We start from the raw sequence: 144179 nt of genomic DNA on the forward strand, positions 1-144179 counted from the left end.
AAGTAGCCCAAGTTTGATGTTTAACTGCAAAATTAAAGACAATCTTAGAAGATGTAAGATTTTGCTGTAGGTTTCAGGGAGAATCCTGACACAGTCCCTACTGATTGTTGCATTTAAAAAACAAATTATCTAAGTGGCAAAAAAAAAAAATTAATAGCATTTATCTTATTGCAGTATTTCATAGAGTTAATTTTAGTAATAATTTCTTTTCTAATTTCCAGGCTTTCCTAAGGTTTTGCATTAGCATTCATCTTAGTGGCAAAGCTTAATGAATTGAATCAACACTGATTTATTATCACTCTGCAAAATAATGTTTATTAAATTATTTTCAATTACAAACACAGTTCTAAATCATAGAAAAGCAAATGGCTTACATGGCTTATAAAAGGCCACAGCTGTTCAATGAAAATGTTCAATTATTATATTGAAAAATTCTATATTTTGAGAGCTTCCTTTTTATCAAATGCTAAATTCATTAAGTAGATTTGGGCCAAAATCTCTTAATGCAAATATGGGATACCTACTTCTATCTCAAAAAAATCAAAAGTTTGTTTTTTTTTTAAAAGTTGTCTTTTAATTTGCCGTACAAGTACACCAGCATTACCGCTATGACTATGATTTAACTTCTATTTCTTGCCTGCATGAAAAGTTTCTATGCACAAGTTCTGACAGAAGAATCAGAGAATATTTTGGTTCTAGGCCCTGGAATATCTGCCTTATAAAAACATGCAGCTGAAGGATAGGCTTTCTCAAAGTGTCACTTTATTTTGATCATTAGTTGATAATTTTTTATAATTGTTAAATATTTTGCTAATACTTTACAATGGTTTGCTACTTAATTTTTAAACCAAATCACTATTTTTAATGAAAGGGATGAGTAGATGAGTCTTGTAATAATGACAGATTTCTCCGTATAAGTTATTTTTCCTTATAAGCCATCAATCTGAATGTAGCAAACAATTAAAGATTTGTCACACAAAGTAGAAAAATAGCCTTGGAATTTAAGGCAGTTTTAATTGCTTATATTTCACTGTAATAACCCATGTGATAATCCAACCTTTTCATAATTAAATGATGAAATCAAAACTGTCAGAAGATTTTCAAACTTTTAGACAAGAATTTCAATTCTGACACAGTTAAAAGAAAAATTGATAAGGAAAATACTGTCATAATTAATATAATTTTTATTCAGTGAGTTTATAAAGCAAAGTAATCTCCTAACAACAAGACTAAACTTGTATCCTTTATTTTTAAAAGCAGGTTATGTAGTATGTCGAGAAAAAGGGAAATGATATTCACCTTAAGGTGCTGAATCATGGGTATTTACAGCTTGATTGAGCATGAATAACTCACCTAAGTCCTTCAAAACATTTATTTTACCTGACTTTTTTTTCCAGGACTCAAAAATTTTGAATCCTAAATTCAGGCAATAGTCTAAATATCTGTATTGAAAAAAAAAAGTTTAAAAATATATTGAAGATGAATCTTTAGACTAGAAAACAAAGACAAAACCCATTATGAATACTTTAAATGTGCAGTATTGTGGGGCTTTTAATAAATATATATACATATAATCTTATTCTATACTAGCAAAGAGCCAATTTCTTTTCTGTGAAAATTTAAAAAATGGATATAAAGTGGAAACCTTCATAGCAGAAATGGCTTTCATATACTTTTAACGCACAAAAGCTATCACTCTTCAGCTTTTGTCTAGTCATGCTTCATATTTATAATATACATTAAAATTAAATATGTCTAAGGTTTCAAGATATTATGATTCTGCTATATACTCTGGAGATTTCCTACAAGTACTTACAGATCACAGTCATGTTGTTTCTCAGTGACTTACAGTGTAAGCATAATCCAATTGTTGGCAACAGCTTAATGCACAAAAGATAGATTTTTGAGCAAGGTAAAAAATGTTCCAGTTGGACCTACTATTTTTAAAATAAACTAATTCAGTCATTTGCAAAATCCTAATATGCTTCTTTCCCATTTAAACATAGGACTGGTGATGTTTTTAACTGGAGGCCTCTAAGTAAATGAACCACTGAGAAATGGTTTGAGAAATTCTCAAGTCTTATAGGTAGCCATGATCCAAAATTTTAAAACACTGGAAATACTAACCAGCTTTTTACACCACCTCATCAGAAAGCCACTGAGTAGAAATAAATGATGGATAAACTACACCTTGTTCAAAAGGATTTATGTTTTTCTCTCTATTCTTGCCAATATTTTCAAGGACAATTTGAAGAACAAACAACATCTCTGCTAAATTTGAGAAAAATGACATTATAGCATAACTGATGCCTTTTCTACTTCCCTGCATAATACTATACTCATCCATGACCAAAAAACTGTGTCTGGTGAAAGCTAAATCATGTCCACAGCAACGTTCAGTTCCATTGGCATGAGCAGTCTATAGGCTCTTGAATGACGTACATAATTTCAGTGCCATTTCCTGAGCAGCGCAAGGGCACAGTCAGGACTCGTGTTCCAATTTCTCGACAACACTTACAGAATCTTAGATGGCTGTCAATATTGACATTGAAAATTGTTGCAGATGGGCATTTTCCATCACAAGAAGCCACATTTACCTATGAGTAAAATAAAAGAAAATAAGAATTAAAACTAGAAATCTCAAATTTTATTCTAAAAATATTGCACTTCAAACTTCTTTGTGATTAAACCCATTTTTATACTTGAAAAGGACTCTGGTCTTAAAAATTATTTTATCTTCTAAAATTCATTCATTCTAAGTTTAGCCACATTTAAAATATTTTTTAAATTAAACTTTTCTTTATTGTATAATCATGTGTTTTGTTTCAACTTTGTGCTTTAGATACCAAGATTGAATCCCCATTTACAAATTAATAACTTTGGAACAGCACAGCTGAATCCACATCTATTTCATGTTCACTGATAAAAAGTTAAATTCTTCTAAGTAAAATGAAGGGAATTTATCTTTCTTCTTGAAAGAGAAAAGGCATATCAGTGCAAAAGCTTTTCCCTTTGGTATTTATACTGTTTGTGACTGAGGGCTGTGTTATCACTCAAAGAAATATATCGAAAAAGTAGATGCAATAACAAACCAGCTAAGGCACATACGAGCTAGAAAATTACTTGTGCTCTAGATTTCACCAGAGCAATGCTGTCTCTCACTGTTACATAATGTGAATAATTTTCCTAGCTGATATGTTGACAGAAAGAAAAAATATATTTTAATTAAATTTAAGCAGAATTCAAATGCTGGGAAATCAAGGATGGCTATGCAAGGTCTAGTTCTCTTTGTGACAGACTTAAATCTGATTTCTTCTGCAGGTGGGGCATATGAAAGATGCTTTGAGCTACTCCCAAGCCTTTGATGAAACATCTCATTCCCATACAAATTAGACTAAAAGATTACTCTTACAACTTTGAAATTTCCTAAGATTTGACAGGAGTAAAAAAAGACTGTCCTAAGCACTAGCAATCCCAGTTTTTAATTACAAAATGCAATCATGCTCAGCCCTATCCAAAGTTTGACAGTAGTAGTCTGGCCAAGAACATATATGTAGTTCCCAGCCAGTCACAGCAGATACCACCATTTGATGGGCCAAAATCACATGATGGAAAAAGAATGACAGTGGGGAAGCTGGAGAGGAAAGGAAGAGGAGTTTAGGGTATGAGGACATGAAAATCTGGAGGTACTTATGTGTGAAGGGTAAGGGAATCTGGACTGTGTGAAGGATGTGCAGCCACCAAGGAAATTGGGAACAAGGAGATACTGGGAAAGGTGGCTCTAATACAGATAAAGGTGGGATGGTGGTAGGTCTTTTTGGAAGGTGGGTAGAGAGGGAAGAAAAGATAGAGTTTATAATAGAAAGATGAAAAGGAAGGCTTCATTTGTTGTGCCATTCAAGACATGACCTGGCCAACATTCTTGTTGCTCCTCTCTGAATGCTTTAGTTCTGCAGCAACCACAGCTGAACAGAGCCCTCTCTCATACTGCAGCACTGATTAGTAAAAGACACTGGAATGAGCTTGTTTCCACTGCCTATCCATTTGCCCTGAATGCCATAGCTTTTAGCTTTTTTGTCTGCAGAAGAGAAGAGATAGTCACAGAACTGGATGAAAGGGCAAGGATCTTTACACCTGGCTTAAAAAAATCTATAAGGTTTGATTAAATCTTTCATTTTAATACTCTTTATTTGGTCTATATGATGTCTTTATGTTGTTGTATTGCTGTCTCTTACCCTAGGTTGTTGAAGTTACACTGAAGCTCTCCAGACTCATCTCTTAACTATGGCAAATTACTCTAATTTCATCTCTATATTTATGGTCCCTCATTATCAATCATTCTAAAACTAAATAAATATGCCATGCACTCCTACAATTAAAATCTGAACATGTCACCACTGACCTTCTATCAGGATGGCCTTTAACATATTATGACATTTTACCTCTTCCCTAATGACTGCTTAGGTTCTCAAGAAGAAGAATCTTGCCAGAGGCAAGAGGCCTTTTGGAAATCTTGAGATACTTTGTCAATTGCTTCCCTTCCAAGTGCTACATGAGTAGCACATTTGCTGCTCAGAAATGTCCTGGGGTCTGTAGATTGGGCCACACCAAAGCTGAGAAATAAGATGCTTTAAGCAGACCCATAAATAAATGGCACTATGAATTTATGACACGGAAACCTATGTTATGTGAGGGAGAAGACAGAACATAAAAGTCTTCAAAGAGGAATGCAGCAGTGTTTCATCACATTTTAAGTTGAAACATTTCTGCTCCTTTTTTAGAGCAGGTTATTATTTCATGCTAAAGAGTTCAGTGCCTTCATTAGTTTAAGTAATTATAGTCAGTATTTTTCATTTGAAGCCAGATGTTTCTCCAGGTAGGGCTCAGTCTTTCAGTAACAGAAATAGCTAGTTTTACTCCATTTATGGTAGGATAACATTTCTGGAGTCAAGGGTCTGCCTTTGAGAAGAAAGCAGCATTTTTTTGTTGCTTGTTGTTAGCTATAACCAACTTTCTAATGCTTGGCTTGTCATGCCATAGGCCCAGCATTGAAATTTTATGCTTACCGGGCTTTGACTTATACAGTCATTTTTTCTTATGGTTGTCCTGATTGTCATTTTCTGGCATATCCTTTCTTCCTTTTTGCCTGATAAAATACAAAAAATGCATACTAAATCAATACGTCTTCTGTAATGTATTAGCTTCAAAAAAAATTAAAGATATTAAGATAATTTAAATAGTTATATTTTGTTTTCATCAATGTACACCCATAAATTATTGCTTCTACAATTTTCTTTTTAAATATAATATATTAATACATAGGTGCTGTGCAGTATTACCTATTTTTAGGCGGCACATATGAGCATCAAATGCCCCAAATAAGCTATACAAATTTTTTAAACATTAAACTATGAATACGCTTCATAGCTTATAAAACTATAAACTATATACTACTAAACTATGAATACGTTTTTAAATTGCATGTATGGCAAGAGAAATATAAGCAATTAGAAAAAAAATTATTGTATCCCCAATTTTTAATAGTATTAGAATTAATTCTGTTTTATTGGGAATGTTGAATGCAAATAGGATTTTGATCCTGCCTTTTAAAAACTTATCAAAACTTAACATCTAAGAAGGTGAAGGTGTGAATGTGATTATAAACTTCATGCTATTTTTCATGACTAAAAATTACATAGAATTATATTATTTCAATATATTTTTGAGAAATATGTCCTTTTAGGAAGCTTTGAAGACATACATTTATTTGTTAAATATGGTGCACTTTTTATCACCAGATCTGAAGCATGTAGCAAATGAGGTCAGCATATATCAGATCTAGGATGAGGGAAGTACTGAATTTTTGTATTCAGTCTTGGAGATATTGATAGGAGGCTTTTGAGTTTTTTTAATTTGAAAAATAAAGCTGGAGAGTGAAAAGCCATTTTTTAAACATAGTCAAAGTCATAATACTATACTGAAACAATTAAACATACAATTTTTCATGCTTCACTCTGTATCAGACCATTATTACTATCTGCGTAACAGCAGTTATTTAGATCTCCTCATCCACTACCCATCAAAATGAACTGTTAGTTTTGCTGTGCAACCATTCTGGACATACAGCATATAAAATAATAAGCACTATTCAATAGTTTCTTGACCTTCCTTCAAGTTTGGGCATACAGAAAAACAACTCTTCTGTTCCCCAGAAGCTTGAGAACACTTTTATAAGATAAATGATCTCTGAGTAGCCAAGATATTCTGCAACCACAGCTCCATTAAGTACTGAATAATTAAGTTGGCTGCAGACTACAGCTAGATTTTAAGAGGTGCATTGAAGAATCAAACAAAATTCTGTTACTGAACTAGCAGATCACTGTATGAGAGAAGTTGTTAGACTATAACATCTTGCTTTTCCTTCCTCAGAAACACTTAAAAATTTTCTGTGATGTTTCAATCTGAAAGTGTTTGCCAGCTTATATGTAGACAGTGCAATCTTTGTACTGCTACAAGTCATATAGAGATGTATATCTAACATTTCAGCATATAAAATGCGGGTATCTTATGAAAGCTCTGCTGCTAGAGTTTCCTCTCTTTAACCTTGAACTGTAAAGATCTGCATTTCAGTATCAGATGTACTTTGATTACTCACTCCCCATTTGAGGAAGGAATTTTTGTGACTCATCTATCCTAAAAAGCAAAGAATTATGACTGTACTGCAACAGTCCTGTAACATTCTGTAATATCTGGCATAAAAAGTGTATGTTGCCATGGGGTTGTGATTGTATGTGTTATGTCCCCCTCCCCACCCCTGCCCTCAATACTTTCGTAACTCTGCAAAACATATTATTTGTGACAAAGAAGAAATACAACATAAATCCATATCTGCAAAGGTGAGACCAGACAGTAATATACACTATTGATCTATTTGAAGGGAAAAAGATTTCCATCATTAAATTTAGAGACTTGGGATCTGATTTATAATCTCTTGGTAACACTATTCAGAATTATGATTTTTTTTTAAGTAACATTTCTTATTAAAACTACCCTATACAGTAAGTTCATGTGATAAAACCAGTTTCAACAATGAGCAGCAGGAATAACCATCAACAGCATATACCGGAAATGGATGAACCTAATTCTGATAGGTGCTGAGCATTGAATCTTAACCAGGCTTTAGAAAACCACTTATTTGGGAGGCCAGCAGAGGATCAGCATCTGTCAGTATCAGGCCCAAAACCATTAACTGCATGGTAATATCCAATAATGAAGACAGCTATGACACACATATCAAGCAGTATTTATATTATTAAAAAAAAAAAATAAAAGAAAGAAAGAAAGAAAATACATTATTAAAAATAATACCTGGTTCACAATTAATACTATCAGTAGGCACTACTGGACTAATGGCAAAGGGTAATAGACCCAATCCAGAACCTGGCAGAATCATTAGGAATAGAAGTTTCTCATGAAATAAAAACATTTCTGTATAAATGATACTTCATTAATTCTTACACTGCCAACTGCAATTTTTCTTTTAGCAAAAGATGATGAGCTTTCCTCTTTGTCTTCTACAATTTAGAAACTCTGCAGCTGCTTCGAGTCTCAGTAAAGATGGCCTATACTTTATTACTCTCCTGATTAACACAAAACTGGAACGCTTCCTTTTATACCAAACTTTTGGAATTAGTCTGTTTATGGCAAGGTAAGAATTAAATATATGCACTCACTTTGCATGCATTAAATCAAGCTCTTTCAGAAAATTTATTTGCTCCCAATAAAATCCCAATGTGTTGCAAGCTCTATTCATAAGTACTCTTAACTGCTTCACCACAGAGCACATGCTTTTAGTTAAAAATAAAACAAAATAAGAAAAAATAGCATTTAATTTTATGAATGATATCTGGCAGTTTTAGCAGCCACCTGAGCAAGTATTTCTGAAGTATAACAATGCCTTTCCTGAGGCTACAGAATATGGCCAAAATTATAAATCTTCCTGGTCAACAGAGAACTAGCAGTCAATAATTTTGATAATTTTAAGACTAATTTTCTAAATAATGACAACCTAATTTTTTTGGGGGTGTGGGGGGCAGATTTTTTTTTCACACAGTTTATATCATGAGAGAAAGATTATTGATTAATAAGATTTTAGTACAGTTCTGGTATGCTACTTCTCTATGGTGATTCTCAATAATAAAACATATTCTGTTGCATTAAAATACCATTCATTTTCTATGTTTTGGTTATAATGGAACAACAATATTTGCAGTTTCCTTTCTAAGACTCACATAGCTTGGAAACTTGGTATTGTTCTGTATTTTATAAATATCACTACTTCCTCTTATTTCTCCAAATTATAATCAATATATTGCACTTCAGTTTTATATAATAACTGTGTAATATATAGTTATGAGTCTGCAACTTGCTATTCAATAATATTAAGTAAAGGTTTGTATACAAACATTCCAAAGACTAATTTGCTTTTTCTCTAATGTTGAACACAAAAAAGGCCAAAACAGAGGGTTAAGATTTTCTATAACGTTGAACATGTCCTTGCTCTACAGAATTAGTTTTACAAAACAGTGTATTATATATATATGCATAATTATATAAATAGATAATAATTTTTTTTCAAAACTGCAGAGAAAACCAGTTTGTTCTCAATCTTTTTAAAACTGCATAAATTGTGAAACCTTTATGTCATCTTGAGTCACATTTAATCATATTTTAAAGTTACACACAGAGCATGTGAATGTATTACAAGATATTAAAAGGTTGATTTTATACAAGCATTGCTATCATCAGTATTACTCTAATTTTTCCTCATTCAGGATTTAATAAAAAACATCCCAGTATTTTGGACTTAAAAAATACATATTAGGGATACAGAATAAATTGCTAAGTTTGAAGATGTATTGCAAAATGTCATTGAATCAGGAATCACTTTTAAGAGGAAAAATTCTTGTCTTTTAAGGTGAAGATCATATAGGCACTATTTGAGAGCCAACTTAATGATAAAGAGAATGTTTTTATTGTTTTAATTGAGACAGTTTTAATCTTCCATGGGTTATATATGGAGAGATTTGATTATACTCCAGAACAATAATGTTAAAAATCACCAAGTCAGCAGCCAAATTAAGCAAGATCTTTTAATAAGAGTAGTTAGGAACTACAACAATTTTATTTGATTTGTAGGGGGAACTGCATGCTTTTTCCCTCTTTAGGTCCCAGCAACTGAGGTTAAAATATAAGCCCTCCAAAACCAAAGCCAAACTAGCACATACTGCAGCCTTCATCACTTACAGGTCTTGCAGCAGCCATCATTATACGTCTGCACAATTCCTCCATTCTAAGAAAATAAAAGAAGAATATAGCAAAAAAAGTCTGGGCCCAATGCAAAGGGAAATTGTATCTCAATACATTCCACATTTTAAAGATATCAAACTAATACAAAGTAGCACCACTTAAATCAACAGAATTACACAGATATGTACCAGCTGAAGGTTTGTTTCACAAATTCTTTACAGCTTTTGAAACTGAAAATTAGTTCATCACTGATGAGAAGTTCAATTTTGTTCAGTTGACATCTGATCTAGTTTCCTTTGAAGAAGTCACTTAGTTTCTATAAGCACATTTTTTATATCATCTACTACCATCTATTTCCCCACCATGGGGATTTATTAGGATAGTTTCAAAAATTCGTGTGAGTAGCCCAGATCTGCATATCAAGCAGACTACAGAAGATAAATAAATGCCATCTATTGCTAATAATATCTTAGGATAACAACAGACAAAAGACAGACATTTTTCAGCTTCTATCCTTTTATGCCAGCATATATTTTTTACCTCATTACATTGAATAAGTTGTTCAAGAACTTCTTAAAAGAACACTTAAACTCAAATATTCCTGAATTATCCTGAACTGCCTGTGACAAAAGTTTTCTTCTCAGCGATTGGCTCAAGCCTATTTCAGCGTCTCTCAAAAACAGGTCAGACTGATTCAGAAAGTTAATTTTAGGGCTCCACTCTTAAAAATCTTAACCTAATAGATGGTGTCAGAATTTTTCCAAGGAAGAAACTCAAGTATTAACTCAAAGTAGTATAGGCATTATTTTTTAAATAGAATACCTTCTTCAAAGCTGGAAGAAATAGGAACTTTTTTAAACAAATGGAAGGGATAAGTAGAACTAGTACTAAATGTATAATCTGTAGTTAAGGCAGCAATGGTACTTACCCTTTCTACATATATATTTATTATTATTTGTAGCTCATATTAAATATAGAATGTACTGCAACTGAAAAATTTTACAAGTATTATAAATTTAGATAATTATTAAATTAGAAATTAAACTGTAAATAAATATGCAATCTTTGTGAAGAACACATGTTCTTCAAAGCAATAAATCAGATCAATTTTTGGATTTATTGATCTGATTTATTTATTGTGTGTGTTCTATGAACTTGGCAAAGTATTATTCCAAAATAAGGCGAGACATAGTGATTAGCACTTTTTATAGAGGTATGTCATGCATGATTCCAATTCCACAAGCAGTCATCAACAATACCCAAGCCAAACTTTTACACTCCTCACAGTTACTTGTCAGTTGGAAAGAAAACAGGAGTATGGCAAATGACTGCAAATTGCTCATTTACATGCTTTTACTTACCACTTTTTAAATTTAAAGAAAGTGCATGAAGTTTGCCTGCATTGTGGAGTGTAAGCTAAACTCCAGAGCAATTATTGTCACTTACCTTACCCAAAGTACAAACCTTTGTACAATCGGTGTCATTAAATGGGGGACAGACAACACTTGACCCCAGTACAATAGCCCCTGCAGTAGTCTTTACACATTTGTAGTTGGTGCAGTTGGAGGTCCAGGTGCTTCCTTCCTGAATATATAAAACAAAGCCTTTGTTAGGAAAGCCAAAACACTTCAGCTTTATCCCCAACCTGAAATGTCTATAAAAGTAGTGCCCTCATGCTGTAGCATCTACTGGAGTGGAAAGTCTGCTGCAGACCACCTGTGGGTGGCAAAAAGGAAAGACCATCCTCTAACTACCAGAGGCTACTCCTCCCTGGAGCCATGGCTCTCCTCTCCAGCATGTTGCTGAACATGGGTGTCCTACCACAGAATGAAAGGACTTTGTGCCAGTTCAATAATTTCTTTTGCTCCAAAATCAATTGGAAGTATGAACCAAGTCACGGCCACATGTAAATTTCTGTGTATGTGGATGCTGGAACACACCATCAAAATCCTGAACCCCAGAGCCTCAATTTGCACTTTTCCTTTCTGTAGTAACTAGCAGGAAGAGAAGAGTGGCCCTCAGAAGAGGGGGGCATAGAAGTCCTGATGTAGGCTTAGAAGCTCTCAACACATCTAAATCACAGTACCTAATATAGAGTTACAATTTGAACCCTGCTCTGCAGTTAGAGCATATCCAGCCTTAAGTAAATGATGACATTTGCAGATCTTCACAGGAAATATTACAAGCAATAAGATATTTACATGTGTGAAATGGCAGGTCTTTAGACAAAGACATTCATTTCCAATCATACATCATTAATAATCTCTTAAGCGTTTAACCAGCAGTAAGGAAGTATGAAGCAAGAATGACAGCATGAGTTAACTAAGAAATGCCTGTCAGACTCCTTTCTGTTGTATCATTGCAGTTACTTCTTATCTCTCTTCAGAGGCACTTACTTCATACACAATAAGCGTTCCATTCTCTGTATGAAAAGAGCAGGACACGTTTTGACATGTACCACAACAAGTATGGTGACTGAAGGAAGGAATATATACTTGATGCTGGGAAGAAAGGAAAGGAAAAAGACAAACTAGTACTTTTAAAACATACATTATATGGAAATTCTTTGATTTCTGAAATTAAAAACACCAAGGAAAACAGTGGATGGATGGATGGATGGATGGATGGATGGATGGATGGATGGATGGACAGTTAGACAGATTTGTTTACATAGGCTGCTAGAAACTGCCTCTCAAAATAATTGTGTAGACACAAGATACACATAATCACTGCTAAATTCTCAAGTTCTTGCTAAGTAAACAGGACTAGCAAAATTCTTCACTAAAACTTTCATCCTAGTTGTGCAGTTGTGTTCACAAATTGCATCATTCCTGTATTTTAAGAATACTCACAGCTTCACATTGCTGGGAACAGTTCATCATTGTGAAATGCATAGCATTGTAACCTGTGTTCTGATCTTTTTCTTGTAAACATTGCACAGTGTAACAAAGGTCTCCATCCAGGTACTGAATCACTGACTGTCCGGGATTCAGTACTGTGACCTCTTGGAAGATGCACACATCATCCTTCTCTAAAACCAAAAGAAATAGATGATACCAGAGGGGAAAAAAGTATCATGACACAAATGAACAGAACCACTAGTATGACAGAAGTGGGGCAAATTCCTATTCATTGCAAAAGTATTCTATATTTTAGACTTGATTGGTTTGTGGTTTTAAATACCAAACAAGAGTGGGAGGAACGATCATTCAGTTTAAGAAAATGCTGCAAAATGCAAAACTGCCTAAAACTGCTAGTGTTCCTGCTATGGAAGTAAAAGAAGTCTGTTGTTCTTATTTTAAAAGTGTTCTAATATTTAACATTCAGCTATTCTGCACATCACAAAATGTAGCCTTTCTGCCAATTAAACTACTCTGTCTGCAAATACCTGTGGGCCAGTAATCTGCCCAAGCTGTACCATAAATATGTGCTTGGCTCTTGGAGGCAGTTCAGCCTGGGCTGCTGCCAGGACTGCAGCTAGCTGCAGCACCCCCATACACAGTGCAGCTGAAATCTAGTCTAGATGGGTAGCTGAGTGAGGGAAGGGAGCAGAGACTGGCAGATCTGGAGACTGGCTACATCCTCTTGTGCTGGCTGAGCAGGTCTGTTGCTCTGTGCAAGATGTTGTCCCATTTGTGTCGAAAGTGGACTAGGAGCAGCTGCCCTGCTCAGACTCAGCTACCGTTCACAGCCTGTTTCCTACTTGTCTCTCACCAGAGAGACTGTATCTGATTCTGAAAGCATGGGCAGCTCTACAACACTCCCACACTCTGCCAGAATAGACACAAAATGGATGGGTTATCAGGCAAAGTACCATATTCAGAAAAGAGAGTATCATTGCATAACTAGATAGACACACATCAAATTAAGATAAAAGAGCATTTACATTTGAGAAGGTGGTAATGACCTTAGTTCTGCTTTCTTTGCACACCCTTTTAGCTAAAAACTAAAACACAACAATGAGGAATATGAAAAAGTTACCACAAATGTAGTGAGTGCATCCACAAGCACTGGAAACACTGTTATCTATTTTTTTAACTTCTCCCTGAGTACAGAAAGATAAAAGTTTGCAAAGTCATGCACAATTAAATGTAGTGCTACACAGACAATTTTTCTCTAAAAATGTAAAATATTACTTCCATCACTTCCACCTCTAGTTTCATAAAAGAGTAAAACTGCAATGTACTCAAGAAAGAGTAGCACATTCAGAGTTATTCAGTGTATTTATATCTTAAAACAGAAAACAGCACTTCATTTTCTGTAGGGGTGCATAGAGTAGCAGAGTCAATAAACAGCATTTTTTCCTTAGATACAAAGTTATTTCTATAATAAATATATTAGCAAAAGATTGCCTTCTAAGTATTTTCTTCCGAAAGATAGGTGAAAGCTATTTAAATCTAAAATTCCTCAATAGACTTTACATTAAACCTATTTGCCTGGGTTCTGTTTAATGCTGTCTTCACATGAGGAAAAAACGTCAGGCATTGGATAAGGAAAATATGGTCACTATGGTATTAATGGGAGCTTGAACATTCACTCATAATTATTTTCCAGATCACAGTCCCTATTATGAAAAACTACATGAGGACCAAAATATTTATGATTTCTCATAACAGCAAAATTCAATAATGTTAAATCATTTTAATCAAAAGTATAAATTATTAACAAAATGACACATTTCTTCAGATGATACATATAATCATATAGCTTATACTTCATTAATTATTTTTTAAATGTGAATTATTTATGTGGAAAGCCTTACTAGCATATTGTTTCATGTCAACACTGAACAGGATAAAATTACAATTGCTTTTTTCTTTTTCCACCTTACAACACACAAAGTGAAATTTCTCTGAGGAATGGTTGACAACACTATGCAGACACTTGGAATTGCATGCTTGAACTGGGACTGGAGGGCAATCCCACCCTGTCTCTATTCGCTCTTTACAACTAACTGAAACAAGGAGTGTAAAAGTGAGGAGTAAGACAGTTCAACATCATTACTAACAATATTTAAAAGACACCACTTACCAAATTACAGGTCAGCATGGTAGCATTTTCACAACTACATTCTGAGGAGATAAAGAAATTTGTGTTAATCAATTAGCTAACTGTTAGTTTTGGTTAACAGTTGTGACTAAGGAATAAAGCAATAATTACCACAGTGCCATTCTGGACAACATTGCCCAAGTATTTTTTCCTTCACAAGTGTCATGTCATCTGTGCAAATCATAGGAGGCTCAGAACAAAGATTTTCATCACAAACTAAACGAGGGGAAAAAACATATGAGAATTTATTCAACTTTCCTTCATGTTTTCCAGCTTACATTAATTTTGATAAACTATTTAAAAACTAAGGCTATTTTATATAAATGTTATTGTGTTTCTTAAGCATCTGAACTATACTTGGAATGAAAAACTAAACAAAAATTTTCAAAAGTGATTTTAGTTGTCTTAGAACATGTTTAAATTTTCAGAGAACATCAAACAGGAATCATTTAATATTCTTCCAACTTCAGAGTTACTCAAGATAATAACCAGTACCAAAGACAACTCAAACCATATTCTTTGGGAAACATAGACTTGATATGTACTGTAAAGTGCACTTCTGTAACATAACAGGGAGCAACTGCCCTCCAGGTATGATGCTAATAAGAAAATACTGTCTCCCTTATCAGAAGCAGCTTTCTGCAACTGTGAAAGATCATGCACTAAGATCTAAATTTCTCCCTGCCATAACTGGGGGAAAAATGCCAAAGGCCTTTGCAGAAAATTTCACCTGGGTAAAACTGCTAGGAAAGGGAAAGGACTAAAATACAGAAACAACTGAAGTAAACATTGCTAAATTCCAAACTTAGTGGAAGGTAATTTAATTACTTGAAATTACCCTGAAAGACTGTAATAGGATGAAAATTAATCTAAATTAAGCAGTTATACTTATAGATGTTACTTTAAAATGTATAGCACAATTTATGTATTTTATGAGACTATGAAAAGGACTAAGTTACACTGCAAATATTTTTCTTCTGCCTGCTCACTGTTTGAAAAGTAGTCAACCCAGCAGTATTTGAAACCCTTGGTCTACTCCTTCCCTTAGGAACTAAAAGTGCTAAGATACTGCCTAAATTAATGAACTGTACAACAGAGGAAAACCAACATAGAAGCAGTTTTATTAAATGTGTTTTAATATATGAACAATTGTATATTTGTACTCCAAGGATGGGATTCAGTGCCACATTAATATACTGGTATTTAAATCACTGTGAAGATAACCGTATTTCTGTCTGGTGAACTGAATAACCTCTCCAGATTCCACTGACTAGGTTTGTTAGACTGCCATTGGGCATACCAAGAACTTTGAATCTCTGTCAAATTTGGTACCTCTACATCCTCATTTCAATCTCTCAGTTTATACCTGAAGCCCACTCTAATTGCCAAACCTAAACAAATCCCTGCACAGGCATGCACTGTCATTTTTACTGAATTTGGTGACATATCAAACTCACAACAGCTACACTCACCGCAGTAGTAATGAGGACAACAGTAGTGTATGGTATTAAGGTCTACAGTGAGAATTTCCCCTTCACTACACAAGGGAACAGGTTCAATACAGGATTCACAAACTAAATTTAAAAAAAAAAGCAAAAGAGACATGTAAAAAGTTTTAAATACTAAAAAGTTAGTGCATGTGAATTCCATCTAATAGACTATATAAAAGGCAATACTGCATTTGTTACTCAGATAACAGAACTTCTAAGGATTTTATGGATATAAAAGCTAAACAAAGCTAAAACAAAGCTAAACAAAGTTTTTGATGTTCAACATTATGTTGGAAAAAAAAAATCCCCCAATTCAAGAATAATGATGCTCCAGTACACCAGATCTGTGTGAAATCTCACTCCAAGAATTCCTGCCTTGAGTTATTTATTTTAGAATTACAGTCTGTTTTTGTAAATACTCAACTATTCCTTAGCTCTCCATAAAAGATATTAGAGGCTTCTTACCACAGAGATGAGAGAAACAACAGGGATCTTCCTGTTTTGCTTCAACAATAAACTGATCTTCTCTGCAGTCAGGCTGGGAGGCATTAAAACAAACTGAAGGATCACATTCTGTAGGATGTGAAACAAAAACGGTTTTAAAAGAAGTCATTGAAACAATATGAAAAATATAAAGAAAATATATTCTTCATATGCTAAGTAAAACAAAATACCCCAAACTGACTGTAATTCAGAAGTAACACAGAGACAAAGACAAAAAAAAAATACTGGAGAATGTTTAAGAAAACATACATCAATGCCTGGTGCTATTTACAGTGTCCCATTCTGTTAACAATCTGTTAACTTGTAATGCAAATTTTCTTCCAACATATAATACAAGTATGGAAAACTTTCCACTAACTGTGGTTTTGTATTTCCCTTACCACATCGGTACTGTGGACAGCAGGACAGAGGGTGGTAGCCTACCACTAATTTTTCATTGGGTTTGCATGTTGGAATAACAGCATCACACAATGACATGTTACATTCTGTGGGATAAAAAACAATATTGATGTCTTTAAACAGATACAAGTTCAAGTCCTATAGTTCAGGCTATTTATACCATCTAATACAAAGATCCACAAAACGAGCAGCCCAAGTCAGTTTAAAGTTCACTCCATACCATCATTTTGAGCTCAACCCAAGCAAGCAGTTATATCCCTCATAAAACTGGTATTTACTTGCTCTGCTCCCTATGCATGAAGCCAACTATAATGTCCCACTGATATTCCTTGACCAAATGGACAATACAGCATTGGTTACAGGCATCTTGTATGTAAAAGCACTACATCATCTGGACCGTATGTTATTTTCCTTAAAGACATTATGAAGAAATTAATATATTTTGCTTAATGTTTTTGGAGCAACAAGCTTATTCTTTTTCTTAACAACCATGGATATGCAGAATATTAGTATTGAGTGATCAGCTCCCAAAAAACAGCTTCTGGGAAACAGCAGTAGATCAGAGGACACTGCTCATCACATCAAAGCACTAGAAAGAAAAGCAAGCAATCTCTGACAATGACCTCAAATACCAAGGTACTTCTATCATTGAATATATATCAATTTATTATTAAATTCCATGCAAGAGCTTAAAAAATAATTTTTAACAGAATTTTTGTTTATCTGGTGGACTTCTAAGAAAAAAGTTATTTCAGTGAATAATTCTTATAAAGAATAGAAGCCTCAATTCCTGGCCCAACCAGCCACAAGTACTTGAAAATTAATTATAAAAAATGTTACCTTGAATCTAAAGTTTGTCAGCTGCCTGTGAATGTGAAGCACTTATTTTATACTTCTGTTACAGAAAACAAGTGTGGTACGTACCACAAACTTTCTTGGGACAGCAAGCTCTCTCTTCAATGACATGGAATAGAACTTCCCCTTCTCTTTCACAGACTGGTGGTGGATCCTCACTGCACTCAGGTTCTACAGCAATAATGCTTCCATTTTCTAAACAGCCATACATGCAGCACCCCCTCATGGACCCATTCCAGATCTCCCCAGCAGAGTGGGGTTGTCCTTTATTATCTGTACATGCTGGAAGAAAAAAAAAAAAACATTCTATCCCTTCAACAAGCAGACAGCTCCCATTTCCTTCAAGCAGCTATGACTTGCATAGTCATAGCAAAATCATTGCATAAAATAATATGGCTGTGGAGCATTACAATGAAAGAATCCAAGAAAGGATGATGACTTTAAAAGCCCCAAAGGAACAAATGTTTTTCTATGGGTGAAAGTGGGTGAGGGCAAGGGACAGAACCTGCCCATGTTATTCTTTCCAGAGTTTTCAAGACAGGAAAGCCTGGGAGATACAGAAGAATGACCATCACTTTTCACCCAACAGAGGTATATCCAGCACTGGCCCTTAAAGCCAAGTTAACTGAAAGCACAAACTGCTGTAGCTTGAGAAGAAGGTAGGCTCTCTGTTGAAGGGACCTTTACCAGATTCATATTTACTGAGGACCAACACAGAACTTAAGCTTATCTCTTACCATGAGCTGCTAATATAACTGCTGTTAATACTACCATAAGTGCAAAACTACTCTGTCTTACTGTACTTACTACATTTTTCTTCTGGTATACAGAGGTCAGAGTCTGTTCTATGCAGAATGGTGCCATTTTTACATACACAGTCTTCCCTTAAATAGGAACAGGCAGAATCTTCATAGAACCATTTATTCAAGCATGTCTTGGCTTCACAGGGTTGCACACAAGGCTGGTATTCCTTGCCCTCAGGACAGCTCAATGCTGCAAGGAATAAAAAAGGACATTGAGTGCTTCTGTATTCCTTTAGCATTTCATTGGTTAAATAGGTAGTAATAACAAGTGAGACAGCACAGAAAGCACACATTAATACTTTAAACAGTACTTTAGGTAGGCAACTGATTCAATTGAGATTAAAATTCATTCATGACTAAATAATGTATTCCCATCTTAAGAACTTGTACTCTGATTTACCAATGCTGTGATGAGATGTTACTTACAAGAATAATAGAAAGAAATAGAATTTTAACTTATCACTAAACACTTAATCACTAAAAAATGTCATCAGTAAAGCCACATAAGGGTACAGAATATGGCAATGTACTTACAACAGTAATCAGGTGTCCTCCATTTAATACAGATGTTGTGCTTGTTGCATAATGCTACATATGCAGAAAGTGCATCACACTCATAGTTCCAAAAATTAATACTGTTGATCCACATCTTCTCACAAAATTCCTGTGGTGACACCTAGGAACATATTGAAATTGGGAATTAACAAGTATAAGGACTTCCTGTAACTAAAATAAATCAGCAACTAAGAGAATACAGCCACAAGGGAAAAAAATCACTAGCAGTGTCTAAATTTAAAAATAACTTTTTTGTCAGAACACTCATTCTGCAAAACTTAAACTGCCAGAATTTTTTATGCTGACCAGTAGACAGAGAATGCAGTCCTAATGAGTCACACTACTTTAAAGAACTTTTCAGCATAGCCCTGTCAACTAAAAGTGAACAATCTCAACTAAACATTGCTGCTGTACCAATCCTGCTGTGAATGAATTACTTATTACTCTGTTTCTGTGCCTATAGAACCTGATAGCCTATTTTACACATCTATCTCTCAGAAAGAAAGGGCCACTTGAGTAATTAATCCTTTTTATTTTTAATTAAGTCGGGAAAGTCAGTTAGACCTCAGAGATTTGGGGCTTCCTCATTTTCTGTTCTGGAAAGTAGCTGTGCTGCACTACCCACCTCTAGCAATCTATAGAGGTCTACCCACCTCTATAGCTGCATGCTACAGCTATATCCCCATGAGAAAGTACAGTTTGTAGAAGAAAATTATAATGATTTCTGTAAGAAATGCTACAAAATTGTTAGCGTAATATTGACTATGTCAAAACATTTTAACTCGAAATTTCTTTAGTCCAATAAGTCTTCAGCTGCATGAATCGCTGTTATGTGCAGCAGAAGCATGAGGCTTTCTGTTCTATTGATCCACATGAAGCATTTAATAAAAATAACATCTCTGGAATGTGTTTATCTTGACATGATGATCCAGTGTGTCTCCTTTGAGAAATGCCCATTAAGTAATTTTTAAAAACAGCATTATAGTACAGGGATCAATATAGATGTGTGTTTACAATGGACAACATGACAGGGGTATTAAAGCCACCCATTCCATTGTCAAATCATAAAAATAAGCAAAATATGAAAAATGTGCATGTATCAGTCACTCTTTTCTTAATTATACAACTATTATATTATTTTTCTGATCCTCATACTCACTTTCTTGTGACAAGGGATGAAAATGCTTCTTTTTAACAGTTCCATACAGTATGTGCAGTTATCTTCAGTACAGTTTCTTACTGGCCTCCTGGTTGTTACATCAAGAGATTTCTCAATTTCCCAACTCTTGATGAACATTTCAATTTCCTCCATATTTGTAATTATGGTCATGTTTTGCATTTTCAGGTCATCACTAGGATCTCCATTACAAACCCCTGGGGACAGAGCATCATATTCAAAGGACACACAGACATGCCTTCATTTGGGAGAGAAAAGCGACCTGATAAGTTATGATCAACACTGCTTCAGGCTGACCTGTGAAAATCAGTCACCTGAGTATATAAATTAAAGCAGCTGTATGTCCACTGTAGTTCCATCTTCCTGCTTGTGATTTGAGTTCTCAGCTCAATGGCTTAGTAAAACAAGTAGACCATACAATACAATTCATTGTACCTTTCACAAAAATTAACTTCTGAGAAAAACTGCTACCAAAATGTGCTGTTGAGTGTAACAAATTCACTGACATGGCGCTAGATTCTGATCTCATTCTACTGAATGGCAGTCAGTTCCTTGGGAATAATAGTAGATGGTTTTGAGATTAATTGCTCATCACTGATGATTTCACACTGTATTGAGATTTAATTGAACTTTCTAAGTGCAAGAAGTTATTAAAAGAATCTTTTGATGAACAAATTGCTTTATCTAGAGAAAATATTGTTCTTACTCAAGTTATTAATACAAAACCACTGTAAAAAAATACCTTCCCAGACCCCTGGCATTCATTGTCATTCATTATTCTATTGACACATAAATTAAAATATATGATCTCTTTAAGCACATAACAAGTGAGTAATGCCAAAACTTTAATCTTCATACTAGTTTTCCATCTCAGGAACTGATCAGGCAAAGTTCCTTTCTTGTTTTCCCTTTCCTTCTGCGCTGTTAAACACACCCTAAGCCCTTGCCCTTGTGTTTTCAGCCCTGCAGCCTGATGCTCTCCAGGGTCCTTTGTTAGAACTGGACTAGCTTGGTGTGGCAGGCTATTCTTCCAGACAGCATGGAGAAATACAGAAGATGGCATTTAAATATGAATTGTTTTTTAGTAGCACCACTTTCCAGTATTCTTAGCTCTTCTGCTTCTTGCCACAGATCACAAACTGCTGGCATTAGAATTTGTAAGGCCATGCTACAGAACTGCAGAATCAATATAGCTTTAAAAATAAAGCAAATTTACCACATAGTCCCACAACTTTTTCTAGTATGAGAGGAAAAGGATTGCAAAATCCCAGACAGGAACAGACAGCAGAGGACAGGAAAGAAGCACTAAAGAAAACTTCTGACTTTACTGCAAAATATCAGGTAGTGCAACATTTTAAGCTAAGTTTGGATTTGTCTGCATAGTCTTCCTCTTTATGTTCTGATGACACAAAGAAGAACTATTCTATAGTTCTCTTTACGTTTGACCTCATCTTGTCCCACTCATTCAGCATACATAGAGAAGACGGCATGATACTGGGAAAAGATGCAGGGCCAGCCTTCACCTTCTCTCAGTAGATTTAGGAGAACTTTTGTTTTGTTCAAGCAGAAGACAGCAACTGATTTTAAAGACTTGATTTGTTTATATTTACACTTAAAGCATATCTGAATTGCTCTGCTTGCTTTTAAAACTAATAGCAGTTTAAAAAACTATAAGAAGTTCATTTTCTTTTTCAATATGAAGTACATTATGTAAAATTACAAACCACTAGAAAATGAATATTTATGATAAAATTAAAGTAATTTCTAATCATCTGCCTACACTTTTCCATATCATTCATACTGGCAAAGTTATAAAAAGGCTTCAGGTAAACTTGAAACATGCTACATTTACTATCATTGTAATTCAAGACTGAGATACCTCAGTATAGTTTTAGACCTTAGACCCAGCCTCAAGAGGTCTAAAATCAGATTCTTAATTCACTGTCCTCACAAGACTTGGACCCTTCCCAAGATACAATTTGTGTCAGTATTTCCAAAGCAATAAGCTACCACTGCTAACATCAGACAGTTATTCTTGCCTCCATAATCACTGAAATATACTATCACTACCTGAACTTCTTTAGCAGCCACTTCTTCACTAAAAATTTTCTTTTTCTTTACTTGGCTTCAGCAAAACTCTTAAAACAGGCAGAAATAAATAAAAGAAATAAGTAAATTTTTTAGAAGTTATTTAGATACAATGTGCTGATCACTACTTGGTCTGGAAAGTACTCTATTAGCACACAGTGCTGTCAAACAGAATGCTTAATTTATTATTAATTAATTAATAGTATTTCACAGGCTCTCACATAGGATTGCCAGCAGAGTTAATGAGGGTCACAATGAGAACTATAGGGACAGCTGGTCACAGTCACAGACACAAACGGGAGTTGCAAATTTCAATTGGTAAGTTATTGAATAAGAAAAAAATTGCCACCATAGCCTCACCACAAAGGCCTTCTGTCTTCCTCGTTGAGTTAGAGTATAATCCATACTGTATATCTATGATGCCTGTAACATGAGCCCACTTGATGCTAATACCAGCTGGGGTATTAACCACATACATTGCACCGGTGTCCTGAATACTCAGTCCTTCTTTTGAAAACGGCAATGATTGAATTACAGAATCCACAACTACCTAAAATAAACCAAACACATTTTAGAGATAAAGCCAGACTGCAATGATGTATTTTATATGTATTTCTATTTTAAAACAAAATACTATTTTCACAGCCTCTGCCACACATAACAGTCACAGTGCTTAGAGAGTTTCCCACCCATGCCACTTCCAAAAACTGCAAATGAAGTAGGCATGAGGAAAAAAAATCTTTTGTAATTAGGGAAAGAATAGATCTTATTTATCACATATCATATGATGAAACAAAACCTCATTCCAATTATTGAAAGTCATCTGTTGTGACTTGTTACTGACTAGCAAGAAAAGTAGCTTAAGTATTTTTCACTTCTAGGGTTCAAGGGTTTCTGGAAGTATAGTCTTAGGCATAAATGCTTTTGAAGCGTCATTAAAATCTCAAAAGAACTTTAAAGTGACATGGAAAAATGACATTTAAGTGAAGCATGGTACCAGAAATGTAAATTGTTTGTTTTGCCTCTAGTACACCATGAATTATTTGGAACCTAATCTGCAAAAGTAATCCTAATCTTGTAGTGTTTTATTTTAAATCTGATTTATCACATTCTACAACAGAACAGCTCTCCAGCTATTTTTTAAGAATACACACGCTGTTGATATATACTTACTTTTCTTGCTAAACGATTGATAAGTATTTGACAAGTGTATGTTGTGACATTTAATTTCTTAAAACAGAGCCCTGAAGTGTTTGCAGGTGGCACCTTGAAAGAAAAGTGACAAGGAAATTTAGTTACTATTATTTTTCTAATTCTGTGCCAGTTTTATTGGAATTTTCTGTATTAATTAAATATTTTTTTAATATTAGTGCATTTTAAAATCAGCAAAATAAGCAAGTACTTACTAGTTTTCTTATTGAATTTGCACTCTGGAATAAACATGAAAAATAAATTAGAAGTACAATAATAATCAGCAGCATTTTTATTTAGCAAAAATAAGTTACTATTTTCTTTGCCTTTAATATTCTTCTACAATCAGCTAAATAATTAAACTAATTTAACATATTATGCATAAATAATACAAAATACACACTTTCCAGCTAATTTAGTGCATATGCTGAAAGGTCATTTCAAATTATATTTCTTAAAGAACTACAGACTTCTAAAGCTCATCTGCATATGTGTTCTGCATTCCCACCTCTAGACCGCAACCAGGAAATGAGAGAGCAATTTAATAGAAAACATCTAAAACAATGCAAGACTGTTACCTTTAACAGTCTTAAAGGTCAAGTGTACAGTTGCCCTGTGAGAATAAATAAGAGATGGGAAAGAAAGAATCCTGTTGAAGCCCCTCATCACTGACTGGTTTATCCACAAACTGAAGATGGACTCAATACAGCTGCTCAAGGCCTGCACAAATTAGGGCTATGGTCAATGCAAAGGAAATGTATGTACAGATTCTAAGGATGAGACTGACCTGACCTAAACTGGCAGTCTAAAAATAAAGTAGTTGGATCCCCTCTGTGGACAATGCAGAGAGTCAGACAACCACAAACAACAACTCATCACAAACTCATTAATACTTTTCTAAAATAACTACAAAACATATTTTGTGACTATTAAAAACATTTTACTATTTTGACCATATTGTAAAGTATAAATTCAAGGTTACAAGAACACTTCTGTGTGGAGAGCCTGAAAGGAGAGATGCATATTGAGAAGTTATGTCACCTCTAATAATTTAAAAGGCATCTACATTTGAATTTCCTTATAACACAACAATTATTATTTAACTCAAGATTAAATTCTTTTATCTAGACAACATTATTAAGCATTCTTCTTGAAAATTAAATAACTTGGTATTTTTCATTGAGTGTGGCTTTTATATATAAGTCTTAATTGAAATATTTTTGCATAATTTCAAACCTATAACACAAAAAAATTCAAGGAACAAGTATAATTATTTCATAAATGCAAGAACCTTACCTGATTAGCAGGACATTTTTCAATATGAGCAACAATCATTTCTCCTGGTAACTTGACTAAAATATAGGAAGCCATATTACAGAGGGCTATGTTGTTTCCATCAAATGTAATAACACTCAGTTCAGACAGTACAGAACACTGACCTAAAAAAAACTGTCATTTAATGAGGTTACCACAAAACTAAATACCGGGCATTTCTAAAAACTTTCAGTTCTAGCATTATTTGCTTTTGCACATACATTCATAGATAGATAGATAGATAGATTACTTTGTTCTGCAGACAACATACTGAGCCATAAGCCTAATGAAATGTTTAGGTTACTCAGTGGAAATACCTTAACCTGCTTCTGTGTGCCCAGGGTAGGGAAAAATGTTTAAATTGGTGAAAATTTTTACTTAAGTCAATGTTTTACAGGCAAGGTCAATGAATATGCACGATGTGAGATAAAATATATGTTTTTTTCTTTTTTTCAGATACTGACAAGGGACTTATCTGTCTTATCTTGAAAAAAATATAAAGTGCAATATTGGTTTCATGGATGCTGCAAGGTTTTAAATATGACTTCTCTTTAGCCTTTTTGTTCCCTTGGCAGGCTCATCTGCCAGTTTCTGCAGTGTTTAAGCATGAATAAAAACTGCAATTAGAGCTAAATGAAATATGGGGGTTCTGTCTTTCAGAAAAGCTAGTATTTAATTTCTTTTTCTTCATAAAGTGTTGAAATCTTAACATTTCTACTGATAAAAATTCTGAAAAGTCTCAGCTGAAAAATACTGGTGTTCATGCTGGAGATGTCATTTCAATGTTTTCATTAAAAAAGAAAAATATTTTCATTCTCCAGGATGTCAATTCAAAGGTACCAAAATGTTCAGTATATTTTATTCTGCTTTGCTGATGAATAGCTATTTTTAATTAATTCCAGTACTTAACCTCATATTCCCATTGTAATAACCCTTTAATTTATTACTTGACATTTACAGATCAAGGCTCCATATTTTATTTAAAAATAAAAGAGAGACTTACAGGGACATTCCCATTCTGGACAACAGCTGTCAGTGTTAACTTGAACAGGCATTCCTCGAAAACCACAATCTGGCTTCTGCACATCCTTAGGGCAGTTCCTTGAAAGATTGTATAACATCCAAGCCATATTAACACATACATACTGGCTACATTTGTCAACAGGTTCGAGGTATCTTGGCTGTCACATAAGGAAAAAACAAACAGAGTCAACTTTAACTTCATTGGCCTTATGAAGTCCAAGCGATGACTTGTCCATCCCCCAGCTCTGAGAGAGAATCAGCACATCTACCTGCCCTTCACCAGTTATTTTGGAATGACTTGACTTTGTGTGATTGTAACCACTGACAATGATACATGTCCATTCACTCGCACCATTCCTGTTCCATCCATCTTTGGTGGAATACCCTATGTAAAGCATTCTGCATTGAGGGTACATGTTATAATCAGTTATAAACTGAAGCATTTTAAGAAACACAAAATCATGCATTCCCATCATTTTAAAATCTATGACAGAGGAACAAGTGGAAGAAGAAAAGCCAGGGTAAGATCATGCAGAAACATCAAAATTCCAAGGATCATGGCTTTTTTGGCACGTCAGAAATATATTTAGCTATCTAGAAAACTCACATAGTTTTAAAGCATCTTTTTCAGAGTAATACATCCAAGTTGCAGAATATACCAGGGCAGTGTAAGAGCAGCAACAAAACTATCCTCTAAGAATAACTGAGGATTTTAAAACAAGTAAATTAAATAGAAAATAGGAACTATTTTAAATCTCTGGTATTACATATGCAGAATAACAGAATGGATTGAAAAGTAATATATATGTTAACACACAGGGGAAAATAAGACTGATCATACCACACACTCAGAAGATGTAGATATCAGTGTATGCATCATCGTGCCAAAGTAAGCCTTGTCAGCTACAGCCATCGTTTCTGATGAGGAAGGCAGAGCCATTCCACCACTGGAAAGAAATAAATCTGTTATAGCTCTGGTTTGCAGCTCTGTGGCCTCTGTTACACTAAAATAAGGTGTAATGGGTTTCTGTGTTGGGATTTTGGACCTATCTGATGTTGTTACATCCCGGATTCCAGAAATAGAGATATCTTTGACTGCAGTTGTATTTCTTGAAAAAAGCAGACTCTGAAGTGCAGTTACTGGCAAATAAGGTGGGGAAGATTTGTCAACTGTGGTTGTCTTTGTCTTGGTAACATTTTTTTGCTCACTTGACGTCTGACCATCTTCTGAAATATCCACAGTTTTTTCAAATGAAGTTGTGTATTTAACTTCTGATGCTATGTATGAAGTACTCTTCATCTGTGATAATGGATTTGTAGTACCAGTTGCTTCCATTATATTAATCTTCGGAGTTTCTCTAGTGCTCTGTGAAGCTTGAGTTACTGCAGTTGTAAATAAAGATTTGTGTCTTTCTATGGTGGTAGGAACTGAAGCTGAAGCCATATAAAAATCCAAATTGACAACAAAAGAATCAGCGGTTTTTGTAGTAATCCTAGAGGCTAGGGTGGTGGCGCCTGAAGTAACTAATAAACTGGCTGAAGAGCTAGGTAGCATTTTTGCATAAATATAAGGTGCTTTTGAGGATGTAGCATTCACTGTTGTGTTTGTGATCATTGGCGTAGTGGATTGAGTGATGATTCCAGCTGGTATGGCTGATATTGTTCCATCTTCTTCTGAAGAACTTACCGAAGAACTCTGCTTTCCTAGAGAAACATTAGAGATATGAGTGGTCTTAGGAAGAGGTGAGGGCACAGAGGGCTGGCTTTCTAAAGTGATTTCAGAGGTGTTAGGCATTAGTAATGAGGGCATTACAATGGATGTTTTTAGTGCTGCTGAAAAGTTGGTAGAGAGATTTATTTTTAAAGTGAATTTAGAAAAATCCACGGAAGTTGCAAGGTCTGTAATTGGAATTTTTGACGTTCCTTGTGTATCTAGAGATGAAACTGATGCTTGGGTAGCACTTATATTTTGTGTTAGTGATGACGTGCTACTGACTATGGGAATCAATGAAGAACTTTTAGTCTGAGATGTCACATAAGATGGTTCTGATGTTGATGACAAGGTTGTAAATAAAGATAATGACCTTGTAAAAGAAGGATTTTTGGAAATGGAAGTACCTGAAGCCATAGGGTCAGTTTTCAATTCTGTATCTGAACTGTTTGGGTACTCTGTAAGTTCTGAAGTGGTTATTGATGTAGAATTTAGAGGTAATACCAATGTCCTGAGAGGGAAGGTTGTAGATGCAAGAGATTTCTTTGGATTTTTAGAAATGAATGATAATGAAAAGAAATCAGTGTGCATTATTTGCTTATTTTCTGTTGAGGCTTTACTTACAGATCTATCAAAGATTGTTGTATTGATTAGAAGAGTGGAGGCGCTAGAAGGTACTGTATAAAAGCTTTTGGAGGCAACAGTGGCACCAGCCATAGCTTTGGGCTTCAGGAAGGTAAACAGAGAATGCACTGGTGTAGACACTGTGCAAGTTGCAGGACTTGAAGAAATGTTTTTAGGGATTTGAGAAACAACTTGAGGTGAAGATACAGTCATTATTGGCAGAGCAGCAGAAATACTGCCCTTTTTTAATGCAGATGTCTGCTTGGGAACAGTTGTTGAAGTTTGCACTGAAGATGAAAGTGGCTTTGGAGAAAAACTGGTTGAAGAGCTAACATTTAATGATATCAGAGAAGTTTTAGACAAGGGTTTTGCTGTTTTGAAATATGAAACTGTGATTAATTGAGGAACACTTGTCTCAGAGCTAGAAAATCTAGTAGTCGTAAGAATTTGAGGAGCAGTTGAAGCCAGTGCAGAACTGGGTGTTGGGTAAACTGCAGTTTGACTAATGCCAGACCTAGTTCTAACAGACAAAGTAGATATAGGAGAAGTAGATGTGTGTCCATTGTGAACCTAGAAGAAATACAGGTCTTGTGCAAGTTTCTCTGTCAGCCCTCAAGGCAGACAAAGACACTTAAGAGTGTATTTCTGCTCCCTTAGAATGACTTACTGAAGGACTCCTACTCTTCCCAATCCCTGCAGGCAGCTCAGAAGTGACCAAAGATATCTTGAAAGCTAAAGTTGTTAGTGCTGAGGAAGGTCGAACTGGTCCTAGCTGATGTGGTTTGAGTGAAAATGGAAATGGTGTTAATAATGCAGAATGTGTCGGACTAGGACTTGCACTGAGCAGGGCTGTTGGAGTTCTTATTGTAATGGGTAAAGTTATAGATGCATTAGAGCGGGCAGTACGTGATGTGACTGCTGAGGCTTGAAAAAGAATTGGAAATCTATTGAAGGGATGGGTTTGGAAAGGACAGAAGGGCTGGCTGTGCTGTGAAGTACATCAGAAGGCTCCACTGTACTTGGTAATGAAAATGTTGAATAGGTGGCTGCATTAGAAGCTTCCAATGAATAAAAGTCTGTAATGGACTGTGCCAACATATCCATTCCCCTTGAAGCTGTGTTTGCATTTATGGTTATTTTGTCTTTCACACCGATGAGAGTTGATTTGTTCCCTGAAGTAACAAATACAGGGAGTGTCTGAGGAAATCTCTCCGTGGTAGGACCCATGTGAGAGAGTAACAGTGAAGGCTTCAGTCTAATTTCTGATTTTGTAGGTGTCACAGGTATGCCTAAAAGGAAAAATGTGTGTTTAACTGTCTTTTATGGGTTATTAGTAAAGAAAAAAAATCTATCTCTACTCAAATCCCATTTAAATATTAGCAAATCAGATCTTGCCAATGGTTCCAGGTCATCTGATGACTTTGAGGAACTCAGCTGACTCAAAATGTTTTCTAATTTTCTCTGCAAATGAAGTAGTTAAATTTTTATTATTGGTGAAAACCTTTATTTTGCAGGGCAATTTCAAAGCAACAAGGCAATTCCATAGAAAATTCAGTAAATCCAAAATAGCAAAATATTTGAAATAAGTATATTACATCCTTAGAAGATATTATATGAGATAATTTTGTACTAGCAAATATCAAGCATAATGTATCTAATTCAAAATTTGTACAATAAAATAAGATACAGTATTAAAATTAAATTTGAATGTAAAAATAATACTTTATCCCACAGAATAAGGAAGTAATGTGGTATCTTTACACACCAGAAATTCTGAAATAGGTGAGCTGAATTTATTAGTGCTGTGTCATCCTCTAAAAAGACTGAACTTTTTGCTACAGCTCTATTTCTTTCCTTTGGAATCTCTCCTTTACAGATGTGTAATATACTAGCATTATATAGTGAAATATAGTTATTCTGAGTATAATATAATCGCAAAAGATTATCTATAACCCACTACTTGAGAAATATGAGAATTCAATGTAAAATATAACTTTTTGAATGCAGAAGCTGTAGTTTAGATGACTGGGAATGGAGTCTATGTCCCAGAGAAACAATCTTCAACAGAAATATGTTCTGAGAAAACATTTAATTTAAAAAAAAATTGCATTTTAATAATCCTTTCCTGGGATCTTGGAGTAATTTATAACAGTAGATAAACAGAATAAAGTATACTCACAGTCTTCTGGATAAACACATCTAAGTGTGATCTCATCAAGGATCATATTTTTCGGACAGTATGGCATGCATCCTTCAACCCTTTAAAATATTGTAAAGTCAATTCTAGAGCCACGGTAGAAGTATAAGTTAATTTTAAATTATTTTATTTTGGCTAAACAAACCTTTAGAATGTCCTATCAGAGTTCTGAGAACTTTCCAATGAAATCATGAACATAGCATTTTGAGCTATTTAAAAGCCAAAAAGTTATTGAGCAGCATAATTCTATTTCTAAACTGTTAATAATTATTTGCATAGGCTAATGAATATGATAGTTTTGGACCATTTTTCTTCCACAACCAGGTGGAAGTTTAGATCCCTAAACAGAAAGGTTTTTCACAGAATGATGAATTTGTCTACAAGAATTTTGTTTTATCCAGATGTGTTCATTTGAGATTTTAAAATATTTAGATTGACTCCATAAAGACTTTCTCTTGTGTCCTTTCAAAATAGGAGAATGCAGACAAGTCACTATATTCCCATGTCTTTTACATTCTTGGGGGACTTTTCAATAAGAAAATCATTACATTAACAACCAGTGTTCTCATAAGGAAAAAGCTAAGAATACCAACAGAGAAAATGAATCATATTAGTAGTATTACTAATCATAAATTGCATATGCCTAGGGAGTCTGAAATCTAAAATATCCTTTCTTTTCCACCACATTGTGCCCTGAGCTTTTAAGTATTTTTTCCTTTTAGTTTGCTGTGGTTTCATAGAGGCCAGGGGAGAACCACTGAGACAGGAAATCTGTTAGTAAATCCCAAGCTGTCATCACCCCTCTGAAATCTCTCCCTTCATGCCAATGGGCATCTCCCAGTATAAAAGTTCCTTCTTCTTACAGGAGAGGGCATATTCCTCCCTTACTATTGCTACAATTTTTGATCTCTGTCATATAAACACCAGAAAGATGTAGTCGTTTTAGCATCATGGTGTGCTGGTTCAGGATGCAACTATAAATCCACAAAAGGAAATAGCCTTCATTTAATTTAAAAGCTTTCTACTTAACCACTACCAGAAGCTAATCCTCTGGGTTAAATACAAACCCTCTTACTATGGTGCTGGAAAGAGCATCTAAATGGGAATACACACTGTGGGAAATGAGAGGCTTGGTACAAATGTTTTCATATGACTTATGAGAGTTTCTCATAAGGATGATATTGAAATCTGGATAGTAAAACTAAATGGATATTGCAGCAGCAGTGATCTTCAGAAAGCATATGGTATGCTTATTACAAAAACCAATACAGTAGCAATATGAGATTAATTTTACTTACAGAGGAAGAAATTTACATGCTATTCCCTCAGGATCACTACATGTCTTAAAACAAGGATTAGCACAAGATTCATATCGCCATTCACACATCCTTCTGTAAGGCACAGAAGCACTGAGTTCTGAGAAGGAAAGAAAGGAGTTTTTTATTGATTCAATAGTCAATAAACAATTTAAATTTACAACCTTTTCTATAACATACATTGGGATCTTCAGATAAATGAAAAATGAAAACCAAATAGACTAATTTTTCAGAACCTTCCAATAGGTGAGATTTTGTTCAGTTTTGAGTATTTTAAATTTGTTCAAGTTAAAAGGCACTTCAAGCTTTGACAATTAAAACAGCTATTCATTTTTACAATATACTCTGTTTTAAAACCTAAAAGATCAGTTAAACATATTGAAGATACTGTTGGTTGCAAATGCAATACAATTACCCAATTCATGTAAAAAAATAGATATCTATAGATTACTAATGAGATATTAACATACATTGTTTTGTGACTTGTCACTTTCATTTTGAAAGAGTAAGCCAATGAAAATGTAGTTCAAAGATAAAGTGACCGTTCTACCTGCAAAAGTTAGAAAATTATAGCATTTTGAGATGGAATGGAAGACAGACAGAAATTAAAAATAGGATAAAATATTTGCTACTATTGCTGATGAAATACAAGAAAGAAAATGCTCTGAAGGCAAGCAGAAAAAGAATGCTTATCCCCGTGGATTATGCAAAATTTACCTTCAATACTAAAGCTACTGAAATGTTTGAATTCTTCTGAACCATCATACTTTTCCACTTTAACACTGGATGAGGTGAGAATGATGAAAAAGCCTTTTTTACTGTGCAGCTCAAAGGCACTGAGCCCTGGACTCCAGAGACCCTGGTGGTGGAAGAAGGTGGCTCGTCTCTGAAAGGAGGCATTTGCCTGCCACTGCTCCAACCCAATGGTTTCATTGTCATGTACATACAGAAAGTAGTTTGGTCTTTCAGCAGATTCAAGGGAAACAAGAGACAGAGCTTCCATAGAAGAAAAAAAAATAATAAAAATGGTGAGATTTTCACAGAAAACAACTTATAATTGAGATTAAATCACATATATTGGCTGTTAAGTGGGACCTTTTAAAAACCGTCTTTTCACCAAAAAAAAAAAAAAAAAAAAAAAAAAAAAAAAAAAAAAATCAGCTTTATATTGCACAAAAGAGAGTTAGAAAAGCAGTGCAGGGTCTAAAAGAGACTTCAAATGATCATATAATCCAGAACCACTAGGGAACTTATCGGTTAGATCAAAATTGCATTTAGCTGACTGCTACTAGCCTTCAAAAATTATTCCTAAGCAGTCTCAGACTGGAACTTACATATCTTGGGAGTTTTTCTCAAGTTTGGACAAATGTCTGACAGCTTAGCAAAGCCAAAAATTCATTAGTAAATGATATCACATTGTAAGAACACTGACGTCATTTTTTTTTATATGCAATCATATCCAGAAATACTGTAAGAAAATCTATGGCCAAATAAGAGACTTGACCTCCATTTGTTCTACCCTTGCCACAAATCAAGAGTGAAAAAATTCTCTGAAAATGTAAGGCTTTATAAGAAGACTGACTTCATACGTGATTTTCAACTTGAATACGGTCTTGAAGTTCTTTAATCTACAAGAATATTATCTCATCCCTCATTTCCATATGAAAGTCATATGTACAAAGTACTACACAGATATAATGAATTATTTACTTCCACTTTACATGAGGATTTGACAAGACTGAATTAATTCTTCAGTTATATGTATTTTTCATTTCAAAATCACATCTAAAAACCTAATTTTCCCATGGCAAAAAACATTCAAATGTTTTAAACTTAGTTTGAAAATTTTCTATGGAGAGAGCCCTTCTTTATGTTGATTTTTGAGGGTTTGTGATTTTTTTCAGCACATTAAATTATTTGAGAAAGCAATGACAAAATCTTTATTGATTTAATTGGCACAATCTTCACATAAGTGAGGAAAGAAAAATATATACAGAAGGAAAAATATTTAAACAGATTTATTTGTGTTGTATAGTTTGGGTAAGTCTCTGATAAGTAAAACATAGAGTTTAGGATTAGCTGTTCACCTAAGAAATCACCTTCTATGTTGCACAGAGAAGAGGTTTGTTAACAATGCAGAAATAGATTGATCATTCTGAATTGCACATTATCTAGGTCAGGAAAAGTAAAAAATAAGGTGGAAACACATGGTAGAACCAATTTTACTGGAGACAAAAATGTCCTGCATTGACCTTAAGTGTTGATATTTGCTAGATACTTGTGAAAAATCCATCAGTTACCAGTTATACAAACTAATTGGATTTTTTCACAAAGTTACTCTATTCACTTCTATTTTGTAATATTTCTAAAATTACTTTTGAAAAGTCAACTTTAAAGCTGGATTTGAGGTTTCCAATATTAAAAAAAATTAAAGTCCCTCATTCATTTTGAAATTGGCCACTTATTCCAAAAATTAAAAATATCTAGACTACTTGAGGACATTTAGAAGATGCAGCAAAAATCATTCATATAGTTTGAGATATATATCTCACCATTAACAAAACTGCTGAGAACACTTACATAAATCTTTATCTTTGAAAAGACCTGGAGTTATCATGAAACTGCAAATTACATTTCCATGTGCTCCAGTTCTAGGTAAGGGAAATATCCTTCTGCTGGATATATTAGCCCCTATAATTGTGTCATTCACTCCAAAACTTGTCAAAATATAGGGTCCTTCACCAAGACCTACAGGAAGAAAAATCAAACAGAAAAAAAAAAAAATCATTGCATAATATACAAAACTTAAGTCTTAATTTTCCACTTGGTTCCACTTGGTAGAGGAAACATGCATAACTCTGTCCTTGACTTTAACCCTGGCAGGCAGCTAAGCACCACACACCTGGTCACTCACCACATACCTCACAAATGAATCAGTGGGGAAGAACTGAAGAAAACTCATGGGTGGACATAAAGACAGTTAAATTATGGTTTGGTTTGAGTTTTGTTTGTAGAGAAATAAGGAAAAGGAAAAGGAAACCAAAGAAAACAATTGAAAAAGAAAACAAAGCAAAGTGATGAAAAAGCCAAAATTCTTCACCATCAGCTGACCAACATCTAGACAAACCCTAAGCAATGCCAGTCCCAGAAAACTGCCCCTCCAACTTCTATTGCTGAACTCAACATCATGTGTTCTGCAACATCCCTCTTGTCAGCTAGAGTCAGTTGTCCCAACTCTGTTCCCTCTAACCTCCTGTGCAGCCCCAGCTTGCTTACTGATGGATCAATATGAGAACTGGAAAAAGCCTTAATCTACATAAGCAGTAGCTAAAACACCACTGTCATCAAAAATACAAAATATATTATTAAATTCATGTTAACTATGTGGAGAAAATTAGCCAAAACCAGTACTCCTTCCTACTTTTTCATTGAATCATAGAATAATTAAGGTCAGAAAAGACCTTTAAGACCACTACCATGATGTTCATCATTAAAGCCGTGTCCTCGGACCTTTTTGAGTAAGATAAAATTCCCTATTACAAACTAATTGTGGGAAGGTAGCTATACCTAGAAAGATCTACATGCTACTACAATAGTAGGCCATATTGGAGGAGAAAAAAATCACCTCTATAATGACCCTCATTATATGATGCAAGTCATTCTAGTCATCAAAAGGATACATTAAAAGTCAGATTCATTCATTCATTGTGATTAGTCATGTTTCCCTTTTCAACATCTATTGCTCCCTATAAAGTATGTGCACAGTATCCAAGTATTAGAGGGGATGACAGGAATTCATTCTGTTAAATTAATACCACTCTCATTCTAAGGTACTGTTCTTTTTACAGTAAGTATTGTGAGACTTGTGCACAAAATCCAATAACCTATCAATGTCCAAATATTGTAGGTCCCAGCTCTGAAATTTACAGTACAAACACAAGGAAAGGTCCTTCTAGAGCATCTCCCTGACTGCTACCATAAGTTGTAGGATGATGAAGCAATCCACACCCCCTACACTGAACATTATGAAGTTGTTAATGGAGACATTAGGGATTACTAGGATCATTCAACAAAGCTGGGCCACTAACCTTCACTCATTAAAAATAAAAGTAATTTTAAAACTATATACATCAAGTCAAAGAAAAAGTGTTGCATCCGGTTTGGGTTCAAATTAGGGGTTCTGATCTTTGTTAAGTTTGCCGGTTCTGTGTACACTCGTGCATCCCGCGGGTTTCCCACCCACCCCCCCCGCCCCGCCCCGCCCCGCCCCGTTGTTAGCTCCAGGCTGCCTGCCATTGGAGTTTCCCCCTGTCACTCTTGTAACCACTCCCCCGTCCGATCCCGGCAACTCCGTGCTCGTCACCCCATTCCCATGGTCTCACTGGCCCCGAAGACCCATGTCTGCCCCCGTCATGTTCCTGTTGGCTGCTGTGGCACACGTCACCGCCACGGCGTCTGTATTCATTGGGCGAGAAGATTCCTGCTCTCCCTGTCCCACCCCTGTATCATCCCGCTCCCTCCCAGCCTCGGGGCCAGATTTGTCCAAGCGAAGGTGGGAGCGGGCTGCATCTTCTCCATCGTGGCTCTCGCGGCCAATAAAGCATCCAGCTGCCACGTGGATGGATTTGGATGAATTCCTGCCTCTTTGTTTCTTCCCTCGCACCGACAGCAACGCATGGCCAGCCCACCCTGGGGTGCAGCTGCAGAAGCACCTGGAAGTAGTGGCAAACACCGACCCTGACGAGAAGCCGAGGCGCCTAAGCCAGGTGCTCAGGAGCCGACCAGGGCTGAGAAAAGTAACGCACAGCCGCTAAAAAGCCCATAAATTAACTGAGTTTTTTAAACAAGAATATCAAATAGTACATACCTTGGTTGTAATATTCGCAGTCATAAGCTAAAAGAAAAAGAAAACAAGCATATTATTATTGCTGTTATTATTACTATTACTGTTATTACAAAGTAACAAGAGAATCCATGTATCTCTGCATCCTAAATATGTAAAGCTCATTTCAGGAGAGGAAGTTTCATGTCCCACAAGATATTTCAGTCAGGGATTTTATTTTCTTAGACTTTCATCCAGTGACCTGAAGCAGGAATTAGTATACAGCTAAGAACCCTTCTTGCTGTCAGTGAAAAGAACAGACTGGGTCTCTTTGGAGTCCTACACAAAAAAACTGGACATCCACCAGTGCCTTTCCCACAGTCTCTGCACTAACACACCCTAAGCACAGCCAGCCCTTTTCAGCAAGACAGTGAATTAGGGTGTATAAGGATGACACACCTAACACAGAGACAGCTTGAGAGATGTAAACTATGTTTATTATCCACCCGCTTCTGTCGTATTTGTATAATTAGGCAGCAAAAAGTCAGAGATGCCTGTGAGATGAGCTCTGGAGCATGGCCAGCCCAGGTACATACCACAGAGCAAAGGAGATCGCCAGTGAATCGCTGCTCCTTGCTGGCAGCACTTGTGGGCATAAGCTGCAATACTGGTACACAAACACTCACAGTCCCCACCAAGATTGCAGTTGCATGTATCTGTGTGACAATTTTTGATAAAAGAAGTCACATCAATCTGAGGGGCGGAAAAAACAAAAACAGGTGACTTAATTGCATGAGCTGTACAAATTCCAGTTGCAGCAGGAGTTTTACTTCTGGACTGACTGAAAAATTTAAACACAAAAATAAAATATTTTCCAAAGGTATTTGGGCATATTCCTACACAAAATATACACTTCAAATGATCAGCTTATACCTAAGTTAAAAGTAAAAAAAAAAAAATTCAATCAGTGATTAATAACAAGCATGCTTGTCCACACACTCACTGTTCATAGATTTTAAAGAATTATTGAAGCTGGCAGTTCTGTTTTCATAAGGCAAATACTGCCATCTGTAGTCATCCTGTCAGTTTTGCATGAACAACAACAAAATCAGAGGTGTGACTCTGATTACCAAGTAATTAAAGTAATCATTTATACAGGGGGGGTTTTCCAGGGGAAGAAAGCTTAAGACCACTGGTGAAATTGTGCAGAAAAAAAAAAAAAACATTTCTGCACTTATCAAGATTTTAATACAATTTGCCCACAAAACTTCATTACATCAGAAACCCATGTTCTTTAAAATCTATCAGAATATTTCATGCTTTTGCATGATACACTATTTCTTGAGTTTAAATCCTCTTTTTTGTAATGTTGAGCAACATTTCCAAAACAATGTTCTTACTCAACACATGGACTGTTTAAAGCAATGCTTTCCTTCAGTTTAGTCTCTGGTCTAGCTCAGCTGTAAAGCACTCAAATGGCACACGTCAGATTACAGAAATACCACCACAGTAACAAAGCAGTACTTATCTATCACAAAGACAGCTTCTCAGCTGGCAGTTGCTAGAAGCTGGCAGGGACTGGATCAAGGGCAGAGAGATGTTATTGTTCTTTCATTCTTTTTCTTGTTTTGAAAACAGGGATACCACTGGGGATGTGGGGGACACACATGAGAACTAGTTCCATTGAAAGTGACAGTAGTAGCTTTGTAGAAATCACCTAACAGCAAACTGGTGCCATATATCTCAATCTGTCTCTCATGCCTGCAGAACAGCATCTCTCCATAGGTCAGCAATATCCTGTTCTTGTGACAAACTGGGAGCATTGGGCCAAAGTTCCTGCTGAGTTCAGGAATTAGGAAGACCCTTTTTTCTCTGTGGTCAGGTTCCTCACACTCTGCTGAATTCAGTCCTTATCTGGGCAACTACAATCCAGTTGCTGCCAGCCAGAGATGCAAGATTTTGCCTCCCTGGAAACTGGCATTGCAGCCTGAGTTGAACTGCAAGGCCGCCTGTCCCACAGACCGGAGCTTGCCTGCATGCACTGCAGGATCTTCCACCCACATAGCAGGAGAAACAGTAAGCACGTTGGAAACCCCCATCTATGTTTTCTGTTGTTTCCATGCCCCCAGTGTCAGCCTCTGCTTGGGCTTTTTTCTTGGCACCCTGCTCCCCACCCCGCAGTCAGCTGTGCATGCCCTTGATAGGAGGTCACTGTACATTACATTTGCAGGAGCTGTACTTTCACGTGCTAATTAATAGGTTCTAAAAACGCATGAAAGATGTTACTCTCCCATACAAGATAGATGCATACGTGTGGAAATACACGACTACTAATTAAATTACATGTTCCTGGCATACATTTTTTAACATAATTATGCTAAATTTCTGGCATAATATTTGCAAATTCTAACCACAACATGGATAAGATATAGAAAATGAACATTCAAGAGAAAAGATCTTTCTAAGTTGTTATAATAATGAAGTTTCTTAAAGACTCTCAAAAGTTCTATTTTTATTTATTATTTGCCACTTCCAAAATACACTCATCACTATGTTCTCAAGCACATGCTCAAAAAATTCTTTACATAGTAAGTTAAGTCAACGTTAATAAATCTCTTGGGTTAAACTACTGCAACCTCCTTCACAGGCAAATTCCTAACCATGTTGATATCCAGCTTCGGTTCTGAAAGTCAGGAGGTTCAGCTGAGACAGCTAATGATCTCATTTAGTATTAATACTCATTAAGAAATTAAGAGACTGAGATGAAATGTCATAGTGGTTCTTGCTTGTTCAAGTGTAAAGAAGCACCTAAATAGGAAGTTAAAATTAGAAATAGGGAAAATGTATAAAGCATGTCTTGCATTGATAATGGGTGGATTAAAATGGAATAAAAGATTACCACACAAAATAGTGTTGTCCCTGTCTTGTCTAGGCTGAACTGAAGGACATTCTTGTAACTCTTTTAACTCATACTCAGCCAGGTATTGGGAAAACAAGGATACCAAACCTCAGAGTTTTGATAAAACCAGACAATAAGCTGCCAAACAATGAAAAATACCAATAGCTCGAAAGCAGAAATCTTGCTCTCTCATATTTCTTTCTATATAAACCAGGACACAACAAAATAAAAGCATTTGAACTAAGCTGTAGGTGCATGGCACATACACATACTTTAGAATCCCTCAATTCATATACATTTACAATTTGTAAAACTTAGCTACCTATATAGACAAAAGGTATAAATAAAACCTAAAGAGGCTAGAACCTTGATTATTCAGTAGATTAACTCACAACTCTGTTACCACTTTTATGTTTAGATTCCAGTCTTGAAAGGAACAAGGAGCTCTGCACAGATATAGCCCACCCAAACAGAGATACTTGCGCAGCTTTACTCTGTATCCTCACATTCAGACAGTCTGAGGGTACTGGCAAGAAGAAATTAATTACTAGAATTTTATTATTTTCATGAGAGCAATCTTGGATATTTAATAAACTTACCACATTGCGACAAGGTGCAAAAAGATCACTGTATAAAATTGAGCATTCTTTTTTTGCATAAGGGAACTTGCTCTGATGTACTTCACATGGTCTCAGTGTTTCATTTGGACTCTTGCACTTGAAAACAAGCAAAAAACCCACAAATGTTTTATAGATAGGTGTGTTTATCACAGACTCAGGTACACCATAGTATCATATAATTCAATTCTTTCATAATCAGAAAATAAAAAATTTCAATTCTATCTTCTTCATCTTCTTTCCTTGATTTGTTTTTATAATTGAAAATATTTGCACCAAAAAAGAATCTTTTTGTTTTGTTCTAAAGCACTAAAATGTTCCTGCTGTCTGCTCAGTGCATAAAGACAAAATGTTTTCTTTGTGACACATTATAATCATTACCAGAGCAACCAACTGTAACATCACAAACAAATACGTGGTCCAAATCCATCCTGGGTGGTTTTCACTGACTTTAAATGGAGTCATACTACAGATGGCTTTAACCCTGTAAGTTCAAATAAAGAAGCAGTGGTAGGAAGGGAGCAACTCATTAAAATATAGAGTCAAAGATCATCATGATAACTCAAAAATGGGTGAGATACAACTACATCACTTATAGGATCTCTTAAAAAAAAAAAAAAAAGACAAAAAAGAACCGAATAATATAGGAAAGGGACACAGCTCAGAGAACACGAGCTCATCTGAAACCATGCTGTGTTTGTGCTGCAGGCAAGGTGGGTGTAATGCACCAGGAGGGTGTGATAATGAATGCATAGGCATCTTTGGGGTGTCCCACAGCAGCCTTAGCTGCAGTGCGGTCACCCACCTATGCTGGCCTCCTGTGCAGGTGCTCAGACACTGCTGTGAGGATATGTGCTGCCACTCCCAGGAAGGAGAAGCCTTGGAAGCATCTCCTGCTTCACAGTGCTAATACAAGCACATTTCCCAGTAGCAGAGCTGGGTTCTAGGCCTCCAGCTATCAAATATTCCTTTAAAGTATTTAGATTTTTCAGAAATGGTGACCAGGATACATCTTTACAATAGGCCAAAGGTCCTTTCTGAAAAAATCCTGAAGGTCTACTGCAGGGGCAGATGAACTGTCAGGTCTTTCTGAGCACAGCCAACCAGCAAGACCAAGGCTGAACTTACATCCTGAGTGCTTTGGCAGACATAGAGATCAGGAGATGACATGAGATTTTACAGATATGTATCTCCACCAAAAATTAAGGTGCAAGTCTGAGATGCATAAGCAAAAGTTATAAAATCCAACAAGTTAATGTGCTATACAAACATTATACACCTTTTTAAGGGAGCCACTGAATTGATAAAGTGAAAAAGAAAAATTCATAACTTGATATAAAGTATTCACACATTTGTTTATGTAGGGCTTTCTAGATGAGCAATATAACTCTACACATTTGCCTTGCTTGCTTATGAAATGTAAATATTTTATATAGAATAAAATATATCCGAAGGGAGATATTGAGGCAGAGGAGCCTCAAAATCTTTATTCCAAAGCATTCTTCCATGAGGTGAGAGATATTTAGTCAATCTCCTACTGTGTCAAGGAGAGAACAGATTAAAAACTGGTCCTGACAGACATCCAAAGGGAATGTGTTACAAATAATGATTTTTCAGGAGGCCCACAAGGCTATAAAACTTTACATCTTCTCAGCATAAATTAATGAAATACCTATTCTCCTGTGTTATAAACCAGAGCTGCACCATAAATGTGTGTGTTATAAACCATTTATAACACCAAATGGTGTTATATAACACCAAATGGTGTTATAAATAATTCACTCCCTACAGTATCCTCCTACCTTCTCCTCAGAAACCACATTTCCATACTGGGTTGTGCCTGTTGCTGTTCTGAGCCTTTTCTGCCCATCCCTTCGCCACCTCAACTTTGTCAGTTTATTCTGTTTACAAAGTGCCACTAAAACAAATCTTCATTTCAGTTTCAGTATTCAGAAAGAAACTCTTCCAGGCCTCTTTTTTCCAGCATTCAGATTCTGTTTACTTTCATTATCCTGATGCCTCCAACATCAGAGAAATTACACTTGTTTTTAAAATTGGGATGAATCAAAAATACCAGAAGCAGTGTACCCAGCCTTGTAGAACACTGAAATGCAGACAGCTATAATTGTCTTACACAGGGGAAAACATATCCTTCCCTAAAGAGATTATTTGGTATCATTTAAATTCCGTATCTGTTTGCTATGACATATATTATTAACACATTTCATATCTACAAACACAAAAATTAAAATATCCTCTTATACACTGACCATAATTTTAGAAAATACCTGTACATCATGTGTTTATAATGTATTTATTTACAAATTAAAATTATAATCTTTTTTCTCTACATTTTTATTGGACATGGGACTTACCTGTCCTAATACCCAGCTGTCTCCAAACACCTGTGCATTTCTCACCTCCATGTTGTTTGATGTAGTCAGATCATTTGAAGTATATTTGTCAAAATTTCCACACAAGCCTGCTAGTTTACCCTGAAAGAAAAAAGAAGTTTTTTCCATAAACTTACAGGCAATTATTGGCACAAATGACACACATGGAATATAAAAATTTTTAAGTAAAAACCGTGAATGTAAATCTGACTTATCCTTTGAGAATATCTGACCCTCTGCTATGCCTGCAGTACCATGTTGTAAATATCTTTTAACAGAAACCAGTGATTTTCTTCTTATTTTCCAGAACTTCTTGTTACTGCCTGCCTGTGAAAATGGACTGGAATCTAGTAATATTTTTTTTTCTGAAAGCTCAGTAGTGATTCCAGTCCAGAAGTCAAAAGTTCAGGTGAATTATTTCATGATTGTGAAGCCTGACTAGTTGTTGTCATTAAAACTTGCTGCCTCTAATTTTAGTTCACAATAGCTAGAACATTTGTAATAGCAATTATAAAAGAGACAGCTGCAACTTTGTTTCCTTGGGCATATGCTGCTGATGGAAAAACTATGTATATGTGCACACATATATAAATATATAGGAAAACAGACATTCCTGCACAACAATAAAAAGTAGAGTTGGATTTTTAGGGTGTAGTGGCTCACACTAATGAGTTCTTTTTTCTTAAGGTCTGCTGCAGACATCTTACTGAACTGGAGCCTCTGGAAGAAACAGTCATTTGAAAGAGAAAGAACTGGAAGTATTTGTATTCCTAAATCCAACCTGTAGAAGTCAGCTCCCTGCTAACTTACTCAAAAACAGAAGACCTTTTTTTTTTCTCTATGTGTATTGATGGTTGATAAATCAACTTGTAGGTGAATTAAGTATTTTATGGCTATTTGGACAGAAGCCTATAATAATTTTGCTTTAAAACTACATTAAATGGTCATTATAGCTTTGACTTACACTTCAAAAAACCTGATACTGTATTCTAGCCTAGCAAGCTTTTTTCTTTTATTGAATAAGCCCCATCTTCATACATGTGTTCATGTTTGAAACAAAGAGTAATGTAATTCTGAATTGCACTGATATGGTTACTCTGCCAGCACCCAATGACTGCGTTTCAGAAACACAAAGGTAGATAATGATACAGGAATGGAAAAAAAAAGAGCAATTGGAAAAAATGGAGCCTTGAATTCTTCTTTGCATCATTACTGAATCCTGTCACAATATATTCATTAGGTTTAAATGTAAGTTTTTTTCTAGCTCTTTTTCCGCATTTTGTCTTTTTAAATTAAAGCCAACATGTGACTCTTATCTGTTCGTCTCAGAAGCCTCTACTACATCCCAGGTTGCAGTTCCAATATCAGTCTAATGCAATCTGTACTGCAAACTTGCCATCTTCTATGTCACTAGGCACGGAAGCGTCTTTTACATTGACTTTAGCCAGTGAAAACATGCAGTGATCTGGGTAACTCAGAAATTACCCCTCCCTTCCAGCCCCCAAAGTATCTCTGAGTCAGAGCTGAATCACTGCATATCTCCAAGGCTGCAGTGTATCGAGCAACAGAGTGAGCATACATGTAGAAACCACTCCTTCTTTCTCCATCTCTTCTTACCTGGGAAATACTAGCAGCTGAGCAAGCTATATCACTGGGAAAGCTAGTGATTTTCTTGAAGAAAAGACTATCACAGTTATTCAATAAAAGATCACATTAGCAATATAGAGAACCCACACAAAATCTTGGGTTTATATTTCAGCTCACCTTCCACTGAGGTCCAACTTTTACATGCATCATTGTCTTCTTATCCCACAGAATTGTAATGTCCTGTTCTGGAAAGTGTATCACAGTATAATATCCAGCCTTCCAGAGCTGATAGTTAGATTTGTTTTCTTGAGCCCCTAGGGTCTTCTGACACAAATGAATATTTATTAAGATCTACTAAAGTAATGCTACCACATAATAGCAGAGTATATATTGAAGAATACTTTAGCATATAGCTGAATCAATAATATTAGTAGAACTGTTGTTTACTACTTTGATATTTTGTCTTTTCAGTCATTGAAGTTTGCTTCATACTTTGGTTTCTCTTTCTAAATCAACTGGAAAGAAACTCATAAATGCCAGTATATTGCAACTCCTTGAGACTTTTGGGCAATCTTCTTTGTATGACAAGTACAACTTGAAATAAAAATGTGTGGGGGAAAAAAGTGTGTTCTGGGACCTGCTGCTTTATCCAGGCCTAGACACTTGTACTACATTAACTCAGACTGAGAGATGCTTTCCAAAAACATGCTCCTTTACAGCTGTAAATTTGCAGTGCTTATCTTAAAGGGCAACCAAAAAAGGAAAGAAAATAACTAACCTGCTTCTCAGAAGGTTCATTAAAATAAATCTCAGTGTCTCCAACAGTGATGAAAACATTCTTTGAGCAAACAATATCATTGTCAAAGCACTTTTTGTTCTGAGCAATTATAGATATATTTGAGTTATCTGTGCTCTGCAACATTAAGAAGAAATCATTTTACTTATATATTCAATTGCATTTCAGATTTATTCTATGCTTACCATCACAAAACAAAAATGGATACTTTAGAATTTACACACATTTGAAATTAAATTTAAGCAAGTTACCAAATCAGGAAATGCATTTTTAAATTCAAAATTGAACCCACAAACTTTGGAATTAAATTCAAGGAGCCATTATGTACAGCTGTGTCTCCTCTTGCTGAAGACTTTACTCAGAGGATCAGGCTACCCCTAAAATAAGAGTCTGGTTTAGGCTTTTAAAATATGCTTATAGTTGGAATCTAATATTTACAGCACAGTGTGGTTGTTGAAATTGAGACATGCTATAAAAAGAGCGTTATTTTTAAACCAAGGTACATGAGATCAAGCTGTTTTCATGTTTCTAAAACCAAGAAACCTTCCTTCCATCTGTCAGTAATAGATTGAACAGTTTCTGTGCCACCACACATCAAAATTCACAAAACCATTAGTCATACTCAATGTTATTGGAGGGGGTAAAGATTTCTGCCAATATTTTTGTTTGTAGGGTGGGGTTATATTAACATTTAGAAGATTTGAATACTTTGTTGTTCTGATTTAGTGGTGTTTTAGTACTTCAAACTTAAATGTACTGCCTTCCCAATCTCATATCTTTTGGCTCTGCAGCCCATTCATTACTTTTGGCATTCTAGGCACAAAAAAAATCACCTTTGCACCTTGGCTCAGCACGCCTGTTTATTCATCTACAGCTTCTGTGGTTCTTCTGTATCCTGAGGGAAACACACCTGCACCTTGTAATTCCCCGTGCTAAGATTTTACTTTAACGAGGGGGATGAACTGTCTTTTCAGTTGCTAACACTACCACCAAAAAATAATGAAGTTGAGTTATTCCTATTATTTCCTATTTTAATTTGCTTTCCTGTTCTTTTCTGTACCTATCCTTGCAAATCAACAAGCAGCCATAACTATAGAAATTACTTGAGAAAGTTAACTTCATAACATTAATATGAGCCACTGTTAATATTAATATGAGACACTGTTTCTGAATCTGGTTCAATTTTTGAGTAAATTCAGTCATGCATCAGAAACCTGAGACAGACATGAAATAAAAATCTTGGAAGTGGCAAGTAATACCCACTGACTAATTTAATCTCATATGGGACACTTGGGTAGTGCTGGGAACAAAACTGTTCTCTTTTTGCTAAAACTCTTTTGGCTCCCACCCTCTTTTGAACATACTCTCTGAGACTATGATTAGATGAAACTAATTGGAGGTGCTAATGGGCATGGTGTGCAAGATGGAAATAGTGGCTCTCAGTATCTCCCCAGTCCTGGGAGCTACTCTTGGCTCCCAGCAATGCTGGGAGCATTGAAGAGCTCCACTTGGCCACAACAGGAGGCATGTCTCGCCTTGGTATCTGCCCACAGCATCTCCCCCCAGAGCTTTGCTCCCTCCTGTGGTCAATGTACCACTGCCTTGCTCAGTGTACCCCTGAAAGTTGCTGGCTACTCACTCCTAACTATTTCTTGCCTGTCTCACATTTGTACCCTTATTTATTCTGTGCTCATCAGAATTCAAGAATTTAAAAAATCAGTAATTTCTCCTCATCAGTGAGAAATACTGCATGCAGAAAACATAGGTTCTATAGGAAGCAGTTTGTGTATTTTTTTCTTAGTAAAAGTCAAAAGTCATTTTTTCGTAGTAAAAGTCACCAAACCCTTTAAAGAACACTTTCAATCTAAAATCAAAACCAAACCCAACCCCAGATGATGGAAAGTATAGAGGTATTTTTTTGCTGCACAGAGGAGGTGCTACTGTTTTGCTACCCTTAGTCTAGTATGACCCCCAAGCCAGAGGATGCTGCTACCTGGCATAGAAAACACTACAGCAAGCAAGTGCTTGTGAATGTGATGAGCACAAGTTGTGGGAGACTGCCTGCAAGCCCTATGTTACCCTAATGCCAGGGCTTAGGAAACAGATGGTACTTGCCAGCAGTTAGCTTGGAAGGCAGCACTTAGAGTGGGTAAAGTTATTCACTAACTGCTTAGTGGTAAGGGGGTGTAGGAAATCAGATCTCCATGATTTAGGAAGGGAACTCAGCTTAAAAGTATCAAAAGCTTCAAGGTAAAGTTCATCTGTTCCATTCTGTTGTAAAGTTGTGTTAGGTTGCAGACAAAATAAAATTGGTCACTACCTTATTGGGAAATACACTATGTTTTAATTAAACCAAGCCTGCTGCTGGAGTGAGTACCAATTATTCCTCTCCATGTCAGATAACAACCCAGAGCATTTTTTGATTTATTGGATGTGATGTGGTAAATTAAAAAAAGAGACAATCTCATTAGTTTGGTAGATAGGATGCAAGCTGATACATTCTGCGCTGGGCAACTGAAAAGTGAGAAAAGGAGTTACTCCCCACCACGGCTCAGTGCAGAGAAGGATTTGCTTGCAGTCTCTGGGTCTATTTGATGCCTAGGGCATTGTGGGATCTTTTCATTGCACAGGTCACTCCTCTTCTGTTAGCTTAGCCTCAGCAAAAAGGGACACTCTGAGTTAATAGGGAAGTAATGTCTTCCCTGTAAGAAAAGAAATTAAGATCTTGATTTTAAATAAGGATAGTTAAATCAGGCTAATTATCCCACAGTAAAAACACACCTTTTTTGGCAATGAAGACAAGTCCTTGAGGCAGCAGTGGGTAGCTACATTTGCTATGCTAACTGAAGCTGCTGCTTGTGCCTTCTGACAGTCCAGGCCAATCCCTTCAACTGAACAGCATCAACATACTCAAGTCAGAAGTTTTTGTGTATGGTTGGGATTTGAGCCAAGAGCACAAACTGAGTTATATTTCAAGTTAACTCAGCAGTACAGAGAAGCCTGGAGCCAGGAAGTGTTTTGCGGACCAAAGCCAGAACAAGGAGTCCTGAAGACATGTGAAGTACTTCCTTACTTGTAGGACTGCATAATGGTGTTAAATTACTAGAAATTATGCAGGATGGATATGCAGAGAGACTGTGCTAGTAGTTCAATAGAGTCATGAGCAAATCACACTTTTAAGAAAAAAGGGCTTTGTATTAAATCCTGAATCTTCTATGCTTTCTCTTTTTCTAACTAAATCTTAGACCTAAACCCAAACATAAAAATATCATTATGGATTACAAGTCTGTTATTGCTCTAAGCTTTCATAAAATTATTTGCTTTACATATGTTTACAAAATTATTTGCTTGCTGTTCTCTTCATATAGCTCAATAGACACCTTTCCAAGCCATACAGTACTAGACAAATTCAAAGTTAAATGACAGTTTCTATCACACTCTTCAAATTATTCTGTAGCTGCTGCACCTGCAATGTCTTCTTTCAGTAAAGAAGAAATAAAGTGCAGTTGAAACTTAGCACTTAACTATTACCAATGCAAAAGAAAAGACTATTCAAATAAAGTGAGGATCATCTTCTGATGTTTATATAAGACATAGAGGTCTTAAGCAAATCTCAAGAGTTCTTAGAGAATGTGATGGTATAAATGATAATGATTGAGTTCCATCTCTCTAATCTGCACTAAATCCACACAAATATGGAAACAAGTTTTGTCGCTACCGCTAGAAGAAATGTCTGAGTAGACACTAGGAGCAGGTCTAATGAATAACAAGGTGGGGTTTTTTTTGGTTTTGTTTTTTCTGCACAGCCTCTTTCCAAGGCAGAGTCAGTCTTTACCTTTTTAGGTAAAATGCACCCAGCAGGGGATGTACTACAGTTCATCATGTGAAACCTACTTATGCTGACAGAAACTAGAAATAAAATGGTTTTCCCACTGCAAGAGTATCTTCCCACGTAAATTACCATCTCCAGCCTCTTCCAACTTAATATCAGTTTCTTCGTGATAACATGGAGTTGCCAAGCAACAGAAAAGACAGAGTCACAGCTCTGGGCAGTCAGTCAAAAGCTCATTGTCAGTCCCACTTCTCAGGACATTCTTTTTCTAGACTTCACTGCACTTTTTTTTCCCATATTTCTTCCTGGTCAAAAAAGCAAATCACTGCTTTCCTTTTTCTGGTTTGGTGTTGGTTTGGGTTTTTTTTTAGCAGTGCTTGGGAATGCTAGAGTTTATTTTTGTTAGAAACTTTCTATTTCAATATCCTGTTAGAAATCTTCTGTCCCTTTTAACCAATAACACTTCTGTGTAGTGTGCTTACATCATCAAAATGCAGCCTGGGAGAAGACAATTTAATTGGCTGTATTCATTTCTTTGAAAGTTTCATCAAAATCTCTCTAACTGTTCCATGTAAAGACTCATTTTTTCCATTCTCAATACCCTTATTTACCCATTATTTTTTATTTATTCCCTACAAAATTGCAAACTAGGGTGGCCATAAAGGCATAGAAGCACATCCTGGGAGTGGGATAGAGATAGATTAGGCCTATATTCCTTTTGCTTTAATGATGTTTTAGGTGTTATCATACACAGCCACAAAGAGAAGTGCAAAAAGCTCTAAAAATATTGAAAAAAATATAAAATAGTTTAAAAAGTAGAATTTGCTTTCTTCTTCCTACATATTTTCAGAGAGATTCCTTAGCTCTGCTCAGATCTAATATTTCAGGAGATTTTATGGAAAGTCAGAATTAGCTTGGTCATGGTTTATTGGCTCTGAGTTTCTTCTGAAGGAACTTAACATTTGAAACTATTACTTCTAGGGAGCTTGATCCAGGAGAAGTAAATGCCAGATTTAATGAGCATTTGGGCATAAATACCTAAGTTATTTTGGGGAGCAGACAAATGCCTTGGCATCTAATTTGTTCTTGCTCTATTAGTGTCCTGTGACATTTTTCTATGGACTTGATCTCCAGATAATCAGTGAAAATGAATTAATTATGCAAAATTCATTTTAATTGACACTAAGAAGCATCTCTTTTGAAAGGCCGCCTTTGTTTTGCCGCTGCACCCAATTTCTTCTGCACCTTTCCAGAATTACATATACAGTTCACGTAAATTTATTTGATCCCTGGTTTTGCATCCCGTACTAATTTGCATCAGCAAATATTCTTTCCCACAGCTATTGAAACAATGAAGCAATATTGCTTGGAGTCAACAGATGGCACTGAAACACACTGTCTCAGTTTGGGAAGAAATCCACAGGAAAGTTGGGAAAAAATATTGTGGGAAAGATAGTGGGTGATCCTCTTACATGAGAGAGAAAAGAGAGAAAAGAAATTGTAATAGCACTTTTCTCCCAACCAATGTTATGTATTTTTATACAACTATATATATTAAAAAAAAAAAAAATTAGGAACTAAGAACCTGAGAGCCAAACTGCTTATGCAAATGCACATTAATTTTCTTTTCCTTTACATCTTTTACATGGCTGCAGAGTATTTTCACTCAAAATATGGCAAAGAAGCTTGCAGTACACATGTATGACACAAGATATTTCTAGCTTTGAAGCACGGTTGAGTAGAATAGGAGAAGAGTAACATGACTGTGTAGATTCACTGATGAAAATTCAAGAGGAGTGAGATTATTCCAGCTACTGACTTATCCTCAAACAACTTCCAGATGTTTGCTGATGCATCCATGATAACTCTTTCCTATTTCTTTAGAAGTGACTTCTGAAAAGGATATATCTCAGGCAGAATAAACTCAAAAACTCCAAAAATATGTATGACAACTATGCATATGTATATGTATATGTATATGTATATGTATATGTATATGTATGTATATATACAAGCAACAGGAAAAACATATAATTATATAATATTTTCTTTATACATAGAGTTTTTTTCTGGCAGATATTACTGCAATATAGAGCTGTTGGGTATTCTGAAGGTTTGTCAACAATAAAATCATAATAGTTTTTTTTTTAATCTAATAATAATGAAAATACATGACAGCAAATATTTTAATTTATCTACTTAAAATAGAACCTTGTTCTAACTCAGTGTTTCTTAATTTTGAAAATACTAGAGAGATATAACTGAAAAGGTTTTCATGCTCTTTTTTTGCATTTTAAGAGAACTATATTAAAAGGCTTGAGAAAAAAATCACTTAAAGCAGATTTCCTTTTGTTTCATTTACTTAACTCTGCCTGCTAGTGTACCAGATTTAGCTTTTGCACAGGTCATATTACTGCAATCCCTTTCTAATTAAAAATGAGACCTTCTGAAGACTGAAGATTTGGGAACATTTGAATATTTGTTTCCAAGTGACACATTCTGCAATATGAATTATTCTGAACTACAAATCAGCAGTACAGTTGGTGGTGTTAGTTTTAATATCTAAGCATGTATTTACATTTATTTACATGAGACCTGTTAGTGTTGTTTTATTAATAAGTGCATGATAAATGTTAATATTTTTTTGTTGGTTGTAATGATAAAGTGCAACAGGAAAATAAAGGACAAGAGCTCCATCAAATGATTGCAGAAGCTAGAAAGCTGAAACTTACACAAAGCTGTTATGTTTTTCAAGATAGAAAAATGTTGTGTGTTCATTTACACTGCTGAAGTTTAGTTTTTATATATTCAGAAAAAAAACCAAAACCTCATATCCTGACCTTACTCAGAATAAATTGAATTCACAATTCTCCTAGTTCACCAACACCCAGAGTTAGAGGCCATAAACTAAGCAGGTGACTGGCCCAAGCATCCAACCCATCCAAACACAGAGAAGAGCTGGGTGTTACTGCTGCACACACAGCTCTGAAAGAGCAGCACATCATTCTGGGCTTTGCTCACCTTTTACTGCACTGTATCATCAACATGAAGCTGAACCCACCAGAGGCCCTCAGGCAGCCATTCTGTGAACTGCCTTTTCAGGCAACCATAAGAGTAAAGCATTCTGGAATCAGTATAGCCAAAGGGCTTTTGGATGATGAACATTAACCCAATATCAGAAATTCAAGGCAAAAGGTCACTAAATAGCAAAGTCCTCAGTGAGGGAATCCAACTTCTGAATCACACTATGCACACAGCACCTCCAAATTGCCATTCTCGTGGTAAGAAAATTTTCCCCAAGCCTTTCCTGGAAGCCCTCCATGTTAATCTGCACAAATTGAAAGAAATCTTTCTTTTGTTGGAGAATAAAAGTGATTCATTTACTGCATAATTTAATGGTCTGGACAATAAGGTGGTGGAGGTGGAAAGCCATTTAGAGGTAATTGAGTCTGAAATCATTGATCTGAAGAAAATGGAACCAGAGCATAAATCTGTTGCAAACTGTAATCAGATCTTTTGCTCACAGAAGGAATAGAACAAATAGAAAAACAGGTACAGCTGAAGACAGGATGGAAAGGGATGTCTCCCAGAGGGAGCTTGCTATTGACCCTTACAGGACTTCCAGAGACCCAGAAAAAAAAGAGGGCATCCAGAAAGGTTTCCTCTGAAATCATGGGACTAACAAAAAGAAAACTTTTGATATTCTTTGCAACTAGAGCAGGGCAAACTATTCACATAAAATAGTTTTTTCACTGAAATGTAGTCTCTTTCTTTTTTGGGCACAAATTTTCACACAACACATCATTATTTCTATGCAGTTACTGCTGCTATAAATTATTTGACAAGTATTTTAGGTGGAAATATTTTGGTACATCATTTACTCAGGAAACTACACAAGGGAATATGGCTTGAGGATTAGATATGTTAATTAAAAATTTAAAGGCACTCTGATTGAAACCCCATGTACAGTTTTATTCCCTGAAAAAATGAAAATTACTTTTAGAGTCTGGTGTACAATTTTAAGCATTTGTAATTTCAAATTCAACATTATTTACTTTCCCCTTAAAATCTCCAGAATCTATTATAAGAAACGATTTATCTTAACTATGAATAGTCAGCTTGATAATGTTGATTAACCATGAACTGGCAGCTTTAATCCTCTATAGGGTGACTGACAGCAAGAAGAATGCATTTATTTTACAAATAGGCTATGAGAGAGACCATGCCAAATATTTAATTCTACAGCTTTGCCAATTTCATGGATCTACAGTCTGACTACCTGGCACAAATGATGTTGAAAAAGAGCTGCATGAAAAATTACACAAAAAATTCAATAAGGGAGAATAGGATAAATCCTGCTTCTGACTCCTCAGATATGTCAAATCAGTAATTGAAAAATTGTTGCTTTCTGTGTGATTGCTCCAGCTTATGCCCAGTCATCATCTGAAAAATTTACCACTCAAGATAAATATATCAGCAAATAATGGCCAAAAGTTTATCAGTGCATCAAACAACCTCTGTATTAAGCACTCTAATAGAAGTATAATTTACTAAGAACTTTGAACTTGCTTCAAGTTACAAAAGAAGGGGAATGCAAGAGAAGAGTTCCTTGGCTGTATTGCCCAGAGCAGTCCAGGTATCTAGCTCTGAGGACTGCTCAGCCATAAGAGAACCATTTGGGAAACTGTAGTGGAGGTTCTTGAGCTGATGTATGTTTTGTTAAATGAACTTAACTTGAGTGGGCTCTTATGTAATGTCTGCTGACCCAAAAGAGTTACATCTGTGCTTCTAATTGGCATAATGGTCTGATTATTTGATCAAATGGTTCAAAATGGTTGTTGCTTTCATAATCCTCCAACTTTGGTTTCAAAAGAGTTTTCATGATTGCATCAAAAAAGCTTAAAAAGGTGACTTTAAAATGCTGAAACCTCTAATGGCAGGTGAAAAGAAGTGAAAATATTTACCTCATACTTTGAATTTAAGACTAATCTATTAAATAGGAATACTTGAGGATGAGGCCTTAGTTATGCTGACCTTCATCTTTCAAGATACCGTATCAAAACAGTCCATCCCTTTCTGTGCTTTAGGATCTTCTTGACAACTTAAGGTTAGTGGAAACCTAAGGTTAGTGGAAATACTTCAGTGGGGGTTTTGGAGTGGTTTTTAAAAGGCAGATAAGCATTGCAACAGAGCACGCTCTCATTTGAGAATATTCTGATGGGTAGTTTATCCCTCTGAACTCCTGCTTGAAATCTACCTCAAAGCAGAGAAAATATTTTCTCTGAGAAATGCTACTAATAATTTTTTTGGGGAATATTTTTCTCTGAGAAAAAATTTTCTTCTGTTTCACAGAAGAGAACATGTCTGAGGGGCTCTAAGTGCACTGACCCTTCAAGACTTAATAAAAATTCTGAGCTGCAGGACTGAAAACCACCACAGAAATAAAAAAGGCCAACACTTGTCATAGAAAGACATTAATTTTACTGTAAGAGCAGAAGTCTATGAAACAGGTAAGTGGAAGAAACAGACAGCAAGTAAGATGTTTGCTAGAAAAATAACCCCATTTTTTGGAGGGAAGAATGTCGCATCATCAAAGACAGTAAAATAAGACAATAAGCAAGAAAATGGAAGAAAAAATATATTTAAATATTTTCAAGCAAGAAACTCTTTGACTTTAATTTTATCATTAATGTTTAGATTAGCAAAATGAAGTGTTTACATGATCGACAATGATAAATTAGTTGGTCTGCTAAGGTTTTTTTTAACCTTCAAAATAACTGAGATTTTAAAATGTTAAAAATAAATATTGATGTCTTCTCTGTGAATGTCATTCATCTATACAGCAACTTTACATATCAGTATGTCATGTAACTCCTAATTCCTTTAAAAAAGTGAATGTATCATTTCATGACACCTTACTGCCCTAATATTCTTAATTGCTGATCTAAATATTTTCTGTCATTTTCTGTCCAATGGACAAATCTGTTTAATTAGTTACAAAGGGCTTTTCCATACACTTACAGTCACCTTATTACAAAAAGGCCTGACAGGAGACACTGATGTTGGAAACAAGTAAGTTTCATAATTGGCTGAAAGCTTATACTTGATTTTTCTCCCACATAAGGGAGAATATAATATAATAAGGAGCATAAGGGCTCCTTATTAAAAACATAATAAAGGTAAGGATAGGTTCTTTGTTTGGTACAGTGGAATATGATGACAAATTAAAGAGTTGCAAACAGATCAGATTTAGGAAGGCCAACAGCCAAATCAAACAGTGAGGGCTGATAACATGGATGGGAACAGAACATTATCATGCCTCTGGGGATGATGGATTCAGATTGTAATTCTTGCACTCAGTTCTATATCTGGGAAGAGCTCATATGCCAACAAACTGATTGTAGCTATAACTTCCCTTATTGCCCTGCTACAACATCTTTAGGGTACTTCTGTTAGTAGAAACAAAGCAGTCCACTGCTTACAGGAAAAAGATTAAAGGATAAAAGATAAAAGGGAAAGAACAAACATATTACAGTTCTGTATATACAGTAATACAACCACTGTAGCTGCTTCAATTTCAGGAGTCTGGTGAGCATTTCATGTTATCCATAAAAATCAGCCTTGCAACAGCACTGCAAACTAGCATTAAATCAATGGGATGTGTATTAGCAGCTGTGAAATCTATGATCTGTGATACCTTACAGGCAGAAAACTTGAAGCATACTGCACACACCCCAATGGCAGAAGGCTAGAAGACCTTTAAACATCCCTTCCAACCCAAATCATTCTATGATTCTGTGATTGTGTTAAAAAAAAAATTGGTCTATAGAACAGGTAGCACAGTTTAGGTGCTACTGCCTTGGATAGCTGCCAAGATGTTAGGCAAGGAACATAAATTTTCTACTTGTAGATATACTTTTCCACCTTTCATCTGGCTTCTCTATTTGGATAATAGGCTAAAAGAGACAGGGCTCTCTTACATACCTCCTTAACAAATAGTAGCTCAAGGTAGATTCATATTACTTAGATACTACTATTTAAAATGTCACAATATAGTAATGTAGTTACAGGGGTTTTATTTCCGTTCATTGGTTTGCATTTGTTCATTGTTGAATTTCCTCTTTTATTTTATTATGCAGTATTTTCTGCCATAAGATCTCCTGAAGCTTTTGTTTCAGCTATTCAGACTGAATTTTTATCATCAGAATACTCTACCGCAATCCTCACATCACCTTTTCAAAATTGTTTCTGCTGCTGAGTGCAGGTCTCAGCATGGATCCCTGTGGGATTTCACCAGGATTTCTCCCTTCATAAAAAAAAAAAAAAAAAAAAAAAAAAAAAAAGCCACTTACTCTTGTGTTTTAACCTCTGACTTGTAATTTGTTCAGCAGAGGGAAAGATGATGAAGGGACTGGAATATATGTCTTACAAGGAAAGGATGAGGAAGCTGGGCCTGTTCAACCTCCAGAAGAGACAACTGAGATGGGATGTCATAGGGATGTCATCTAAGTTCATAAATGTCAAGGGGATGGAACCAGACTCTTTTCAGCCAAGGAACAGAACAAGAGGCAATGGGCAGAGAGAGATGCACAGCAAGTTCTGCTTAATATAAGGAAGAACTTCTTTACTGTGCTGGAGACTGAGCACTGGAACAGATTGCCCAGAGAGGGTGTGGAGATAATGAAGAGCTGTCTGAACACAATCCTGTGCCATGTGCTCTAGGATGTGCCTGAGCAGAGAGGTTGGACCAGGTGACCCATTCTGTGATTTTGTGAATTTGTGTCTCAAAGAATATTCATTCTCATCCTCTATGAGAGTAGTTGCTAAAAAATATTTTTAAAATATTTCTCCAAAAGATCTTTGAGCTAAAATACACACATATTAACTTGAATTATCCTTATCCATATATTACCTTCACAGAATAAGTCTGAAGACTCATAATGCATTAATTTCTTTTATTAAAACAAAAAACAGGGTGATTCAACACTTCCCCCATTGCAATTTCTCTTTATTAAAATTTCTATTAAGTTCCTTCATATATAAATCAGACATATTGCTCTGTTCCTGTAAAATTCAGCCATTAAGTCCTTTTAAAATACTTGGTTATCCTGCCATCTTCCATTCCTCTTATTCCAGGGTTGCATGCCACATAGTTCATCAGTTGTGTGTTTTAGTTCCCTCAAAACTCTGGGGCATCTCCCATAAAATCCCATCCTTTATTTCTTTTTCTTTTTTTTTTTCCCTTAAAAATTCTCTAAACATTTCCCAGTCAAAAATCAGCCCACAAATACATCTTCTGTTCCAGACATAATTATGCAGTGCCTAATATATGCTAAAGAATCCTTCAATATAGGTCATGACAGCTTTCCATATACTAAAGAAAGAAAAATTGTGAACAAATTAGACTATACTTTCTCACATTAGCTGAGTTTGGGAAAAAAATTAAGCTTGAAAAGCTGCAAAAAAAGTCTGAGAAGTTTGAAAAGCAGATCTGTATAGGCAGCATTTTCATCATTTGTGTCATGCTCACCTGAAGAATGGCCTATTGGCAGTGTGCCACATGCCTTGATTATCTGGCTGCTAACTTTATTCTTGGATGACAAATGCCCCCCATGGTTTTTTCCAGATAGGCTCTTACACAGTAGAGTGACAGGTGATATTTGATTGTAAAAGCCAAATATTCCAGTACCATACTAAAGTTTGAAAAAGGAGCACAGATTTGTCTTAAAAACATCTCTGAATGAATGGCACAAGAATTAAGAAATGATAACCTACCTTTCCACATCATCATACAGGCAAGATGATTTTACAGGTAAAGTATTTTTTGCATCTTAAAGAAGTAAGGCTTGTACAAAGGTTCATATATCTCTAAGAGTAAGAGCTCTTTGATCATATATGATACATGCCAGGAATTTTCTGTGAGGTATTATTCTTTTTCAAATCTCTCTTTTTTCTTTTTAAAAACACACAAAAAATCTGGAACCAATGTATTTTATTTCACAGCTGTGAATACTCTACTAAAACATACTTGAAATAAACTATTTGCAGTAGTCTTTGTTGGGAAACTATGCCTTATTCTTAAGCTTAGACAGTCAGGAAAATGAGTATTCTTCTAAACATCTTACTGTAACTGAGAACACAGACAATCTTAAAATAGCAACAATTATAATAAACAATAGTGGTTTTAGTAATAGACTATATTTTTAAATGTCATGGTTTTCAAAGTAATGGTATTTTTAAACAAAAAGCTAGCAATGTACTCTAAATGTGTGTTATGAGGAACATAAGCATGTAGCTGCCAGACAATCTCAATGAGTGATTTAACTGTTGAATTATGAAATCATTGTGTTTGATATTATTATACACATACAATCCAGATCTGATGCAGATCATGTTCAAGAAGAATTCCAAGCAGCCTGAGCTCATCACTAACCCTAGGCCAAGCAGGGTTTATAGATAATTATTAAATAAATCTATGGATTATACCTAGTTCTAATAGTTTCCACTGTTATTCTTTACTCATTGTGACAAAAGCATGGTTAAGATAGAACAGAAAACATTGATTTTTCTTTTTCTCCAAATCATAGAGATATGCAAGAACACACCCACATACCATTTCAAACAGATGAGCACAAAATGTCATGTACAGGTGCTTCTTCCACATCTGTTCTACAGCTGTTTTCTTAACGTTTGTTTATATAGACCAATTCCTGATGTTCAAAACACTTGTTTTCTTGAGGACACAAGAAAACATATGACCAATCCTCTTACCTTTAGCAGGTAAGTTTGGCAGTCACTGACATAATCATACTCCAGCCCATCAAAGGTGTAATAATGTCGGTCTCCATAAATGGTACACACAGCAGGGCAGGGGTAACTGGTGCAGTTGAAGACACCTCTCCGACAAACACTGCATGGAAAGCCAATAATCAGTATCTCCTCCTAATGGCAGTCTTCTGCTGTATATTTTCAAGAAAATGCTTTCTTGTGTTCTTTATTTCAAATCACACAGAAATTCAGGAATGGAATAATATTCTCAGACCTTGAAACAGAGAGCTATACTGTGAATTGCTTCTGAGGATACTGGTGATGCCATGGCAAGAAAGTGCTGAACATTTTGCCATTAGCCCATCTGTACAATAAAAATGCATTAAAAATAAATGCAAAATCTCAAACTTTGCAGGGCTTATGCAAATATTTCCATCACTGCCTCCAGTGTAGATAAGGGACAAAGCCACAACAAGCTCATTCATAAGACATCAGTAGTCTATTTTTTCTAAATTTTTATAAAGGTCTGTAAATTTTCAAAGGAAAATACCTCCAGTTGCTACCTGTAAGATTTCAGGATATCAGACAAATATGGAATGAGTTTAAGAAATTAATGCTGATATTTTGCAAGATTACTTTTCCTGTCAGTTACATTCAGTGGCTTACACAAATTTATATGTAAGTAGTACTGGCATCCTCTATTTTTGCTTGTGTAAGTGTAAATCCTCAGTTGATTTGCCAGTGTGGTTTTTAACTGATTAAAAGCTGCCATGCCATTTTTTTTTTCATTATTAAATATACACTTAACTGATTATAGATATTTTGGCTAGGAAATTAGCATATCTCTCTTTTTCTCCTTGGTTGTCTTTCATTATATTCTATTCTGCAAAATGCCACATCTTCATTTCAGAGACTAACATATATGTGTGGAATTAAGTGTTTATTCTTGACTGCTTTTTAACTTGGATATCTTCAGCTTCCTTTTCAGATCTGAAAAGGCACTCAACCCAAAGTCTTCCTACTTATCCAAGCCTATCAGTAAGCCTAATAAAAGATATATCCTCTATCTATAAACAAGCATATATATTTTTGATTTTCAAAGTACACAACACATTTTCTGTATCAGTTTCACTTTGGGTCTAGATCCAGATGATTTGAAAGTATGCAAAATGAACTCACCAGGTGTAACATGGAGTAGTTATCACTTCTCCTGACAGAAATTCTCTGTCTTTCCAGGTGCATGGACAACTGTCAGGAATATAACATTTCCCTCTGTGCTCAGCCATTCTTCAAAATAAAAAAAAAATTATTAAGATGAAAGAGTAAATCCAAAAGAAGATCAATGTAACTGAATGTGTAAAGTACTGTTGAAACCCCACCAAGAGCAACCAGTCTTCCACACAGCTAAGGAAAATTGTTTCATCAGCAAAAGCTGTCCAAATCAAATGACCTCCACTGTGCACAGCTGGAGACTTTGCCAAGCCCACAGCTGCAGCAGTGTGTGCAGTTGGTGTGGGCTGCAGTTCCCATGCAGGAGTGCCAGTAGGGTAGGTGTTCCTCTCTGAAAACTCTGGAGAGTCTGGGTACCATGAAAGCTGCTGAGGCTACGGCCAGACTGCCCTTCCCTCTCTGCTGTTCTGTTCTGCTGTGCCAGGAAAGCAGCTGGATTGGAGTGCCTGCTCCTCTGCACAGACAGTGCCTGTCCTGCTCTGCGTGCAGAACAGTGAACTGGCCTATGGCACTTGCTGCACAGTTTATGAAGAGCAGTGGTGGAGGTTACTTGCCTACACAAGGGAAGCTCAAACAACTAACAAGGTTAAGACAAAACAGGCATTTAATGCAAAAAGTGTCAAATCTAATTAAATCAATAAGTGACCCAGATATATGGACAACCACAATTTTGCTATCTCATTTCCACCTACTTAGGAATTTTAACTTTCTTAGCAAAAATTTTACTGACACTCCTGGTGCTGTTCTTCAGGAGAAAATTTCCTGGAGCTGTCATGCAACACGTGGCTCAAAGTACAGTCTAGAGATTGTTTCACTGGAGGTTGAAATGAATACACAGTTTCATTTTCTTCACCCCATTACCAGTTCATTAAACGGTAATGGGCTCTAAGTAAAAGAGTCAAGTGTTCAGAAAATTTCTCAAGGATAGGAAAACACCAGAACAGATGGCTTAGGAAGGTACTTAGTCTCTGTCAATAGAAGCTAAATGTCTCCCAAGAATAACATGGGTATTGCTGGTGCTGCCTAAAGGCAGGAGATTATTTTAGCCCCATGAAGTCCCTTTCCACATTCTGTGCTTCTGCAACTCAGTTTAGCCCCATATCTCCAGCTCAGTGTAAGGGTGACTTTCAGTCTATCTTTGGGTATCTTTGAATTCACTGTCATTCTCAGCTCATTTCTTCATGAAAATTCGGGCTGTTACATTATTCAACATCTAAAATATATCAGAGACTTCCAGCGTTTCTAATTCTTTCTCACGTCTTCAACTACTGATTAAAAGAACAACAAACTGTTGTGCAAGAGCTTTAAAAACAGAAAATGTAAACAATTTTTACTTTAGGAAACCATTTTTTTTGCATACTGGAGTCCATCATTTCATGGTTTTCCAAAGGAAAGTGTTTCAATACCACGCACAAACTGCTCTACTTTACAAGCACCATAAATGCCCAGGGTGCTAGAATAAGGTGCCAGTCTCTAGGGGAATTCAGGATTCCACCCCAAAAGCTTAGGTCATTCAGTTAAACAATAGGTAGTAGTAGAAATAAGGTGGAAATGAAGAACCAAAGAGAAGAACGGCAACTTAAGAGAATTTTTAAAACTACGTTACAGTAAAATGTCTCACAACAAGTTTTTAATGATTTGTCCACTTAGATTTAACAGCAGGAGATACATGTTTAACATTTTCTTGCATAAAAAAGCGATCTTTTGAAACTAATTTTTAAGATAATACAGCTGGCCCCTTCCTAGTTAAAAGCCTTACTCGCTTTTTGGAACCATGAGGCTGAAAGTCATAGTTAAGTGTAATTTAACAATGAGGACATTACTAAATACACTAAGTGTTATACACTTACTTTTCAACCTCATAGCTAAAAGACTGTTTATTCTCTTATGTAATAAAAATAATTCATATATTTTACTCTATTATTTGACAGAAACTTAGGATTTTGCTTGTCTGTATTCCTGTTATATTTCAGAAAATAATCAAGTAATACTCAATTTAAAATAGTATGACTGTGAAAGCAAGGCTTTAGCTCTGTTTTTTGACTTTTGTTTTAGTTTCTTCAAATTTTCAAATGAACTTTGAAGTCAATAATACTAGTTTAATTTCATGCAAATACCACAGTGATGTTTCAGTTTGTTACCAGTTTATTACTTTTACAGATCCATGAACTTTTTGTGCTGAAAATAATTATTAGTGTTATAAAATAACACTAATAATTAGTGCTATTAATAATTAATAATTATTAGTGTTATAAAATAACATTAGTGTTATTCTCATAACACTAATAGTCCTGAAAGCTAAGTACTGTTGAGGCAGAGGTTTTAGAGGACTACAGAATACCAGGCAAGAACTAGTGAAATCTTAAATACCTATGCCTGAAATCTCTACCTTCACCAGTGCTTAGTCATCTATGAAAATCACAAGGTGCTGGAAGGGGAATGGTGACAGTCTTTATTTATACTCTGATCTGTGCACAACTGATACACTGTCAGGACACCACTGGCTACACAGACAGTGAAATAAAATGGAAACTTGAGAAAGAAAAACGAGCACTCCACCTGAGATGAGTAGCAATTACAGCCATTTGCACAGCATATTTGACTCCTCAATCTGCAAGTGCACACAGGAGGTGTCAGGGGAGGAAATGGAAACAAATTGAAGGAGTGGTGATTGATCCCGACACAAGTTACAGCAGACGTTTTTACATTTTATATTTGGATTTGACCTTTGCCAAGTTCAAAGACTGTTTCAAATCCAAAAACACGAGCTGATAAAATAAAAAAGGACAGAGAGAATGAAGAGAAATAGGGCAGAAACCAGTCCATACACCTGCCCTCCCTGCCGCGGGCTGGGCATCAACAACATAAGCCTGAGTAGAAATTTAGGTGAGACAAAGACTTGGGCAGCAGTAAGCAGGAGCACAAATGGTTTACATCAAAATATTTTGTCATGTTTGGTTTTATATTCAAATAAAATAAACTGTGAAAATGGTGGAAGTCATCTCCTGTCCAGATAGTCCCAAATACCAGCCAATTGGAATGGTAGTAAGCTGGATATCTGATGGCCTTTTAGCTGTTACTGTGCATCTGCGACAATTTAAAGAACAATAGTTTCAAAATTAGAAGTGTGATACCACTGGAATTTAAAAAGCAAAAAAAAATTGCAGATTTGAACTGTGGAAAATATGCATTTGGCTTGTGCTCCAGGTTGTTCCAACAAAGCTTACCCAGGGGGGCAAATGCAGCCACTTGCACAGGGTAGTGAGGGGACACAGGAGAAGTTCATGGCAAGGTTCGCACAAGAGATCCCACAATTCACACCTGATGCTGGTAACCCAGGAACAGGAGATCTGCAGTCATAGTAGATTTTTCCTTCAGGGCATATGTGAACTTCAAATGCAAAATGAAGGTTAAATAAGATCAACTGCTCTTTTACACTGAAGGTTTTCTATTTGTTTTTGTTGACAATCTATTTATGTGGATACAAAGGGAGGTTACATTACAGTTCATATGAGAATGCAATTGGAATAGCAGTCTATAATATAATCTATATTATAGACACATAAAATTAATATATGTTCTAATGTAAAAAACCAATAATATTAAGCATCTGGAGGTATGCGTCCTGGATCTCACACAGTCCATTCTTAATGATGGAGCCATTACACCTTAGGCAGAAAAAACCCTTAGAAGTGGCATCATTTTCAAGGTACTTCTAAATCCATTAGAAATGCATTAAAAATTTACTTTCTAGAAATCAAGATCTTAAAGCTTCCTAAACATGGACAGTGAGCCTAATTATAGCTATTCTCATGAGAACACATTGACCTAGATGTCACATGCAATTATTTATTTCTTTTAATTTCCCAAGTGACTGAGTAGTAGAATTTACGCTACAGAAAAAGAGAGGAAAACCCCCAAGACTATTTGTGCTCCTAACCTCCTATTTTAAATATTTTGTGATATAAAGTATCTCATCATTTAAATACATATGAGGAGAAAACCAAATTACTATTCAATATCAAATTCTTTATTTGTGCAACTTTCATATGGGATAAGACTGTAAATTACCTATGTTTTCTGTAGTGGCTTCAATACATTTCACTGTTCCATTCAAACATTGACTAGAAAAGAAAAGGAAAATCATGTTTATTCAAGGGAAAAATGTTTTGTAGCCACCATGCTAAAAAAGATTATACAATTCAATTCAACCTAATTTGAACAGAAATTAGGAGGAGAAAGAAGATTAAAATCCAAAAGCTTGAGTTATGCTCAATATTTTCTTGGTAGTTTCTAATTCCTGATCTGTAAAGAGGGCCTAAATTCATAGTTTATGTTCTATGTAATTTCCTAACTTCCACTGAAATAAAAAAAAGCTGAGCATGTCAACCTCTGTGAGAATGGAGGGCCAGGTGATTTAGGATGCAGGCAGTATAACACAAAACCTTATCCACCATAGCTTACAGAATGTTCCAGGTATTTTGTTAAAATAATCAGGTACATAATCCAATTTATACTAGGCTCTCTTTTACTAAGTGTGCAAAAAAAAAATCTTGATACAACAAACTTTAAATCTACATGAGGAAAATTCTCAAATCACTTAAAGATGTGTCCAAACTGTGATACAAGAAAGATAAAATTCTTGCACTCAAACCTACCAGGAGCCTGTTGGCGTAGGAAGGATTTCTCCAGGCTGGAGTGCTCTGCCTTTGTAATGACAATGACAGCCAGATCTGTTAAAAGAATATTCATGCATTTAGGTAGAAAAGCAATGAAATGGGATTTAAGGGTCCTCTATTTATCAAGCTGATATGATATGCAGGTCTCATCATAACATTAATTCATTAACTCGATCCTTATGTGCAATATTATTTGAAAGACAAAATCTTGATGATACTCAGACTGTATTGAAGTCAGTGGCAAAACTCATATCATCTTCAACAAAGCCAGGATTTTCCTCAATCTCTGTACTTTTTATTTGCTGTTTCCAATATTAAATATTAGAAACAGCAAATAAATTTTTATTTTAATTAATATTAAAAATTTATGTGCATTATTCTAATACAAAGGACTTTTTTCTTCTCAGTTATGGGAGTAGAATGAAAACATGCAGTTCCCATTCAAAGTATTGTTAAAATCATGAGGTAGAGCAATTATCATAGCAAAATCCATTAACTCTGTGATAAGAACCAGACAGGTTCGAAGTAGCAACAGAATTACCTAGAAACCAGGTAAAAATATGTGAATAAGTAGTTCATACTCTTGAATAGTCTAAAACTGTCTTTATCCCTATAGTATGAACTTTACTGATCTTTTCAAAATATATGTTGCAATGAACAGAAATAATTCTGTAACTACCCATGGTGGTAAGCTGTAAAATTTTGGGTATGCAACATATAAAAACTGTTTTCTCTCACTGACCATTTCCTCCCATTTAACTGAAGAGGTTTGCAATTTGAGACAGAAAAAAGCCACTTCTAGCCACTCTTCCAATACTATCCCTTACTTTTTGGATTGTTGCTTTGTAGATTCCTTCTCTCTTTTTTTTTCAAATGTTAAAACAAGTTTTTCACATGAAAATGCTATTCCATTAACTTAAAAAGTTTCACTACCCTTCTCTAAAGCAGTTTGACATATCTGCTCTAAAGTGAAGCAGATGTATGTACACACAGAAGCAGATGAGGCCTCACTATTGATTAGTAAGACAGAATATTAAATCCTCACATATTGTTTGTTATCTTCTAGGCAGTCTACATCTTGAGGGAAACAGCAGAAAAGCTACTTTAAATCTTGCTGGAAAGAGGAAAATGTGCCCATACATATATTCTATTTTTTTATTACTTACATTGATACACAAAAGTTGACCGACTCTTCAAAATACTTTCCATCAGGACAATTACATCCTTCTGCACAGTCATCAGCACAGATATTTACCATAGAAAGTGAAGCACAGGAATGTTTACAAAAAGAAGAGCACTGATGATAAAGCATACCACTGTGACACATCACAGCTGGAGGAGAGGGAGAAAGAACAGCATAGTCTTAAAATGTGAAAAATAGAAAACAAAATAGTGTATCTTGGAAGTTCAATAAAGTCAAAGCAAGGTGGTCTCTTGTTGCACTGGGCTTAGTTGAAAAGCATGAGAAAAATATGCTGTTTTACCAATTTCTTAAGTTAGAAATATTTAGATTGAGGTGCATTGAGGTGGGTTTTTGTTAAAATAATTCTTTGACTGGAATCATCTGTTTTGTAAACAGTAGCTTTCTTTTCTTTCTATATGTCAAAATGGGCATCTACCTAGTCATTCAGGCTTCCAAGAGGTGAAGAATGGTCTAGCTAAGGCTGACGCATTGCTTAGAACCAGAAATACAGCAGCTGGACTTCAATAACCCTTGTGGGTCCCTTCCAACTCATGATACTCCAAGATTCTGTGAAATGCTTTGTTTTAAATCATTACTGTATCCTACTTGTCCAATCACTGCCCACCCTGCCCTGCTCACCCAGGGAGCCCCTGGCAGCCCAGCTTGCCTTCCCTTAGGGAATGGCTCTACTCTGGCCACTCCCTGACTACTTTATCCTGATAGTGGCTTCCATATGACTTAGGGTTTCAAAGAAAGAATTCCATTTCTCTCTGTGACCAGTAGAAAGGGCAAACACTCCCTGTGAGGTAGCTCAGGGGCTCCAACTCAGATGCCAAATTTAACGGCTGTTACCATTCTCCCCTAGAACACCATTGCGCAAATTCTAGTTTCCAGGAAAAAGAAGCCAGCCCCTTTATTTTGTGGAGTGATTGAAATTTGTAGTTTTACACATTTCTAAAAGATGTTCCATTATGGAAATGTTACTCACCACAGTAAGAAACATGAGATCTGAAGTCAATGATGACGCCGTGCTTGCCACAGACATAAGCATAGTGCGCCAAAGCATTGCACAGGCAGCTGCTTCCACATTTGCACGCATCAAAGCGGCAGAGCTGGTAGTATAGCCCTGGACTGATGTAGGCATGGCAGGGAGCAAACATGTCTTGGTTGATGATATCACAGTGAGATGCATACCCAGCTAAGAGAAGGTGACATTGTTTTAGCCAGATCCATTTTAATATAACAGTTAGTCAAATGAATAGCATGGAATATTAAAATCAAACATAGCCAGGTGTGCAATAAACACTTGCATACCATACCTGTCTGTAAAATGCTACGGTTTAAAATTGATATTACAAGCAACTCCCTCAACAGTAAACTCCACTTAAGATAAAAACAACTGTACTAAAACAGTTATGCCTTCCTCTTATAGCACAGGAAATTTAAATGCCGAAATAATATATTTCAAAAGAATAGTTAAAGAGTCCCCAGAAGCTTGGAATATGGTTTTTCTACTTGACATTCATTTAGCTTTAACATCAACAATGGCCATGTACTTCCGGGCATGTGGTCTCAGGAAGTATGACAAAGCAGAGCTTGAGGGTATGCAAATCCCAAACTGGCCATACACCTTCTAGCAGCAACAAACCCTCCTCTGGCCCTCCGGCCACTGAAGCAGACTACCACCCCAAGTGGTGGAATAGTTAAGGAACTCTGTGATGTGGATTATATTTAAGCCATTTTTGCTGCTAAAAGAATGCACCTTCAACCTCCATGTTCATTTCCACATACGCACATTGACAGAAGAATTTCACATTTTTTGGACTCTCTCAGTAAACTAGATTCAAGGACTGAACTTAACTCAGTTGAAAATTAACCTGACAAAATAAGTAACCAAACAAACAATATTTTTCTTTTTTCTTTTTTTTTTTTTCTCTCGTTAATCAGGTCACTATCATCTCAGACCTGGAAAAGATGCCTGTGCTTGGTAGCATGATATGGATCACTTCACTCTCCACTGCTTTTTCACTGTGATTATTAGAGCATCATAGTGAAATTTGGGCTGGAAAGGACCCTCAGAAAGTCATGCAGTCCACTCTCCTACTCTAAGCAGCTCACATTTATGCCAAACTTCACCTTCACTGAGCTAGCACAGAACTGAGGGTGAGGCATGAAGGCTCTGAGCAGATCTGGCTGAGAGATCTGGCTGTCTTGAGAATATAGACAACAAGGAGGGTATAAAAACTCCTAGAATTCCCCACATTGTTAGAGATTTATTGTTATTCTAGCCTTGCTTCAACAGACTTTAAATATGGATAAATCCCACATCCCTAGTGAGATATGATGTCTGAAATATTAAAAATATTAGACTACATTTTGTCAGAATTGGCAACTACAGTCTACCCATTGTCTTCATTAATTGAAAAGAACAGCAATGCAAAAAGGAGACAGTGAAAGTTCAAGACAAACCATAGGCATGCCAACCAGCCAAAACTAAATCTTTACCCAGGAATTTAAACAAATTCAAGGCTCTCAGATTGTCTGCATCAGTTTTTGTCAGAGAACATAGATGGAGGATAAAGAAATTTTTAATGCAATAAGCATGGAGAAGCCAGAGACAGGACTTTTGATCTCAACACTGTCTCCTGTACTTTCTTTAACAAACATGTATCAATCTTTCCTCTCAACTGGCATAATTTACAGGACCATAGATAGCTAAAAATCTGCATGTATAGTAGACAGCAGAATTTTGTGCTTATAGCCAGTATACCCAGCACTAAATGACCAACTAGCTTTTATTTATCAAGTACTTACTTCATTTTGCATACTAAATGTATGGAAAAATGTTCTTTGCCTATGCAAAAAAAAAAAAAAAAAAAAAAAAAAAAAAAAAAAAAAAAAAAAAGGTTAAAAAGGAAAAGAAAAAAAAGTGCACATCGTGCACATCTAAACCTGAAGCTGAAATGCATGTATGTGCAACTTTTTCACAGAGAAAAGAAAAAACTGTCCCATAATATTAAGATACAGCTAAGTGCAGACTCCCATGTAAAACATACCATTTTGCTGATTCACGTTGCAGGGATCAACCACAGGGATATTGATAGGCATGGAGCAAGCTGAGGAAACCTTCCATGCATTGGCATGAAGTTGTGGGGTCCCTTCTATCATCCCTGCTGGAGATCTGAAAAGGAAAATATGAACACTGCAAGCATCCTGCTGACCTAAGGGTGTACATGGGTGAGGATGCAATTTCATTAAAAAGGCTTAGATGTATAGTCACATTGAATAGTCAACATGCCAAAAGAATTTCCATCTCTGAGGCATAAAAGAAGAGAGGGCATGTGAAACTTTTCCCTCAATATTTTATTCATGTTAAAATGTTCCCACACTCCAAGTCTGCTGTGCAGACAAGTTTTGTGACATTATAGCTTGAGGAACTTTGGAGGAAATAAGGTTAAAAAGTAAGGAAAGTGTGCCCTTCTAATTGAAATACTCCTGTGGTTCAGAATTACTTTTTTTTGACATTAAAACTTCATATAGGGAGGAAAATCAACTAGTAGTAAGTGTCAACCATGTGAGGATGATGTAAGTACTATCACCCACTCTTTTTCTCAGTGCTCATATATTTGCTCTGAAGATAAGGGAGCAACAGGAAAGGGAAAAGTACATTCAAATAATATCATGATCCAGTAACTTCTAAAAATATGGTAGCTTCTTATAATTACTTAGCAAAGTATCTTAGAATGCCTAAATTTTTGATTTTCATATTTATAAAAGTGACTGCCATTTTAATTAAGACACTTTATATTGGTTAGTTTAATAAAGTTTGAGCATGTTAATGAAATTAAATAATCAGATGGTTATGTTCAACAAAACTTTTCACTTGTTATTGAGCACAATATAAATGCACATCATGAAACTTACAGAAAATCATCTCTTAAATTTCCATTGTAAGTTCCACACAGTCCTAATGTTCTTCTCTTCCACCTGACATCAACTTGAACATAGATCCTCTCTCCATCTTTAGCAAACAGTATCTTCAAACCAAAACTAGTTTTCAGTTGAACAAAGAAAGAAGATATATTCTGAATTTCAATAGCCCCTGAACATAGCAAAAGAAGAAGAAAAACAAAGTCACTGAAACCCAACTTCCAGGTTGTACTGGTTTACCCATTAAACAAAAAAAAAATTTTGAAAACTTAGACATAAAATGAAAAACTATGCACAACCTCACCATCAGCCAAATATCCTCACCCATTCTCCATCTGAGCTTATTTTCAGTAACAACATGAGTCAGGAATTCCAGCTACTGTTGACATTTAAAAAACTCACACCTTCTGTACCTGCGAGTTGTTTAGAAACCATACTTGCACCTTTCTTTATTTTTTTTAGAAGAAGGCAATGCAACTGCAAGCCTCTGGCAATGAGAAGGCAAGACAAGAAACTCCTTGTTTCTTAGCCTCCAGTGATATTACAAGACTAACTAACAGATGTCTGTACAGCGTGTTGAATCTTTGGATAGCAGGTTCTCTCTTACAACTATTGACATGACATCAGTATAGTTCCTTCCTTGGACTGTATGTGAACTGAGCCCCTATCAGATTCCCAGCTTTCCTTCCCAGCAAATCCATTATGTGAGGAAATGGAAATTTCACAGTCACAGTTAGCATTCGTTTGCTACACATTGTTGGGCTACTTGCAGCTGAAGGCTTAAAGTAGATCTACCTTCATAAGCAGCCTCTACACATCCACACACACACAGACTCAGGTGCATAAACCAAGAGAGGAGGATAAAATCCTTAAAGATGTCCTTAGAGGATTAGACTTACTAGATACACACAATTATCAAGAATGTGACACCAAAATACTTTTCATAGATTATATTTGTTGCAGACTGTGGAAAGAGACAAGAAAGTGAGTAGGGACTAATTCAAAAGAAATAAAATTAGGTTATCAATCAAATTATGAAGCAGAACTGCCAACATAGAGCATAACTGAGCTATGAAGTTCATTGCCATAGGAAACTGAATGCCAAAAGCAGTACTGTGACTGGACAAATTCAATGAAGAAAAGACATAACTGCAATCACCAGCACAGGACTCCCAAAAATCTGTTTTGCTGAAGGCTGTGTAAGAACTTTAGTCTCACTTTACTCTTTTAGAAAGAGAGTAAAATTCCAGTAACTGGTCACTGTAAATTTCAAAATTTAGCAATATCATTTCTACCTTCAGTTCTTAATTTTATAACATGCTTTTAAGACTGGTTTATTTTACTATGCTTTCCAAAACCGTTAAGTAACCTGTCTGAAATCACAACATAAGTCAGCAGTAAAATCAATATAAATCCCATGGATTCTTTTGCATTCTATTTAGTCTAAAAAGCTTTAAACAAGCTAGACCTTAGCATCAAGGTCTCTTCACCTCCTTTCTTTTTCTTACCTCTCTTCCCCTAAACACAAACAAAATTAGTGGAATTTCTAGGTACTCTGTAAGATAAGAAATGCAAAGAAATGAAGCCATAATGAAGAACTGTTTTACAGATGATAAAAGTAAATTTCTATAATTGTTACTAATGTTCTAAGAAGTAAGTTATTGTATGCCTTTATAAGTTATGTTTGAAGAAATTCCTTTTTCATAGATTGATATTATTAAAAAGTTTTGGAGCATATAAGAGACAGAATGTGGACTCTGGTAATATTCTTCTTCATGTACTTCTTACCATTGAGGTTAAAAACTTGGTTAGGGACAGTTTGGATTTGACCATATCTTGTGAGAGTTACTTGTTTCCTCACATCATCTTCAAGAACCAGTGTTATAGACTCAATGCAGGCGTGGTCAAAGGCCTAAGTAGGAACAAGTTTCACCATCACAAAGAGGCAATGACATTAATATTACCATGGAAAACAGACCAAACAAATGGGGGCGGGGGGGGGGGAATAAAGCATATAGAAAGGAAATATCAGAACTGTCAACAGGTAAATCAGTTGTAAATTATCACTCAAAGCATTAAACAAGGCGCTCAAAATTGCATGTACAACATCGTAAAACATTGCTTATGCATAATCTTCATATGCTAGGAGAATGCATTTTAGCTATTACGGCAGTATTATAGCAAGTGGACAGAGGTCCCCAGGTACTGATACTGGGTTGAAAATTCCATATTTGCACGGCCATCTTGGGTACTGCTCAGTGATGGGTTAGCCATTGGTAAAGCAAGAGTCTGACCTGATCTAAATCAAGCTGCTGCAATCAGAGCACAAATGCAGCAATGCAGGAAAAAGAAACTTTGGCACACATAAAATATAGTGACAATCTCTGATTACAGACAAAAAGGACATAAATTGTCCAGTATGATATTACAATAATATATAAATATCTGACTATTGAAAAATTGTGACCTATAAACCATGTCACACGCATCGTTTTAGTGTGCAATTCTGTTACTAGAGGACACAATCCAGGCAGAATTTATGAACCTAAACGCAGGACAAAAGCCAACACAGAATTAGCTGAAACCAAGCATCTTATGCTCCCCAGGGACCCCTCTCTTTTCATCGAGAAACTTTTCAAGGTGCCTAGAGTTCTACAAAGGGTTATTACCAGTGGCAACCTTATTTTTCAGTGGCTACCTAACCAAACATTTCATGATTGAGACCACCTGAAATGCAGAAACAGCTGTCTCAACACCTGTGCAGGAGAAGGAGGTGCTTACAAGAAAGGCAGAGAGGCACCAGTTCATAATCAAGCTTTTGAAAGGGCATTGCTCCTTGCTGAGGTGTTCAGACAGTCCTGTCCTCAGCACATGGTCAGCTGTGAGTCACAGTCTTAAGGCTCCTTCTCCTGAGAGCCTAACAGCATCATTAAATCCACTCTCACAGGTAAGTACTCTTTATAAGCACCTTCATTCCTAAAGCCTGTTGTTGAATATCTGCCAGAATATTTTCAAACAGTCTCATAAATGGTTTTCTAAAAGGCATTGTTCCAATAAATTAAATATGTTGCAACATATCAAATTAAAGCTACCAAAAAAAAATTCTTGCCTAAATAGTGATGCATTAAACCTACAGTTCTGCCAAACACAGCTTTTCCAAAACCTGACATCTGTTGGTACCATAACTAAAGGTGTGTACACAACTTTAATATGCATAAATGAGTAACTCTTTAGACTTGATCCTCTAAAGTTGCAATAGCTTTTACAAAGGGCAGTATAACATGTAGCAACACAAATAATTACAAAAAAAAAGCTGTAAGATGGTTTCAGTTCATATTGTCTATTTAACATTACCTAGTAGTTTACAGTAGAACTTACAGAAGATTGTCTGAAATATGGATGGACCTGATTGTTTCAACATTTCAAAAAAATGTGGCTTACCTGTCCACAAGGTGCTTTTTGTAAAGTGATTGTGAATTTGTTTTTTCCAGTGCCTTTTACCAAAATGTACTGGCAAATCCCAAGAAAGGTAAAATGACGTCCATCAAATGTTGTGAAATGAGAGCTGCTTGTGATGGAGCACTCAGCTTGAGAGAAAGAGTATAAAGAATGTTCACTTACATAACAATGTATCATTATTCTGCAAATCATGTAAGAGAGGAAAATAATGAAACTTTCTCCTGATTTCTAAGTATGCAACCCAGGCTAACTTTAATTTAGCTAACAATAATGGCATTTAGAAACAAATTATGCTAGAAACATATATTTCCAGTATATATCATCTCATAAAGAACACATCCATGTGCAGCATCTTTTGGTTCTAACTAGGTCAAATGCCTATGACTAAAATACAAAAGACTTTTCTCTTTACTACAATTCAGAAGTATCCTAGAATCTTATTGTCAATTTTTTCCCATGACTCAGTATGAAAGAGGACAAGCCTCTTTCTCCATCCTTCCAGGTATTATGGAACTGCTTGTTAGCACAGGTATAAAGGGGATGCAGGTGTCATCAGGGCACACATTTTTGGGGTTTTTTCCAGTTCAAATCAGGAATGCACTGCTGAAGCAAGTCTCCAGTTTATCCCCACTTACCACACTTTCATTCACACCATGGAAGAGCATCAGAGCACACAAACTAGTTCCATTTTGGCTGCAGGAGATGCTCTGCTGGAGCACATCTAACCTGCTCCCACTACTAACAGCAACTCTGTCCCTAGTACCAGGCCAAAGTAGTCATAATGAACCCCCCACATGCACATACAACACACACACAAGACATAGAGAGTGCTTCTCAATAGGAATTGTTTTACATTACAGATCCACACTCTCAAGCCTTGCTTAGCAACTGTTAAGCCTTATTACCTCATTCAAAGAGGGTTCCTTAATTTGTAAAAAAAAATCTTTTACAAGCTTCATAATATAACTTTGTCTGAGGTAGAGAACTATGAAGGGAGTTTTACCACCTGCCTGCTGCATGTTCCTCTATGTAACTCATTACAGAGACATGCTATCTTTAGATTATTCAAACATGAACTGCTATGACAAGAAAGAAAATCCAGCCCACAGGATCAGAATGATGGTTTTCTTATTACTTACAATAAAGTTGCACCTGAAAGTGAGGAGATCCTTATACCTGGCCTAGGTACTGCACAGGCAGTAAAAATAATACTAAGCATAAACAAGAGATAGAAAACAACATGTGGACGTAGCACAGAGGTAGGACAAGCATGTGAGAAAAGGCAGGATGAGTATGATCAGGGAAATAACAGCTTCATTCCAGCTGGCCCACAGCTACTGTCAATATCCACCTGCTTAATCTTTCTTTCTAAACTGGCAGCCAAAAGCCTTGATCATATATGGTTTCTGTTGTCTTTAGAAAAATTTATAATTTTTGTTATGAAGTGAGAAAAGAGTAATGAAATACAAATACCTGGACAATCATGATCAGTGCAGTTCCAAATGCCACCAACACAAATACTAAAAAGGAAAATCACAAAACAGAGTAATAATGTTCTGATCGTTAGCAAAATAAGTAGATTTGAGTTAATTAATATGCCTTGAATTCACACAGAATACCCTGTATATTTTAATGATACACAGGCTTCAGACTGTAAAACATAATCAGTAACTATTATTTAAAATTTAAGTGTGACTAAGTTAAACTAACTATGGACAGTAGTCCTAGAGAGATGAAACACACAGGCTTTCACATACCAGTTGCTACATTCTTGTTCAATTTTTGAGCCTACAGGGAAAGCAGTTCCATGATAAACACAAGGACAATTCGACAAAGAGATACAAGTTCCATTTTCCATAATGAGACCTGTTGGGAAACAAGTTAATTAATGAGATACAAAAAAAATTAACAAACTGCTCTTTCCCCATGTGACTCAAACATTCCAATCTCCCAGGAGGTGATGTTATCAGTCTTAAATAAAGACCTGCAAAAACATTTGTCCAACGAGTGCAGAAAGCCCAGAGTTCAGCTCCTTAATAACAAGTTGTTACTCTGAATCGTTGCTTTATGAAAAATGTTTGCCTTAAGCATGTAAAACCGTACAGACTCAAAATTGAAAAGATTCTGAAATCTCACTATCTTTAGTCTGTCTAGAACTAGGATGGTTCCTAGTCCAGTCAATAATTTTTGTCCCATACAGGTTTCAGAAACTTTGGGTTCTTGTACAGATCATGACCCATTCTGTTTAAGCAAAAATTCTATAGATTTTTTAATAATTCAAATAAAGTAGACTAAATCTGTGCAATATCTTATTGTAGGAAGCACTAGTAACAGTTCCAGATTTTAACTGATATTGCATGCTGAGACACCTTCATATTTTAGATAAATGTTTATCACACAATAAAGGGCAGAATCACAGTGACAATAACATCTAGGGCAGAATTTATAATATTTATAATTTTCAGGCATTAACTTTAACCACAGTATATTTAGACATCATTATAGGTCTTGAATATTAGTTTTACACATATTTTTTGAAATAACATTGACAGTATTTACCATCTGGACAGTAACAGCCATCTAAACAGTGTAGATTGCTGCCAAGACAATCCTTTTCATATGTGCAAGTTGGTGGACAACAACTGATACAGTCACGGTGAACAAAGGTGTCTTCACACTTCTCAGCTAAAAAAAAAAAAAAAACATGGTATACTGAACATTAGTGCAATTTCTCTTTCCATGCTAGAAAATCCATTTTTGACAAATAAACATTCTCCAGCTCTTCTAGTATAGATAGGTAATCAGATTAAGTAAAGTGGATGTTTGGAAGAGTCTTAACTGATGAACTATGGTGAAGCTCTTGTCCACGTTTAAGTCTTTCTTTAGCAAATCCTTATAGCATCCCTCTCATAAGCTATATCATCTGTGACATTCTGTGAATGTGCTCATATCTCAGCCAGTTCTAAGCCCTGTGCATGAGAATGAGCTGCAATTGATGGGTGGTAGTGATAACAAGAAGGAGCTGGATTAACTACATTAATTCTGTTCTAGGGCCAGTAGAGGCTGAGAGGTCTTCTGGGATAAAGAGCAACAGCAAATCTCCACAGATGTTTGCTCTTTGTCCTAGAATATGATTAGCACACATAATGTTTCAATAAATCCACAGAAACATGAAATTTGTATGGATCTAAATCATAGCACAATGGAATTAAAACATTCCTCAAGCAAGTCTTTGACTTCATTGTTTGTCAGCAAGAGTGAAACTGGCTGATCAGCTTGAGTATCAGGTTTGAGTTCTACAAGGAAAAATGTTGTCAAGATGGAATATTCGAACTGAATACATGGATATCTCAAAGGTCATGTAGTATGCTTTATTGAAGAGTCTTACTACAGGCTGGAAAGTCATCCCTCCAGTCCCGCACCGGGGACCCAGCGTGAGAACATGCTCTAGCGTACTCTGTCACTGCCCTGCAGTATGTTTCATCATCATCCACTCTGAAATGATAAAATAAGAGAATAATCAAGGAATACAAATCCCATCTAAAAATTTCTGCCATGTGACACAGCACAGGATATTTCATGCATAGTTGACACCTCTGTCATAAAGGCACACAGGGAAAATATAAAAAGGAATGAGCTATACTGAATATACTTATTGTGGTTTTATCATTTGATCTCACAAAGAGTTATTTCATTTTAATGTTACAACAATGAATAAAACCACTAATCTATTATTTTTAAAAAGACCTGCTTGAAGTGAAAGAGAAACAGGACCTTTTCTTAAAGACAATGGACAACTCAACAGCCTCAAGATCCCCATCTCAGAACACTATTAGTGGACTCCTGACCTTGTGCTGATGTTCTCAGAGTCAGAAGTATTATCCACTGATTTACAGCACAGCCTTGGACAAAGACAAGATTTCTGCCTTAGTCTATACAGAAGAAGCTGTACAGTGCATTTTTACTGGAATCAAGTAAAAAGACATTCATTAATATTTAGGCAAGTTCAAATTTTATTCAGATGTAAGCCACATATGGTGAAATACCACCAAACTTTTGTTACTGTGAAAGTCTAACAACTCACATTTGCTGTGGAAGATTTGATGCCAAAATAAACTAGTCATAACATGACATTGATATTATAAGCATGTTTATGACAGATCAACTGAGTTTGCCTCTTAGCAGAGAGAACTACGCTTCCAAAATTAATAATCTTAAGAATACGTTGTATTGTGTTTATATTCTGCTTTCAACACATCTATTATCAAATCAAACACCACTACACTCTTTGTTACAGTGATCAGAGTCTCTCCAACTCTCCTTATCTAATCCAATTAAATGGGTTTTAATAGAATGAATGCTTGGACTATACTATGGCCACACAAAAAACCTTCATAAACTGACACTAAGCCACAAGAAGAGAGGTCTCTTTTATAAACAAAATAAGCCTAAATTAATGAATTTCTGAGACCTAGAAACTTCAAGGTTTTTAGCAGTCACAAAATTCACATAAACACACATCAGATTGTTCACAAAAAATCCAACCCTCCTTAACACCACAGCACTGATTCAACATCCTACTTGAAAAAAATGGCTTTCATTATTCTTCCAAAGTCACAGTAAATTCCTGAGTTACACAGAGACCATACACAGGCAACTCATCTCTTTTCTGAGCAACTGAGTGTTTGCCTACAAACAGAAATTCTTCTACCTTGACTCTGTGATAAATCAGAAAACTAAACATTCATCAGAAGTGGAACTAACAAGTTGTAATGGATTATATTGAGGGATCCTTATGTTTAGTCTTGTGATCCTTTCTGTGTGCATTTGATTAAACTGGTGATACTCTGAGAATTATATACTCTGGAAAAAATCCTCCTATTTCTGACTATTGCTTCTTCATTTGAAAACTTTACTAAAAAGAAAGTGGTACATTGCCCAATTATCTCTTCAATTACTGGAGTACAATTTTAACTTGAATGACTAGAATTAATCAGGATACCAGGTTGCCTACAATGCCAGCAGCTGGGGGGGGTGTGACTCCCATCAAAGCAAATTAGTTGAATTTCTTTTGGCAGCTCTGAATTTAAGTAAATGGCACCATTTTGTAAAAATTCTACTAATTTGAATGATAGTGGTTACTCATAAAAAACCAGTCCAGCTGTGTCTGACAAATGGCCCAGCTCTCCAGTATTGTTGAAATTTCTTCCTAGTATCATCTCCACATAGTTCTGTTTCTGGGCCTCCAGATAAAAGTTTCATGGGATTTTTGTGATTAGCAACTCATCTTTTGTCATGAGTGATTCTTCATGAATTTACCTTACACTTACTTGTCTAGTGTTTCCCTGAATCTATGTAAGCCCTTAGCAATCAAAATATCCCCTTGTCAGGCTGATTCCTTTGTTCCCACACAAATCACCCCCTGAGAAACCCCATTTCTTTCATTTTGAGCTTGGTTCTTCCCAACTTCCCTCAATGTTCTTTCATTCTGATCCCACACAAAAGACTGAGCATTCATTTCATGTGTCAAGATTAAATACACAAGAATTCAGTACTTACCTGCAAAGATCATTCATACAGCTTGAAATATAAGAATACGGATCTATACTTTCATGACAGCTGAGAAAAGGAAACTGTAGGAATATTTGGCACTTGAAGAATATGTCCTGTGCATTAAGGAGAATCAGTAAATGGAAGTTAGCCAGTACTCTCTGAACAGGCATCATTCTCTTTAGCGTTGTTTCCCTAGTCTAAAATCCTTTATATCCCCATTAAAATTTGAGCATGGTACTGTCTCAATTAGCTATTATATCTCTTTCATTATTCCTAAAATTTTTCCTCTGTGCCTAGGCCTGCTTGACTGCATGCTGGTCCTAAACCACCTGGGATGAAAAAGTGTGAAATGACAAAGAGAAGCATTTTGTGTCAATACAGTAGCTGACCTGCAACTATTTCTGCAGTTATTTCACAATCACTAAAATAATGAGGTGCAAGATGCCAGAACTGGAAACTGAACCCAAGTTTAATGCTGTAATGAAGAGCTCTGCCAGCAGACTGGTGACACTTGGCACATCCAATCTGAGCCTTTGTACTTTTAAGCTAAACATATGAAGAACTTCAGGCACTCCCTAGCAACAGTCCTGATCCAAATCTTTCCCAAAGCCTCAACATTGTGAATGTTGTTAGATTCTTCTACCATCAGTAGGCAGGAAAGATTAAGAAAATACATGTATATATATGCATGTATCTATGTACATACAAAAAAATATTATTTATTTACCTCAGTGGATTCTGCATTGGCTGAGCAAGGACTGGAAAAATCTGAGGGAGTAGGGACACAAGCTATATCATCTGAGGCTTGCACAGCCCAGCTATTTGCAAATTCAGCAATGTCTTCTGTATATTCACCCACTGCATAAAAACATTAGGAGACCAGCAATAAAGAAATTGTCAACACAAACACATAAGACAGCTTTGAAAATTTTAGTAATTTTTCAATGTGTTCATTACCACAATTACCGATGATTTCCAAGTACAAGTCAGAAAGAAAAGTAATATCTTTCTTTTTTTTTATTTCGGGTTGAATTTTATACTACATTTAAATAAAAATATTGAAAAAAACACATGCCAAGGTGTTGGCTTGGGTTATTTTAAGTGCAATCACTGATAATTTCATAACAAATATACAAATAATGACAAGTGTAAGGCATTGAATACTTAAGAAAAATACATTTCTTTGAAGCAATTTAAGTCTTTCATCATGTTTCACAAAGGTCAGTTAGTGCTATTATCTCCCTCCTTTTCCCTTATTGCAGAAAATCCCTACAACACACACACACAAGATGCCCAGCTCTCCTCACAGCATGAGCACAGAAGAATTAATGAACAAGATTCATAACTGGAAGTCATGACAACAGGCTTAGATACACGAACATACAAGAAGTTTGGCAGTAAAAAAAACAGACACAAAATTCCCGTATACTTGCAGCAAGAACTAAATATTGCATTTTCTCTACATTCTTAATTAGGTTAAAAAGGGTATATTGCCTCCACTTTGAAGAACCTGGCAGTAATTGTCTGTGCTATTGTTATCTAGATCCACGCATCACTAGGAGACTAGATATTGAAATTAAATTAGCTTGAGGGTTTTTGTTTCACAGAGCTGCACTGTAGAAGACTTAATCTAACTTCTAGCACAAGAGGTACAAAGTTGGACACTGCAATGTGGAAAGCCACAAAGCACACTAATGAGATATATATACTTGGATTTCCACAAATAAATGACTATAAGATCCTAACCATGAGTTTGTTTTACTTGAGAGTGAGGGAATATTTCTTCCTCTCTGACAGAGTAGTTCTTTATGCAGAAAACCCTTCCCAACCATAAAAGGCTGGGGCTTAATCTAGAGGTGAACCTGTTGATATAACTCTGCTTTTACAAAAACATTAAAAATACTTCATGTACATTTTGACATGGCTTGAAAAAAACTTCTAAGTCTTTAAAAAAATGCCACAAAATAAAATCATTATCCTCGAAACAATTCTATATACACAGATACATTCTTGAATATTAAATCAATATAAAGATGGCATTAAAGGTGAAGATAGGGAAATAGAAAACAGGTTTGTTTTCAAACTGTACTTTGAAATGGCATATTATATGCCTCTCAGCAGCTTATTTATTTAAGCATTACAAGTGATGAGCATTTGGACTCTGGTAGACTCAGGATAGATGTAAGAGCTACCTTTACACTACTCAGGGAAGTATTTTAGCTGGGAGAGAGAAATCATTACATCATCTTATCAAATGATTGATAAGGTTTAGAAATTCTCAGAAAAATGTTGCAGCTTGGAAGAGATCTGAATTAGCAATCTATTCTTGTGAAGATCTCAGAATTTCATGCTTTGTATTTGCAGAGTCAAGGTACCATGTTATACAACTGGTTCAAGATTAAAGTAATTCATTTGGCTCTCAGTTGTACACTGTAATAATGCTATCATTTCTGATAAAGAAAAATGCTTGATGAAATGATTATGGTGAAAAAATTTTGTTCTGAAAATGAAGACAAACATGAGCTGGAAATCTTTTATAATAGATAATACATCTAAAGATACTGAAATTACTGAATTTTAGAGACCATGTGAATTCATTATTTCCTCCAAATATTATTTTTCTCTATTATTACACGTCAGCAGACTAATAACTATGGTTATTAGTGTTATATGGTTATACTGTACTCTGGTGTGCAGAAGTTACTGCACAGAACTTACTGCTCTCTTGGCAGAAAAGGTATGAAAAATGTATACTTGAGCAGATTTTTAAGAAATCTGCAAAGATACATACAATGAGCATTCCTTCCCTAAGTTTAAAAACTCCACTACCAACCATAAAAAAGGGGGGAAAAGTTACTGTGGGATACCTTTTGTGACTTAAGAACGTGCAGAGCCATGGGACTTGATTCTCTCAGCAGTTAATGGCAACAGTAAGATAATCTTATTTTGTTTGTATAAGAGAGTGAGAAAAATCCTCATATTTTCAAGCTTGCTCTTGCTCTTTTTTTTTTTCCACATTAGTTTCAAGTAGGACAAAAGTCGCCATGGAGTATTCCCTACCTAGGCTAGAGAATACAAGTTTAAAAACTCATCTCTGCCTCAGACACAGCACAAAGCAGCTCCTCATTCTAGAGGGTAATCAGAGGTCCATAGTCCACCATACCAACAAGGAGATACAAGGAACTCCCAGGAAACAGCTTGGAAATTTACTTATTTCAACTAGGATTTTTATGATGCTGCTATAAAAGAATGACTCGACATGGTGCTCCTCCCTCCATCTTTAAACACAGAGAAAAACATAAACATTTGTTTATGTATTCATTGTTTGAAGGCATTTTCATCAGCTAGGATAAACATACCCCAAGTGTTTTGCTGAGCAAGAGGTTTAAATGCACATATAAATACTTTCTTGAACTAGGACCTTTTCCCTTTGCATCTTTAATGATGAGGAGAAGTAAAAGTAGAGCAGATACACTATTTTACTGAAATAATTGAAACAGGACTGCCTTTTTACAGCATTATATTTATATAGCATTTTATTTAAAGTGAACATGGAAATTGTTCACACAAAGTAAGGGTAAGCTATTTACTTACTATTTTGAAGTATCAGGTCATCATATTTATTGCCATTAAAATTTCCACAAAGGCCACAAGGCTTTCCCTTATGATCTTCTGTCAGCTTAATATAAATACCAGAGTTTCCATCCCAAGCAAGAGAAAAACCAAAGGTAGTCTTCACCAGAATATAGTCAGCCAGTCTCTCAATGAAAGCATTTCCAACTGTCTGAGGCAATATTAACCTGGAGAAATATAGTCTACATCAAAGATCTCAGATGAGGTTAATGCTAGAAAAATACCACATAAAACATCCCCTTTTAACTCAACAAACACTTGTTATTGAGTGTACACAGTCACTTCATTAAATTCTTCATCATGTTTTTACTATCTCATGTTTACTTCTCTATATCAACCATCAAGAATGAGTGCTTTCTGCTGTAATACACCTATCAGTTGTACCAATTATACGCTTGAAAGAATAATGCATCTTTGCTTTCAAAGCCTGGCATACCACATTGAGGAATACTTGAGTACACAAGCATGCTGCATTGGGCAAGGAGACCACCAGCAGCCCTCTGGGCACTGGGTCATCACTGGGTTAGACATCAGCAAAAGGAGGAACTTGCAGTACAGAAAACACCACTGACAAAAAAAGTTGGAACTCTTCCTCCTTTGGTGAAAGACCACTGGGCAATAATAGACACAGATCTAATCCTAGTCTTGCAAAGTTGCTTCTGTCGGGTTGAACAGTATCACTGTAGCTACCATTCTCAGATACTAAAGGCATTATAAAGGGGATGGCAAAAGCACCTCAACAACTTTCTTAAAATTTCCGTTCTTTATCAACCAGTAAAATATACTTATGATAGCCTTAGGCACATCTTTTTACTTACAAAAAAAAAAAGGTAAATTTGGAGGTTTGATGTATCACAAAGATATTTTGTGGAATTTTTGCCCCAAAGGGGCAAATTTCTGGGGCAAATTTTTGCCCCAAAAGGGTCTTGCCTTCTTTAGATCTTTGTTTTAAACAGTTCAGACTCATCTAGAAGATCATGTCTTATATTAGCTATAGCTACCAAGAATAAATAATGATGGCCTTGTTCAAAATGCTATCAGTATGCACCAGGGATTAGCTGGGACCGCCTGACACAGACTTTGTCTGTAAAAAGAAGGAATGAATAATTGTTAGGCTACAGCTGAGAAGTTGAATACAGTAAATGCAGGGAGTGCATTCTATCCTCACTTGTGTATTACGTCAGTACTTGTCACAGCTGCTTACACTAGAGCACTATCAACCCCAATACAGAACAGCAAGGGATCAATAAAGATACAGATCAATTTCTTTTATCTGGATTGTGCAAGAATCATCAGTTTCCTGAACTCCGCATTATTTTTTTGCAATAAAGTGTTAAAACTCACCATTAGAACACTTACCTGATTCCATTTTTTCTTACTTCATGTCCTGAAATCATTATTTCTTCTTGGTTTGAAAAAAATAAGCTGATAGACCTATGACAAGTATATACTGAACCATAACAATAAGGACTGTTATGAACCTTTGAGGGAAAAAAATAGACACTCAATAAGAATAAATTCTTGTCCTCAATAATTTTGCACCCTTTTTATTAAATTCATATACGATGTTTTACATTTTTATGCTCTAGTTACTGAAATAGCTTTAAAAATAAATACCTATAGTATTGCAAAGTCACAATTACAAAGATATGCAAAACTCAAAGTTCACACTACACAATACTACTGAGAAATACAGCAACTGTTTAACAGTGCATAGCATGACAGGTCAGTGGTCTAAATACTGGATAAAGGAGTCAGGTATTTTACACTGACAAACTTCAGAGACACTGTAGTAAGCTAGCTTATAGAGGCCAAAGTAGGAGCTTGTTACTTGCACTGAAGAAACACCCTTACTTCTCTGTTTCTAGGGATCTGATCTATAAAACAGGATTACAAACCATACAGAATCTTAGTGTAACAGCAGCACTCTCCCTGCCAGCTGAGACTGGTACTAGCTGAACTACAGCATGCCCTCCTGAACCACTCAGGATTTCTTGAGATTTCGAAGTTCTTCCACAGATTATGGCAGGCATCTAAGTTACATGGATCTATTAAAATCTGATTTGCACTGTCTTTCCAGCCCTGCTAATGGAGATAGGTAGACTTTCCTGAAGTGTGCTTCTCTCCATTATACATATGAACCAGGGCATTGTCTTAGTCACATATCAACTTATCTTGCTCGAATACAGTACTCTCAGGACTTGAAAACTGTGGTTTTGTGCTTGAGCAAAACTTACAGTTTTCATTAATCTCAGGGGGAATGAGCCACCCAAACCTGTAGGATGTCCAAATGTGCTTCAAAAGTCCATGAGCTTATTTTCAACACCACTGAAGAGAGAGGGGAATGTGTTTTGAATCTTAGATGCCTATCATTACCCAGATTAAAATATAGACAGAGTTTAGATAGCTCAAATATGACTCGGTATATCATCATTGTCTGAGAAGGATGGGAATTTCATTACCAGTTTACTTGACAGTACTATTAAGCTAAATAAACTTGTAATTGGGAACATTTTACCAACAGAGTGATGGAGGGTGTAAATGTAACTGTCTTGAAGAAAATATCTGTGACTAAACACATTCAGTGCTCATGAACACATGAATTAGTCTTCCTTGACTGACACTAAATCTGAAAGTAAAAACCAGTACTGTTTCTTTGGGCGAAATAAACTAGGTCAGGAAAAGCATTAGGAGCTTTTACATGTATAAAGATAATCATAATTAAAGACAACATAAAAGTTATTAGTCCTGGCAAATGGCTTCTACCATCCCATGACAGAACCCATCCCAAGACAGAAACACAATAAAGGAAAATCAAAATAATTCTTATGTTTTCTTCTCCTCTTGAGGGGTGGATTATTAAAGCCAGAAGGATTATAATGTTAGGATTTGGCAAGGTTTTTGTCTCTCCATTGCCCAGTCTGTCTACAATCTCACATTACTTATGACTTTGCTGAGTAAACATTTTCAGTTTTCAGTAAGACATGACATTTGTTCTAACAATTGAATAGAACCTTCTCCATTTCCAGAGCCACTGGAATCCACTGGCAAAATGATTCCAGATTTTAATATAATCTTGGACTTTGCTACAGCACTTTCTGAAAACCTTTAAGAGGTCACAGCTGCATATAGAATCCAAATAATTAAAATGAAATTGTGAAAGGCAGGTGTAACAGCATCTCTCTGTAACTTGAGTAGGTAGAAACAGCAGTTTTAATGGTAGATTTGTCTTTACTAAGTGCTGTTATCTGAGGGAAGAAGAGGTCATCTGTTTATAAATGAAAAACAGTCCTCAGAGCAGCAATCAGCATCTAGATCTGCCCTCATACCACTGTACGCACACAGGCTCAAAATGAGGACTCCTCTTGTCACTTCTTCCCTGCCCAATCAACACCAAATCCCAACCATTGTGAATAAGATAATAGAATGATCTTGTATCATCTCCCCACAGTAACCACCAGCCTGACAAATAGGGCATCCCTCTTCAAAGAGGGTATAGGTTTGAATCTCCCTGATCCACAGTCATTAACCATGGATACTCAGCAATTTGAAGAAATTACTAAAAAGAGTGCCTTCCATACATACATCAAGTTGAAAGCTTTTGAGCAGTTAATCTCTGCATGACATAGAGGTAATCTAGAATTAGAATGCAAATCCCTAGAGGGGATGGGGAGCAAATCCCATTGGCCAAGGAAACAGATCCTCATAGCATGCCAATAGCTGTGAATTAGGACCTTGCACATTTGTGCTCCTCGCTATTAGGCAATAGCTGCTTGCACTTACTCAGCAACTCAACAGCCTGATAGCTGAAGTTTATTAAAGTTTCTGGGGTCTTGTTTAAGAATCCAGTTTTGTTCCCAGAAGGGAGAGAGCAGATATCCTATTAAGGATCAGAGGATAAAGAAATGCTATTTTTAATATACTGACTTTTTTGATCATAATTTCATTAGTATTTTTAGTTACTGCACGTAGGTTTAGGCTTTTCCACATGTTTTCCACATTTCCACAGTTTTATATTTAATAAAACTGTGGAAATAAAAATTATATTTATAAGTAATTAATGCCCTGTTTGGTACATTTATTGTCTTTCTACTTATTTTACTTACTTATTATCTACTTACTATACTTACTTACTTATTTACTTTTATGTTTACTTACATACTTATTTCTAGAGTATGTTTACATACTTACACATACTTACCCAAACAGTGTACTGAGGTTCCAGAGTACTGCAGTCTTTTGTAAATATATAGGAGCAATTCCCTGGGAAGTAGTAGTAGATGCCATCAAATGTTTCAAAATTATACTGTCCCCATGATTTGCAAATCCCATCTCGGTCCTTACCAGTGTTAGGTACTGGAGAGAACACATTGAGTTTACAAGAAGCATGGTCATCAAAAATTAGCAAGTACAAAAGATAAACTTAAACCTTCAGCTTTACATAAAGTCAGCACTCTTTTTTAGTCTTAAGTCTGCAGTTTTAGTCATGTGCAATCATCGTTAAGTTTTTTTTATTTGCTTCAGTTGAGACATTTTAATTACAAGTAGAGGTAAGGGATTTTGATATTCTGCACATCCTGGAAGACAATTCTTGTTGATCCCTACACACAGCAGATTCCAGAAACTAGTGTATTTAAATAGTAGGTAATTTAATTTGCAAAAAGCCACTGCTTGTTAAAAGAAATGCAGTGGTTCTTGGTTTTTCATCTAACTTTAAAGAAAAAAAAGCTGTCTGGCTACTGGTATACTAAACTGTGGTCTATCTGTTACAGTATCTATGTATCATTACAGCCCAAGTGCTAAAATGTAGGCATTTCTGATATTGCTTTCTGTACGTCCCTAATGCATATAATTTTAATCATCCTAACTACTGGCGAAATTAGAGTCCTGTTACAGAAGAATCATAAATATGCTGGTATCAGTATTTTTTTCAAAATCTGTTTCCTAAATCTCCCTGAAAGCTGACACTAAATTATTTTGGCCCAAAAAACTTACCAATTTGGCACCTGCTTCCTTGAGCCTGAAATAACTGACAGTCACAGTCACCTGCCTCTGTGCAGGCTGCTCCATTAAGGCACTCCTGAGGACATGAACCTGCAAGGAAGCATTCCAGCCTTTTAGTAGATACAGTATCTTGCAAAGAGGTTGAGAGATCCCAGTTAAATCTTCTTATTGTTAAATCATGAGCTGCTATATTAGCTGAGAAAATTAATCAACAACTATCTCAATTTTTTAACATATGCTTAATTTAATCCTTTGTGTTCCTTAGTTAAAAGAGAAGCAAGTTTCTCATTTGGTTTGAGACTTATAAACTAACAAAGGAGCAAAAGGTCAACCTCCTCCAAGCAAACAAAAGGTCAAGTTCCCATGTAAAGAAATCAAATCCCAGTCCTGCTGATCTCAAAATATACAGGGCACAGATCATTCTAATTCACTAAATTCAGCATAATTTATACATATATTCAGCTTCTTCCTCCTAAACATTACTGCAAAGGGTACATTCAGTTTATGAACAGACCAGAATATATATTTTAGAGTCAAAACCAGTCCTAAACAACCTTCCTCACATTCTAAAAAAAAGTCAGCTAAAAGGTTATTTCTGCTTCAGAGGTGACTGGAGTCAGAGACTTTAGATTCCATGGGAATGGCTTGTTTTATGTTAAATTAGTAATTTTTTCCAAAAGCATTAAACAGTTTTATAGTCTGTTTGGTCTGAGGTCTATGACCTCCTTGTCATTTACTGATCATTCATTGAAGTGGGTCTAAATCATCATTCCCCAAAAGTGGAGAAGAAAGCTAGTCCCAAAGCAAAACTTCACTAGTTTTTGCAGATAGTTACTTGCCTTCTTGGAGTAGGATTAAAACAGCAGCAACAAAAGCTTCCACTGTTGCTGATGGAGATTAAAAAAGCATCACACAATGCAGCAAGTAAATAGAATAAACAGGCCTTTCCACTCTCAGTGAGGCACAGCAAAGCTGCTAGCAACATTAAATGGGAAAAAACCTGGGACCTTTACAGTAAAGGGGACACAGAAGCTACCAGTGGTTAGGAATATCATCTGTCATTGTGAAAATTCCTTTCCATGCTTAGCTTTGAATTTTTTCCATTTAAGAACTGCTTTCCAAATATACATAGATACTCTGAAAATACCAACAAAGCAAAAACTATTGTTTCTATAACAGCACTAATGGGAAAATCTTTTGCTGTTTTTAGAATTTTGAGCTCTAAAATTGCATATATTCATTTACATAGAAAAATGCAAAAGAAGGCACCTGCCTAGGCATTTTCCAAGAAGGATACCAACATTCCAATCAAAGTTGTACAGTGAACTTTCCTGTAAAACAATTTTGGAAACTTGAGCTTGCTTTACATATTTGTCCAATGCTTAAATCCTTACAGAAGCAGCTTCATGCTGCTCAGGCAATGGCCTGAGTACTCCTTTCCCTTTGCACAACCAGTTATAAGCCTCTCTGATACAGCTACATCCTCTGACAAGGCCAGAAAAAAAGTGGCAGAAATTAAAAATTGTAATAGAACTAAGCTTTAAAAAAAACCTCAAAATCTCAAAAGATTGGCTTCCTTAGCTGTTCAGATTTGGTTGTAAAGCCTTATTTTGAAAGTACAATTTTAACAGATTTTGGTTTTTTTAGTATTTAACATGGATAAAATGAGAAAATGAGACAGAGTTGTGTAGAGGCATGAAGAAGAGGGCTCCCACAGCCCATGGTAACACAGGGAAGGAAGGCAGCATTTTCAGCACTGACCTCCTGGTGGACTCCGCATCAGGGCCCCATGATGGTGCAACCAAGAGGCAGATTGAACCTGTCAGAGAAACATAAAAGCAAAATCAGAGTGTTTGTGGTTTACAAATTTATTGATAAAAGCCTGAGGCCTTGCACTCAAACACTGGGTTGGAACTTTAAATACAGAAGAGCAATTTGCATCTCAGCCAGTGCGTGGCACAGTCATAGGTGCTGCTGGAGGGATTAGTAGCCTGGGAAATAGAAGGACAGTGGCTTTTGAGGAGATTGACGAAGGATACAGCTGCTATATGAGATCACTACTGGCTTCTCATCTATGCCCTCCAGTGAATCACCAAGATTCCACGTGGGAAGTTTTGCATTTACATTTGGAAGGAAAAGGAAGGGGAGAGAGTGCAACCTCCCTTTTTCACTTCACTTCACTTCACTTCACTTCACTTCACTTCACTTCACTTCACTTCACTTCACTTCACTTCACTCAAATGCTCATAGTTGAAGAGCTCCCTCTATTGCTTCCACTCCCCTGACTCATACTCCATGCTGTGCCCAGATCATCCCATTATGGCCAGTCTAGCTGCAATGAATGTTGTGTTCTCCTTGACATCCTTCAGAATTGCATTTTGGTTCATCCCAAACAAAAGAGAAAGCAGATCTGACTGGTCTGCCTCCTGCTTAGGAACAGGGAGCCTCATACTATGAGGAAGCCCTGCATCTGGCCCAGCACTCTGTTATTGCAGCTCATCATATCACATTTTCCATTCCAAGAACTGATCCCGTTCCAGACTGAAAGCAGTCTGGGGCTTCTGCCCCCACTAGTCCGACTGGAAAGTTTACCAGGATTGAAGTGCTGAGTACTTAAATATTTCCTACTTAAATTTATTCATGGCCAGTTTAAGTCCCTTCCTTTATAAATCTGGTCCTTTTTGCTTAAATAGCTCTTCTTTCCTCTGTTTGTTATTTATTTCTTATCTGATGTTCTATGAAAAAACAGATACATTTCTGCAACCCCCAAAGACTTAAGTGCCAGCCTTCAGCTTCACAACTAAGAAATTTTTTTAGTCTTTGCTTGTGAGCTAATTTCTTTCTTCACTCCTGACTCCACTCATTCTCCACATCTTGAATTTGAACTGATGGATCTCAAGTAAACAACACTGTGCAAGGAACATTTTAGGGTTAGTCTTGCCAACGCCTCTTACAGTTCCCTTTTCCAAATGGAAATACGTTGTGGGATGCTTCCAAGTAGTACAATCTGTTTAAAATCAACCTGAAATAGATTTCATTGAAGCACCACCAGGAAGGCCCCTGCACCAAAATTATTCCTGGTGCCCATGGTCCATTGCTAGCTGCAGAGGGTCCCTTCCCTTCCTGCACAACAAGACGCATTCCCATATTTTCTGATAGTGACTCCAAGCCACCTGCCTTACAAAAACTGCTTTTGGCCTTTGTGCCATTTTGCAGAACGTCCTTGGTGCAACAGCACTTCCCTGCTGAGGGCGCTCTGAGGACACCTCCAGTCCTGCTTCTCTCAGAGGCTCGATTTCCCTCAGTGCAGCATTTCACACCAGCTGCCTTCTGTAGCGGCACACAAATCTCAAAGATCTTGGAGAAAATCACCTCTGGTTCAGCCACAAGCTCCCTGGAACGCCCTGAGGAGGGACTGCCTCTGGCTTCCTGCCTACCCCCTTCAAAGGGGTTATAACCCTTGGCTGGGCTCCATAGCCCAAGTGTGTACAAGTGGGGGAACAAGATTCCTCCATTTAGAATTGAATTTCAGCACAACATTACTAGGATGCAGCACTGAGGCAGTGTGGGGCCAGGGTGATGGGAACCAGGGCTGGGCTGGAGCCGCCAGGGCGCCATGTCCAGGAAGGAGCCTTGCCAGTGGCATGGCCATTGTGCCTCTCACAAACACAAACAGCTTTCCAGGTCCTGTTCACCCCCACAACAGACAGAAACACCCCGAGTTTATTTCCCATGGTGTGTGTCAGTCGGCTCGGCAGGGTCAGTCATCCACTGGGTGCTTTGCTGAGGGAGAATGAAGGCATTAGGCCATGGCTCAGGTGGGGTGAGCAGGTGGGGAGTAGCTGCTCCTCCTCACTGTCCTCCTGTTACCACACCCCATCTCCCCACAAAGGGTCATTTGTAAGGATGGCAAAGGCCCAGAGCAGAAAAGGGAGGAGGGTTTCCGCACCCTCCTTTTTTTGGAGGTATAACCTACCTCGGCTGATACAAGATCTCTTTTCTGTCGAGTTGCATTAGACTCAGTTCTGGAAGAAAACAAAAAGGATCTTGTATTATCAAAGGTCCCTGGAGCAACCTGAATAAGCAAGTCCCCAGAGAGAAGTGTTTTTCTCTGATTACCATCACTTTATCAAAGAGGTCTTTCTTGGGTTAACATTTAAAAAGGTGATTTTTTTTTTTGTCAGTGTCTCATTTTACAGAATTGGGCGGCACTCCAATCTCTGCTTGGACAGGGAGGTACCTGGAGCTTTGGGGAGACATAAATAGGCAAAACAGACTTACACAACAGGATACAAAATTGTATGAAGCTTCATATTTACTTCATGCGGCACGTCAGCGGCTACAAGTTGCCCAGAGTGTTGCTTGAATATACTCTGATGGTGCTTTTGATAGCAAGAGATGACTCTCCAGCTGGAGCCGACTTTAATTTGTGATTAAGTTTAGAAACAAAGGCATCAAACTATAAAATGCACTTAGTTCTATCAACACTTCATGACAGCATATCATTTGACATGCCTGTGTGTCCGCTAGATGTATTAGAAGTTATAAGACACACAAAGCTAAGTCCAACTTGATGCTTCCATTGAAATTGATTACATTGATCCCATTTAATTCAATGGGATCAGGAACATTGCCTAGTTTGGGTTTTGTTTGGATTTCAGCTTCTATGTGAAAATTAGTATTGAAAATGTTTATTTTAAGGCTGTACAGTGCTTAACTTCTCTGTGCTTCAAATAGCAGCTAGGATTTTATCATGCCCTTAAAACTGTAGATGGATTCTCATTTAATGTATTTTTCCAGTCATGAAATCATGATCTCATGCTGTTTTCATTCCATTATTCCTCTAAACTTTCTCGAGATCATAGAAGTATCATTTTTCATAAGGACCTCCATTTTTCAAACAGAGGACCCATGCCCATTACATAAATACTTGGGAAAGAGCTGTAAACATTCTGAAAGTGTTCTACATCCAATCTACATGTAGATGACATTTTACACGTTGAATTCAAGGCTATATTTTACTTTCTAACCTGCACTGCACTGCATTTGCTCATTCTTGTTCTGTTTGTAGGACTTGACAAATAAGGAATAAAAACTTACCTCAAAGTTCTTCTCAAAAGAGGAGGCTTGCAATAAGATCCTGTCAATTAAAAAACCACGACGTTAAACATTTTTTTCTACAGCATCACTCTGCCCCTGGCAAGCAATGTCAAGTTTAAAACAACATTATTGAATTTTATGGTTTAACAATCCTGAGTTTTCCACGGCACCTTTGTACAAACTCTGTATCCAAGGAATGTAGCACTATATACACTCCTTCCTAAGAACTTGGTCCTCTCACACAGTCTTTATCTGCAGGTTTTCATGGCTGTCGTTCTGGTATGCGCTACCATAAAGAAGTAAAAAGAGTTCATAGTTCTTTAGAGGCTCAAAACAAAAAAATTGAACAGGTAAACAGGTAAAACAGAACAGGTACTCAGAGCTTTCCAGAATCAAACCTCCAAAGTTAAAATACTTTTCTGACTGTTGCTTGTAAGACTGAATTGTAAATAATTTTAAAAGAGTCCATGCTTAAAACAAGCCAGCAAATAAACAGAATCAAACAAAAACACAAAAAATCTTTTAATATTACATTAGAAATCTTTATAATTGTAGCAAGGAAACTATATATAAGATCCAGTTACATTATGTCGAAAGTAAGACAATTTCTATAACTAGAAGAGCAATTATTTACCCTAGCAGTCTAAAAATGTTCAAACTGCAGATGCAGTCTCTTCAAATAAAATCTTACCTCATTGAAAACCACTAAATGCTACTCATCTGACAATAATAGCAAGAAAGGCAAGAAAGTTAGACTTTGTTCATAAATAATTGTTTTCTAACAAATTCAGACATAAAAAACTCTTAAAAAAATTTATATTTTAGTTTCTACTCCTGTGAGAGAGAATGGTGATATATACATGTTTAAATTGCATTTACAAATTCCAGAGGTCAAAAAAAAAGATAGAAAAATAACTAGCTGTAATATTAACATACTTAGAAAAAGTTTGTAAAAATTAGTATTACTACAAAAATATAGAATAAAATTCTTACCTTGCAAAGTGGATAGCAGTGAATGAAGCAAGAATATACTCCATGGTATCATTAAACTGAGCTTTCCTACAATGTTCATTTCAGTGTAAGTTGGAAAAAGGGAATTTATCCAAATTAAGGGCTTTGATTATAGGGCATCTTACAACTGTGTATTTCTACAGTGTGTTTAAATCCTTTAGAGGTTAGATAATTGGACTCATTATTTTAAAGAATGCAATGTAAAAGAGGAAAAGAGCAGGAGACATCAAGCTTGGTAGCTACATGCAGCTTCAGGAGCTTTGCGAGTGTTGCGTACAACTTCCTGGCTGCATGTCTCTCATTAGCAATGCATGGTAGCTCCTCAGCACAGTCTGTATTAGTTACACTTCCACCAGACCCGCGAGTATTACTCCCCTGTTGAATTGAATTGGCCCTTTATAACACAGCAGACAACGACAGAAATGTTGCCATGTCATGGTGGTTTGAATGATCCTTCTGTCGTCACACACCTTTGTGTGCATTGAGGCTTGAGCCGAGGGCTATTCTCTACTCCTTAGTACAGCAACATTTTTTTGCAAGATCCTGAAATAATACCACTGTATAATTATAACTACATGGTTTTACATATTAACATATTAATGTTTTTCTCTGTCCTGAAAGGAGAGAGATTAACTTCTTTTAAATACTATATCTGGCTTTTTAAGAATATTCTGGATGCCTTTCTGGGTATAGTTTGCTTATAGCACAAAAGAAGGCTTCTCAGAGGATAATTATATTTTGGTTTTAATAAATGATGTTATGAAAACTTCACATTAGGAAAAAGGAGAAAGAAGTCAACAGGGCCAAAGGGTTTAATTTCTAATTTTCATTAAAATATAAAAACATAATTTTACAAAAATTAAAAATTATCATGTTTTAAAATAAAAATCTCTTACCTGCTTTGCCATAATATAAACAGAATTATCGAAAAGCACAGCTTTAAAAACACTTATAATGTTACTTGAAATTGTTGCTGCTCATTTTCTTTTGCAAAGCCTATCTTTTGCCTATTGTCCATTCTTCCTAGGAGGTGCTTTGTGAGACCCTCTGAGCATGTTACAGAATGTGGTTGGACCCAAATAAAATTCAGAAGTTGATGGCCTCTCTTGGGTAAAAAGTTCTCCCATCCTTCTTCCAGCCCTTTCTCTTTCCTGTTCCCCATATGGACAAGAGAAAGCAAATGAAAACTCAACCTCTGCAAGCACAGACAAGGGCAAAACCCTGTGTCCATAGAGCAGCCAACAGCACTGGTGAAGGTTTGGCGTCACTGATGACGCAAGGCTACTTATTGGAAACTAATGTGTAACACTACTACATACCCTGTGTGGAGTATTTAAGAACTATTTTTATTACTGTTGGATCTGAGAAGCTGACATTTCCACAGCTGCATTTCAAGAGAGTTTGTTGCTTTATTTTTACCTCTATGGGAGTAGCTATGGTCTGTTCTCATGGATTGGCTGTTTGTCTGCAGCTGGACTGCATATCTCAGCTTAGTTGCACCTGCAGTATTATCCAAAAGCACTCCACACCACAAACAGAAGCAAAAAAAGTTAATTCCTAGGCCATATGGAAACATTGATATAGTCACTCACAGACTTTTAACTCTTATGTGAGAACTTATAGAAAATAGACTTTCAAGACTGCTCTCAAGATGAAACCAAGCATTACATCTTCCTAATTCCATTACCAGTCACTCTGTTATCTTACTGTCAAGCTAAGTCTGGTCTAGAAACTCTTGAAAACTCAAGCTCCTTTGAGAAATCTGAACTGGTACTCCTCCCTTTCTCAAGAGTGTATTTCTCACTATGCTTCATATGCAGTTTCACAACTAAATTAATGTAATATTAATAGAAACGAACTCTTTTGGCTTAACAGGAAAAAAAAAAAAGCTATCCAAAATAGCATTTATGAGTTTTGTTTGGTTTTGGAATTTTTTAAACCATTTTTCTATAGCAAAGTTGATATATGCAGTATTTCACAGTTGTTTAACTTCTAATGTTTAAAAATAGGCCAAGCCTTATTATCTGTAAAGGAACTTTTTAAGAGTTAAAGCAATAGGCTTCATAAAGCTTAGACATTTCAGCCCAAGGCAAGGTAGGAAACAGCAAAGTCCCAAGTGCATTAAGGATGGCAGCTAAGGAAAAATAATTATTCAACCAAGTACTCTGAACTGTACCTCAGAGGACTATATTAAGAAAGAGATTAAAAAATCAAATCAAATTATATCAAGGCAACAACATGTATTATCTACACAAGTATTAGAATACTCCCAGACTGGCACTTCTGAAAAACTTGGGAAAAAAAGCACCAGAAAATAATTACTTTTGTAAGAAAACAAGCACAATATAGAACACACTTGTCCACACTTTAAAAATGCCAGTGTTACATTTTTAAGTTACAGATTTTTTCTTCAAAAATAAGATTTAAACATTTAAGTGGTAATATATTTGTACATTGAAGTAAAAAAAAAATTCTCCAAATTTTCCAAAATAATGTTTGAGAGGACTTAAATTTATAAACAGGTCACAATGTTCATCAAGATAATAAACAATGGATAAGGAAATAACTGCCTTCTGTGCCATGGGCACAAGCTTACCCTGGTTTGAAAGGGGGTCCACTGTCATTGTTAACAAAACATGGTATTTTCAATGAAGAATTCAAGTGAGGCTGCATTTTGTTGTGCACAGATGATCTTCCTAAGGATTAACATTGGTGAAACTAATGAAAGAGCTGGATGATAAGAGGGGAGGGGCATTTCCTCTTTTCTGAGAACCATTTCCCCAGCTGCTCAAGAACCTTCCTAATGGTTTGAAGACCAAACTCTTACTATTTCTCTGGGGATGAGTTTCTCTGGTCAGAGTGGATGCTCAATGACAAGTGCTTGATTATCATCCCTGCAGACTCAGGACAGGAGGAAAGGAGACATTTTTACAAACACCTCCAGACTTTACAGTAGTTACAGTTCCCCAATGAAGTTAAGCCCTCTAGTGGGTGATCAGTAAGCAACCTCTCAGAATAAAAATCTTCAGCCATCCAGGCAGACAGCAGCCCAATTGTACAAACATTTCTCATTTTTAGAAAGCAAGCGTGTGGGAATGACATCACTCTGCAGGATTAACAGGGCATTTTTATAGGATCAGAGTTCCATTCAGAAAGCATTTTTATTATGTTAAGAGTCTTCTGGCTGAAGAAATGACATGCAGATATCATCTCTGAATATATTAGTAGCAAAGCAAGTTTTATTTTCAGCCTTTCCACAAAAGAACAGCAAAACAATAATCCCCAATTGTTACAAGTTGTTCTGTGAGCAGAAAAACAGATTAATAGGGCTTCCTCATAACTGTGACATCTACCTCTAAGGTTACTGGCATCAGGTATTCCATCTCCCCCTGCCTCATTAAGTTTCACACCACCACAACCTTGCATCATCTCCTTTCCCCTCTATCCCACAGATCTAACAGCCAGACAAGAATCAGTTTTGGACAAGCCACAGCATAGGGTATGTCTGTGCCAACTGGCAGGCCAGGAAGCATCTCCTAAGCAATGAGTGAGCCATTGCTTTTCAGTCACACAGCCAAACAACTAGAGACTATTTTCCCTCAGCTAAAGCTAATTAACATCAAGACCCAAGTTTTCATAAAACTCATAGGAATTCAAGCAATCAAACTCAAAGTTAGCTCTGCATCGCATCTTTTCCTTGGAAAACCAAGCCAGGAGGATGAGTGTAGCAGTTTTCAGCAGCCCAAGAGCTTAGAGTGCTGGAAAGGGGGACTGAGGAAAGCAGACCATGCATCTTGCCAGACGGGAATCTGAGATGGAGTATCCCATTTGCTTTGTGTAAAACCAAATAACCCAGGTATGTGAATTGGTGATAGAACATACAAGTCTCCTCTGCTTCGACAGGAGCATGAGAGGTTTGAATACGAGCATTGCACTTCTATTCAATTTACAGAATGCAGTTATTTCATGGCAGAAACTGACAGCTAAAATGGGGAGATGGATGCAGAATTCTTTTTAGAAGGAATTTGTTTACTACACATTTAACTCTTGAATAACTGTGAGGATACCTTTAGTACTCTTCTACTGAAAAAGCAGAGACCACATGACAAATGCTTAACATTAATAAAAAGTTGTAAGCACCTGTTTTATTGAACTACAGTGAAAGGGTGGATTTTACTATTAATTCCAATTCCCCAACACACAAGGAAAGCTGGTTTGTGTTGACTGAGTACACTGAAAATTTTGCCATTAAGCAAATTAGAATAACATGCTAGGAGAAAAGTCTAACATTTAAAAATCTCAAGCCAAGGTGCTCCTATGACAATGCCAGTACTGCCATACAAGCATACATAGACATTAAAATACCAGGCTTGGAGAGCAATAGAGCAGTAGCTGGGCTCTCAGTGTCTTAATCTCCAGTATTTCGTCTAGTTCCACTTCAAACTGGTTTACAAACACAGGAAACAACAGCTCAGGGCTGTACTCACACCAGTTGGGTCAGCTTGTACCCACAGCCTCACTCCATAACTTGCATCTCTTCCAAAGGACAGAATGAGTCTTTGTAAGACTATTGGTGGCCCATCCCACATTTACTCAGAATTTACTTTTTGTCCTTCGGTAAATGGACAGGATCTTAAACTTCTCTACATTTAATATGCACATCCTGTAGCCAAATTTTTGAAAATTACTTTCCAACTCACTTTTTTCACCCTTTCGTCCTCCAAGGCTTTCAAAGTGCCTCACCTAGCTTGTAACATAAGCAGTTACTCCTCTCAGCTTGTACTGTGTGAACATGTGGTTGAAAGATTAATCACTCAGACCTAATCTTAAAACACAAAATCCTTGATCTGTTTTTACAAAACACTGTATTTAAGTATTTTAAGTTTCCTACATTTAGATGTACTAGTCCAGGACTCGGTCACTGCATTATCTGGTAATGCAAGAGTTCAACACACCTCCCTCCCCTGCCCCTGTAATTATTTTGGTTTTGACAACATTAACTACCAGAAGGGTAAAGACTGAAATGGTCCATGAACCACTGTGTTGCATGTACCTGCCAAATCCAGGATGTGAGCCTTCTTGATGTTTGGATAACCACACATTACTCAAAAGGAAGTTTTTCTTTACTCCTAAAACCCTACCTATCAAAATTACTATGAAAGGATAAAAAAAGAACTGCCATCAATGCTCTGATTCTACTGTAATACAAATCCCTTTGTGTATCAGTCTTAACACACAGTGAAAAAATCTATTTACCCATCCAAGAAAAGGCAATTTAGAAACATGAAAATTATCAAATTCTTTCTTTTTATTGACTGCCACATGACTAGAGACCAATTTTAGCGGTAAGACTTCTGGTAGCGTGCACGAGCACCAGGTCCTCCAAATTTCTTGGATTCACAACGGCGAGGATCTGCAACAAGCAGAGTCCTATCATACTGGATTAGAATATCCTTGATCTCTTTCTTGGAAGCTTCATCAACATCTGTTTAAAAATTAAAAAAATCTTTCATTTAAGCTGTTTCACATGGAACAAATCCGTATTAATACTTTTTGCAATAAAAGAACCAAAAGCCATACATTTCCACTTAAAGCTAATAAAACAATCAGAGTTACTTACATTTTTGATAGTAAGCCACCAAAGCTTTGGAAATAGCTTGACGGATAGCTGTTAAACAAAGATAAAAGATCAGTAATGACTGCCCATCTATTTAAAATTTAAACACAAAGTGCCAGTTATCTGAGAAATGTGCTATTTTATTCACTGTCAAATTGTCCTTTCTCCTCTTACTATCCTCTCCCACATAGTCCATGTGACCCTTACTTTGGCAAACCTTAAGAAATCTGTGCCAAGAGATTCATTTGTTGATTTGACAGCTGCCAGCTAGCCAAGAAATTGCACAAGTGCTATCTGATCACTTTCTCTCCCAAGTATTTATGTAGGTTCATTTTCTATCTACAAGTAGTCAACTTTCAAAATCTTTAGAAACACAATTCTCTGAAATGTCTATACTTTTCAACAAAGATAAAATTGATTCTGTGTTGAAAGACTAAGGATGCAAAAGCGACAACAGGATGATCTGAGTGCTAGAACACAGCAATACAAACTAGCACAGTAACGGTAACCAATAATCAAACCAAGAAAATGGGAATAACTGTCAGGATGTTGTTACACTTATCTGTCAAAATATTAACATCAGGATTTTGATGAAAATATGAATGTTCTGAAAAACAAATGGTTTGAGTTTGGGCCTGAAATTTGCCTGGTTTTTATGCAGCCTCAGCTCCACTTTACTAACTACATTCAAATTAAGAACAGAACAAATCCATCTTTTGTAAAGATGAGCTCTTAGGAACGGCTAATGCAAATATATTGCCAGCCTTCCCTGCAAGGGGAAAACTGCCTAGCTTTGCTCATACTGGAAAGATGCTTCTGAGCAACATGGAAATATACAACTAAGGATACAATTTCTAATGCTAAACCTCTCCTAAAATCCTTGTGTTCAGCTACATTTAAACTATCCTGTCACTTCACAATGTAAAGGTAGTTCCTTTGCCTTTTGTCAAAACTTCATTTTGCTTCACTCAGCTTATTCTGTTACAGCATTGAACATAAAATATAATCAATACGCCCTTATGAGAAACTACATTTGTACAGTGGAGAAAGCACAGTTTGGCCAGTCACTATTCCAAACTTAAGCCTCTTAAATATGTGGCTGTATTGGGTCTGGCTGAGATGATTTTCCTGTGACAGCTCTCATCTGGTTTGTGTTCTGGCTACAGCCAAGCAGTGCTCACACACCATCACAGCTGTGCCTACAAGGTATCTCCATCACCATTAGGCTAGGAGTGGGCAAAATCTTGGAGGAAACATAGCCAGGACAACTGATATCCAAACTGAGCAGAGGGGATATTCCATACCAGAGGACGTCTGCTCAGCAGTAAAACCAAAGGAAAAGCAACTGCTATAGGTATTGAGGCCTTCATGGGAAGTGGCTGAACATTGCCTGCTCATGGAAGCCTTTAGTTTTCTTCTGCTTCAGTGCACAGCCTTTACTTTTGCTTTATTAATCTGCATTCATGTTGACCCACAAGGGTTTTCCATCTTATTTTCTCCCCCTCCCCATCAAGATAAGGATAGGAGTGATATAGCAGCTTGGTGAGCACCGGGCATCCAGCCAGTGTCAACTCAACACGGTGGCTTTACCCATTCCAGCCCACACCAGAAATCCCACCAAAAACCTTACCATAGATTTGTGCTACATGGCCACCACCCTTCACACGGACTCTGATATCAACACCAGCAAACCGTTCCTTCCCCAGGAGGAGGACAGGTTCAAGCAGCTGGGAAACAAAACACAAAGAAAATTCATTTGTAATGAGGGTCAGAGCTTGTAGTAGCTTTAGCAAACGTGATGTTATTGAATCCTATGAAAAATGGAGCCTTGATTTGAAAAGCACACACCCAGGTCAAGCATACGTGTGGCAGAGTTCTTTGACATCTACTAGTGCTGTCATAAAACATGTTTACTGAAGTCTTTGGTTTATTTAAGTTTGAAATATCTTAGCAGCAAACCATATGTACATGGGAATTAAGAACAAGAGAAATAACTAGAATGACATAACGATATACAAAAATTAAGTCAAGTTCATTAAAAGTGAAGACGTGAAATAGTTTGTAGGTAGTTTTCTTCACTACTTATTATACTTTAGTTACCCAGACAGTTACAGATTCTGTCAGCATTGTTCAACAGCTATTGTATAAAGTTCTAAATAACCTTTTTAAAATGAGGGCTTTAAGTCACCCATTTCAGTTTAGAAAGTAGGTAAGAAGTGCAAATATACTTCACATTAAGTGAAACCTGTTAAGCAAAACCCCCCATCACAGAAGTGCAGTTACAATTTTCATAACAGCATTTGTATTTTAGGTAAGCAACCAAAAATTTGGCACTTTCAATAGGAAAAGCCACTTGTCTCCAGTGTGAAGCAGTTGCATGCATAAAAGCGATACAGGGCAGAGGCTGGGTGGATGCTTACTTTATACTGCAGAGTTCTGGGCTCAATCATTTCCAGAGGTCTTCCATTAACTTTAATGAGGCCATTCCCTCTCTTGCAGTGGGCAACAGCCGTTGCAGTTTTCTAAAAATCCAAACGTGCATTAACACAGCGTTTTATTTTTGCACAAGCAGCAAGAACTTCAATTTCATTTTAACAATCGAGAAGTTTTAGTCTTAGACTAACACAAAGTACTATCTCTCCCTACACCTCCAGGTATAATCACAGTATTAAAACAGAATCTTAATAAAAGTTTCAGTGTTTGGTTTATAGTTACAAGACTTAATTGTATACGAAGGAAAGACTCCTCCTTTCTACAATACCGTAGTTTTGTGGCTTGTTTTCTCACGAGATTGGTAGCGTGAATTATTCGAGACTCGGCATTCCATCCAACAGGGCGAACTTTACCTTCCCGACACCACCTCACAACGTGCCCCTCGGATACCGACAATGGTAAGCCAGGCCGCTGTGAACTGGGGCGACAGCGGCGGCCGCTCCGGAAGACTCCGGTTGAGAGACCACCCAGACCCACCCCCGAGAGGAGCAAAGCCTGCCGCAGAGCTCCGCAGCGCACCAGGGACACGGCGCGCTCCGGCAGCCAGGGAGCGAAACACGTGGGATGCCCGGCGGGACTCACCCCAGCGGGACTCCCCCCCAGCAGCCCTCCCGCGGCCCAGCCCCGCCGCACGGCCCTGGGGAGGAGCTGCGGCCGAGACACCCCGAGCGCGAATGGCCCAATGGCGCGGGCCAGCCCGGCAGAGAGGAGCAGATGGTGCAGGCCGTCATGCCTGCGCCTCACCTTTCGTCCGAAGACCTGGACGCTCTGCAGGGGGCCCTTGGCCGGCATGGCTGTTCCTGCAAGAGAGAGGGAGCGGCGTGAGCGTGGGCGGGCGGGGGCGCGGGCGGGGGCGCGGGCGGGCGCGGCCGGAGCGCCCCGACACTCACCCGTCCTCGGCGGCGGCTCCGCGGAAAGGCCGCACGGGGCTTACTGGCCTCGGATCAGGGGCGCTGCGCCGCAAAGCGCAACGCCATCACTTCCGGCAGCGCGACAGAGAGCATGGCCGCCTCCGCCCCGTCTGGCGTGCTTTGCGGCAGCGCGGAGGGCAGGGCCCGACCCGAGCGGGTCACGGCCTCGGATGTGGGAAGCGCCGTGGGAGCGATGGAGAGAGAGCCAGGGCGGCTGCTAGGGCCTCTTTCCGGTGGTGACACCACAGTGCACTTTGCTGGGTCCCAGTCACAAAGCGGAACCTAGGTGGGCTTCTGCGCTAAGTAGAACAAAATGATGCAATGCCCGAAAGGCTTACAGTCGCTCTTTGAACCTCCTAGAGATGTAACAAGACAAACTCCGTAGCTTTTATAGCTGGTAAACTGGAGAAGATGAAGCAGTAAACCCTGTATTCGCTTCTAGCACTGTACACTGACATATTCAGAAACTGCCTTATACCCACTTAAATACTCGGTTATTTTTAAGATCGTCAGAGTTCTCTTTAGATTTAGTGCACTCAAAGAACCCCATCAAATTTATCTTCTGTCTCAGTTTTTTTCTTGTTTAATATCTGTCATAAAGCATGGAATTTAAGTCACTTTCAGACTGAAAATATTTTACTTCTAATGCAGTAGTATTTAGTATGCAAAATTTTCTAGAAGGACAAAAGGAGAATCTGTTCATGAAGCGAGGTCACGCTTCTTAGACATTTTAAATGATAGAGATTTAAATTACTATGATGATTAGAAAGTTGACTGCTCAAATGAAACAATCAGTTCCTTTGTCTTTGGACTGGATTTTAAATAGTGAACATTAGTCATCAGTCATGTGAGGATTTAAACAAGCACTTGGCTTTATGCAATTTGAATTATTAGTTCTGTTCAAGTGAATGGGACTGTGCAGAATGTGTAAGATTTAGCACATCTCAAACCCTCAATTGTACCAAGCTTTAACATGTGATCCAAAAAGTGATTTATTTTTTTAAGGCTGTTTCCTAAGGAACAGTGTTTATGCAGTCACACGGGTCTATCTTCCAGTCTTTCCCTATCATGGGAGGAAGGGGAATGGTCACCTCCTTGTTGGCCAGTTTCAATTAGTTCTTGAAGATGAGTGGAAATTTCAGAACCAATACAGGTTTTACATGTTTAGTGAAAATAGGTGGCTCAGCATGAGAGAGATCTTTAACTTGCACAATGAAAGCAGCTGCAGGAGCTGGAATATTAAGACATTATAAAATCTTTATTTAGGTGAAAAAGAGAAAACATAATACCTAATTAACCCAGTTAGACAAAAAGGTTAAGCTAAGACTCATGATAAACCCAAAGGTGAGCCATTAGTAATTCAGTTTTGTTGGGTGTCCAGGGAACTTTTAAAGAAAAAGAAAGCAACTCTAAACCTGTTTCCTCTGTGGGCATTATCTAAGGTCTGCTACTGAAAACCTGTGTTTTAATATGAAGTATACAATCAAATAGGTATTTTTAACTTACATTTTGGGAGCATGCTTTCTTAGGTCCTTTAAAATTCATCCTCATTTGGGTGTTCATCTGCTGCATGCTCTTTCTGGAACTGAAAACTATCATCCTAGAAGAGCCTGTGTGAAAACCAGAGATGTACCTACATATATGTATCTTTCTGCCTTCTATTAGCAAAAGAAGACAATAACCAACATATAGTGATGAGTTTGCCTGGAAGATAAGGCTAAAGGCTTTGTGCTGCTTGTTCCCTTTGCTTTCTAGCATTAAAACAGGAATAAGAGCTAAGAGGTTGTAGGCTGTAACATTGTAAGAGTTAACTGGAACATGAACAGCACAAAACAAGCAAGAAAACCCAAAATTATACCAGAATGGAAAAGAAACCCTTCAGGTAAGATACTATACTTTTACAAAAAGTCCTAGCACTAACAATATCCCTGTTTAGTTTTACTGAGCACAGAGTACTTTAAAATGGTAATGTATCTCAGATTTCAAAAGGAATACATGGTGAGACTCTGCAAGCACCACTTACAAACTCTTGTATTCACTTCCTTTTTATTGGTGAAATAATTGCAATGCAAGGCTTTTTTTTTTTTTTTTTTTTTTTTTTTTTTTTTTTTTTTTTTTTTTTTTGTTAACCTGATTTTGCACCAGTGTAAAGACTCCTATAGGGAATAATCAGACCCAGAGAAATTAGGGTATGTTTGCTGGTAAACTACTCTTAGCAGAAAGAGCATCTCATAAAAAGCTGCCAGGTTTGTACTCATCTACATATAGGACATTTTATTATTTCCTAATAGAAGGAAAACTATTTGGATTTTACTGAAATGTAAGTACTTTATTTCACAGTCATTGTATTAATTCTACACAGATTATGTGTTGTGTATCTTTATAGCAACAAGATTCTTACAACTACTAAATCTTTTACATGGGCATTTAGCGAGGCTTTAAAGGATTGACAGTCTCACTACCTGACCTCCTCCACTGGGGCTGCTTTGACCTCACTGCAGGCTATGATGTAAGTTGCTGCTGTGACCTGCTCATCTCCCACAGACCAGCCACATGCAGTGCTGCTCTCTCAGTTTTCTGGAAACAGTGAGGGTATGGCAGCAGGATGTAGCAGTGTAAGGAATGTCTCTGACAGCATCTCCAGTTGTTTATTCACTTTGTGACAGGATTACAAACCTTGTGTATATAACTTGGCTCCACAGGGAGGAGGGCTGGAAGGGAATGGCAGGAGGTAGACAGAGGTGAGCTGAGCAGAGCCAGTGAGTTGGGCTGAGGAGAGCAGCAATGAATCTTTCTTTGGAAATTTGCCAGTGTAGAGCATAGTACCACACTGCAGTCCAAAACCTGCAGTACAAAACCTGTGGACTCACTGCCCACTGTCAGTCCGATCCAGTGCAACCCATTAATTTTAAATTTAAACATATTTGTTACTTGAATGCTCACAATTTATTTGGCAACACAGGAGTCAAATATATTGAAGATTTTTGTGACTTATGTGCTTGTGTGGGGTTTATTTTTTCGGGGATTTTACGTAGTTTGGAATTTAAAACAGCAAGTGACTGGACTTCCGTGTAAAATCATGGTGTTGGTTCTCCAGTCAGATCTTGTCCTCTTTGAAATGAAATTCACATGTAAGTTCAGAAGGTAAACATTCAAAGAGGACAGCATTTTAGCTTCCACTTAGCACAGAATTATGTAGCTGCCAAGAGTGTAAGGCAACAAAGAGTCAAGGTCAATATGTTAACAAGGCCAGCTGTAATGTGGCTCTAAATTTCCTCGTGTTCAAAAAGGAGAGAAAATGCTGTCAGTGGAAAAATAATGGGAGAAATAGTGAGATTATCTTCCTCATGTATTATCTAAAACATTAATAGAAAGGTAAGAGCTATGGCAAAATACAATCAGTTACTTCTACATATATTGTCATAGGAAATAAAATTATTGTGAAAGTAAAGGAACATTTAGGGGAAATACAAAGAAACATTATTCTACATAGTCCATAATCACATTTTAAAAGAACCACGCCTTCTATCAAAATGTCCCAATTTATAATTGATTGTACTTTATAGGATTTGTGTGGTTTTTTAGCAGAGTGGATAATTTTAACTAGGGAACAGATTTGTTCAGATTTCGTGCATGATAAACAAAGCAAATTCTCTGATGTTTTTACTTCAGACAGCAAAACCATCTCTTCAGAGGGCAGTGTTGGTCTTGTACAGTTTTGTATCTTTTGAAAATTAGTGGATTACTTCACTAGGAAGTACGAAGTATTTCGGAAGAAAGATACTGACATCCCTTTCTGATGGCAGATCTTATAATCTGAAAGGTCTGGGATACCAGAATATAGTTCTCATATTACAGTTTGCAACTGATTCATGTTTGATGATAAACTGTAAGCAGCTAATGGATCCCATTATTTCTGAGGCTTGCTTTTCACAGATTGTATTCATCCAGGCAGCAGCTGAAGAGTTTTCTAAACTCAATTACTGCAAGAATGCTGTGGCCAATGGAAAAATGTTTGATGCATGCCAGAAAACAAATCTTCCCAGCTCTTGGAAGTATGTTCTGAAAACAAATATGGATCACACAAGATTTTCATAGCAATAAATATTTTTTCCTAAAAATATATTTAAAATTTTAAGCAAAATTTTTTGTTGAATTATCCTTCTCAAATGAAGCTCTGTAGCATAAGCTCTGGAACATAAGGATATGGGTTATCCTGATTGGTGTGAATACTGTCTCCCATTCACAAGTTAAAAGTGTTAATAGTACATTGAGACTGAAAACATGAGATTATTTGTAATGTAGAAATTGATACAGTGATAGGCTCATTCACACTGAAATTCAATGCATGTAATTAATTAGCAATATAGTAGTTTACTTAGGACCAGGCTTAGCATTGCTACTTGGGAAAAATCACAATTAATGATTGTCTTGACTTTAATTCTGAATGAATAGGCTAGATCTTTCAGTACAATAAGCAATAGAAATACAAAGCCCATCTTGTATCTGAACATACAGACAAGGAATAAGGCTCATTGTTTTAGCTCTGTTACCTGGCTTGTTGCTGAAATCTGAAAAAAGTTGTGACTTAAATTTGCAACATGCATCCTATTTACAATGGCTGGAAGTTTGTATAATCAGTTAACACACTAACATTCCAGATGGAAAGTTATGGCTCATTTTAGAATCTGTCTATATGATAGAGGCTAAAATTGAATTATCTGGGATTTAGACTTGGAATATATGGCACATCTCTCTTGCAGCATACAAGGCTTTAGTGAAATCTATTAACAGCAAATTACAATAACTTAAAACTCTTCTCTGCATTCACAGAAGCTGCTTTTAAGTATGTGTGCGTGAGCTCACACACTCACACTTTTGTATGTCAACAGGAATCAAAGCTGCAAGAAGCTGACCTAGCAACAGCCCAGCACCCCCAGGATACCTAATAAGCAAAGAAGTAAATAGTATCACATACATGAAACAATTTATTTTTTTAGAACAGAACAGCATCTCAAATCTTCCTGCTGTATTTTGCTGCCCCTGGAGGCTGCTTCTCAGTTTAGTTCCCATTTTTAGAAACTAAACACGGCAGGGTCCAGTGGGATCCAGCTGCCCTCTCTCAACTCTTCTGTAGAAAGAGAAGTCCTGGGTCTTAACTTCTGCAGGGCTATTTGGATCCTTTCTACTTTCTTATATTAAAGAAACATGAGAAAGAGTGACTGTAGAAATAGACACCTATTTCACACTTAAAATACAAGCTTTTTGCTCAGTTGGCTTAATTATGTTCAGATTGCAAATACAGTACTGCACTCCATAATCCATAGGTCTATACTTCTTTAAATCAAACATTTGACATAATACATAAATTGCTGACTTCTAATAGATAAAAAGGTGCAATCATTGTTATTGACTACAGAAAAATATGCAACATTTACTTTGCTGAAACATCAGTCATCATTTAGAGCAGAAAGAGATAGGCTTCTGTGAAGTTATATTAATATCTACTGAGGTAATTTCTATTTCTGATTTTGAATGTTTGTTGTTTCAAGTGAAACATTTTCCATTGCCTGTGGTAAGAGAGCAGATTAGGAAGAAGTATCAGAGCTTGTGAACTATTGTGTACTTACTGACCTACCAGAGAACTGAGACATTTTCTTCAGAAACTGGAGCAGTTGAACTCTAAAGGAGATTGAACCCTTTTGGCAAGGCTTTCTAAGGGCTCGGGATGGAAAATCTTGTGTTTATTGAAACAGAGAGAACAGGCAGAAACATAGTGACTGTTCAGCTTGCAGAATTAAGGGAAAATAATAACACATTTTATTGACACAGAGCTGAACACAGCTAGCTGCGTGCTGTCAGGAATTATGGAATTGTCAAACACAGCAGAATACCTGTCTGACAAAGTGGTTGTTGCCAATTACCAGCTGTAGCTCTTGAACTGAAACAATTCTCAATGCCTTGTTACATGTTAATAGTTGATGCATTTTAAAGTAATCTATCCATCCTCACCTAGCCCTTTGTTCAGAGACCGCACAGAAGTCATAGAGTCTGGTATCTCCAAATGATTCTTCTGTAGTTCATTCCTCCACTGTTCCCAAGAGAATGTAGCCCATAATATCTACACACTAGGAGATCTGCACAGATTAGTTCACAGAAACACAAACACATGCAGTATTACAACACACGTATTAAAGTGACATTTTTTTACAAGATCAAAAACAGATAGAAAAAATTGAGGGGCTGTGGGAAAGCTTTTACCGAATAAAAATGTCTGTGGAGGGTTGCTTATATGTGGGCCTGTGAATAACACTCAGGAGACTATAAACTTTAGACAAACCAGATGGTTAGACAGCAAACCAGATGCTTTTATTTATGAAGACAAAGTTCACATTTTGTAAGGTACTTTGTTCTTCTAAAGAAGGTTTCACACACAAAGTTAATTATATATGTGTCCTATGATGATTGACTGTAACATTCATACAAATAAAGTCTCATCCAGTAGTCCATTGTTCTTTGAGTACTTGAAGGAATGACCTGAAGTTGTGCCAGGGGAGGTTTAGGTTGGATATTAGTAGAAGGTTTTCACCCAGAGGGTGGCTAGGCACTGAAACAGGCTGCCCAGGGAAGTGGCAGAGTCACTATCCCTGGAGGTGTTTAGAAGAGGTATAGATGTGGTACTTGGGAAATGTTTTAGTGTTGGATTCGGCAGTATTTGGTTTATAGTGGGGCTCAATGATCTTAATGGTCCTTTCTGACACAAATGATTCTGTGATTTTATGGTTGGTGTCTCTAGTTTTACACATGAAATACACTGTTGATGCTAAGTTTGCAAAGTCTTGTCAAATGAAGGAGTTTGGAGAGTAAGGTAAGTATAGAAATACAAACTCTGGCGATTTTATACCACACAAAAATCAGTGGTTAGATTGGAAATGAATGCCAGATTTTAAAAATGTTTAAAATATATATGCAATTAAGATGCCTAAATCTCAAAGGAATACGAAACCTTTGCCTTTAGGTAACTTAGGAGCCTGAGTTCTCTTTGCAGAATGACATAGATTCATAGTTTATATCTAATTGAAAGTTAAGTTTTTTTAAGTACCTCTACCTTTTGTAATTACGACTTCTCTTCATCATCATTCGAAATCTTTGGAACATTTATTTTTCCGTCTAGCATGCTGTCTGTATCAAGGGGAGTAAACCTTTCTATTCTACCAGTTCCATTATTTTGAGGGGTTTGAAAGGTCAAGTATCTCACAGACACACCAGGGTTGTGCTTGGGACAATTACATCAGCGTATTAAGGGTTTAAAAAATGTATTCCATTGTTCCATTGGATTTAGAGATGCTCTAAACTGTTATTCTTAGTTATTCTTTTATAAACAATTTTCCTTTTTTTTTTTTTTTTAAGATTAGGGTTAAAAGTTCTTCAAGTCTGTTTATTATGCATTCTGGACTCAGTTGCTAGTTGTTTATTTTAAGAGTTAAAGTATTTCTAAAAGAAGGTCCCATATAATCTCTACCATGTAATTCTATTCCATGGTCAGCAGCATTTTATATAGGTAAGCCAAAACCATAATTTTTCACAATCTTCTGTCATCCCAAATGATATTTAATGGTAATTATATATTTTTGCCTCTTCATATTGAGCTGATATAAATACTTTTTTATCGATAGACAGCATTCAGTTTCAGATCTGTTGATGTTCAATTTGACTGTACTTGGTGTTTATACCTTTTTCACTAAAATCATAGAAAACTTGAAATTTTCTGTATTTTATTAATTTTTGAAATGTCATTCATACAGTTCATATATAACAAATAATATTAATAGTGCTTTAATAAAATACTAAAATGTAATAAAGCAATTTATCATTTTGAACAAAATATTCTGCAGCTAGTTGTATGTCATGATCTTGACAGATATTTACCTTTCAGCAGCACAAAAGTCAAATCATCATTTTTGCAAAAAAGAAAAAGAGACCATCTCTGTGTGATCTCAGGCTGTGCATGCATGAATTGGTCTATGCAGTGATCAAATCCTCTGAACACAAAGACTTAAACAAACTAACCTATAGTTGTGACTGAACATGCACAGAGTCCTTGCCTTCAGCATCAGGAGTTGCAGTTTTAATTTAATAATTTCATTCAGTGCCTTTATTGATTGCTCACAATGAGGCCATTTGGAAACCATAGCAACAGAAATCTTGCTTTATATAGAGCAATGTCAGTGCAGGCTTGCCTGCTTAGAGGTTGCATGCACATTTTATCTAAATTCTTCATCTTTCTGTTAATGTCCATGAGTTTGGATTTCAAATTTGTTGGCATATGTCCCTGAGTTATGATGTGACAACTGTTCAATAGGTAGCTCTGGTCCAAACAACATAACACTACTCTAATGAATATATGCAGTTATTCTTTCCCAAATGTCTGAAAGAAACAACCACTTTATGGGATGTTCTGAGAATGAAAAATGAATCTCGAAATGCATTTTCTTTCAATTATTCCTGCATTAATTCTCCAGAGGAAAGGCTGGGCAGAGGGTTTCACTTGAGCTACACTATAAGGAGCAATTGATGATTTCACATGTGACTCTTGCATAACCATCTAGTGATAAGACCTCCAGTTCTAATCTGATCTAGATTTGAAATCAGTTCACTTAAGGTGACCTTAGCAACTTGTGTCATCTGTTTGGAGTCCTGTAGAATGCTTTCTACTGAAGACTTCCTCAAACACAACTGAAAACCGTAGTCAATGATCTGTTTAAGCATATTCCACTCCACGTATTCCTTCCATCTCTTCCCTCCTTGCTAATTCTCTCCTAACCCTTTATCCCTTTGCCTTTCTTTGCTTTGTCAGAGGGTTGTGACAAGCAGTGTGGAACAGACTCAGTGCTGATCTAAATGTGTGTGGGTGGCAGGAGATGGGGAGGGCGAAGCTGGCTAGTGTGCAGCCCAACATAGCTGTGAGTGTCCTTGTGGTATGGAGAGCGGGAGCAGACCGGGTTGGCACTAATGCTAGCTGCCATGAGAGTGAATGCTAATGTCGCTGTGGATTTTCCATCACCACCAAGCAAGACCTGCACCTCAAACATAGTGGACAAACTACAGTGAAGTGTGTTTGTACTAAATCAGATCTGTCACTACTTATCTATACTAAAGAATTACTAGAAATCAGCTGATTTGTATTACCATCATGGACTCAAAATTAATGCTTGAAAAAATATTGCGATAAACTTCAGCGTGGATCCCAGAAGCAATGTTTTTCAATGTGACATTGGCAGGGAGCAGGAGGACTGGGATAGAGGTGGGAAGAGTCAGGAGCTGAGCGTGACCCCAGCACAGGCCATTGCCTCACTAAATGGGCACTAAACTATGGGGTCTGAGCTGGGGGCTGGTGTTGTTGTCCATTTCACAATTTTATACTATTTTGGTTTTCCAAGCATGGCTTGCTTTTTGATGTGTCTGTTTCTGAAAATCCTGCAAGCCCTGCACAGCATCCACTTACCAAAAGAAATACTTACTGGCTTGAACTGTTGACAGTTTAATATAAAAATATTGTGGATTGATTAACTCTTTGTAAGCTACAGCCCTTTTGAACTATTCCATAGCTCCTTTGGTAGCCATAGCTGGCAGTTTGAGCAGCACTGCTCTAGCCAATAGTTTATGTTGTGAGCAAACTGCTTTGTTAATTAAAAAAAAAATTATTAACCTGGAAGTAAGCAGGCATCTTTCTTGAACATGAAACCACTTTTACTGAGATGCCTGCTGGCATTAAGATAACCAAAGAATTTATTTGTAGTGAAGTTGTCTCTAGAGGCCTCCACCACCCTAAAGTGTTTGCTGTCCTTCTCTCCTTAGCCACATGCATCTGGCATCACCCACAACCAAGAGACTTGAAAAGAAACAGGAACCCGCCAATGGTGGGTGGGGACAAAAGCTGTGGGGCTGCCAAAGGGAGCTGGTAAAACACAAGCAGACAATGAGAAGCAGAGGTGGTCTGAGCCCTCACCTACAGCCACCTCCATTGAATTCCACTCCCCATGAGAGTTTAGATTCCTCCATTTGCAAATTGTCATGGATGCTTATGTGCATTTTTTTTTCCTTATTCCTGTGATTCGTTCACAGAAGGTTATTTCTGCTTCCCCCGGAGAGTGGAAGGAAGCCCCAGCTTCTGTGTTTCCCCTCCATCTTGGAACCTCAACAGAACCCTGGCTGTGACAGCTTGACTTGCACACTGGGGTCTCCCTCTGCCATCCTGTAAAGAGATATGGGGGAATTAGGGTTCTTGCTTGTAACTCGCTCCATAACACTGAAACATGTGCCTTCCTGTACAATGTATATCCACTCCTGTATTTAGGATACTTTAGCCCAGGTATTGAATGTTTTTCTCACACACACACACAAATATGTGTGTCTTGGTTTCAACACAGTTATGATCCAGCTTCACTAGTTTGCACAATCTGCTTTGTGGCACTCCAGCAACACAGAGCAACTGTAAAGCCTGCTTAATTGAGCAATTAAACTTTATGACCACTCTGCATCCCTGAAGCAGTAAAAGGCAGACAGAGTGCACTGGGAAATCTTGCCCATCATTTGGAAAAACTAAGGAAGCACAAACCTCCTCAAACCAGCCCTCACCCCATGCAGCGGCACGGAGCATCACCTCAGGTTCAGTGGGACTGTGCTGGCAGCAGGGTGACCAGAGGACAGGCAAGTGCAGAGATTAGGCAGAGTTTACCTTTGCAAAAATGCAGCCATAGCCCCTTCTTTAACTATAATGGAAGTCCACTAAAGATAATGGTGCTTGAGATGTAAAAATTGTACCCTAATCTCATCAAACCCTTGGACTATGCATGAACACAGAAGACCTGAAATCTGTGGTGGTGTTTATAGGATCAAATCTTACTTTTCAGGAGTACCACTGATGAAAAAATTTTGTCTTTAATTCTAGTGACCCATCTAGAAGAATAACTACTGCTAGCAGTCTCATCACCATTCTGTAAGTCATTCTTGGAGAGTGTTGCAGTCATTATTTTCTATACAAAAACAACAGGAGTAGTCCAAGCACAGGAGGCAGGACCAGAGGCATTGCTGATCCCAGTATGTGTGCTGAGTCTACTCCTGACTTGCTGGCTGACCTTGAACTAAAGTCCTAGATCTGAGCACTACCTCTGTTGGGAAAGCTGAGGTCTGGGCTTGAAGCTTGCATTTTAGACTTACCCCTTCAAATGTTTTCTCTAACTGTTTGGTTGAAACAGTTCTTCAAGATGCAGGGTGTTAAATATTCCAGGAAGGGGTTAAGTGGGTCTGGCTGTTTGATTCCATCAGGAAATGGGAGCTACAGTCTAGAGAAAGAAGGAACAGTGGGCTGTGCATGGCTCTGAACTTCTCACAGGAAGGCTCAAGATGAAATACATAGAGATTGTAACTGGAATATGACATTATTGCTAATATGTTTGTCAGCAAAAACCATCTCTAGGATGTAGAGCTTTTTATTCTTAAGCAGGAAAATTTAGTTTAAGATTATGTAAGTAAAGCACCCACACAAAACCTGCTATTTGTTTTTCTCATTCCATTCACATTAAAAAGAATATTCTATTGTAAAAGACTTGCTTTGCACTTACTGTTAGGAGTGCAAGTAGCTGGAAATGTCCCTTTTAAATTTTGTGGCTGCTTAGTTACCACAGCTTCTTGCTATCCAAATAGACTCACTCTGTCAGGGCTGCGAGATGGGGAGAGATAAACACAAGGAGCAATTGTGCCTTCCTGCCACCAGCCCTGCTCAGAAAGCAAGAAAGCAATAGCAGATGAATCGTTGCTGCGGCAGCAGTGGGAAGCTGTGGCCTCAAAGGAATAGTGGAGAAAAAAATCCAACCAAATATCCTGAGAGCAGGATAGATTATGTCAAATAATGTGCTCTCTTCTAGTCCTACTTTGCTTAGTCAATAGCTTTCAGGCAGCCATTACTCTGCCAGGAAATAGTCCATGTAGATATGCTTAGAAAGTATCGGGTTTGAGGTAGTGCAGTGGGATATTCTACATGCAAGACTTACTATGGTGGCAGCCAAATTAAAAATAATGTGTTATAGTCATTTATCAGCTGTAATTGTTGGATGAATTTTGCCTAAATGTTATTGTCAGGTGTTGAGTTTTGTTACCTGACCATGTATTTTCCTTGTTTGTTCAGTTTTGGAAACTATAACTAGAAAGAAACAAAGAAAATCAGCTGATGGGAGAGAAAATGAGAGAAGTGGGAAAAAATCCCAGACAAAAAAGTTGAAGGTCAAGAGCTCCAAAAAGAGGCATGATCCAAAACATGAACAGCTCTCAAGCAAACCAGCCTTTCCATTCCCTCTGGTGGTATGTGGAGCAGGCAGTTTTCCTATCAGAAACTGCAGGACTCGTTTCTGCTGTTGTAGGGCTTTGTAACAGTAGTTTAATCAGACACACTTTTGCAGTGGGGGGGGGGGGGGGAGGAATAACAGTGTTGTTTCTTGTTTCTCTAACTTTCAGCAAGGTTGCATGGGGTGCAGCTAACTGCTGCTAGCAGGAGCTAAGCCCAGCCGTGTTTCACACCAAAGGAAGGTTTCACAATGCTGTGGGTGGCAGAGTATTTCTGGGAGGCCCACTTTGCTGCAGACTTTGCTTGCATCACTTCCTGAAATAGAGATTGACTGATGTGATATATTCTTACTTTTATTCATTTGTTTTGGGGTTTTTTTTTCCCTCAAACCACACTTTATACTTACATGCTGTTTGCAGAGTTGCTTTTTGAAGAGAAGATCATTAAGGCTCAAATCAAGGTGCACTCTATTTTAACATGAGTTCTCCCTGATTCCTCCTTTTTTTTTTTTTTTTTTTCTCTGTTCTTCTGGCATCTCAGAATAGAAACTCTGCCAAAGCACTGAATAAAAAGGGAATTATATTGTCTGGAATATTTGTCATAATTTTAATTCACTTTACTTTGGGCTGTCCTCAACTTGTGCTTTCTTAATGTGCTACAGATTTCAGAGTTGACAGTGAGTAACTGTGAGGAGCCAAGAGCTGGTCAACATGCAGCTAGGATTTTAACTCTCAGGAAAGTGTAGGAGGTAGTTCAGAATTTAAGTTGTTTTGTTGGTTTTTTTTCCTCTTCTCTGTCCCTTGTGCATGGGAGAAATGTGAAAGAAGGGGACGTGTGGCGATTTCCTGCTTTCCTGCTTAGCAAACCCATGACGACCACTGTCAGTGTCCTACCCTTTAGCCTACTATTTACCAGTCTCTGTGTATTTTTGATGAAATTATTAACAGAAGTGAATTTAAACATGATATATTGCACACTCAAATTCAATCTCTACCAGGACTAGAGAGGAATGTACCTCTAGGAAACAGTGTGTTTGCTTGCTGTTTCTGCATAACATTATTTAATCAAAAGCCATTTGTTTCACCAAATTAATATTGATTATGTTTTTCACTATTAATGTGGACCTGGCAGTAAGTTCAGCTTTGAGAATTAGAACTTATTCTTTCTTGTGCTACAACAGGGAAGGGTGTAGGACGACAAAATAGGCATGGTTCATCACTCAAAATAGCACATCAGCTGCGTGGTATCAGTGCTCTTAACTGTAATGAAAATAAAAATGTGCTCTTTCTATAGTGGTTTCAGTCAATATATTTAATTTCTTATTTTCAACTCATGTACAGCTAATGAAACATCTCAGAATGCTATTTCCAACTATAGGAAACAACAACAAAAAAATAGCAATTAACTCTTCCATATAGATTGCACTTGGATTGTCCTGTTTAATAGGCAGCTTTGGACCTACATTCCTTGATTTTATCTCACCTATTTTTCTTAGCTCTTTTGAACTTTTAAGTCCAAAATCTTCAGTTCAATTAATTCTACATTTAAAAAAAGGAATTAATCTATTTGTTTTCTGTTTGTTCTCTACTAATTTCATTTAATTCACCACTCTTATTGTAAGAAATAATTCTATTCATCTTTTTAATCCCAACCAAGGGTTATTTTTGTAAACCCTCAGCATATCTTTTTGACATGCATCTTTCAAATGTGAAAAAAATTGATCCATATGGTGTTACTACAGAGGACCTGGCCAGTATCCGTTACATGCTTCTAGGACATTCCTACCACTGCTTACAGTCTTCACATTTGGATTGCGGTGGCACAGTTGTAAATTTTTATTTAATTTGGCTTTTGATCATTGCAGGCATTTCTAGCTGAATATCTGCTAGGTATGTTTTAGATTACCTTTAGAGATACATGCATCTCCCTGTGTCCTAAAGTGGACACCTGTCTTCCAGACATAGGTTTGTATTGCACACTGATGCCCAGGTCCCAGATCTTACACTGCCTGCTCGGAAATGGGTATGCATTCAGAGGATGGAATAGTGACCTTCAGTTTAGGAAACAGTGTATCATTAATAGTCTTTCGGGCAGCAAAAACCTGTTTGAACCAAGTTAATCTGCTCTGAGTCTTGTGCTCCTCTGCTTAACAGTGTGTCATTTTCACAAAGGCTATGAGACATTGGAAAACATAGCTGGTAGGCTATGATATGTATTAATTAAAATTAAAACTTTAAAATTAATTATTATGGCCTCTTATACCACCTTTGAGGCTTAATATTTAAATGCTTAGTTTCACATAGTGAAAATTCCAGGTCCATAACAAGGCATCCTAAGCTGCATTCTGGTTTTTAATGCTTGTGGTCCTCATTGACCCCTATTGGACTTACTACCTATAAAATGAAACTCTAAATGAGCAGCGCCTGGGAAGGTCAAAGAATGACTCTTTGAAAACCCTTGTTCAAATATGCCAAGAAACAGGGAGAAGTTGCTGCAGCACTAGCAGAGTAATTCATAAGAGGTAAGGAAGACTGACTATAGCCATATTAGGGCTGTGGAAAAGGCATGATTTTGCTTCTTCACTATATTTGATATCTGAAAGATCTTGATTCTATGTTTTTATCTTCATCTGCAGATTAGATAGATGTTTACACTGAAAATGGTTTTGTTCCTACCTTAGCTCTTTGTCTATCCTGCACAATAACTGCTGCTAAAGAAAAACAGATTTCTTGCTGCTGTGCTCTGTAATTGTTGATGAAATCTTTCTTATTCCAATTAAAATGAAAAATCATGGGGCCATGGCAAATTTCCCATGCTTTAACAGAGCCTTGCTGAGATAGTTGTGTTGGGTTTGTTGTGTTGTGCAGGGGCTCATTACTCGATACCTCTCAGTTTAAGTGAAAGCTCCTTTTGTCCAGGAACAAGAGCTGCTGGAATGCCAACACCCGGCACTGTGTCCCACAGGAATAGGTGCTGGGCTGCTCAGCCCCCAGCTTCCCTCTGCTTTAAATCAAGACCTGTTGGAATAAACACACCTCTCTGACATGTTTCATTGCTCTGTGATTTCAGAACAAAACCCTTATCAACCTGTCGCTTTGTCTTTTAAAAATGCTGTGTCTCTTTCCAATAATGGAAGAATGGTTTTGTACAGCATCCCAGGACCATTCTTTGCTGAGAATGGTGCAAGTTTCATCTGCAAAGTGCTCCCAAAAATAAACAAGGAAAAATCTGAAAATATTTAATGCATATCTTGTCACTGCACATCTACAGATGCAAACAGTTTATGGAGTATTACAAAATAACTTTTGCTTCCCCTCAGTGTTGTGACGTCAAGTGTCTTCCTTTCATAAAAATACTGATGAAGTTTCTTTTTCATCCAGTTAGTCATTATGAAAAGTGTGCTTTTGCACTTAAAAATATTCACCCAAATTTTGCTGTTCTGGAGATGTCAGTCCATGTTTTGATTGTAATTCTTTTTCTGCCAAGAAAATGAAGAGCAGGAGATAAAACTACTACTTTGTCTTCTCTTTTAAACATCCTTTGTGGTTTTCTACCTTGCTCATGAAGAGAGAAAAATAATTTAGACATGCTATCCACACTACTTCCTGGATTGTATTTCATCTTTCCCTAGATCTGAACTATGCTTGTACAGGTTTGTTTACACCAATAGTTCGGTATTTTGTTGACTATCATAATTTTTTATTTGTTTGTATATATATAACATAAGCTTTTAAAGCAGTATGGATTACTCAAAAAGGCAGTGAAACTAAATAAAGTGAATGCTAAATCACTATTATTTGTGGTTTAGAGGGATATTTTAGATAATCTGCATTTTGCAAAGCCTCTGCACATGAGGCTTTTTAAGAACATTCTCTGCTTCTTATAAAAGAAATAAAATAGAACATGGGAATCTTAAGCATAATAATATTATGGTTATAAACAATTAAAAATATTCCTCCCAATTTTGGTTATTGAGATTTAACTTAAAACATTGAACATCTCATTTTGCTCCATACTTGCAGTTGTAGCTAAAATCCACCAATGAGTACAAGAGATTCTCTTTTGGTTTCATTGCAATATGGATAAGATCCTTTAGTATTAAATTATTCTGCAGTTTTGGAGAGAATCAAAATTAAACTACAAACAGCTTCTTTAAAAGCTATCTGCAGTTTTCATGTTTCCAACACATTGCTCAATTACATTGCAAGACCTGAGAGTTGTGTTTACCTTTATCTGAGTATGTTGTATCAGAGGTGACTTATATTTTTTAAAAATAAAATAAAATTTTCTGACCTCTTCATATGCTAACGTACCAGTGAGGAACAGTTTCAGCACAAAAAAGCAAGAGATGTGAAGGTTTTTTTATTTCTGAATGCTTTTACATTTCTGCATTCAGAGGACAGGAGTGGCAATGAAGTACTTTAACTACTTGGGAAAATAATACACAAGAATTAACTATTCAACAACTTTAGAGATCATGATGGGGACAGCCTGGGCTACTTCTGAAGTTTTGGAGTTCCCTATTTTCTGTAAAGAGAAAGAGTATGAGGCTATAGATACTCAAAATAAGCAGATTTCACCAGCCTCCAAGGCTGACAGGTAAATTCAGAGGGAAACAAATAATTTGTGAGACCAGAGGATGGGAGTGCAAGCTACTGCTGTGGAAGGCTCTGTTACCCACCTGGGCTCAGAAGGAGAACACTAAAAACCCCAGCATTGCTGCAACAGCAAGGGAGAATAACACTGTTAGGGAGGGAGCAGCAGAAAGGCCATGCCTGTAAGGAGTAACAGGAAATCCTTCTGTAATTGCACTAATGGTAAGAGGAAGGCTGAGAAAGCTTTAGTCTGCTGCATTTAGGGGAGGAAAGATCTAAACAGATGATGCTGAAAAGGCTAAAGTGTTTAATGCCTTTTTGTCAGAGGACTCTCTGCAGAGGACATCTGCTATAATTTGCCTGGCACAAATCACCCAAGTGACAGAGTACTAGGGTAAAGAAAGCAACAAGCACTTAAGAAAATTTAAGATTTCCAAATCAGCTAGTGAGAATGTCTCCCAATAAATTTAATCCTGAACCTTCAGACACAATAAGCCTAGATCTGCTATGGGAGATTACCTTATTTAAATGTAGCTAACTAAAAGTTTGGCACCCATTGCAAACCATTTTTTTATTTTAGGGGTCCCTGACCCTTTCCCAGGGCTCCCCCTGTGCTGCCCACAAGCCAGGATGCTATTTCAACTCCCTGGGACTACCAGTTCCTGCTCCTGTGATGCTGCAGCCGGTCTCCAGCTCCTCACAGCCCTGCCCTGCAGGAATATTTAAGATTAAAAATATATTACCATGTGGTCTCTCTCTTTTCAGTAAATATGTGTAAATAAGGAAGAGAAATATCCAGTGACCCCTGTAACAATGCAGATTAAATCTATTCTTTTGCATACTCCTTTCCAAATTATCCATATCTGCCACCTGTTCCCTCTACATCCTGACTTCCATGCAGAATGACTTCATTTTTCTGACATGTCATTTCAATAAAGATATTTGCTCTGTACATATCTGCAATGCTTGTTCAGCTCTTAGAAACTGCAAGTATTCTGCACATGACAGGTTGCATAATGTGGCTTAGTGAAAGAAAAAATATGGTCAGTAAGTGCTTAATATAACCCTTTCATCTCTCTTCTTACCAGCAATGTGTCTCTCTGCAGTTTCCTTTTACAGGGTGATTTGTAAGTTCCTTTTGAGTAGCTTACATTTTATCTCTGGTTGGACATGAAATAACTCCACACACTGTCCTGGAGGGAACATGTTGTTCTAATATCACAGGAACAGCTGCTTGGGCAGAGGAGACTCTTAACAATGAGGCATCCTGATAAACTAAGTAGATACCTGCAAAAAAAAGTTGCTACCTCATTAGAGATATTCTATCTTGCAGCACAGCTCTGTTTGAGAACCCATTTGGCTAGTGAAATATGAAATGAAAGGACAAACACGCAGATGATCCTTTTTAATCAGTTTAATTAAAAAGGAAGGTTAGTACTTACTTTTACTTCCTTTCCTTTTAATCAAGCAAGAAGTATAATATAATTTGTGGACCACAGGCAGCCAAAATAGTAGAAAAAGCCCTACTGCACAGTTTTATCAGCTGAATCTTTTTTCTTCTGAATGTCATTTGGCATTTGTGCTCAGAACTCATGTGGACAAAAATCCTTAGAAAAATATCCACTGCCAGATCGGCTGGCTGTGTCCTAGTTGAACTCTCTTTCCACTTTTAGCTTTGTATTGACAATGAAAGATACCCAAACAAGACTATTCATTGGTGGAAAGCTTGATTACAGGGGTGCCAATTGCTGTGACAGTAAAGAGAGAACTGTAATTTTTTGGGGTTTTTTTAATGGAAAAGTACCAATCCCTCATCAAATTCTGCTCTTGCTTAGCAAAGATGACTGAAGTGGCAACTGTAGGTAGAAGAACCTCTGCAATCTCAGTTTTCTGTTAGCCCCAGGGCAGGGAAGAAGCCACTAGTACCAGTTCAGCTGCTTCCCAAATTCTCTGAGTCTGCAGCTGACTAAGAAGCACAAGCTGGAAGGATCAAGGATATTTATATTTCTTTAGCTGTTCTGAAAGGACTTCTCTTGCTTCCTTACCACGCTCCTTTCATATGATTTTTGACTGGCAGTCTCTCCCAATCCAGATTGCTGCTGCTCAAAACGTGTCTTTTCTAGATCCTCCTGCCCTCAAAAGAACTCAAAACAGTCAGCATTTTACAAACTTCTTCAAGTGTTTTTAGAAGTTATTTAATACATACATACCTTCTCATTTAGGTAAATTTGAATGCCAAATGAAAATTAATGTGACAATCTGTTTGCCTTTGAAACTGTCTCCGGCATGATGAATAGACAGCTCTAAGAGAGGGAGAGAGAATAAATGAGAAAATGTGGCTACCTTACATCTTTGTTTACTAAGAGAAAAAAGAGAAACTTGGAAATTACTAAAAGGAGAAATATGCTATCCATGAGAAAACAGAATGGAACTGGAAGAAACCCCCATGTGCAGCTGTGGTACTAGTATAGTGTTGCCCTACAAGGCCAATAGAGAGAAGTCCTTCCAGGCAAAACATGTGGGAACCAAAAGATGGAGTTGAGCAGGGGGAACACCTCTGTGCAGCAAATAGTGGGTGGCAGCCTTTTAGGGATAAGAGCGGCAAAGAGCAGGGCCAAGCCAGATGAGATCAAATTGCATTAATTTTTAAGCAATTAATTATATATTGGGGTGTTTTCTTCGTGGATCCAGAAATTGTATGTGATCCTATGAACTAAAAATTGCACATGTTTAATGAAGTCCCAGTGTGGCTTGCACAGCACCTTAAAGGAACAAAGTTTATGTACAAAAGAATACTCAGTGAGCCAAGGTTTTCCATGAGGAAAAAGGAGCTTTGCCTGCTACATTACTTAAGTACTGAATCATTTCCAGTATCATGTGCCAGGTAATCATTCCAGTGCATGTAAGTTGTACCAGTATGATCTGATATATCAAGAGGCAAGCAGGTTACATCACTTTCTTATCAGAACACAAAACCTATGTCTCTTTTTTCTTGTGTTCAGTGCATCATTTCCCGAAGTACTTTTCTTGTGTTTCCTTCCCAGATGAATTTTTCTGTTCATTGCCTACTAAATCCTCGATGCAATCTAAATGTCCCAGCATAATTCCTTTAGTTCACTACCTGCTGCCTGAGCATAAACCCAGAATTTGTTTAGCTGTTGTTCTAGTAGCCTGAAGGCTATTTCAGTCACAGAGAGAGCATTTTAGTTGCCTAACTTGGGAGCCTGATGCGATTAGAGAAGCTCTGGAGTATCTAAGCCACCCATAAGAGCTGATAACACAAAATCCGTGGGAGACCTACACTGTTTTCAAATGGCAGGTAGAGAGATGCAGGGCCTTTAGTTCATGTGAAGTGATGTTCATAAATATATTATTGTGCTGTGGAAGGTTCAGCTTGAATATAAACCAATATTCTCTCTGTTACCTTTTCCTGGTGCTATATATCTCTTCTTGCAGTCTGTTCTATGAAAAACAATTAACAAGTAATTATGTTCTATTTCATCTCAAGTTCATGTAAAGGAAACTCAAATACAGGAAGCTAGAATAATGTTCAGAATTACACTATTACAGTGATATTTAGACTTTAATTCATCTGCCAAGTTAGGCATCATTCAGTTTCTAAGCTTGGTTTTCAGTAGCCATAGAAATTGGAAAAGAGTGAAAATAGCATGACTTATTTCTTCTTTTGTTTACTGATCTTGAAACGAATTCCTGAATCTGCAGTGCTGTATTCTATTTAATCACAATTTTGTCCAATCTAATTTTATGTCAAAAACTGTATCTAACTTAAAAACATTATCAGGTACCTCATATTTTAGCATCTGGTATTAAAACTTCAGGAAAGGTTCAATGTGGTACAATTATTTTGTTTTATTACACTAAAACCCAAAAATTACTTCCCTTGGTGACAGTCCACTCTATAAGTAGTGGTTTTTCTATACTGTGTTCCTACTTTATAGTTCTGCCATTTCTCACTGCTTGCTACATACCCTGCTCGGCTCCTGCTGAGAATGATGTTTGCAGGAGGAAACAGATGGTGAAGTACTGATGCTAGAAAAATACTTAGCTTGTCTAAGCTGTTCCTATGGCCCCCAAGGCTTATGGAAGTACTAGAACATACAGAAAACCTTACATAGTCTTCAAGCATGGCATTTTTGCAAATGCTGATCATTATGAAAATACCTTATCATCACAGAATAAACTGAGTTGGAAGAGACCCACAAGGATCACGGAGTCCAACTTGTGGCCCTGCACAGGACCATCCCCAAGAGTCACACAGTGTGCCTGACAGTATTGTCCAAACTGTTCTTGAACTCAGTCAGGCTGTGACCACTGACAAAACTTCAGGGTCTTGTCACTGATGCCTTTTTTTTTTTTTTTTTTTGTTAAGCTTCCTAGATGTACGTGAAAATGTAGTCAGTATTTTTAGGAACAGGCTTCTTTCGAAATCACAACAATGTCATTACTCATTTATGGCTTTGGGATGCCAATTGCCATATCCCATTACTTCTGGATTTACAAATTTAAATAATATTTTAAAAATTAGATATTAATTATACATATTCAAGTATGTTATCTTAAATAAATTAGTTTTTTAATTAAATATGGATGTAAGTACCTAGGATTAAAAAGCTCCTTTTTAAAAATAGATTTATATTAGATTTAGAAATATATTAATATTTTATATAAATTTATAAATCTAGTTTAAAAAATAACTGTTTATATATTTGCTGATGTGAGATGCCTCCACCTTCTGAAAGCCACTGGAATACATTACAAAGTCCTGTTCTGGTCCAGAAACCTGATGTGAAACTTGAGGTTTGCCACTCACACTAGGCATAGGTGTGGCTGAGCTCACCCCCTGTGCCCAGGCTGGTTTCAAGGCCCTGCAGTGCCTGATGCCAAGGGTGCAGCCTGGCCCTGCTTGTGCGTCCAACCAGTGCAAAAGGACAAAAGCAGTGCCACAGCTCTCCTTGACATAGGATAACCTTCCTTCCCTGACACACCTCCCTGCACACACAGCATGTAACCATACAGAAAAACAACCGTGTGACAAATGGGATGAGCCACACTGAGTGTGAGCAGTCCTTGCTCAGCAGTGCCTGTGGTGCCACCCATGACACCCAGCCCTCCTGTAGATGAACCTCTGGAGCCTGCACACTTCTAGCCTGCAAGTCTGAGCCTGTTTTAACTAATTTGGGTGTGTGCAAGAGTATGACAGTATGGTCTCATGATCAGCCATACCATGATCCATCCAGACCCCACTGTCTCACTCTGTCAACCAACCAGTGGCATGCTCAGTGATTGGTCCTTGTCTCAATTTTCCTCATTAATCCATCTCCAGAAGCATATTTCCCTCTATGCTCTTGTGAGATTTGCAGTTTTCCAGCAACTTTTTCTGTACACCAAGCCTTTAAAATTTCTGCAAATTAAATTAAAAAATTATTTTCTTATTCTTCAACTGAACCCTGTTCTGAGTTGTTACCAGTTCAAGAGCTGACTACTATAATTTAACATTTAAATTTTTCTTCTTGAGAAATACAGGATTCAAAAGATGTTCCTTAAACTGAAAGGATGAACTTCCAACACTTGAGGTTTTAGAAAAAGTCTCCTGCATCCAGTAGTCTTTTGGATCTCCTCTTATTGTGACTTTCTGAAAGCTCAGTATAAATCCAGTAGCACATTTATATGAGCATTCAATTTCTGTGGTGTAAATGGCACTAAATATGTTTTGTTTTATCCATGTAGCAGAGAAGACTCTGTGTCAGATGAATTAATTTATCTAAGAAATGTGTGAACCCAGTGTCATGCATCAGCTCAAAAAATAGTGATAGGCAGTGGTGTAGTGCCTTGCCAAGTGAAGGCGTTCTGAGAGTCTGAAACAGAGTCCAACAGGGTCCAAATACAGTGCATCTCATTTATTCAGTTTTCCAGACTGATATTTCCTTTCAATTTCTCTTTGACTCTTCATCAGTTTGAGTCTCTTCTTTCTCTGAATCCATATAACATTGTTCCAGCTTGTCTTCTTCTTTTGTTTTTTTTTTTTTTTGTTTTACATAGAGATGGGAGGGTGGACACCAAATTTTATCTAAGTAACTTTAGTCACAGCATTAAAAAAAAGGAAAGCACATCTTTACTGTAAAGTGTTAGTTCACTGAAGAGTTTTCATTTTTAAACAACTGATACTTTATTTGAGTCATTCATGGAAATATCCAGCTGCATGAGCACACTCTTCACTTTGTCTTGTGAGTTTCTTGCTGCAATAATGTGATCAGTTTTATTGCTGAAGAGACTTCTTCGACACTCGTTTTCCCATTTTTTCCTCCCAAATATCCCAGAATGCTAATTAACAGGAATAGAAGTAGCAAACAAACGTGATGAAGGAAAAAGCACTCGATTTAAAGCAACAAAAACATTTGCTCCAGTTCATTTTGTTTGGGACATGCAAATAAAGAACTGCACACTTTACAGTGAGATATGTACACAGCTTGGCAGAGGTTTTATAGCTGAAATTCCACTATTCTCTGGCTACGAAGAAGAGTCCTAAACAAATATCTTAAAAGTTCTTTTTGCACCTTTTTGTATCAACGTCAGTTTCCAGGACTGCATCTGAGAAAGCTATTGTATTAACATTTTTGCCAGTATTTACTGTGATAATTAATTCTATCATATAGTCTGTTTTCCAATGCATATAGTGTTTTCCAACTCTTCTTTTTTTTAATTATTTTTATTTTCTGAGAATATAATTATTCTGGACTCCAGAAAAGGATTCCACAATTTTCCCTGTTTAAGGGGAATGACGAAATGTTGGAAGTATTTGAAGCCCAAGAAGCTTCTGAAAAGATTTACAGAAGTTAATGCTATAACTGTCCAGCCTGGAGAGTTGCCACTTGGAAGGACCCTGCTTAGACTTTGAACTTAATTTGTCAGCATCATATCTTTAAAAAGTAACCTTCAGCACTTCAGTTGTCTCCCCAAAACTGTAACGCTACTGCATGGGTAAACCAGGGCACACCTGCATGAGTCCAGGATACCCGAGGAATTTGTCACACAGATATTCCCAAAGAACAGTGAAAACCTCCTATGCTATAAGCATCTTCTGTCACTCCCTTGCTGTGTGTTACTGGCGTGAGGCAGTCAGTGAGCAAGGGTTTTGTGGTTCCTTTATGCCCAAATAATCCTGGCTACTAAAATAGCCTTTTTGAGACTGCTGGCATCTACACTAGCCATCTTTGCTATGCACCAGCCCCATCAGGGTTCCACAACCAGGAGTAAATAAAGTTGGACTAAAGCAAATTTTGCACAGCCTGGGTGCCACACTGGGCACTCCCTTCACCACTCAGATGCTCTGATCTTGCTTTTGTGCTGAAAAGTTTATGTAGAAATAGCAAGAATGTATTTTTACATAGTGAGTTTCTATTATTTTCTTTTTGCCCCAGTTGTAAGCCTAGTGGTAAGATGTTGCATCCTGGGTTTTAGCTGCAGTAAGAGACATAGCATTTGTGAAATACTGTGAATTCTTACATAGTATACACAGCCTATAGTATTTTTGGTGGAAGCTGCAGGTTGCTGGGTGAATTAAGAGGTTACTAATCTTCTTCCTGTCAAGAGACAACTGAATTTCTTCAGCTGAAAAGCACTACTGGTCAGCTGTCACTGGAGCAATACACTGCTTTCTAAGAAATCCTAAATGTAAGAAATCTAAGAAATCTAAGAAATGTATTCATCTGTTTTGTGAGGAAAAACATCTGCATATTTTGCCATCTACAAAACCTTACGCACAACAACACATAACTTGATGAATGACTTTCTAGTACACTTAGAAGGGCTTCTAAGACAACCAGCCTTTGACTTTGGCAGCGTAAGCCATCTAATCTAGACTGATGCACGGTCTAAAATAAATCATATCTGTGTGACAAGCTAAATATCTGGAGTCTTTTTCTCTGTTAGTAAAAACAAAATCTATTCTAGGTGTGAATTGCTGAGTTTTTAGCAGCAAGTAAAAGATGTAACCAGTCTTAACTGCCTCTGGGTATTGACCAAATAATTTTACATAAGGAAAGAAATTAATTCCTTACTTACTTGTAAGCTGAGATTTCTCTCATTTGAATTTTTAACACAGCATTTCTGATCTTCCCTAAAGAATACTCATGGAATAAAATCCTGATCCCAGTTAATGTAATGGCAGTCCTCCCACCGACATTTTGGGAGCAGAGACTTAACTCATAGCCTGAAAGCTGATAGTGGCTTTAACTCACTGAGCTGAAACCTGAGATCCAGAGGGTAGGGTATACATTAATTAGATAATTAGTTTATTTCTAGCCTGTATGCCAACAAGCAAGTAATAATGCATGTTTGTATCATTTCCAATGACACAGGGAACACAACTACTCCCTACAAGTAATACAAGAGGCAGCAAATATTTGTCCCACCCATTTTTTTCTGTCTTCAGAAAGATAGCCTATATTCTGAAATATTTCATTGACTTCCTGAACCTAGATCATAGTCACTGTTTTTAAGAAAAATAATTCCTTAGATTGTACCAGTAAATAGTGACCTTCATATTTAATGTGCAGAATTTTAAACCACACAAAAATAAGTAGGAGTTTTCATTTTGTTTACTACATATATACACACACACTACTTAAAAAGATTTGCCTGCATTTGTGAATACTTGCAGATTACTCCTTGAGTGCAAATTATATAATTGATCTGTTCCATTTAATAATTAAATGAAAGACAAACCAAGATATTTCTGAACAGTTTTTAAATCAACTGTAGATATACTGGGAGATATTCCACTATATTTTTGAATATTACATATGTCTTTCTGATGGTATGGTCTTTCAAAGCAGCAAGGAAACAAATAATTTCTAGAGTTTTCCCAGATTCCCAAGTGCAATAAGCAACAGAAAAAGTAGATAGCCAGACACCTACATGCACTTAGAGATTAAATTACCTGCAGTGAACTTCAAGGGGAGAGCCTATGTTGCAGGAAGGCAGAGCTTGGATGCAGCACAGCCAGGCAAGTCGTGTGCATCTGATTTGCTGGCTCAGTGTCCTGGTAAATGAGGTTGTTAAGAAAGAGAGTTCAATTTTAGAAGCAGGGACTCCTCTTGTGCTGATGTGCAGCATGCGGAAAATGAAGCAGGGCAGTCACAGGAATGTTTCCAGTGTCCATTAGTTTCTTCACCAGATGAGCTTGGCAAAAGGAGTTCACAAGCACACAAAACAGAGGCATTGCCTTGTTATAGAGAAGATCTCTGCTCTGAAGCTAAGAAAAGTGAAGTCTTCAGGGGCATTTCCATACAGAAAGCAGGGTCAAGGAAGAGCTAGGCCTATAGATCTTTCTGGTGAGACATCGGCTGATCTCACATTAACATTTTTCTCCCCAAGTGCTCTGCTCCTATAAGTAAGTCATATTTTACTTGGGAGAAGCCTTTCTTAGTCACTGCTCTTACCTCCAGGGCCTGGCTGATGAAGAACAGTCTCTGGCAGACATCAGATTCAGTCAGACCTGCTGCAGAATGGTGGCTGAGTGCCAGAGGAGCCAGGGCCAGGGGTGGGAGAATGCTGTGTCTCCACCAGGAGAGAGAAAGAAGAAAGATGGAAGGTAAAGGGTGTAGGACAGGCTGGCAAGGGATCACAGGGATGGTTTATCTCTCACAGGTATAGAAATAGCTGACTTTGTGTCCTCTGCTCCTCTCAAACCAGGATAAGCAGGCAGTGGTCATCCTGAAAGAAAAAAAGAAGAAAAAATGTCCAGATAGGTGAGTGGTACCAGAACTAACAATTCTGTAATAAATATACACTAGTCCTCATCTGATAACCATAGTAAACAGGATAGTGAGTGTTTAGATAACCCTGGTCTCTTTCTTCAACATTAAGTTATAAATTAAGTTTTCATGGAAAGGAGATTTTCAAGTAGAACAACACTGCCTTGTTTAATCTTAATATTAAAATTAGCCATAGGAATTTGAGTTATGTCAAAACTTACTCCAGCCTTGAATGAAAATGGAAAATTAAGTTTTAATGCTGTTAAAACATCACAAGTGAAATGGCAACCAAAGATGTTCAAAGATCTGTGGTCAAAGAAGATGTTTAAAAAGCAAGTCCCAGTAGGTGCTTTAATTAACGTGCATGTCTTGACCCATGGAAGTTAATAGTAAGATTGCCATTTGCTTGAGCAAAAAAGACATTCTTCAATTTGACATGCAATTTCCTGGTCTAGGGATGGACCAAGATCTATGGGCTAGAGCTATTCAATCTGGTTGCCTTAGCAGATTTGCATTCAGTAGGTCTTGTCCTGTTGCAGCACGAAATAAAGATTTCATGGGGGAAGCCGCTTTAGGAAATTTCTGAATCTCCTACACCACCTCTCCTTACCTGCCTCTAGTTACTCCTCTTGCCTCTTCACAGTTTCACAGCACATACTCCCACATCTGTTCCCTGCAAAGACCCCTTCAAATAAATCTGGCATATATTCAGCCCTGAATGCAAAGGCAGGCCATTGGTTATTGGTTCTCACTGGACAAAATATTTTATCTGAAATTACTTGCTTTCAGGAAAAAAACCAACAAAACTTCCCCTGTAGCTACAGGAAACAGTCTCTGCACTTGCTTGCCTTCCCTAGGTCTGGAAGCTGATAAGCGAATCTTTCTGCTTTCAAAATCTCCCACAACATGTCTATGTGTTTTTCTGTTCACTTCCAAATGATCTCACTGTTTTCTCTCCACTTCATAATTAACCAGCAACTTCTAATCATTGTCTTTCTCTGAGCACACAAACACAGTTAATCAGTGATTTGATGTCACAATGGAGCCTCCTGAATGGATTGCGCAGAAAACATCTTATGCTGTGTTGCTTTTTACTTTAACTTTCAAATAACTTCCTCTTTAGGAAGATCTTATGGTTCCTTGCTGTTCAGGCACAAGCACATATAATGATGTATTACTATCTTTAGACTATTATGGCTCAGCTACATGTTGCTTTAATGACACACACGTAATTGCTCTCAGTCAGGATGACCAAGCACTGCACTCCCAGAATTACTGCAAAGTCATTAGTTACTCACTTTTGAAATTGGAGAAGCAAACTACATGCTCTGGGTATCAGGGATGGTGTGAATATAGGTATAGTGAATACAGGTCTTTGGGACCAGGCAATAGAGCACTAAGTGGGATTCTGTTTGGGCAACACACACACACAGTGTATTGATTTTCTAACTGGAAAACAGTCCCAGCAGAGCTTGAGATTGTGAACTAAGCTGTAAAAAACAAATCGGTTAAATGGCATCACAGAGGGAAAATATCACCTTCATATTTAAGGTGAGTTTCTCCAGCTTGCATTACAATAATGTTTGTAATTTCAAATGAACAGCTGCAGTCATAGGAAAAAATGTGTCAGACAGAATTTATAGAATGTAAAGCAGATAAGACCTTTATGTTAGCTTTTAAGCAAAAACATGTGATTCCATCAGTATTGTTGATGTTAAAACAGTCAAGGTTATGAAGAAAATGAGTAAAATGAGTAAAATAGGCTTATGGTGTGAATCACACCACTGAGTTCACATTAAAAGGAAGCAGAGATTATATATTTATCATCGTAATCTGCACTTCATGACTCACGCAAACTCAAAAAAATAAAGTATGTGAATGATTAGGCAATGAAGATAGGTGTTAAGGAGGGAGGGACAATGGAGAATATTATTAAGATTATAAAAACAACTTGATCTATTTATTAATTTGAAGCTAATATGTTGCTCTTCCAATTATCCTAAAAATAAACAGAGGGTTTTTTTTTTTTTTCTGTGTGAAGGGCAATTCCAGCAATTTGGATGACAGTCAAATATGTTTGAATGGCAGGCTGCATAAAATGATTTAAGGCTTTATTTGGCACATACTTTTCATGTAAATCAGTATGCTTATTTTTATTATGATTCCTCACCTTCATGTGTGTAAAGCCATAAATCCCATCTTTATAGTTCAGAAACTGGATGAAGAGTGGCAGATGTAACATCTAAAGCATCAAGCCTAACTCATAGTGTAAAAATTTTTTTCTACCAGATCATTCTGGGTATTACAGTTTTTGCTGATTTGGATTTTTTTCTTAGCTTCATTTTATGTATAACTTAAAAGCCATGCAACAGTACATACTTTATTGGTACTTCCAGCTCTAAATATTTCTTGTGTTTTTTCTATTTAGAGCTGGAACAGTGGTTTTCACCATCTTACTATTTCAAATTCCCATTTTCTGCAACCTGTCTACAAGGGGCAGGACTACTAAAGATCTTTCTGGCCAAATGTAAATATCTCAAATAGGACTCTCAGTTGTTGAGCTGGTTATCTGGGTTTCCTTTCTAGTCAAAGGAGAGAAAGAAGGTCTTACAAGTAGTTTCTTCAAGTAGTTTCATCCAGAGGTAGGTATTTAAAAAGCCTGAGATAAATCATGTCTCCAAGCACCTGTTTCTTTCTTCTGTAAGGAAGAACCATGGGAAGCTGGCTCAGGGGTTCCCGACTGAAGCCAGGAAACATGAGTTCCACACAGAAAGTCTGATCTGAGACTGAGTAAGTGGGCAAAAGGAACAGAGGGAGGGCACAGTAAACACATCTCACGGTTACAGGGCATGGCTATGCAATGTGTATGAATTTGACAGGCCAAATTCAGTTTCTTCCAACATCTAAAAAATCAGGATAAAGATACTATGAGAGAGACTGTCAGGAAGAAGGGAAGTGAAAGAAACCCATATATGGAAATGCAGAGGAGGAGATATATGAAAGGTAGGCTGGGCAAAAAGGCGATGGGGAACAGAAAATGTAAGGGAAGATCTTATTTTGTTGTCATCATACAGGGGCTGATAGTCTTATGGGGTCTTGTCACCTCAGTCACTTCAACAGACCTGCAGAGACATAGCTGAAGGAATCACAAAGCTAAATATGGAGAAAGCAAGGTTGAATGGATCCGTGTAGATAAGATTAGAGTTTCTCTGAACCAAAATTACATCTCTGGCTGTTAGCATTTCTCACTTGCACATCTCTGCTTACTCAGGGAGCCTGGGAATGGTACAACTGAAGGTCCCAGGACTAGTGCTGTAAGTAATATTTTTGATTTCTTCATAACCAAGAGAAACCAGAAATCACTCCTAAATACAGAAACACAGTTTTGGGAGATTTCTGAACCAGTAACACCAAGATGCATGTATTGGAAACATTTTTATCACTAGCTTGGAGATTGTTAACCATAAGGTTTCCAAATGGCTTTTCAGGACACTTCTTTTTCTTCCACTTAGCTTTGATGATAGGCAGAACTGAATAAAAATGTTGTGACTTGGCTTTTTCAAAATAGGTTTGGTGTTATTTGTTGGCATGGGATTAAATATCTTCTCTGTGCAGCAGCATGCATATTGATGTCCATAAACAAGAAGCAAGAATGTCTTAAATCATATCTGCCATATATTTTGGAAATTATGAGCTTTGTTTATACTTATATAGTCTTAAATTGACATGCTTAGAAATTTCAGGCTTGCTGGTGAATTCAACAGACTGCAATTTCTTTTCTAATCCAGATATAATTTGGATTAAATCATCTGGATAAGATAGACATTTACCACACAAAAAAAGAACCTGGCTGTATTCTGCAACACTAATCACGCAGAATAACACCATGTCATTACAACACTTTGCTACATTTTCAAGGATCAGTATTTGCAAGAGTAATCACAGGAGAATAGGGACAAGAATAAATTTAATTTTTAATAAGCAACAATCTGGAATCTCTTTATCTAAAAACTTTACCTGGACAGTATGAAAAAATCACTATCCTGGGATATTAGGCATAAAAAGATTCAAACTGATTTTTTAAATGAACATTAAACTCCTCTATGCATTTCAGTTTTTTAAAAAAATAATTGAAACCAGAAATGGCAACATTTTAGATAATGCGAGAAAAGGAATCCATTATACATAAAGTTTCACCTAGAGATCTAATTAGCATAAACTACTGATTAACTCAGGTGAAGATATTTTATAAATGGCTGGTTTGTCCATTTAATATCACAATAATTATTTAATAATTAATATTTTTGTATCATGGACAGACTTTTGTTCACTAAAGTAAAAATAATTAAAAATCCAGAGGAATGTATATTAATGAGTGAGATTAACAAACAGTAGAGAACAGGGATGAGCTAGACAAAATTAATTTCTATGCTTCTTTTGGGAAATTAATACTACTACTCAGTAGCATTAGCAGGAATGACAATTACTTTGCTGATTCTCTGGCTTGAGAGCTAAGGGACTGGTTTTAGTACTGGGCTAAGTGTTCCACACATTACATGTCATCTTCTGCAAATCTTTACAGAAGTGGCCTTTTATTTCTAATTCCTTGATTTCTGAGTAGTTGGCCTGAATTTCAGACCTGCTAGGTGCATACAGATCCTTTTAACTGTAATCAAAGTGCATAGCAGTCTAAAAAATTACCTTTCAAGGTGTGCCAATTTGGTTAATCAGAACTTAAACAGCTCAAAGGAAATGATTGCTTGGAAATGTGGGCTCAGTGATGCTGCCTCCATTTCTTCTTTTGCAAAATGGAGATAACATTTTCCATTAATCGCTTAACAAGAAGCTTGTCATAAAATGACTTCCTCCTATATATTTTAATGTGAAAATATCAACTAAAAGGATGGCAGAGGAGTGATTTACAAACATTCTAGATAGGCAATTGCACACTGATTACTGCATATGGAGACTAACTCTTTCCAGATTTTGGTAATAAAAACAAAGTATGTGTGAAAAATTACAGTAGGGCTCTGCTAAATCATTTATCCACAGTGTTTGAATACCGTTTCCCATAAAGGAGCAGCAACACTGTCAGTCTTGTGACTACAGTACTGAGGAAGGTGAAAGATAGCATCTTTGGAATGAAATTGGAGAAATATGATTCATCCTTTTTGTCACTTGCCAAGCTTACCTTGACATTTATTTCTTTGCTGGAGTGCAGAACTTGTTTACATAAGTTTTCCCCATACAAATGCATCTGGATTTCCTCTGAACTGTCATCATCCTGCAGGGATATTCAGTCTACCACCTCATGGAATTTTCTTTTCTAATGACACTAAGGTAAATGGTACTGTAGGCCTGAATTCATGGCAGCCTCATATTTTGAAAACTTCATATCGCAGTGGGAACTCTGCAACCTCATCCTGACTTTAAAGGATGAAATCAAAACTTAGATGTGAGCTTGTTCAGACCTATCTGGGTGGCAGCTTTACATCTTAAGATGTTCTCAAATGACAAAACACTGCTGAATTACTGAAAAAAAAAAAGTGATTGTTTAATGTGGTATATAGGGTTTTATTATTTAGGTCATGTCAGTATGAGAAGGGCTGAAGCCATGTATTCCTGATCCATTTCAATTCAAATCAAAATGAATTTGTTTAAGCAAATCACTAGATTTTCTCTGCACAAGAAATATATACACAGTTAGGGGTCACTTCATTGGAGAAGAAGAGTAATTTTTTTAATTTCTCTTTTACTGCAGTTTATGTGATAGTACAACCAAATCAAAACTTGGTTCAGATTAATATAGTAGTGTACTGGTACAAGCATAACCAGCTTTAGCATTATTTAGGCCTTCTGAATGTATGTTCATGAGGGGTTTATATTTCTCACCAGGCAAGCATCTTAAATGTAGGTATATTTGGGCAGATTTTATGGTCCAGGCAAACTACCCTGGTGCCATACAAATTAAGGCAATTCTGTTCACCTTCACAGGCATTGTTGTGCAGTCACAAAGCAGTCACTATCACAATACTAAGGAAGCATGTCCATAGTCTAAAGCATACTGATCCCTAAAATGCATTCCATTTAGATATCTATCTGTATTCACAGGTATGCTTTTTACTTCTTTGCCAAGTACTTTTGTCTTGTGATCACATTGACAAACCAAACCCTTCTAGATTATTGCACATTATCGGAAAAATAAAATAGGGAATATTTGTCTCATTTAAACAGATCACAATTCTCATGACAGAAGCATCTAGGCATTAAGCAACATACATAATAACCTTTACTTCTTACTATGTCATGATGACATCAGAAAAGTAACCCATTTTTTTCCACAGCCTCTGTATTGCTTAGCAAAACTATTTAGTCCTACCTATTTCACATTTATAAAGTGAAAGACGCAAAATAAGTAAGAATGTATTGTTGCAAGATCTTCAGTGACAGTATCATCAGAGGCACATTATACCTGTAATTAGTTCAAGGAGATCTGAAGCTGCTGTAAGATATAATTTAACTGAGATAATTGTAGCCTGGATTGTATCTCCCGTTATTTGTTGTGTTTGGCAAAGATGACTATGTATTTTTAATTTCTATATTTTGTATACATCTGTTTGATTTTAATGTTGTCTGTAATTAACTACATAAGTTGCTCTTTATTTAGTGCTTTTGCTGTATGGCTGTAAGCCAAACTACACAAATAAGTAAACAAATGGGCCCAGGGGGTTGTGTGAATATATGTTATCTGACAGTCCTCAGGGACCCATGCTTCAAAAGGGATGTGGGGTTTTTTTCATTTTGTCTTGTTTTGTCTAGTTTAAGGTGTATTACTTCCTTAGAGTGGTACCAAATAGTTTTTAGATAAGGTTTTAGATAAGGTTTGCTCCTATCTCTTTCTGTGCTAAACTTCTCCCAGAATCCATGGACTATTTCTGATTTTTGTGTGTGACACTTTCAGCCAGGTGATCAGAAAAACCTTACTGCTAGGGAACTAAAGAGATTAAGGACTAATTCTCATTTGCATTTCCTTCCAGCCATGATTAGGTCTCCATCACCATGTGGCCTTTTCCTTTAAATAAACTGTTCAATGCCAAAAACCTGAAACGTGTCAAAGTTCTGGCAAGACTCTTTCTACATTACATCGTTACAATTTTCTATTCTGATTAAACTTTTGGGGTGAAATAGTTCACTGTGTGTACTGATATATCTTGATTTTTGGATATGGGATAAAACCAGCTATTCCATAACTCTCTGGGTTTGGTTTGTACTCAGGAAAACAGGAAAAAACAAATGGAGCTGGTGCATGCTGTGAGGGAAACTCTCACACGTGCAGTGCAATGCAATGCTTCAAGAGTGCCAGCCACTGGATCCAGTGAGAACCCTGTCTGTGAGGAATGGTCAGCACCTAGACAATATAAAGCAATAACAACAACCAAAAAATTATTTGTGCACATTTAGGAATGCTGTTTTGCTCATATACATTAGGTACACATACCCTTACAGCAAAGGAAAGCTACTGTTTAAAATTATTCCTGTGTACCATGGAAGAGAACGAAATCAGACAGTGAAGAAAGTCCTTTTCCAGAGAGCATAGCCACAGGACCCTTGACAAGGGATCCTCCTCTTTGCAAGAGCACTAGACCAGGGTATATATTATGTCACAGAAGAAATTCTCTAACTTTGACTCAGACAGTTCAAACAGAAATAAGTCAGAGTACTGTGCAGCAATAATTGCTAGCTGAGGCACTAATTGGAACAAATTGCCCTTGGGGGGGAAATTAAAAACAAAGGGATAAGCTTCCCATGATCTTTGCACTGCTGTATCCATTTACAACAGCAAAACAGTGGGCAGGAGCAGCAGTGGTCTCAGAATCAGCTATGAAATCTAACAGGTCACAGCAGGAGCCATGAGGCCACTCTTTAGGAGGGAGAGAATGAAACTGGCTTAAAGACGTATGTTGTTCTTGGATTAAATGCCTGAAGAAAAAATATTAAACCTTTAGGTTTCTCATTCAATATAGAGATGATAAACAACCTGCAGTAATAAAAGCACCTTTCCTGTGAAAGGAACATACTCTAGTAAAGCAAGAAACATTGTTTGGTTTCTTATGTTCCCTGGAGCAACTTGTAAAAAATATTTTGGCACCTTCTACTCATATAATTTCCCACTGCCTAAATTATTAACTGAGAGCAAGAAATTGCATCTTCTTCTGACAGAGTCCTGAAACTCAGAAGTACACAGAGTATGACTTATGGGGCTAAAATGTACTCTGGGATCTTTAGGCATAGTCAGCCTGCTACATTTCCATTTTGCTCGTTTTCAAAATCTATTTGAATAATGTCACTGGGTGATTCTACTCCACTGGATTGCCCATGGACAATACATTCTATTTTTCTGGGAAGGAGATCCTTTTTTGTCTAATTTTCTGGGTTCTGTCTTGAATACATGTTTGTAATGACACTACATAGATAACTTAGCCTACGCTGAGTTCCTGTATGTATGCAGTGATAGTTCCCATCATCCTTGTTTGTTTACTTTACCCTGAACAGCAAAGAGTCAGCTACTAAAGTCAGTGTGATAATGTCTGAAGGACAGAGTTGAATTTTGATTTTTTTTTTTTCCATTCTGAAATCTGTTATCCCAGAGGTGCTATCACTGTTTCTCTTGGGCTCAGCCTTGGCCAGCAGTGGGTCTGTATTGGAGCTGGCTGAAATTGGCTCTGTGAGACATGGGGAAAGCTTCTGGCAGCTTCTGACAGAATCCATCCAGTAGCCTCCCTGCTACCAAAATCTTGCCATGCAAACCTAATCCAAGGCCATACTGAGGACATATCACTATGCATTTGCCCTGGTTTTACATTCTTACATAAACTGCTATGGCCATGACAGAGACAGGATACTGGGCTGAGTGGACTCTTTGGTCTGACCCAAATTCATTATTCCTCTGCTCCTGTATTCTTCTGATGACTTGATTTTCTGTTTCATTCACTCAATCTCCAGTCTTCAGGGCCCATTACATTCTTATAAAGGAAATTAGATAGACAAATTATTCTTGACAATTCCTCAAGGGCTACTGCTCCTTACTACTTGCTTTGTTATCCTCTCAGGATGCATAGAGACAGGCTGGGATACCTCTTATTTGCATTTGCTTTTGATGGATACTAATTTTTTCCTATGAAAACAGCCAGTAAACTTTTCTATGCAATAACTCTTATTTAGCTTACTAGATAAAAAGTGCTAAATTATTGCTTGAATAATTGCTAAATTCAGCAAAGATAGATCTGAGGCCTCGGCATTTAGTGACCTGTTTGGGTTGTTTATCTGAAAATGATGGTGTATGAGTTACACTGGAACACCTAAATTTTACAGCAGAAATGTGAACAGTGTCTTTGATCATGATGTATCAGAGCAGACTGTGACATTTGCTTCAGAAGAGAAAGTTACTAATGTTGCTGCCATCTTTTAACCCATCCTTGGACCTCCATTTTACAGTTAGTTGCAGCACTCTAAAAAATACCACATTCAGCCACTTTCCTAAGTGTTGCAGAAGAGGCAAACCAGGAATCATAAGACACACACAGTACAACAATCATGGATTCAGTTTTGATTGGAGGGTCAGAACATTTAGCTCTGACTGTATGGAGATGCCAAATCCCACACTGCAAGTACCAGTGATACAACAAATTACTCCATTCGTTGGTTACTGCTGACATGGCCTATTTCTCATTCAAAGACAATATTAGGTCTTCAAATTCCTCCTATTGACTGTTGTTTAGACAACTACAAGATTTTAAGACATCTATTGCCGCTGTTTTAAATAAGCCATCAGTAACATTTTTGCTGGCTGTGTATAACTTAACTTGCTAGTTTTGTTTCTCTTAACATGGTAATTATACAGCTTCTAAGAACACCTTGAGAGAAAAGGAATTTCAGAGAAGTCATGGTCAATGGGAGTTTATTTTAAATTTTTAAATAGGTTTTAATTCTCTGAAACTCTAGCTAGGTCTGTGCATCTTTCTTACATATTTTTACCAGGTCTGTATGTGGATAAGTATATAGCTCAACAAAATACAGGTGAAATTAATTAAATCATGGTGGAAACATGGTTTTATTCTACATCATTAAATTCTTTAAGCGTAATGTATTCCTAAGACTAGGCCCATGAGAAAAATCTTAAGGTGCTTCTGCCCAGAATCACAAATTGAGGTAATTAACATCCCTTGCCATTTTTTTCTTTCATTATCATTTTTTCTTATTCTTACCTTGCAAAGTGAAATGGAGAGCGTGTTTATATCAACATTGTTACTAATAGCTTGATGGTGCCATTATATTATGGTGCCAGTGTATTATCATGACATAACTTATAAATTGCTATACAAATTGTAAGAAAACCACGTGATTCATCAGAATATCCCATATTCTGAATTGATCATTTTTCATTGTGTAGCTTTAATGAGATTGAAAAGTTTAAATCTTTTCATTCAAAAGCAGAAATTGGCTGAAGGGGAAAATAATAAATGTTTGTTCTCTAAGTCAATGATTTAATTCAAAAGATTGAATTATAAAGTTATATATCCTTAGAATAACTTAATGAATCTCAGATGCTTTTTAAATTAAAAAAAACAAAACAAAACAAAACAAAAAATACAAACCAACTTCTGGACTGACCCAGAGTGCCCATATCAATTAATTGTTGGGAGTTTGATTAGCCAGTTCATTGAAATTTGTTTGTTGTTTTAGTTTTATTCAGCTTAGCTGAAAGTAGAAGTATACAATACAAAAAATGGAACTGTCACTCTGTTTCTCTTTTGTTTACATCTGTTTTCTTTGTTGCTAGACAACATGTTGTTTTTTAGTTGATTTCCCATAATTTAAAAAATCCCACTATAGCAGATAATATGAGAGAAAGTAAAACAACATACTGTCTCTTTTGTCCTAATAATGGGGAGGTATTTGTCTGGATAAGGACACAGTTGCTTCTTAGTATAAATTACTTAATTATTTTCAGTAGGGCTGTTGTGTGAGCTCCAGGACTACGCAGTCTAATCTGAAGCAGAACTCTCAGTCTTTGAAAGAATGTTTCTGGGTATGATCTTCGCAGGACAGACTACTAGGTCACCAGGGACTGGGCAGATTGGGTTTTATTAGTACTTTTTGTTTTGTCTTAGAAGAGAATGTGAATAATAAAGAAACATCATTTTACAGACATTGTTTTCTATGACCATATACTTTTAATTCTTTGTATTTTTAGGCAGAGAAAAGGCCACTGCCAAAAAAAAGATAGTCTTCACAATAGCTGAATATAGCACTTGCAGCAGAATTAGTGAGATTTTTAATAACAGCCTAGTTTTTTTAGTGACAAAAAAAGATTTTATGCTATCAATGTAATCCATGAGGTGGTAAATATCAGTAAATTTTTAATGTGTACATTTCAGCGGTGCCTTTTCAATGGAAAAGGGGGAGAGTGGCACCCCATTAGTACCATCTAATGCAGCTAGAACCACGTTGTTGTGTACTCACAGGGCAGTTCCATCCTCCTGGATAAAAATAAATTTAATTCCATCTAAGTTTGTATATGGATGGACAAGCCTGTGTGCATGGCTTTGCAAAGAGCTCTCCCTCTGCATAAACACTCTCTGAAAGCCAAAGCTGGAGGCCAGTTCAGTCAAGATATATACCGGTTTAACAACAAATTGTACTTAAGATGTTTTTTTTAATTGACATATCTGTGAACAGTGAAACCCCTACTTTAATCTGGATTGTATCAAGCAATATACTCACAACTTTGTGGGAAAACAAGCCCTGGCCCTACCCAAATCTTGTTCCTCTGCACAGAGTTTATAGAAAACTATGCAGCAGCCTGCATTAGTTACAGTGCAATCAAGGATTCACTAGGAGGGGAGAAAAGGATTTGTCCTTATGTGACCTCTGCATATTATACCTGTAATTACTTGTGGGAGATTTCAAGATAACATAAACTGAAGTTATATTGGAGATGGAGGTAGAATTATCACATAAATTTATGTAAGTTTAAGGAGCACATTTTAAATTCTTAATTCATTTTTTTTTTTTATATATCCCTATTAGCCAAATGCTTGCAACAGTCCAAAGATGAGCAAATGCCAGTATAGCAAGAGTAAATTTAGCATCCACCACTATGCTAATAAAAAAGTTTTCCAAAACATAAGGCACAAGGAAGGGTGATTTCACGGTTGTTTTGTTGTTATGGGTGTTTTTTTTGCAGATTTTCCTCTGGAAAGATAGAATGATCCTCTTGGGGAAAAAAGAGGGCTCACGTAGAAGCTTTTTCCAGGGCAAGCAATACACATATACAAACCTACACATACAAACACAGAGAGATATATACCCTATGTTGCTCAGAGCCATTACATCTGGCTCCAGCAGAAGAAGGCCTGTCAAATGAGTCTTTCACTGTGCACATAGGGAAAGCAGAAGCAGAAATAAATATTTGAATAAATGTTCAAAGACATGCTGCTCAGCACTGATTTTGAAGTAGCTTACTTCCAAATGCTTGTTGCATGTTTGCTTACGATGTTGTACTTTATTTTCTTGTCTCTGTCTTGAATCATATTCTGTCTTTTCCCCTCTGCCTCCATTTATTTGGTCCTTACACCCCTCCAGCCTTTTTTGGTAAACACCATAGTAAATTTTAATGCAGGAGCACATATGACTTCACTTTATTAAGCTTTTAGTGCTCAGCAATACTAGTATAAACATTTCTGGTTTTACATTTTTCTCTCAATTGTTTAATCTGCTGTCTGTTTAAACTAGACACCAGCAGGGTTGCAGTCCTTAGCAGGCAATCCCATTCCTCCAGTGAGTATGCCTATTTTGTATGAAGCATGTGATGTTAGAAAGGTTTGTTAGCATATACAACAATGAGACAGGATGCCATCTATGGTTTTTGTTGGAGCCTATTATCTTACACAGTAGCTACAACCTGAAAAGTGTAATTTAAATACCTCAAAGTTCTTCTTTAGTGTGGTGCAAGATATTTTTATATGTGCAACTCCTGTTATTATCAGTAGGATGTGTATCTACTTTGTGCCCTACTCCTGGCATGGTACATTAACAAGGAATTTATAGCTGCACTCTAAAAGAGCAAGAATTTCTGTATAAGCGCTGATGAATATATACTGGAATATCTTGTTTTTACCATGTTCAAAGGAAGAAAAGTCTGGCAAAGAAAAGTCTGTACTTGATGTACAGCTTCAAGAGCAACAAAGGAATAATGTATAGCTGAAATGCCTCACCATCAGTGAAAGGCTCTGAAAAGCTGCAGCAGCACATAAATTAAGAGCCACCCACCATTCTGTGCCAACTACGACTTAGTTGGGAAACTATGTAATGATTAAACAATGAAATTAAACACATAGGACCTGGTACATTTAAATATTTAAATGCCACTTTTCATAACAAATCATACTAATGTATAACAGTGAGTCTGACCTTGCTTTAGGATGGCCTATGACATTGCAAGCAAGACAGATAACTTTGTGCATTCCTCTGCATCTTCAGTTATGATCTGTGTTCTCCCATAAAGGTAGGTCTACCTATATGAGATCTTGATTATGAAATTTCTTTGGTTTTATATATTTATCCAGGATATGACAGGAATTTTTAAGTTAAATGAATCGGCTTTCATATAAGCATAAATCTCAAGTAAATCCATTGACCTCAGTAATGCTACAGGAAAATGCAAGTCTGTCTCCTTGAGGCCTTCTACTTAAAAGTTTCTTCTTAATATTTTAACTACTACTCACATTATTTTATTGGACAACTCCATGGCTTTTTTCAGTGGAATTATTTCCCCACTTTATCTGCAATTCAGGTAAACTTCACAGTAGAAAGTTCACTCAGATGTCCTTCAGGAAAGAGGGATTACAGGCAGGAGAAAACCTCCATCAGAAGAAAACCTTTGAGCCAGCTGTGTAAAAAAGAAAAATACTGCTATGCATATCCAACAGAAGTCTATACTTCAAAATGGGAGGGTCAGTAGGAGTCTATTCAGAGGCATACGGAGCGGGAGTTCTCAATCTTTTAGTGTTTTTTTGTGTCAGCAAAGAGCTGGTTATAAGATGTTGGCCCCACCTTGTTTCCATGTCAAAACTATATTAAAAGATGCATGTAAATACATTAAGTGCTTTCCTAAAATTAATTCCCTTGAAAGCCATTGCATGACTGTAACAGCATTGTGCAGTCATTGAGTAACTTGCTACCGTCTGTTTATGACACATCTACAGGGGATTGGTAACAGCTAAGCTCACTTAACTAAGAGGTCAAAACAGCAAGAAAAACAAGGTAACTTAGGGTCTAACTCTGGATAACAGCTCGAGTCCAGATCAACATTTTCCACAGATCTCAACTCAGGTGCCAAGCAGAGCTGAACCAGACTTGCACTGTCACTGTCTTAGCCAAGGTTTTGTGCAGCAGGAGGGGGTGGGAAAAAGCTCAGGCTGAGACTATGCTGCTGTAAAGGTCACTAAAGATTGTCAGGAAATGTCTCTTAGCTGAAACTACCTTTGAAATCATGTTAAAGAAAAAAAAAAATAGTGAAAATGGATCATTCTCACAGAAGTCGTTTATCACAGGGGCATTTTCTCTTGGAGCGAATTAATCTTGATGCAAGCTTTTTTAACCAAATTTAATCTTAAAAACATAGAATTTGTGAAACATGCAATAGTCCCTGGGGACTATTACTGTAACCCCACCCTGACACCTGCACATCTTCTCTTTGTTCAGATATTGCCCCAGGGAAAACATTTGCCCCCGCATGCAAGCCTAAGAGTTTATAAGGATTTTCTATCATGCCTGTTCTGTCTCACAATTCCAACTTTTCTTTTAAATCTGTGTAAGTGTATATTAAGTGTGTGCTACGGTCTACTGACACATCCAACATCATCTTCATCATTCATTCTTTTTCAGTCATTCTTGCTTTTATGTGTGTGCATATGTGTATGTGAATCTAGCCTGCCATCCATCCATCTGTCCATCCGTTTGTCCATCCATTCCTTCCTCCCTCCCTCTCTCCCTCTCACTGGGACTGTTGGGCAGCAAGGGTAGTAGAGACATATGTCAGTGTGGCTCAGCCTGTGGCCCTCTCACTCCTAGGCTGAGAGGTCATGTTCAAATCTCATTTCCTGATGCTGTGGACAGAAGTCTAAACAGTTAGTGACTTCATCTCTCAGACAAGATATTGACCTGGGGCTTCTGGATGTCAAAGATTTCAGGGAATATTTTGGAAAGAAAGGGGAATAACCCCAATGCCTTGGCCAACATCCCAGTTTTCAGCAGAACTAGCATCAAAACAGAGTGTGAT

At 36.8% G+C, this 144179-nt stretch overlaps 2 protein-coding genes and 2 long non-coding RNA genes across 5 annotated transcripts in view; 1 reads left to right on the forward strand and 3 right to left on the reverse strand.

Moving 5' to 3' along the window:
- Window positions 1-345: 345 nt before the first annotated feature.
- On the reverse strand, window positions 346-93162 carry OTOGL (otogelin like). Its single transcript, XM_053943544.1, has 58 exons — window positions 93084-93162; window positions 92091-92130; window positions 90967-91015; window positions 88752-88809; window positions 86982-87080; window positions 86188-86342; window positions 83346-83467; window positions 81948-82153; window positions 79081-79211; window positions 78360-78466; window positions 76189-76295; window positions 75360-75485; window positions 74558-74666; window positions 74274-74320; window positions 72783-72928; window positions 71130-71253; window positions 69336-69513; window positions 68468-68592; window positions 66400-66609; window positions 65395-65560; window positions 64208-64282; window positions 63621-63673; window positions 62777-62939; window positions 59499-59606; window positions 58323-58461; window positions 44702-44836; window positions 44101-44247; window positions 42319-42438; window positions 39926-40042; window positions 37024-37180; window positions 36473-36499; window positions 34186-34353; window positions 32323-32601; window positions 31588-31705; window positions 30272-30351; window positions 29112-29381; window positions 26599-27461; window positions 25738-25915; window positions 24717-24859; window positions 23636-23659; window positions 23403-23495; window positions 22590-22779; window positions 20124-20338; window positions 18944-19085; window positions 18414-18599; window positions 17676-17888; window positions 16733-16837; window positions 16314-16421; window positions 15831-15932; window positions 14470-14574; window positions 14341-14381; window positions 13291-13354; window positions 12162-12340; window positions 11706-11810; window positions 10774-10893; window positions 9307-9352; window positions 5067-5146; window positions 346-2597 (listed from the first exon to the last, which is right to left on the reverse strand). Exons 1-58 carry the CDS (start codon window positions 93160-93162, stop codon window positions 2397-2399), a joined length of 8043 nt encoding a protein of 2680 aa, XP_053799519.1. The 3' UTR covers window positions 346-2396.
- Window positions 93163-98387: 5225 nt separating this feature from the next.
- On the reverse strand, window positions 98388-102186 carry RPS16 (ribosomal protein S16). The gene is made up of 6 exons (XM_053943255.1): window positions 102102-102186; window positions 101956-102011; window positions 101139-101240; window positions 100349-100445; window positions 98722-98769; window positions 98388-98586 (listed from the first exon to the last, which is right to left on the reverse strand). Exons 2-6 carry the CDS (start codon window positions 102001-102003, stop codon window positions 98441-98443), a joined length of 441 nt encoding a protein of 146 aa, XP_053799230.1. The 5' UTR covers window positions 102004-102011; window positions 102102-102186; the 3' UTR covers window positions 98388-98440.
- Window positions 102187-125283: 23097 nt separating this feature from the next.
- LOC128788575 (uncharacterized) lies at window positions 125284-129753 on the reverse strand. Of its 2 annotated transcripts, XR_008431131.1 has the most exons (6): window positions 129447-129753; window positions 128728-128795; window positions 128522-128633; window positions 128020-128121; window positions 127143-127329; window positions 125284-125402 (listed from the first exon to the last, which is right to left on the reverse strand). It is a non-coding gene; the product is annotated as an uncharacterized LOC128788575 (long non-coding RNA). The 2 variants fall into 2 exon arrangements; XR_008431130.1 differs by lacking the exon at window positions 127143-127329.
- Window positions 129754-143171: 13418 nt separating this feature from the next.
- LOC128788793 (uncharacterized) overlaps window positions 143172-144179 on the forward strand; it is a 3965-nt gene continuing 2957 nt past the window's right edge. The window contains exon 1 of the long non-coding RNA XR_008431203.1: window positions 143172-143230. This is a non-coding gene — a long non-coding RNA (uncharacterized LOC128788793). The remainder of the gene's footprint in view (window positions 143231-144179) is intronic.

This window comes from Vidua chalybeata, chromosome 5 (genome assembly GCF_026979565.1).
Source record: "Vidua chalybeata isolate OUT-0048 chromosome 5, bVidCha1 merged haplotype, whole genome shotgun sequence".
NCBI classification, from domain to species: Eukaryota; Metazoa; Chordata; class Aves; order Passeriformes; family Viduidae; genus Vidua; species Vidua chalybeata.

Bases quoted from the DNA above. Each gene is read 5' to 3' on its own strand.
- RPS16 (XM_053943255.1), bottom strand. From the start codon at position 102,003: ATGCCGGCCAAGGGCCCCCTGCAGAGCGTCCAGGTCTTCGGACGAAAG. The intron at 100,446-101,138 runs GTAAGCATCCAC...TTTGTTTCCCAG, and splicing joins CCAGAACTCTGCAGTATAAA to CTGCTTGAACCTGTCCTCCT. The intron at 98,587-98,721 runs GTAAGTAACTCT...ATTTTTAAACAG, and splicing joins GGTGGCTTACTATCAAAAAT to ATGTTGATGAAGCTTCCAAG.
- OTOGL (XM_053943544.1), bottom strand. From the start codon at position 93,162: ATGAACATTGTAGGAAAGCTCAGTTTAATGATACCATGGAGTATATTC. The intron at 29,382-30,271 runs GTGAGTATACTT...TTTTCCTTTTAG, and splicing joins ATGTGTTTATCCAGAAGACT to GCATACCTGTGACACCTACA. The intron at 12,341-13,290 runs GTAACTTTTTCA...TTTTGGTTTTAG, and splicing joins ATGCACTCACTACATTTGTG to AGAAGGATGATGTGTGCATC.